This window comes from Puntigrus tetrazona, chromosome 4, assembly GCF_018831695.1.
Source record: "Puntigrus tetrazona isolate hp1 chromosome 4, ASM1883169v1, whole genome shotgun sequence".
In the NCBI taxonomy this organism is placed as follows: domain Eukaryota; kingdom Metazoa; phylum Chordata; class Actinopteri; order Cypriniformes; family Cyprinidae; genus Puntigrus; species Puntigrus tetrazona.
Genome location: NC_056702.1, coordinates 4608043 through 4729938, shown reverse-complemented (window position 1 = coordinate 4729938; position 121896 = coordinate 4608043). Strand labels below are relative to the sequence as shown.

At 38.4% G+C, this 121896-nt stretch overlaps 1 protein-coding gene and 1 long non-coding RNA gene across 12 annotated transcripts; both read left to right on the top strand.

The window, feature by feature from the left end:
- The first annotated feature begins 700 nt into the window (after positions 1-700).
- On the top strand, positions 701-45606 carry flncb (filamin C, gamma b (actin binding protein 280)). 10 transcript variants are annotated; one of them, XM_043237981.1, is made up of 50 exons: positions 702-1487; positions 16161-16409; positions 18893-18990; positions 20506-20656; positions 20744-20862; positions 21209-21286; positions 21450-21612; positions 21698-21898; positions 22365-22487; positions 24131-24268; positions 24367-24493; positions 25074-25210; positions 25473-25666; positions 25744-25857; positions 25938-26081; positions 26350-26473; positions 26638-26798; positions 26877-26967; positions 27056-27225; positions 27352-27469; positions 27556-27818; positions 28908-29505; positions 29578-29751; positions 30955-31117; positions 31415-31575; positions 31769-31936; positions 32562-32685; positions 32808-32964; positions 33095-33211; positions 34136-34325; positions 34433-34456; positions 34649-34896; positions 35404-35496; positions 35883-35982; positions 36107-36247; positions 36357-36485; positions 36581-36754; positions 37837-37998; positions 38489-38692; positions 38920-39072; positions 39159-39281; positions 40322-40567; positions 41319-41588; positions 42103-42240; positions 42333-42448; positions 42760-42892; positions 43281-43457; positions 43539-43757; positions 44714-44920; positions 45000-45606. In XM_043237981.1, the coding sequence occupies exons 1-50, from the start codon at positions 1109-1111 to the stop codon at positions 45185-45187; spliced, it is 8439 nt and encodes a 2812-aa protein (XP_043093916.1). In that variant the 5' UTR covers positions 702-1108; the 3' UTR covers positions 45188-45606. The 10 variants fall into 10 exon arrangements, with proteins under 10 accessions (XP_043093923.1, XP_043093925.1, XP_043093916.1 ...); XM_043237988.1 differs by lacking the exon at positions 40322-40567 and having other exon boundaries at positions 701-1487; XM_043237984.1 differs by lacking the exon at positions 22365-22487.
- A 946-nt stretch (positions 45607-46552) lies between these two features.
- Positions 46553-69114, top strand: LOC122342406. 2 transcript variants are annotated; one of them, XR_006250557.1, is made up of 3 exons: positions 46553-46575; positions 47168-47244; positions 68998-69114. It is a non-coding gene; the product is annotated as an uncharacterized LOC122342406 (long non-coding RNA). The 2 variants fall into 2 exon arrangements; XR_006250556.1 differs by lacking the exon at positions 68998-69114 and adding an exon at positions 55888-56246 and having other exon boundaries at positions 46559-46575.
- Positions 69115-121896: the final 52782 nt, after the last annotated feature.

The window sequence follows — 121896 nt, the reverse complement described above, 5'->3', positions numbered from 1 at the left end:
CTGCATAATAATGTATATTTAATGTGTTTCATAGACTGTATATTTGAACTGATTTATAAGCTGACAAAATACATTGCACAAACACATTGCAAAAAAAAATAAAAAATACCATAGTGTTGTTCCTGTTTATCAGAAGTGCATTTTAGAGTAACAGAAGTATAAGAACAAACATATACAGGTAACAAAATGACTGGCATACAGCTAAATTGAACAAAAACGTTGTACAGTGTATGACTCATTGACTGTAATCGAGGTTTTGTCAACTGCAGCCATAATATCGTTTATTAATAAACTCCAGCTATTTATAATGAATTAATAAACGGCCTGTCATGCCCTCTCCTTAGTGTGCTTTGATATGTATTTAGTAATTATGCTGTCATTTGCTTTTTCCAGCCCCAATTGTTTAAAAAAAGAGCCCGAGTTTTACAACAAGCGTAACTCCAGCCCCCCACGTGCCCGATTTGGGGTTCCTAAAAATAAAAATGACAGTCACAACTGTCGCGGCGCTCGGGGTCTGTCCAATCCCCTTCCCCGCTGCGCGCTTCGCCCAATCGGGCGCCGGTATCACTATCTCGGTCAGATTAGAGGATCACCCATCGGCCAGTTCTATATGGTCATGATGACAGCTGCATACCAGGAGATCCAGCAGACTGACGTGTGAGCCCTGACGGAGGGGTCTCAGATTTTTAAAGCGCCTCATGCTTCGTTTAACCGTTCAAGTATATGAAGCCGCGTCTCCTTAGCCGTCTTTCCTTTAATTTCGAACGCGAATAAAGCAGGAACGAACTTTTTTTCTCTCGCGGCGTTCTGAAGAGTGGCGGCTGGAATCATTCAAAAAATTCGCGTGGAACTTTTGCCTCGCGACCGTTCGTTCTTTAAAAGTCGTTTAAATCCGGTTTGGGTCCGAAGCGGTACTTCTGTCCCTGCCCTCTTCGGACGCTCTTCCAACTCTTAAACTTTCTTTCGTTTTCTTTCCTTCTTTTTTTTTCTTTCTTTCGGAAGAGCGTGCGCGCGCTTGCCCCACTCCCCCTCGCGCTGTAAAAACTCGCTGATTGTCGTATAAAGGGGGGCACGAGAACTTCGGAAAAAAAAAAAACAAAAAAAAAACATGATGAGCAATAATACATACTACGACCAGCAGCTGCCGCCGCAGTATTACCAGGGCACCGACAACGGGGAGGACGGAGACGAGGAGATGCCGGCCACGGAGAAGGACCTGGCGGAGGATGCGCCCTGGAAGAAGATCCAGCAGAACACCTTCACCAGGTGGTGCAACGAGCATCTGAAATGCCTCAACAAAAAGATCAACGACCTGCAGAAGGACCTGAGCGACGGGCTCAAGCTCATCGGGCTCCTGGAAGTTCTCAGCCAGAAGAAAATGTACAGAAAGTACCACGCCAGACCCAATTTCAGGCAGATGAAGCTGGAAAACGTGTCCGTCGCGCTAGAGTTTCTAGAAAGGGAACACATCAAACTGGTTTCTATAGGTAAGTGTTGTTTTATTGCGTAAAAATAGCTATTTATGGAAGCATAAGTTTATTAAATATACGCGAAACAAACAAAAAGTGTCTTGTGATGTGCACATCTTTTTATTGAGTGATCGTGATCATGCACGGTTCGATAGGAACGCGTATCGTTGCTATGGTTACCTCATCGTTCCAACCTCGCGAGCGTTTACTGGGACTTGTAATCTAACTTTTGTATAAAGAAAACATACTTTTCAAGGCCACCTCGACTGTTTGTTTTAACATTCTGTGGGGGGCTCGAGCCTTAATTAGGGGGTCGGACCACACAAACTACTCATAATGAGTCTGCTTTCCATTTCAGCTCCAAATATTATTTCTCATTTGTTGTAATTCCATTAGTTATAATTTTGGAAGCTCTAAAGTATTATTTTAGATTGCCCACACACATTTATCATATTTGAATAGACAACTAGACAATAGACAAGGCTACTATCCATTAAAACGGAATGATTTTTGCCCTTTTTTGCATAACAATTTGCTCATTAAACACTTTATAATACTTTTAATTGTAAATAAATATATTGTGCATATATACAAAAGGCTGTGCCAGATCAGAAGTGCATTTTCCTTCAAATAAGAATCAAAGTTTTATGATGTTTGTTCGAATGCACATTAAACGTGCATTTTCTGTTTACATGATAGATGCTAGATATATTGATTAAATTATAGATATAACTGTCATTAATTTGATTCTTATTGTTTTTGACATAAACTGCTCCTGTTGATATAATCACCTTAGATGAGGCAGAAAGGACACTAGTTGTATATTTCGGGGTGTATTTTTTGTACCCCTAGTCTTTGGGACACAGTCTTAAACTCAGCTTTGTGGATGATTCAGAAAGGGCATGCAGGCGTGAAATAACCATTGATTACAGTGTATTTTTTATTGCATTTAGAGTGCTTTTTTGCATTTAACTTTGTATTTTCTTTGTCCTTTTAGTGGACCGACAGTCTGATACGAAAACTAATGCATAAACATCAACAATAGGCTGCAAATATCATCAGACATATAAATCAAAAAGTAGAGTTGCTGTTTCTGGGTCGTCTTGGCTTCTTTAAAATGACTCCAGGATCTCTTTTAGGATCAGTGCTAGATTTCTTTGCAGTGGCAAAAGCCTTGTATTGTTCTGATAGCTCAGCGGTGGGTGTCAGGAATCGGCAGCATGACATTCTTTCAAAACAATTAGTCACCAGAAAAAGGGCAACGTTCATTCCTATTACTTTTGTGGGGCTGGTATGTTTATAATAAAGACCGGACTTAGCCATCGACTGAATGATTATGTGATTGGACTTTGACTGCAGATGTGGGCCTCCTACTGCAGGGTTTGGGGGGAAGGAGCCAACCGTCTCGCACGCTGGCACATGACAGCAGCTCTTTCGGCCCAGCTGTCATTGGCAATGAGACGGATCTTTCCAGAAGGGCACCTGCCTCTCAGAACTCCCCTTACGCAAGAGTGTAGGGTGACAGAGGTGCAGGACAAACTCGTCCAAGAAACCCTGTGTGTGTGTGTGTGTGTGTGAACTGTGTCACATGGGGGTTGGCCTGCTGCCTCTACAGGAAATACCACTCACCTCATTTATTTTATCACTAGTACGCATTCAGTCACTCGTGCAGATGTACCTGAAATGTGAGAATATATATAGATGTGTACGTGCATGCATGAAAATAATACGGAGTACCTAAAAGGACCTGTTGATGGTAAAACGGGATGAAATTTGGGGGAAAAATGGATTTCCATGCTTTGTGTTTCCTTGCAAAACTTTAGCTTTACTTTTTGCATTTACAGGTTAGTTTTGCACAAATGTTTTGCACGAAAACAGTGTTTCTTGGAAAAACACAATAGTTTCATGAAGCAAATGCAGTACAGTTTTACAACAGAAACATTTCACGCGACATTTTTATTTGTATTCATTTTTTATTAGTATTAGCTATTAATATATTGCATTTTTTATTCTCGCGTAGTCTTCGAACGCAGTCTTAATATTTGCGAATAGGCAGACTGAACAGCAATAGCAACATGGAAAAACTATATTTCAGCACTTTTGCGAGCAAATTTCCAGGGTAGCGTAATCGTTTGTGAGAGAATGCGAAAGTTTTGCGAGTGAATGCAAAATAATTGAAATATGCTCCTTTAGGGGCCGTGTAAAATATAGCTTCAGTGATTTTTTTCATTTGTGAAAAATATAATATAGCCCGAATGCATTAAACAATGCTGAATTAATTTTTTTTTTGCACATTCAGAAGTGAACAAGCTGTTTGTGGAAAAATAGGAGCAGAAAACCCTTGAGTTTTGGTTGTAAGTGATGATGGCTCTGGGACGGGGATCTTCAGCGTTTAGCCCCCGAGTGAGTGATTGATAGATAGACAGCTGCGCTCTGGGGTCCATCTAGTAACAGGTGCTTTAAATAGTCCTCCAGACCCAGAGAGCCGGGACAGAGGGGCTTGCTGGAGGTCTTTCGGATAGTAAGAGAGAGAAAGAGTGAGTCATGGGATACAGATGATCAGCTCATGATTCACTACATTTATTGGATGAGTGTCCCCGTTTTTCTTGAGGATTTTCACCGGCTCTGCCAAAAATGGGATTAATGGCTAATTTTAACAACATCATTTTTTTTTTAAAGGCCATCGGTCATTTAAAACAATATTTTTCCTACATAATATTCGCTGTAAAATAAATAACGCATCATGCTTTGCTGTTCGATAAATTAAAGTTCATTTAATTTATTATTTTATTTTTAGACCTTGACGTTTGTAAAGTATTTCTATTTATTTAGTTTATTGTTATTGTTATTTATTGTAACGATTGCTAGTGTTAGTCATTCAGTGTCGCCGTTTCAGCAAAACGTTGTTTTTAGGCTTAACGTTTAAAAATAAGCAGACTTCGTGAACGATTTTTAAACAAAGGTTTATATTTGCAAGATTTGCGATCAGCGGCTCTAAGACGTAGTGACAGCGCCGAATGTCCCTGTTGAGTCCCTATTACATGTTATATCCCACAGGATGAATTTCATTAGATTCGAATTGAAGTCACAGCATGTTTTCCTGGAGTGGCTTTATCAGCACAGCGACTTATCTCTGCCAAGTCATGCTCTGTTTCTCTGCACGGAACACTCTCCCGGCCCATTACCCGGAGCTTTCCTCCGCTGCTCTGCACCGAGAAGTGGCGGAGGTTTTATCGATTCGCCCCTCTACTTCACCTCTGACATTGTTTCTGGTGAACGTTGCGTGTTGTATCTTTCGGTCGACCCCCAGAGTTTATCTCTGCTCCGTGTAATCTTTGGCCACGACGAGAAGGATTTCCATCCGTAGTATCCAAAAGTCAGGCTATCTTTTTCTGCACAACAACGAGCAGTCTTTCACGCAAACACGGTCTCCCTCTTTCTCTCTCTCTCTCGTGTCCTCCTGCTTTAATTGTTACCATGTGTCAAGAGCTAGTCAGTCCGCTGGAATGTTCGAGCACACGCTCACTCCCTCCGGAGATTTGACATGCACCGCTGTGCTGCTTTTCTCGATTTGTCCCACTCGGTTTATTAATATCTCTGCTAATGAAAGCCTAAAACGTGCTGCTGCTTTATTGCAAACTGTTGCGCATCGAGGCTGCAGATGGCCCAGGTGCATCCTGGGTGGGTGGATATCAGGTGTTTGCGAGGAACGGTTGTGCAGTTGAATTCCTTTGTTCGAATGTGGGGAAGTCAGCAAGGCCGCTGTTATTTCTGATCGCTTGTTTTCGGGATTATTACTCACTCCGAGTTACAAAAAAGACACTTTGGGGTCACTCGGAAACTGTTTATATCTCTGGATGCTGCAGTGATTGAATTCGGTTTATGGCATCAGAAGGGTTTATTCGGGATATCTTTGATATCTGTGAAATCTTCTGTTGCCGTATAAATCCAGCTCCAATCCTCAAACTCCGGGACCATGTGGGAGATCAGAAAATGATGGAAAGCAGACGAGGGAAAGAAGGGCGAGTCGCTTTTGATTATGAATGGGGTGCTGGAAGGATGACTGGGGCTTCATCTGTGCTGGAAGTGATATCTGAACCTGGCCGATGTTTTCAGCTGCTCTCGGCGCTGTTTGGATTGAGTTACACATTGTAGAACACGCTTTTTTGTTTTAAAGCGTATCTGAGATTCAAAATCAACTGGTTGCTCAAATTAAAGAAGTAGCTTGACCAGGAATAAAAATTCTGTCACGCTTTAATCGTATGTTGCTATATGACATCCTTTCACTAAAAGTGTATATATAAATGACTTAATTTGAACTAACTGGAACACTAAAAGATTAGTTTTGGATCTCATAGACTTGATTGTACAGGCAAAATAATATTTTTAGGTGAACTATCCATTTAATATATTATTTACCAATGTTTTAGATGTTTGGACTGTCATGAAGAAGTGTATATTTTTATTCAGCAAGGTTTTTATTACATTTAAATGTCAGCATAAATACATTTAGAATCGCACAAAGCATTTCTACGTTCTATAAAAGCTATTTAAACTTTCTATTCATCAAATAATTCAGCTTTGCCATCACAGGAACAAATAAATAAATTCAAAAATATATTTAAACACAAATATGTCCATTTACGTTAAATACATTTAAATTTACAATAAACTTACATTTAAAAATGAAGCATACCTAGGATCCTAACTAGAATGAAATTTATGGAAACAATATATATTTTTCCTGTGATCATAACAGGATTGAGTTTTAAGACTTCCTGTGTTTGGAATGTCATTCTATCTCTTCAGTACCGGAGCGGCTGTCGGGTTTAGCGCTGGGGTCAGAGGTCAAGATCACGACTGCTTTGCTGATTTGACGTCCATGGAAGTCTCTAACAGGTGTTTAACAACAGCTACGACTCCTGAAATCTCTCTTTTTTTTTTTTTTTTTAAACAGTCACTGCGACGTATTATTATAAGTCGCTCTGTCAGCTCGGCGTGTTTTTGCAGTCTGAAGTCTTTGGCAGACATTAAGCAGTTGTTCCTTACTGTGTTATCAGCAAGGCTGGGAATCAGACGGCCCAAGTGCACTCTGGGGTGTTTGGTGTCAGCAGTGTCAGGCACACAGGGCTGTCAGCGGCGTGATGATGTCATCAGCTGCCTGACCCCGAGTTGCCAGATTGACTCAGACAAGAAAACCCCTCATCGCCCACATGGTCAAACGTCTTCGCCTCGCTCGTTTTCTTTAGCCCACACACAGAAATAGACCGACTAAAGCCTGAGGATTAAGCAGAGCTATATAAATGGACAAATGACTAATATCATGATGTAAAGGTATTTCCCTAGAATTATTATGGCAGCAGTAATAGTGATGCTAGCCTTAGCAAATGCCACTAATATTTAATTTAATCCATCTGATTGGGGTTTAGTTCCCAGCTGGAAACCCAGATGTGAATTTTCTCCCTCGTAACTCTGGAAAGGACTCTTTTCTTATGGTAGACTTTTAGTGAATTCCATGAAGAGAAACTCAGAGCGCTAAAACTAAGCTTAAGAAGGCAGTAAAAGCCCTTGTGAGTGACGTTTGACAGTTTCATCCCAGGCCTGGACTGCGTTTTGATGTGTTTACACTGGACAATCAGCATTGAGATGTCTGAGACATGCACAGTTAATGGCCCGTAGGCATGTTCTTAGCTAGTTCTTGAAGGAACATAAAGGATTGTGTCTATGTCTCAAGTGTCTGTCTGTGTTTATAGAAATGTGACCTAAAGTGCAGACAGGCTTGTCTCTAAGTGCTTTTTAACTCATTCTTTCAGCACTGCAAAAATTTGATGTTCTTAAAGCTTAAAGTAATACAGTTTTACATAATATATGTGTGTATACTGTTTATATATATATATATATATATATATATATATATATATATATATATATATATATATATATATATATATATATACACATACATACACATACACAAACACAAGCATTTATATATTTAAGAAAAATGTGTTGTTATGTGTTGTTTGTAAATATTTTCAAAATATGTACTGTATATGTGTGTATTTTTATATACATAATAAATATACACATTTATTTTTTAAATGTTCTATTTATTATTTGTTTTTATAATAGTTTTATATAATGTTAGATACTTCTATATTTAATTATAATCAACATTTTTGTATTCATTTTTATATTATTTTCCATAAAAATATATTTAAAGTTATTTTTCAGATGACTTTGTATTATTTCATTGATATTAACCAGCTTTGCGTTATTAAAATGTTGGTAATGTATGTTGGTACAATTATCAGTGTGCACTCTTTCTTTATGTTACCCAGATAATTCTGTTTTATTTGTTTGCAAGATACCAAGTGGTAACATGGGGTACACATTGTTCATTTTCAAATAATATTGTAGAAATACAAAGCTGGTTGAAAATTGGCCCTCAAATGATTATTAATTGATTTTTTTTTATATGATTTTATTTTTATTATATTTAATTATAATCAGTATTATTTTTATATTTCTATCATTGTATTTAATTATAATAATTTTTATTTTATATTTTATTTATATTTTATTTAATTTACTTTTTGGTATTTCATGTAAATTCCTCGTGTAAACACAATTTTTTTAAACCATCCAAAAAGACATAGTGTGTGTGTGCATATGTGCTTGTTTACAACATTTGTGTCTTTTAGTCATACTTTTCTTGGTAACTGCTTCGAATGTCCTTTCCTGAGCCCCGAGGTGCCGGAGTCTGTCCTAATTCAGGCGCAGTGGAGGGAGACTGGGACAAAGGCTCCTATGTGCCTGTTCTAGATGGAACTTCAACTCTGAAGCTTTGTTGAAGGATCGAGGGGAGGGGGTGAATGCATGCTGCAAAAAGACAGTTAGAATATGTGTGTGTGTGTGTGTGTGTGTGTGTGTATGAGGGGGAGGGCAGATCTCTGAGCACATCAGTTGTTGGTTTAGGATGCCTGTTAGCAGCTGTGACGGCAGCTGACTGGGTTTACTCAGATTGCCCGATTGCTCTGCTGACTATAAACAAAACCACTGTCTTTCTCATAAAGTCACATTGCGCTAAATGGGTCCAAAAATGCTTTTCTTGTTTTGAACTGTTTATGCATGTTAGCACCTAAAAATTGAGGAAAAAGAACATGTTTTTTTTTTTAGCGGAAGTTGCTATTGTTTCTTTTTCGCTGTGTGAAATACCTCCTCTGGAGTTTGGGGCTGGAGAGGGAAATGCCTCTTGGTTTGGGCCTTCTTGGAAATGACAGACTTATTGCTGTGTTTTATTGCCGGTTTACATTGGAGACATGCTTTTTTTCTGCTCATTTGACTTGAAGAAGAGGAATAACCGAGAGTTAAACTTTTTTTGAATGCCTCTTATGAAACATTGTATGAAAGTTAACCTCACATTGTTATCTTTATTTACACTTAAGGCTGGAATAAATTACACAGCTTTTGCACCGATTTGCAAAAATTCTACAACATTTATTTAAAGGGACAGTTCCCCAAATTACTCTCCCTCATGCCATTTCAAACCCGTAAGACATTCATCTTTGCAACAATAAAGTCTACTGATGTCTTATAGATGTCCTTACTGTCAAAAAGTATTTAGATTTTTAGGTAAGCTGTCTCTTTAAATGAAAGCTCTGTAATGCATATTTTAAATTGTAGTGAAATCTACTTAGCATTTGGTGGAACTGATTCATAAAAGCGAACCTTAGCTAAGGGTTATGGATATATTTTGCATTTACAAGGTGGAGATGAATGACTTCAAAGTGTCCGTGTGACTGATTCCAGGCTGTTTTTGTGCTTTGATCAAGTTTTTACCCCACAAAAAGGGGTAAAAAGGGTGTTTTAAAGGCCCACCGGTGACATTTTGTTTAATTACACCCTCACAGTTTATCCAGCTGTTCTCATGCCTGTGGGACACTTGAGATCAGCTGTGCAAGTGTTGTTCCTCTTGTCCATGGTCTTCAACAGGTTAGACAGGGCCGTGTGGTAAAACAACAAAATGCTGGTCGCCGATGTCCTTTTTTGGACTTTGGACGACGCACCACCTGCTGCAACACATGTGCCATATCGCAAGATGGTGTGTGTGTTCCTGTGGGAAGATCTTTATTTTCTCTCGCCTTCCCTCAGGCAGAAGTTCTCCTGGATCACTTATTGATCTGCTTCACGAAAACCTGTGTATTTAGCGAAGCGTTCCTGTCAACACGTAGGCGCCATGCCTGTTTTCACAGTTTCCATATCCATGGTGATGTACGAGTGTGTGAAAACGTGTTTATGCGGGAAGGACGTTGATAAATGAACTGCTCTGTCACTGTCCAGGCTCTCTGTTTCTGTTGGGTTTCAGCGTTTATTTCTTTTTGACCTCATGCGTTCTGGTGAGGGAAGTCAGTTGCTTCCAACGGCTGCCGTCTTGCAGCATTAGGCAACTTGGGCCACTGCTCATTTCTTTCTGTACTCTGAAACGAATGCTTAGAGATATACGACTGTCAATTAAAGCATCACGTTTGACATAAAGTTAAATCGGAATCATGTTGCATGGTTTGACTTGTTCCTGTAAGAAGTAACAGCTCGTTCTTGTTTCAGGATTGAATGTAATGCAGTGACATGGATGCTCGTGTTTAAGTGGCACTTATTGGCTTGTTAAGTAAAAGAAGTTTCCTGTCGTCATTGGCAGTTGGGTTTCTGATGTAATGTGTCACCGCAAAGACTGCAAGTTGAGTAAATTGTGCAAATACATCAATGTTAGACATGTGGACATTTCAGCACAGCATCCCCAAGAGTGCTGTGAAGTGATGTGAAGCACAGACAGTCTGCTCGCCTGCATACTGAGTCTGGGGTGATATGGGAAGGAAGTAGGGAGGCTATAGGCTGCTATTATAATATCACATAATAAAATATCATCTCAAGATTTCATATTTTGCGATAGAACTAATATTGACAGAGAAATAAAATAAAATAAAATAAAATAAAATAAAATAAAATTTAATTTAATTTAATTTAATTTAATTTAATTTAATTTAATTTAATTTAATTTAATAAAAAAGGAGTTTGAATAGCACCCTATGGCTATGTCGACTTCAGATTTGGAACAGGAAGCTTTAATTTTATATGCATTTTACATTCAAAATGAACATTATACATGCATATATGCAATCGTTGCATTGTGTTTTCTTTAAAGTAAATTTAAAGATCTATAACTTGATAATTTCATGTTTTCAAATGATTCCACTTTCACCAGATCAACATTCTGAAGGATCATATGGCACTGAAAATTGGAGTAAACATGCTGAAAAAAATCAGCTTTTCAGTTGCATGTATAAATTATTATTGAAAATATGTTCAAACAGAAAACAGTTATTTGCATTTGCATTAATTTATAAATTATTATATTAGATAGCAGATCAGATTATTGTTGAATGCCACTCTAAAAGTTCTCATTAGTTCCCTAAGAAAATGAAATTAGTGAAATTTTTAATTAGTGACATTTATGTGGAAAGTAAGAAATTTCAGTACATTCACAGAAAAAACACATAGGTCTAGAAAGCCCACCCAAAAACCTCGATGATTTAAAACAGCTGATTAGTGTTTCTCAGAGCATGCACGTCTACTTGCTTAGCTGCTTGATGTGCGTGTTTTCTGCAGTATCTCTAACACTCGTCTGTTGTTCTTTGAAGATCCTGTGGAAAATGTGAATGTTGATGGCATGTGTCCATGATGTCTTCATAACCCCCCCCAAACCCCCACCCTTTTCCTCCTTCCTATCTTTGCCTCTTGGAGAGACACGGTAATGGAATTATATTTTCCGGCCTGTCCAGAGAACCATGAACTTGACCTCTTCGACAATGGATGCACGCTAGCATAATGTCATCTGAATATTTGATGGGTCCACAGTTTCAGGATGTGACTTCAGGCTGCTCTGTGTTTTGTGTGCGCCTCTTGGAGAAAGTCAGATAACAGGAACGTTATCTTTCCGCAGCTACTGGGGGAATCCCTGCTCTCTCTCTCTCTCTCTCTTCTAACAGACTGTACACAACTGAGATGAAACCCCACACATTCAGAGCCTGGACTTTTGTGTCAAAACGCTATTTAATGTATATTTGCTCAAAAGGGTAGGCTTCAAACAAGAGGTTCCAGTTTATATTTGTTTGTTTCTTCATGGGAACAGGTTTGGAGAACTACAAGATTATTAGACTACATTTTACAAGAAAATTCTATTTCATGGTACATAATAGTTTCTTTTAAAGAACTTTGACCAAAAAAATGTCCAGAATAAAAGGCAATATTATGATTTTAAATCCTGTAATTTGGACTATTAAGCAGTTGTGGCTATATAACTAGCAACTGCAATTCTAAAAATGGCAAATTAAAATAATTAATTGCTTTTTCTTTTATTTTTGATTTAGTGCTGGAGCATCCATCTCTTAATTAAAGTTTCTTCAAATGACACCACATGTTTTTCAGTGTACTTTTAGATGGAGTACAGCATGTGACATTGCAAAACCCTCTTGAAATGATTTGTGACATTGCTTTCTAGATACCAGAAAGAACCAAAGACAGAATATAGACTGTGATCAACAGTAAACATTTCATACTGAAGAAGAATTATACTTGGTTTAAGAGTGTGTGTGTGTGTGTGTGTTTGTTGTGTGGTTGTTTATAACTCAGATCTCAACTATGATATTCATGTCTTGTGCTTCGTTGCATTGTCTGTCTGTTGAAGTCCTCCAGAACCTTCGCTTTGTGATTATGTATGTATGTGTTGAAACGGTGTTTTATTTTATTGTACTGTCGTGTTTTATGGCTTTAAGGGAATAATAGGAAAATTATGACTGCATTTTTTGCCTTTGAACCTTTAATTACCGTTTGCTCCGTGCATACATCTTTTTTTCCATTTATTTATACAGCTTGCTTCAATTGTATTTTCTCTTGTTTATGCTATTGTGATTGATTAGTTTGTCTTTTACAGTTTGTGAAACAAAAGAGCCTCATTTATTATACATTCCCTCTTGAAGTGATGTGTGTGTGTGCGTGCGTGTGTGTGTTTGGGGGTAGGATGCATATTTCCCGAGGCAGAATGTCTCTTCCACACAGAGGCCATTGTCTCTGTCTCTTCTGTCCTAGTGACCATGGCAAGCTTTCTATCTTCTCCAGGGAGACTGCGATGTTTGTTTGGTCACCATAAGCAACAGCCGACAATCACCTGATGCATCTAAGCTGCAGACATTTCTGATGGCGTCACTGGCCGATGTTCAAATAATCCAAAGGTCAACGCTGAATGACCTTATTAGAAATTCCTATTAGAATTTCTTATAGGAAATTTTAGAAACCGGAAATGTGTATAAACAAATGACATAAACAGACTCTGTCAGATTTTTCCATCAATCAGCCATCAATCACAACATTTACTTCATTGTCATTTTAAGCGCAAACTAAATAAGTGAATGATATTTGGAAATATTTAAACTATTTTCAAATATATTTATTTTTTATATTATATTAGCTTTTGTTTTTATAATGTCAATATTCTCGGCCATAATTCATTTCCGATTTTTAAATAAAGTTGTGATTTAAAGTGCAAACTTGGATATGTTTATGTTGATTAGGCTTATTATAGAATTCAGAACAAATTTGTCATCGTGACTGGAGTATTTCATAATTCCCTTACCGAACCGGTTGCTAAAACAACAAAAGCACTGCATGCAAATAGCCCTATCAGCCGGCACAGTCCATTCTTAGTGAATTCCCTCCTTTGAAGACCTTCCAAACAATGACAATATGCTGTTCATCAGTGAAATGAAGCAATTGCTTTTAGTTTAAAAGAGCGGCAATCACCAACAGCTGGATTCAAGACGAACGCAGTAACACCATTACATGTGTTTTCTCCTATAGCCTTTGCCAACAGTGGCTTTATAAAATGCTTCCAGCATCTGTTTCATTATTTTTATCTCGTGTTGTTGGTGTGGTTCAGCGGAGGGAGGATGTGAATGATCCAGACTGGCTTTAATCAGGGTTAGGAAAGTGTCTCATTACTCACGTAGCCAGAGATATGCTGCGTTCACACAACAGATTAGCTGTTCCTCATACTTGTTATCAGACATGCTAAAGAAAATGTTACTACTTTAGTCATTTAGTTATTTTTATGTTTTTTAGTTTTCAGTGGTTATTAGTTTAGAATTAATTAATTAATTAAACTTTTTTTTTTTTTTTTTTTTTTTTTAGAAATCCTTAATTCATATTTTAATCTACAACTAATTTCAACATTTACCACATTTTTATACGATTTGGTGACATTTTCCCTTCATAACCTCAGACAGTATTGCGATTATTAATTCACAAGTAGTGAAGAGTCCTGGAACAGCTCTTTTTGGAGTGGGACAAATGAGAAAACGTTTCTGCTTGTTCTCTGAATTACCCCCACTCTCCATAAGATGTCCTTTCCTTTCTCACTGTCCTAAAGGGTCTTTTCTCAGGCTCTGATCCCATATTTGTTTTCCTGCCCATTATGTGGTGGTGCTGTACCCTAGCGGGCTGGAATTCCTGGCCCATGTCATCAGCCGTTCCTCAAAAAGGCTTCATTTGCAGCCACTGCGCTTTATGCCGTCGGAAGGAAACACTTAGCTCTGATGTCTTTCATTAAGTGTGTTTGAATCCAGCTGTTTGTCAGGCCATGTGCTTTATCTGCAGGGGTTTGTATTTTGCCGGGATTCTCAGGGAGGTGATGTATACGCTGAAAAAAAATAGTTGAAATAACTTGTTACCCCACTGCCTAAAAATGTTGTCACTTAAATAACATTAAGTAACTCAAAATTTCAAGTTGACTAAACTAAAAAAAATATGCAGCAGGGTAACAAGTTATTTCAAGTTGAAACAAAAAATTTTTTTTTACAGTGTAGAGAACCACTGCATTTTCATTGGCATCTGAAAACCTCTTTCGTCTCATAAGGAGCTTTTAGGAAAAGTATACCATGTAGATGTTTGTGTCTCTGATCAGTGTATGCGTGCACCTACTCTGTCATATTTGGCTTTTTATTCTGTATGTGTATTGCATATTGTCAGATGATGATCTAGATCCCCTGAGGCAAACAATAGCAGCGGATACACACCTGTTTATTGATATTTGATAGTGGTGAGTGTTGAACAGCTGAGATGTGTCTTTGTGTGCTTGCTGTCTGATATCTGTCTGTACCTGACACACACACTCACTCATCCCTGCACATAAATTGAGAAAAATAAACCATGATTCTGAGATCCATTTTTTTTTACAGTGACAGCAAATGATATCATAATTTATGACTGCCCTTCAGAATAAATATGTATGCAAAATTTTATGCATTAATAAGGAAGAGCAATAGTAATACTCTACCTTTTCTTTTTCTTTGACTTTCTTTATCATACTCTCATTCTCTCTTTCTATACTTTCTTAACGGCACATATCAAGAACATTGCCAAATACTTTCTCCTTGTCTGTTTCTGTTGAGCTTGGCCTTGATGCAGAGTGCACATAAATGTCTGGATGCATTCCTCTCTAAGCATCTAGAGCGCCTAGGAACCCAAAAACATTAAACCCTGTTCTTGAGAGGAGGCCACAGTGAGCTTCGCCCAACGTATGAGAAATTCTCAAAAGTAATATATCAAATAGCACTGAGGAATTTGATCTGGAACTTGTTTGATTGCAGCGAGGCAAGAATGAGAGAGAAAAACAGAAAATAGCAGTAATATTTGATTGGAGATATTGGATTACTGCCAGACCGCTGCGCACATTGCAGCGTTTAGTGCAGACAGCTCTGCTGGGGGTTGAGGCAAAGTGTAGTCAGATTCAGCCAGCGTCCCGATTAAGTTTCATCTCTCTGTGTGTGTTTTATTTAAACTGACCTCATTCCACAGATCCAGGGTTAAATGACATCAGCCTTTGGCATTCGGTCAGTGGCTTAGTAGTGTCCATCTTAATTCATATTCCACATTGTAGTCCAGAGTCTGTTGACTGTAAGGAAAAATTTGGGTAAAGGTAATAAGTAAAAAGTGCATGGGTGACTTTCTGTGATAACTGGGTGTAAATAAGGCTTGAAACTTTTTAGGTACAGATGTGTACCCTTTGTGAAAGTATACTTTGAGTGCATGAGTGCTGCGTTGGGAGAGTTTGTCCTTGCTGTTTATTTGTGCACATCTAAACCTGTGAAAGCTATCAACACAGCAGGTGAGCAGAACAAACGGTGTGCTGCGAATCTCTCTGAATAAACAAAAAGCGGCACGATCGTGGCTTTAAAACAACACGCAATGCTAGGGAGGACATCTGAAAAATAAACACAGGTGTTGTCATTATTTAAGACAAGGTAGAGTACGGACAGGATGTTAACGTTTTATCCTAAGCTCTTATTTGGCCTGGATACTTTCTTCTAGTGTGTGTTGACATGACCGATCCCTCTTCAGTTCACCCTGAGCTTCTGATCTTCACCCTAAACTAATATATGTTCACAGTAGCACCACAGGAGTAATAAAAACCAACCTCAGAATGTTTAATGGTTTCCTACGCCAAGCATTGAAACTAATCTCAAAAACAATATGGTTTTCTGCTCGTTGTCTCTTTATGATTCCCAGTATCTCCACAAAAGGTGTTTCTGCGCTCATGTGTGGAGTAATACATTTAAATCTTTCTCTTTCTCATTGCAGACAGTAAAGCTATAGTGGACGGCAACCTAAAACTGATCCTGGGGCTGATATGGACCCTTATTCTGCACTACTCCATTTCCATGCCTATGTGGGAGGATGAGGACGATGAAGACGCCAGGAAGCTGACGCCCAAACAGCGCCTTCTGGGCTGGATCCAGAACAAGGTCCCCCAGCTGCCCATCAACAACTTCCACAGGGACTGGAGAGATGGCAAAGCCCTCGGTGCCCTGGTGGATAATTGCGCACCTGGTGAGCAGAAATCTGTGGTTTATGACCACTTGGCGACAAACGTATCATGGTACATTAATCACATGTGGTCTTACATGGAAAACTATCTTCATTACATAGATTGAAGGACCAGTAAAACTCATCAGGAAAATGTCAAGAGTCATGCAGAATCTGCTTTGCCTTAGGAAATGGGAAGCTGGTTTGATAATTACAGCATATGATCTCACTGTGGAAAGAGCCAACGAGAGAACAATTGGCGACCTCAAAACAAGAGATCACTGCAATCCAAAACATGATTCATGAATTGATATTTCTGGATTGGTTTAGATTTACACTAGTGGAAAATCCAGAACCCTGTGCAGTTCAGAAAGGGTTTAGTGGACAGGTCAAGTCTATTTGAAAAGCGTGCGCGTCCGTCCATAATCGAAGCTGCCATTCTGGCATTGCAAATGCTCTCGGGACTCCGGACTTGGCTATATATCCGTTGGGAAACGAGTAGGAGAAGTTACACTAGAACATGCTCTTGGATCAACAACCTTGTTACAACATTCCAATCAAATAATCAGAAGTTTGGAGTTAATACTGAGCTTAAGCAACATGATTTCAAGCATGATTTTTTAGCAGTAAGTATGTAACTAGATGGAGTTGATCCAGGAATATGTCCTACTGATAAAGTGATATATCTTTTATTCCTTGTTGCGATGTGGTGAAACACGTACTTGTATAAATCGTTCACAATAAGACAAATAGCATGCGTTTAGAAAATAGAACTAGTACTAAATGGTTCGATTTGTTTTCGTTAAAACATAACAGAGTTCAGCAAGTTTGGCAAACAAAAACAGCAGTTTCATTGTCCCTTTAGTAAAGAAAGCAGGTGTAGATGTGGCAGTGGGTGGAAGGCAGCTGTAAACTTTCATTTTAGGGTTCATTTCACACCCAAACAGAACTAGATTTAACATTCAATAACATTTGACATGTGTCAATAATATTGTGATATTTAAAAATTATGCATCGGTTGAAGTGGTTTAGGTGCCGACTGAAAGGGCTGCTGACTAGAAATGAGTTGGGTTGAGTAATGTAGGTGGTGATGCATTAAAACTATTGGGTAAAACAGAAGCACTGCTAGAACAGATGGCTTTACTGCTGTATTTTTCCTCCAATGCTGAGAAACTGAAGGGCACTGCCATAAAACAACCATTGCGTTCAAATTAAAAAAATGTCGGGTTAACATTGTGACCCTGAGAAGCATTGCGAGAGGTGAAAGATGCAATATCTTTGCATGTTTCAGGTGTGTGTGTGTGTGCGTTTGCTGGCTCTGCTAGCTGCTAATGAGCCCCTGGTCTCTGCTGTAACTGAATGGAAAGTGTCAGAAGCTAAGACAGCGAACATGCTTAAGTGAAAACACATGCTGCTTTATGCATTTCCTGCCAACATGCACTTCATTATATTTTTCCCCATGTGCATGTGTGGAAAAGCATCTCTTAGCAGGAGTGAAGCCAGAAAAGTTAGATAAAGTATGTATTCCAGTATTTCAGTTTATTATAACATAACAACTCTTATATTGTATTTTATCTGTATACGTTTTTAGAGAAATGTTTTTAAAGTCTTCTATTGACATGCACGGAAAGAACAATTTGTGTGATACGTTTTTCCTCATTTGATTTACGTTTTATGATTTATTGATGGAAAGTGAATTGTACTTGAGAAGTCTCTAGCTTTTTAGTCTACGACTTTCCTCAAAAAGTAACTGCGTGCAGACTGTGCCACATTCACACTTTGTTTACGTCCCCTGTTGTTTCCTCCGTCTAATTTGTTTTCCGCTATTAATGGTGGTTATGTTACTCTTCCACCACCATCTTGGATCTGCGGGGAACTGTAAATACCACTCTTGGCAAGTTTAAATGCATTAAAAACCTAAAATGAAAGGTTTATCAGAGTTAGCAGTAAAAATGGGGCCTGTTACAGATACTCACTGTCCAAACCAAGTATGGGGCCGCTGTGCTGGAGAATCTTGGAAAACAATCCTAGATCTGATATTAAAGTTTTGGCAGTCGTTGAGGAGTCTTGTGGTTTCAAGGCTCTCTGGTTCCATTTGAACTAAACACCTCTTGCTCTTTGAGTGTAATCCAGCATATAATAACAGTTTTACTCCAGACGGCACTGGTGTGTGTTTGCTTCAGGGAAGCGCTCGGTGCTACGAGCCGGACCGCGCTTATTAAAGGTTGGAAAAAAGGGTGAAGTGACGGGAAACTGCTCATTTGAGAGCATTTAAGGTCAAGTTGAACTAAAGAACATGGATTAATAGGTCCTCGCTGTGGAACAGTGGGTCTGCAGCCCAAGATAAAGCTCAGTTCTGGCTTTTTTGTGTTTATCTACGTTTATAAAGCAATATGCAAGGTCATTTTAAAGTAAGAGTGCATTTTAGATCTATGCAGTAGCCATTCTTATTTAGGAAATGGTTCTAACTAACTGTTTGCATTCTAACCACTCTGTCTTCATCTAAGGCCTGTGTCCGGACTGGGAGACATGGGACCCGAGTCAGCCAGTGGAGAATGCAAGAGAAGCCATGCAACAAGCCGATGACTGGCTCGGTGTGCCTCAGGTAAGAAGCATGCTTTGTAGCCTGATTTGAGTCCGTTTTGTCTTCTGCAGAGCTTTTTTATAGGCCAGACTTTAAGAAGTAGCTTTTAGCTACTGAAATTACATTATGACCTCATTATTCTGAATGATCCTTGTGTGAGTGTGTGTGTGAGTCAGAGAGTGTAAAGGAATCTGGGGCGTTATTCACACAGACTTTACAAATGAGATTTTTTGGAACGTTAAACACTAAACTGATTATATTTTGTAGTCTGAAGAAAAAAAAAAAGGTTATTGCCACATTTATAGGTGACTTTAAAATCATGTTTTAATTAATCTACTCAAAGCTCACTTTTTATTAATATTAACTTGTGTTTGTATCACTCGTTTCTTAACTGTATTCCTGCCATCGAATGCCTTAAATGTATGAATTCTATTTTAATAATGCAAATATTCTTTTAAATTTTACATAAATTCTGTTCTTTTTATTCTTCAAGGAATCCTAAATATATATGCGAATATATACAAATAAAAAAGTTTTTTAAGCACCAAATATATTAGGAGTTTATAATATATAATATAGTTATATATTGGAAGCATCATCTGCTGAACATTCAATTTTAGCATTACAGAATTAAATTACCTTTTACAAAATATATTAAAATAGCGTTCTGTTATTTTTTTTAACTGTAGTAACTTTTTACAATATTATTGAATGTTTTTTGATCAAGTAAATGTTTATTTTTTTTGAAGGCTGTGCTTGTATTTACTGCACTGTCAAGAAAAGATGGAGTAAAAATGGAACAAACTAATCTGTTTTAATCTCTTATCAATTGACAGTATGGACGGCCAGCTCTAAAGATTAGATTTGAAAGCCTCAGTGGACCTGCCGTGCAGAAATCTTTTCAACTTATTTCAAAAATAAAAATAATTGATGCAAATAGATAGTCCACATCTATTAAGAGAAAACAATAGGTCATTGAATGCTATGGAGAAGGCTATCGCTACAGTTATGGGTTTTAATAACAAGGTGCATATTTCTTTTCCTGTTCCTGCTGATCTTTCTTTCAATCTCCACTTCTGTGTTTCTGCTGTGTTAAATACCATTTAGAGCTATTTGCAGTTAGCTCTTAACCTTCCAGCCTGGTGTTAAATATAGCAGAACACTTAACCAGTAGGACATGAAAGACGGGACTGAGGAGAGACAGAAAATATTTTCCACAGCTTTAAAAACACTGAGTGTACTTCATCAGTTTTGTGCCTTAGACCATGACAGAATAGAGCTGTGTTTATATCTGACGATCGATTCTGGCAGTGATGGTACTCAAAGAAAATGTCAAATGAAGTCAGTGAGAAGTGCTTTTTCATCTCAGTCCTGTTCTTGAGGCCTACAGCTATGCTCATTTTAGGTCTTTTGCTGTCTGATGCATGTTTTTAAAGAGGAGGACTTTCAAAATGGTTGCCCCAGGAAATGAATCGAGAAATAAGGCTTGAATAGCTTCCAGGATTGAACCTCTAATTTTGCACTTTGTACATCCAGGTGATTGCTCCAGAAGAGATTGTGGATCCTAACGTGGACGAGCACTCAGTGATGACCTACCTGTCTCAGTTCCCCAAAGCCAAACTTAAACCTGGTGCCCCACTGCGATCTAAAACGCTGCACCCAAAGAGAGCCAAGGCCTATGGTCCAGGTGAGACTGATAGATGATGTTAACACTTCTGAATGACAGACAGTGATTAGGAGACAGTGATCAACTTAATTATTTCTCTCTCTGAAGGTATTGAGCCCAGAGGTAATGTCGTTTTGAGGCCAGCTGAGTTTGTGGTGGAGACTGTGGAGGCCGGGCTTGGAGAAGTGTTGGTGTACATCGAGGATCCAGAGGGCCACACCGAGGAGGTCATCTTCTAATTCAAACTTCAAAACTTAAAACAATCCAGCATCTTTTAGCCAGGACAATTTGCAAACCATGCAGGTTCCTGGTGGTATTGCCAAGATTTTCATGTTCTTTTATTCAAAAGATCGTTCTGTTTAAAATAGAAGAACATAAAAGAAAAAAATTAATTATAAAAAATTCTAAGCTAATGTGATTTAATAGTAACACAATTAAATTTTATTTTAATTGAATGAGGAAATAGTTATTGAGCCTACTTAATAGGACTGCAGGGATACACAGGAATAAAAAAAAAAAAACTGTTTCATCAACTACCTGGTGAATGTCTTACTAATATGTCTTTTTTCACAGGCCAGAGTAATTCCCAACAATGACAGGAACAGGAGCTACTCTGTGGTCTATGTCCCGAAAGTGGAGGGTCTGCACAAGGTATAATTATTAGCAATGTAAAGTGGCTTTTGTTGTATTTTTCAGATTTATGAATTTTAGGTCCTGGTGACAGACAGCAGCATTGTAAGTTTAACAAAATGGAGCTGTGACAGATGAAATCAGAGAGAAGTTGTATGTGAAGAGTATTTCTATCTTCCTTCAGGTGAAGGTGTTGTTTGCTGGACAGGACATCGACAGAAGCCCTTTCCTAGTAAATGTATCTAAAGCACTGGGAGACCCGAACAAGGTGCAAGCCCGTGGGCCAGGTCTGGAGCCGGTGGGCAATGTGGCCAATAAACCCACCTATTTTGACATCTACACAGCAGGTAATGACAGAGAAATAATGCTGCTAGCTATGAAACCAGGAACTAGTTAAATGCATTTGTAATTAGTGTATTTGTGACTCCTCAGGTGCAGGAGCAGGCGATGTCGGTGTGATCATTGTGGATTCTCAGGGCCGCAGAGACACAGTGGAGATCATTCTGGAAAACAAGGGCGACAGTGTTTTCCGCTGCACGTACGGCCCCATTTTGGAGGGCCCTCACACTATATATGTGACATTCGCTGGCCAACAGATACCCAGAAGCCCTTTCACTGTCCACATCTCAGAGGGTGAGAAGTCCTGCAGAGTCTTTATTATTGTTTAACACCATAGCTTTTAATGCACCAATAAAACAAGTGCTTTTTTTGCCCAAGCCTTCGACGTTTTTTGTTGCATTAAAAGCATGCAGTGTTCTTTGTAAAATGTCTTATGCCGCTGCTGAAAAGTCTAGCTTAGACTAAAAATAAATCTGGTTGTCTTGATCACAAGTTTCAGTGTGCTAGTCTTTTCAGTTGTGGCATTTTGCACCTGAAGAGCTTATTTTTTCCCTTGTAATGAGTTCAAAGTTGAATGATTGACAGCATGCTGACACTGGACCAGTCCCAGAGAGACCTGCTTTCTGTGGCACTGACAAGACCAGGTTGTTTGGTTTTGAGCTCGGTTTGCTCACTGCTCCAGGGATCCACCACCCTCCCGATGATGACGAAACGCTTTATTGTGTTTCCTCTCTCCTCTTTCGCCTGTGTGTCGTTCTAGCTCCTCCGAGCGGCCGGCAGATCGGCTCCCCGGTTCACATAATCCCTCAGTCTATACGCACGCCGCCCTCAGAAAAGGCCAAGAAAATGCCTCCCCCAACGCCACCCAAACCCAGGCGACCAAGTTAGTACGGGCCACCCCGGGGGGCGTGGCAGATGCCTGCTCGAGCTTGGCCCCCCTCTCCTGTCTCCTCTCCTCCCCTCACCCTGGATGTGTCCTCTCTCGGGCACGCCACCTCTGGCTCGTTGGCATGCGCTGGCGCTTTGCTCTCTGGGGCAGCTAAAAATCTACAGGAAGCTTAGATAGATGCAAGAGGTGATGGGATGAGTGTGTGTGTGTGTGTGTGTGAGTGAAAATGAGAGTGTGAATGAAAGTAAGAGGAAGTTTAGAAAAGTGTTGCGAATGCTGCTGCTGGTCTTGTTTTAACCGATGCAGAAACAGAGCCACCATTCAGTGGTGGGACTGGACGATCACTTAACAGACTCTCGGCACACCAGGACAAGTTTCGCCTGGATTCTGCTAATATTTCAAATCTTGTAATAATAATTCCGAATTTAACTAATTTAACCCAAATTTATGATTAATTAATTATTAAAAAATAATTAAATAAATTAACAATAGTAACAAGTAGTAACGGTTTAAATTAGGGCTGTATATGTTAATCACAATATTTTATTTTAGTATTCTATTCTATTTCTATTTATTTTTATTTTGTTTATTCATTTTTATTTAATTTAATTTTTTTCACTTTTATTTTATTTAATTTTTATTAATATAACAGCCCAATTAAACTATTCATTTTAACCTGAACTGATATTGAATGTGAATATGCTAATCAAGATTTAATTTATTTTATTGTATTCAATTTTTTTTTTTATTCAGTTTTCTTTCATTTTGTTCATATAACAGCCCCTGTTTAAACTATTCACTTTAACCTGAACTGACACTGGATCTGTTTCCCACCTACAATTTTGAAGGCCTTAAAAATGAAGATGCCAATGTCTGAGTGACCGTCTGGGTGTGGAATACATTCATTTTCATCCTCGTTCAACAATTGTCATCGCCATCATCTCGGCATTTGCTCAATTTGGCCGTGTCGCTCTACAAATACTAACTGTGAGAATGGGAATGCTTTAATTATCTGTTATAACATGATTTTCCTAACCAAAGTGTACAATTAAGTAACTCATTAATTATTCAATTAACACTACTTTTCACATTTTTTTCACCCAATATGATTTTGTCTGCCTTTTTTATCCAGCACTGGAAGAAACAGATAGTGGAAGAAGAAATAGTTTGATCAGTTCTGAGAAAGCACTGAGGACTGAGCCAGACTGTTTTAATAGGCATTTTATTGCTCTAAAAAGGTTCATTAGTGTTGAACACCAAACCTTAAGAGTGAGCCACATATTAAAAAAAAGTCACAGCTGGTTCTTGTATCAAACTACAAATATAGTGTGTATTATAAGCCTTTTTATAAGCTCTTGAAAACTCTGATCAGTATGCCTGTAGTTTTCATTATAGTGGTCTTTCTACATTCCTAATGGGATCTTATGAGATTGCTAATTCCTTTGTCATAGGCTTTTAAACAAAACATTCTTTATTCGTTTTTCTTGTTCTTCATTGCTCGTACTTTTGGCTGGGTCCATATTCATAACTAACAATGACAATTTCATCTTCATTTATGTGTGTACGTTTCGTTAAACTTTTTTCTCTTTACTTGTCACTTCATGAGATCAAGCATAACCATTCTTTTCTCTTTTTAGCGAGTAACCCAAATGCCTGTCGAGCCATTGGCCGCGGCCTACAGCCCAAGGGTGTGCGTGTGAAGGAGGTGGCTGACTTTAAGGTGTACACGAAGGGAGCAGGCAGCGGAGAACTACGTGTTCAAGTCAAAGGGCCAAGTATGCAACTGTTTTGGACTGCGACAGCGATTGTTGATTTTTTTTAATCAACTTTGCTTCATAAAGTTAGTTATCTGAATTCAATTTTGTGTTTGCAGGGGGTGGAGATGAACCTGTGAAGGTGCAAGAGCTGGGAGACGGTGTGTATGAATGTGATTACTATCCCATTTTCACTGGAAAATACATTATCACCATTACTTGGGGTGGACACGCCATTCCCCGCAGGTAAATGCACTTATAAACCTACACCTGTTTAAAGTAATGTAGACCTATTTCTGCTTCCACAAATGTAATCCTGGACCACAAAACCAGTCAAAGGGGGTATTTTTTAAATTGAGCTTTAAACATAGCAGCTTTATACATACATAGATACATACAAGATACAAAAGTTTGAAAATCTGGAAATTAAGGGTGCAAAAAAATCTAAATACAAAAAAAATGTGTTTAAAGTAGTCCAAATGAAGTTTCTAGCAATGCCTACTACTAACACAAAATTCAACCTTACTGCATGTACAGTAGGAAATTTACCAAATATCTTCATGGATCATATTTTTTAATAAAAATCAATAATTTTAATAAATTCAATAAATTCCATACAATGTATTTTTGGCTATTTCAACAAATTCATTACTACTATACCCCCAGCGACTTAAGACTGATTTTGTGGTCCAGGGTCATATTTAAATCTGTTGACCATGTTAAAAAAATTATGCAGGACATGAAAATGTTCCTTCAGAAGGATTATCAATACAGAGTAGCCTGAACATCCATCTTACTTTTGATCAAAATGTGTATATATTTGTAGCCCATTTGAGGTGGTTGTCAGTGAAGATGCAGGCCCTCAGAAGGTGAGGGCTTGGGGTCCAGGCTTGGAGACAGGCATGGTTGGCAAATCAGCTGACTTTGTGGTCGAGGCCATTGGCACTGAGGTTGGAACTCTGGGTAAGCGTTTTCTTTAGCTGACTTCTCAACTCTGGCCCTCAAAGTCCACTTTCCTGCAGAGTTTAACTCCAACTCTAATCAAACACACCTGAACAAGCTAATCAGGGCCTTCAAGCTTACTTGAAAGTACAGGCGGGTGAGTTTGATCAATGCTGAAGCTAAGTTCTGGAGAAAAGTGGACCTCGAGGGCTAAAGCTATCAACCCCTGGTTTATAGTGTGATAAGGTGCCTGGGTAATGGTTGAAACCCTTTCCATGCACAGGTTTCTCCATCGAAGGCCCATCACAGGCTAAGATAGAGTGTGATGATAAGGGAGATGGATCTTGTGATGTTTTGTACTGGCCCACTGAGCCTGGTGACTATGCGGTCCATGTCATCTGTGATGATGAAGATATCAAAGACAGCCCCTTTATGGCCCACATCCTCCCTGCAGCCAATGACATCTTTCCTGAGAAGGTGACAGTTGGCAATAATGATTGCACATTCGTTGGGAATATTAAATGACAGTAACTAATCTAATTGTTTTTATGCAGGTTAAGTGCTACGGCCCTGGGCTAGAACCAACCGGGTGCATTGTGAACAAACCTGCTGAATTTACAATTGACGCCCTTGGAGCTGGAAGAGGACATCTACAAATTTATGCTCAGGTACATTTTCATTTGAGTCCCAGATGCCCCATGCCTCACTTCACTGATATAAAAACATTTTTGTCCATTTTTTATTCTAGGACTCAGAAGGCTTCCCCATCGACATCCAGATCACAGATAATGGTGACAGCACATATTTCTGCGTCTACATACCTACCAAGCCCATCAAACACACTATCATCATTACGTGGGGAGAGGTCAACGTTCCCAACAGTCCATTCAGGGTGAGAGCTCATCGTCAACAGGCAGACTTCAGCCAGCTGATGACATTTTTATGTTGCTGTTTGTCAAGAACTTTAATAAACTGGATCTATAACAAGTTCAGCCTTTCAGTGAAAGTCCATGACTAAATTTTTCCAGTGTTAGATTTCAAGCTTTCATATTTACATGATCATAGATTCCATATTGCATCACAACTTTACAAGAATCACTGTCCTCCAAAAGCTTTAAATTTGTAGTTTTACGGTACTCTGGTCTTTCTGCATTTCTCAGGTGACCATTGGAGAAGGCAGTCACCCAGAGAATGTGAAGGTTCATGGACCAGGAGTGGAGAAGACTGGCTTGAAGGCTAATGAACCCACATACTTTACTGTGGATTGCAGTGAGGCCGGACAAGGTCAGAGCAAACATAATTGCTTCCGTAATAGGCCCTGGACCACAAAATTGCAAAACATTGACACTTATGACAGGCTTTCTGGTCCAGTGTCATATATTATGGTAAAATTTGATCAAAACTGATTCTAAATTCTTTTCTTTTTCTCCCATCTGTTTTGTTCTCAGGAGATGTCAGCATTGGGATTAAGTGTGCTCCTGGCGTGGTGGGACCTGCTGAAGCAGATATTGATTTTGACATTATTAAAAATGACAATGACACATTCACAGTGAAGTATACTCCTCCTGGAGCAGGACGCTACACCATCATGGTGCTCTTTGCTGATCAAGTGAGTCTCAATCAATAATACTAAATTCGTCTCAATGCAATTTGAGATATATAACTGCATTTTGTAATGAATTAACAGGAAATTCCAATTAGCCCCTTCCGGATTAAAGTTGATCCATCCCATGATGCCAATAAAGTGAAAGCAGAAGGTCCCGGACTCAACAAGACAGGTACGTTTGATAGTCAGTGATTAAAATTGGAAAAAAAAATTGGTAAAGATAGCTTATTTCATCTTTATGTAATGTTTTTTTGTCACAGGTGTGGAAGTAGGCAAGCCGACCCACTTCACAATCTACACTAAAGGAGCAGGCAAGGCCACACCTGAGGTTCAGTTTACCACAGCTGGGAAAGGAGAAGTCGTCAGTGACTTTGAGATCATCGATAACCACGACTATTCTTTTACTGTGCGTTACACTGCGTTACAGCAGGTGAGGATCTCCAACACTGGATTGCTGTTCATATAAATGGATATATATATAATAATTTTATTTGTATGTATAATAATGGTATTGTATGTTTCTATATTTCTCTATTGTGTTTGCTCTGTGATCTAGGGTAACATGAGCATATCTGTGTGCCATGGTGGTGATCCCATCCCCAAAAGCCCTTTCACCATTACTGTTGCTCCTCCTCTGGATCTCAACAAGGTCAAAGTTCAAGGACTCAACAACAGTAAGTCCACAGCAGTTTGTGTGCAAAGCTATTCCAGTTATGTTGATTGTATTTATTGAACATATTTTGTGTGCTTATCCGTGTAGAAGTCGATGTAGGGAAAGATGAGGAGTTTACCATTAACACACGTGGAGCGGGAGGTCAAGGGAAGGTGGATGTCAAGATTACCTCACCTTCTCGCCGGCCAATCCCATGCAAGGTTGAATCTGGAGCTTCCAATGAGGTGCACACTGTTAAGTACATTCCCCCAGAAGAAGGGCCCTACAAAGTGGACATCAGCTATGATGGAAACCCGGTGCCTGGAAGTCCTTTCACGGTGGAGGGAGTGATGCCTCCTGATCCCTCAAAGGTAGAATGCGATTCATTTGTTTAGCCGTCATTTTCTTATTCAACTAAACTTACATGATTTGTGCGAATCCTTTTGTTTGGAAAACATTTGTTACCCAAATGATCTCATTAGAAATACAGACTAGACCAGACTTTCTCAAGCTTAGGGCTACAAACATACTAAGAGCTGACTGGGATGATAAAACTCTCCATATGAAGAGAAACATGGAATGCATTTTAGGAGTAACCAGAGAAATTGGACTGCACCGTGCAATCCTTACCTCACAAATCAGAAAGACCTTCAGAGAGTTTATGAGCCACTAACTGGAATCAGAATGTTCAAACTAAACTACAACCAGATTTTGCAAAACAATATTTCTTGATCCTCAGTGCAAGGACATTTTCTGTTTGTAGACGTTTACTCTAGGAATGCTTGTTCCAAAATCAACCCATTTAATTAAATTTTTGTTTGTTGCCTGTTCTCTACAAGGCTGAATTGTTCCAGTGATTTTTTTCTCCTTGAGCCAGATGCTTTAGTTTGTATATCAGTGAAGAAGCCTAAAACAAATGCAAAAGGCCATTAAAAAGGAAATTATTACATGACAGTTGTGTTTAATTCTTCTGTGAGGGGAAGGTGAAATCGAGTGTAGTGTGCCAAACAAGGCATTTCATCCATATGTAAGGTGGCTGCCCCGTTCTCTGTCACTGGGCTGAAGTCTCACTGAGAATTAGATGGTTGGTCTGTACATTTCCGAAGCAGATACAGATCTCTGACCATAAATGGATGCAGATGATGAAGGCTGTCCGGCTTTGAAAAATGTTGGACTGTCCTCTAGTACACTTAAAGCATGTTGGACTGTTGAATTATTAAAAACTGAGTGCCCATTTCTCCTTAGATGTGCATTAATTTTTTATAGTTCAGAGTTCTGGAATCTATTATTCTGCTAACCACATGTACCACATTTATAATTGAATTATATTAAAGTATTATATATTCTAGTTCTTTTTCAGGTTGAGTGACTTTTTTTTGATTATTTCTGATTAGAATTCTGTTTTAATTTGTTATTGAAACACAATCTTGACTACAGTTTTGTCTCACTCTTACTTTAAGGTGCGAGCCTATGGCCCTGGTCTGAAAGGAGGTATTGTGGGTAAACCCGCACCGTTTGCCATCGACACCAAAGGTGCAGGTACAGGTGGTCTCGGGCTGACTGTGGAGGGTCCGTGTGAAGCCAAGATTGAATGCCAGGACAATGGAGACGGATCTTGCTCTGTATCCTATCTCCCCACTGAACCCGGAGAGTATTCCATCAACATCCTTTTTGCTGATGCTCACATCCCTGGTTCTCCCTTCAAAGCCATGGTGCAGTCTGTGTTTGACCCCAGCAAGGTCACAGCTAGCGGACCAGGGCTGGAGAGAGGAAAGGTCAACGAAGCGGGATCGTTCACGGTGGACTGCTCGAAAGCAGGCGAGGCGGAGTTGACCATCGAGATTATTTCAGATTCAGGAGCGCAGGCTGAGGTTCATGTCCAGAATAATAGCGATGGAACATATTCTATCACCTACATCCCTCCTTTCCACGGAATGTACACCATCACGATTAAATATGGAGGACATGCAGTGCCGAAGTTCCCTGCAAGGGTGCAGGTAGATCCTGCTCTCGATACAAGTGGAATCAAGGTCTACGGTCCAGGGGTGGAACCCAGAGGTAAGAATGCCCATTTAAATGCACTACCGTTGTGTTTAGCAGTGTGCTTCAAAACTTGCTATATTTTGACAGGGGTGCTACGAGAGGTCACTACACACTTTGTCGTTGACACTCGGGTTCACAGCAAGATGGGTGGAAGCCACATCAAAGTTCGGATTGTTAATCCATCGGGTGCCAGCACTGATGCGTACATCACTGACAAAGGAGACGGCACTTATAGAGTGGAGTATACAGCATATGAGGATGGTAAGATATCCAGTACATTCTGAGCTGAATTTTTATTCTGATGAATCATACACCAATTTTAAAAGCATTATTAGTTTTCGAATTAAATAAAAAATTTAAATTAAACAAAAAATACCATCAAAACCAGTCAAATAGCACAGGTACATTTGTTGCAATGGCCATCAATACATTGTATGGGCCAAAATGATTGTTTTTTCTTTTATGACAAGAATCATTAGGCTATTAAATAAAGATTGTGTTTTACGAAGGTGTTTTGTACATTTCCTACTGTAAATACAATAAAACTTAATGTTTGATTAGTAATATGCATTACTAATAACTTCATTTGGCAACCTTCAAGGTTATTTTCTCAATATTTACATTTAGATTCCAAATTTTCAGATAGTTGTATCAAATTGTCCTGCCTTAACAAACCATACAAAAATAGAAAGCTAATTTATAAAGTTTTCAGATGGTGAATAAGTCTAACACACATGTGACAGGTTTTGTGGTCTATGGTCACAAATATTGTCCATGAGACAGAAAGAAGAAATTATTAGTAGTACTAGAAAAGTGAAAGCTGGGGGTAAAAAGTGAAAATACTCAATTCATAGGCTTGTAGGCAGTAAAAACAGACTAGGCCATAATTCTCTCTTTCTCTCTGTCAGAAAAAGGTTATTCATGCACACTGGGCTGACGTACAGTAACTGAAGATTATATAGTTTGCGTAAAGTCTGTCATTTTCTTACTTCATGCTGACTGAAGCCAGTCTGTGTTTCCACCCCCAGTCTTCATTAATTTAACAGGCCATGTTGGCATTTCTTCTGAACCGAACCTCCCTTTCCTCCCTGAGAATCATGGGACACACACATACACTCAGGGCTGTCTTTTATTCTGAGCACGGCTGCTGTATTGATTGTTCTGTGTGGAGGTCAGTGTTGTGAGATGGAAATTCATTCATTGTTCATTGTGTTTTGAGCAGAGACTGCTGATGTTGTTTTCCCATGAGGCCCTGATAATATTTCATCACAACTATCGATTGAGAGAAAGAAAAAAAAGCAGCCCCTCTCTGTATGACCACACAGTCTCTTCCTATTAAAGAATGCAGTTCTCTGACAGGATAAGGCGCAGCCAGCCAATCAGATTGGAGCTTGCCAGAATGAGAAGTACTTTCAAGCATTGTATTTATAGGTGAAAGAGTGTTGTTTTTTTGTCGTTGTGCAGGTGTGCATCTGATAGAGGTGCTGTATGATGATGTACCTGTCCCCAAGAGCCCGTTTAGGGTGGCGGTAACTGAAGGTTGTGATCCCAGCCGTGTACGTGCCTACGGTCCTGGTTTGGAAGAGGGTCTGGTCAACAAACCCAACCGCTTCACTGTGGAGACCAGGTGCATATTTCTACAAAAACCTGCTTTTGAATATGAACATAATGAGTCTATAAGTCACTGTTTAATGTAATCACAGATGCTCTTTAAAAAGTTTGCGTGAAAAAAATCAAAGAAACTCAACAACCATTAAATGCCATTCACTGGGAGTGATGGAAATTGAGATATACACTGCAAAAAATTTGTAAAACAAATCTGGTTTATCAGTTTAAACTTTGCCGTTTACATATACTGTAATTGCATAACTATTTTTAGATTTCACTGTAACTTATGTTTTGTCTGTATTTTCCTCTCTTTTAGGGGTGCTGGCACGGGTGGTCTTGGATTGGCCATCGAGGGTCCATCTGAAGCTAAGATGTCTTGTAAAGATAACAAAGATGGAAGCTGTAGCGTGGAGTATATTCCTTTCACTCCTGGAGAATATGATGTCAACATTACCTTCGGAGGTCTGCCTATCCCAGGTATGATGTCATTTCCTTCTGTCTAAATCATTCCGTGAACTCAACACACTTATTATGCACTGACAGCAGTTGGGCAATATGAGAGACATTTAGAAACAAATAATCATGACAGTGTGATTAATGCTCGAAGGTTTCATACCTCAGGGACTGTTTTAGCATTTAATGAAGGAAAACTGTAACTGTGGGTTTTTAGGTAGCCCATTCAGGGTGCCTGTGAGGGAGCTGGTGGACCCCAGTAAGGTGAAGTGTTCTGGCCCTGGTTTGGGAAGTGGAGTAAGAGCCCACGTCCCTCAAACCTTCACCGTGGACTGCAGCAAAGCTGGACTCGCCCCACTAGAGGTGCTTCTGTATGGACCTACAGGTAAAAAAAGATACACCTTGATGTGTATAAATGCAATTTAGCTTTTAGAAGTGTAAATACTTAACATCTAAGTAAACTTAATACTTTTATTGAGCAGGGATGGATTAAATTGATCATGAGTGATAGAAAAGACATGTATGAAGTGCTTAAAGACAAATCATGTGGCCCTGGGGACTCAAGTAATTATTTTGGAAATTTGGCGTTGCCATCACAGGGATAAATGACATTTTAAAACATATTAAAATAGAAAGGTTACTTAAACTGTAATAATGTTTAACAATATTACAGTATTTCTGATCAAATAAATAAAGCCTTGGTGAGCAAACAAGACTTCAATTTAAAAACAAAAAAATTCACTGAACCCAAATGTCTTACCAACAGTGTACATTAAAATGCAAATCATATTTAGGTTATAAATGCATGCTATAGGACTATTGCTTTAGTTCCCATTTATCCGTAAGTTTGTAATGACAACCTTGAAAATGACAAATTGGTGCTGTAAAAAGTCCTGGATTTGCATTCAGTAAAGTCCATGAAGTCTGCAGACACATTCATCAACGGTGTTTTACAGTTGTCTAGACTAGATGACAGGCATGCAGAGAGATCAGCTGTGTTGTTATTCTAGGGATGACAGAGCCGGTGAATATCACAGACAATGGTGATGGCACACACACGGTGATCTACACTCCTGCTAAAGATGGACCTTACACTGTGTGCGTCAAATATGCAGACCAAGAAGTGCCACGCAGGTGAGCGGGCAGCTAAAAGTATTAATAAAGTCTTAATATTAATCAAGCGAACAGACTGTGAGCAAAAGCTCCATAGCTGATTTTAGAAGCGAGTATGTGTCTATCTGTTTCCCTCTTTTCAGTCCATTTAAGATCAAGGTGCTGCCCGCTCACGATGCCAGTAAAGTCCGTGCCAGCGGTCCCGGGCTGAACGCTCCCGGAGTTCCTGCCAGCCTGCCGGTGGAGTTCACCATCGATGCCCGTGATGCAGGCGAGGGTCTTCTCACCGTACAGATACTGGTGAGTGACATCGGCCTACTTTTTTGACATGTTTTAAGACAGAGGTTATCACATGTGCTTTAACGGCCACTGTCCCCCCTCCGCTTCCCCTCTGCCCTGACCTCTGACCCCTTCCCTGCTGTCGCTGTAGGGTCCGGATGGGTGCAGGCAGGAGGCCTCTGTGTTTGTGGAGGACTGGGGTAGGAGGGTGTGGGAGAACCACATTGTAAAGGGCACCATCCCCTTCCATATTCTTAGGAAAGGATGTGTAAGGCGGCCCCTCCTTTCGGCCTCCTCTTGTTGTTACAACTCACCATGTCTGGCGTCCCTCCTATTAGCCTTGGGCCCCTAAGTGCTCACGGACTGTCCCCTTGCTACTATACTCCCTACCCCAGTTCCCCTGCTCCTTTGGCTGCTTTTCTCCTTAATTGTTTCCTAGTTTTACCCCAGTTATTCCCTATTCTTTCTTTCTTTCTTTCTTTCTTTCTTTCTATCTATCTATCTATCTATCTATCTATCTATCTATCTATCTATCTATCTATCTATCTATCTATCTATCTATCTATCTATCTATCTGTCTGTCTGTCTGTCTGTCTGTCTGTCTGTCTATCTATCTATCTATCTCTTTTTATGTCCTCTTGTTTCATATACACCACATTCCTTTGACAATAGTGACTTGGGAATTGTCGTTTCTTGAGGGTGATCCCTGTTTTATTTATTTTTTTATATAATCATACTACTTTCCATTTTGAAAAGGAAGGGAGAAAACTTCACTCAAACCAAAACCAAACTGCACACATGAAAAAGCGTCCTGATCTTACACAAAAGTACCGTTTTCAAATGTAAGAGTGAACCTTTCTCCCAAGCAGCCGTACTTGATCATTTTTTAGCGGTCAAGGGGATTTGATACCCTTAATGTTGCCCTCTAGTGGTCTCTGTGGACTGACCTGTCATTTAGGCTAAAACCCTACATGTGGTTTTCCACTACATGACTAACTGTGCATAACTGTGCCTGCTACTGTATGCAATCTGTATGAGGTATAGTGCCTTGTTGAACATTGGCTACATTTGCTGAAATTCTTATACAAATAAGAAATAACACTTTATATGCAGGCTTACGTGAGCCTACGGATATATAGACACATATACACACTCATGCATAACTCATTTTATCAACTCATTCATTTTGCAGGACCCAGAAGGAAAACCAAAGAAAGCCAACATTCGAGATAACAGAGATGGAACATACACCGTGTCCTATGTCCCAGATATGACAGGACGCTACACTATTACAATCAAATATGGTGGAGATGAGATCCCATACTCACCCTACCGCATACATGCGCTGCCCAGTGGAGATGCCAGCAAATGTCTCGTGACAGGTCAGTTGTATATCTAAGTCCACCTGACTTATAGCTTCATTACAATGCAATCTCAGCAACCTATATATGATCATGAATTCTTACAGCTCTGTTTGTTTTGTTTTTAGTGTCGATCGGCGGGCACGGATTGGGTGAGCTTTTTGAATACATCGTCAGTTACCGTACTTATATTGAACTTTGCAAGCCTTTTATGTAGGAACAGTTTAGGCCATTCTTTGCCACTGACATGACTGTTAAAATGTGGCCCAGTGTACATCAGTTCACATTATAACTCTGAACGGTGTAGTAAAACAGCTTTATTGTGAATGCTGTGTCATGGACAGGCTCTGGGCTTGGACCCACTATTCAAATCGGCGAGGAGACCGTTATCACAGTGGATGCAAAGGCTGCTGGGAAGGGGAAGGTAACCTGCAAAGTGTCAACTCCAGACGGGGCGGAGCTAGACGTGGATGTGGTGGAGAACGCGGACGGAACATTTGATATCTATTATACTGCTCCAGAGCCTGGGAAATATGTCATAACTATTCGATTTGGAGGAGAGCACATTCCCAACAGCCCCTTCCATGTGGTGGTGAGCACCTTCTGTTGATATCCATTATGAGTAGTGATTTTTGCGTATCAGCAGATTAAATATTTTTTATATATTTGTGAATGTACACTAACAATGAAAAGTTTGGGGTCGCTAAGTTTAAAAAAAAAAAAAAAAAAGAAACCTCTTATGCTCACCAAGTTTGCACTTATTTAAATAAAAATACAGTAAAAACAGTATTATTACCATTTAATATGTTTATTGTTACTTTTTTATCTGAGGCATCATTGCTGGCTTCATTGCTTTTTTTATGCAAATGATCTTAAATAGTTTCAACACATTGACTACCTGTGCATGGTGTGTTTTTTCCTTTTTCTTTTTTTTTTTACAAAATAATCATTCTCCCAAATAAAAACATTTTTGTACCTCATTCATTGAGATTATGTTTGACTTAGCGATTCAATTCTAGTCCACTATGTCGAATTGAATTAGCTGCATGTAAATGTGTGCCGTGTGAAGCCCTAAACATGTGACCACCTCCTTCTCCAGGCATCTGATACCATCCCTATAATCGAGGAACCATGTGATAAGCTACAGTTACAGCAGCCCTACGCCCCCTACCACGGCTACACCCCTCACTGGGTACACACGGCCCCCTAGTCATCAGATAACATCCTAAACGCTCTCTGCCCCTCAGTCTTTATCATTATACCTTTTCATTTCATCCATCTTTGCTTAATTTCCCATGAGCTTCACTGCTGATGTCTTAAAGTCTTAAAGTTATTAAACAGCTAATTGGCTCAGTTAATGAATAGGTTGCTGATCTCCTATTGCAGATAGGTTTTGTGCACAAGGTTTTTTTGTAGCTGCTGCTTTTATGAATTCATTCATTCATCCGCTGCCGCCCAACCAGCCTGCGCTCTCATCTGTTTTTCGGTTTCCAGCCATTAACCCTTTGCATGCACTTTGATCTTTTTGCTTTACTTAGTAAGCAGTGCAGTGAAGCTAATTTTTTTTCTCTCTTTTAGGCCACAGAGGAACCAGTCACTGCAGTGGATGCAATGGAGCCAGTGCTTCGCCCGTTCAATCTGGTCATTCCCTTTACTGTGCAAAAGGGGGAGATCACAGGTTATTAAAAATCATAAAAATAATAATAATAATTATCAGAGGTGCAAGGAAGCATGCATCTTTTCACAAAGGCCTGTGGAATTCAGTATTTTCAAAGATGCAATTTTTTATATATATTTTTTAGGTGAGGTACGTATGCCCTCAGGTAAAACCGCCCGTCCCCATATCACTGATAACAAGGACGGGACTGTGACGGTCAAATATGCCCCCACCGAGAAGGGCCTGCATGAGATGGACATCAAGTATGATGGGAATCACATACCAGGTATCAAAACAATCAGATGTTTGCTGCTTTAAAATCTCTAAATGTAATAATTATGCTATAATTAATTAATTTCTTTGTTCAAGCCACACTCTTTTAATATCTCCTACAGGAAGTCCACTGCAGTTCTATGTGGATGCCATTAACAGCGGGCACGTGAATGCGTACGGCCCTGGTCTGAGTCACGGCATGGTCAACAAACCCGCCACCTTCACAATCGTCACTAAAGATGCTGGAGAAGGTAATACACACACCCCAAGCCTGGCGGCTTCCCAGTCGCATTGCATTAGTCTCACATTGCCAGACTTCCCACGTTGCTCTCTCATCTTCTCTCAGGTGGTCTGTCTTTGGCAGTGGAAGGCCCTTCTAAAGCAGAGATCAGCTGTAAGGATAATAAAGATGGCACCTGCACTGTGTCCTACCTGCCAACGGCCCCAGGAGACTATAATATAATTGTCAAGTTTGATGACAAGCACATAGCTGGAAGCCCCTTTACAGCCAAGATCACTGGTATGGGCTTTTATGTGCCCAAATATGGGTATGAGAGAGAGAGAGAGAGAGAGAGAGAGGATGAACAAGAGAGGGCAAAGTTATGTCTCTCCATAACGTCTGTGAAGCACTAAATTAGCTGTTGTGTGTGTTTATGTGTGTGCGCGCGTGTCTTCACACCTGGAGAATTTAACCACATGTGAAGTGCTTCTAAAAGTAGGAGCCACTTCCTGAGTTTTTAGAAACAGGAAGCAGCTGTTTCCCCCCTCCTTCAGTCTCACTCTCACTTTGCTCCTCACAGCACTGCTCTCCACAACGGAACTGGGGTTGCACCCGCATAGTAAATGTTTATTTTTAATAACTGGATTATATGTGATTTATTTTATTTTTATTAACTGGATCATATGATATGCATTATATATATATGTGTGCGTGTGTGTGTGCTGGTGTTAAAAAGGTTTTGGATCAATAAGAATAAGAGTTATGCTCATCAAGGCTGTATTTAATTGTTAAAAATACATAAAAATAGTAATATTGTGAAATATTATTAAAATTTCTAACATTGGTTTCCTAGTTTAATATACTTATAAATACAATTTATTTCTGTGACACAACGCTGAATTTTCATCAGTCACTATTCCATTCTTCAGTGTCCCATGATCCTTCAGAAATCATTCTAGTATGCTGATTCATTATCATTGTTGAAACGGTTGTGCTGCTTTTAATTTTTTTTTGGAACCTGTGATACTTTTTTCTTTGATTCTTTGATGGATAAAACATTTAAAAGAACAGCATTTATAGAAATAATAGAAATAGTAGAAAATCTTTTCTAACGGTATAAGTCATTGCTATCACTTTATATCAATTTAATACATTCTTCATGAATGAAAATATTCTTTTGAATAGAAGTGTAAATTATATAATACAAAATTTCTATTTTAAGTAAACACTGTTCTTTTTCTCTGCATAAATCAGCATGTTAGAATGATTTCTGTAGAATCATGTCACACTGAAAATTGGAGTGACGATGCTGTAAATTCAGCTTAACATATATTTTTATGTTGTGGTATTTTTAATTATTTTCTGTCTCATTCTCGATGAAGGTGATGACTCCATGAGGACGTCTCAGCTGAACGTTGGCACGGCCACAGACGTGTCACTGAAGATCACAGAGACAGACCTGAGCTCCCTGACGGCGAGCATCAGAGCCCCATCTGGCAACGAGGAGCCCTGCCTGCTGAAAAGACTGCCAAACCGTCACATCGGTAAGTCACACGTCAAGCCTGCCAGCAAATAAATGCATCACTGAGCTGATGAAGCAGAATATAAATAATCCAGAACATATTATTTGTGAACAGATTCAGTTACTAAGAGATTTTAAAGACCTTGAATTTTCATCAGATGACGTTCAGGTAGGACTGCAAACAAGACGAGTACCAGAGGGTTTTTAGACTGCAAATGCAATGATAACAGTTTAGAAACTAGATAAACCTATGAGATTTTTCACAACAAAATGTCAGCAGTCAAACTGTGAAACTTTCTGATGAGGTGATGCCTGTAGTGTTTGCCTCAAAAAGCCCGATTTGAGCGCCTTCCTGCGATTTCAAAGAGAATCAACTATCAGCTCAAAAAAGGCTTTTGATGTAAAGCCAAACCCTGAGGCCTATTTTTTTTTTGTTGGATTTGACGGTGCTACCACAAAATACTTTATAAACCTGAACAAAGAACTCTTTCCCATTGCTTTTTTGCCTTCAGGTATATCCTTCACTCCTAAAGAGGTGGGTGAGCATGTGGTCAGCGTGAAGAAGAATGGAAAACATGTGACCAACAGCCCGTTCAAGATCATGGTGGGCCAGTCTGAGATCGGAGACGCCAGTAAAGTGAAGGTGTTTGGGAAAGGACTGATTGAAGGACACACCTTTGAAGTAGCCGAGTTCATTGTGGACACCAGAAGTGCAGGTAAATGACTTTCTAGGATGTTTGTGGCTTACATAATTACACAACGGAAAATGCGTTATTTTTCGTGTTTAGTGTTATCTCACTGCATGTGTAATATTTATGTCATGCGCACCGAATGCATAAACTAGCATGTTTGTACAAACTGGGATTTATAAAGGATGGATTCAATAAACAGTCATGATTTAGCTCTATTTAATCATAAATCCCTTCTGGTCAATGTGCTATAGGTTATGGAGGTCTTGGTCTGTCCATCGAGGGCCCCAGCAAAGTTGACATTAACTGTTCGGACGTGGAAGATGGAACTTGCAAAGTGACCTACTGCCCAACCGAACCCGGAACTTACATCATCAACATCAAATTTGCGGACCAACACGTTCCAGGTACAGCGTAACCCTCAAACTGAAGTATAAACGCGCTGTCCTCCTGCCGTGGGTGACTCCTTTAAACACTTTATGTTGTCCCACAGGAAGTCCATTTACAGTGAAGGTTCTGGGCGAGGGAAGAATGAAGGAGAGCATCACCAGAAAGCGGCAGGCGCCTTCTATCGCCACGGTGGGCAGCACTTGTGACCTCAACCTTAAGATTCCAGGTGAGCAAAGGATGAGTGAGATGTCAGGCCTTATATTTACTTAAAGGTCCCCTGAAGTGCCTTGAAACACACTAATTTCAACTGAAACGTGAAGACAGGGCGGGACATATTGTGTAGCCCCACTCGCCTTTTTAAAATAGCCAATAGCGTTTTGTTTATATCTGCTCTAGCTCAGTAAAGCTGCATTTCACAGCCAGAGTCTAATAGATTTAAAGTTTGTGTGAACCAGGAACTGATTTTACTTCTGTATTGTGATGTACTTCTGAGAGAAACAGAACATTGAATGAGGAAAACAGAGGGCGTGGCTTGTTTTTATGTCATCAGAGAAAGCTTGTAACTTTAAAAGGGAGGAGCATTTACAGATTTGAATAAAGGTTACGATTTGCGCATTGACTCGCACAGATGAATTGCTTACCACAAAAATAGCAATGTGTGCTAACAGTCCATTTTGATTTAACGCAGACATATTCATACGTCTGAAACAGTATGAATATGTGCAGCATAAATGAAGATGTACTACATTTACCATGTTGTCGCTGTCAGATGTCCTACCGGCATCAGTTTCGTCACTTCACTGGTATTCACTACTCTCCCTGGACTCTTGGGATAGTTTTTATGCACAGTTCAAGAAGGGTACTTTTCACCTACTATTGACACACTACTTATCTCATACTATTTTTCGCCTGCTACTACTATAGGCATATTCAGACTTAGAGCTTGTCTCTTTTTCCACCTGTTTCCCACTGTCACATGAGTCACTTCCTGTCTACTGAATCAGAGTGGTTCTGTATGAAACCGTATCCACCTTTTTCCTCAACGTGGAACTAAGGCTTCTGGTCAATTAGACGCTATAGGTAAATAACAAAAAAAGAAAAAGGTGGATAGAATTTAGGTTGTTTAGATTTAAAGAGAAAGAATACAGAATTTGTTTCCATTCTGCTCGGAAACATGCATTTCCTGTTTCTCCTTTTTCATCACTTCCTTTCTCCTTCCTTCTTCAATTCCCTTCTTCCTCTGTCTTTTGGGTTCCACGTCTGTAGGGAACTGGTTTCAGATGGTGTCGGCCCAAGAGCGGCTCACCCGAACCTTCACCCGCAGCAGTCACACCTACACCCGAACCGAACGCACCGAGATCAGCAAGACCCGCGCTGGCGAGACCAAACGGGAGGTGCGGGTGGAAGAGAGCACCCAGGTGGGGGGTGACCCTTTTAGGGACGTTTTCGGTGGATTCCTGGGCAGGGAGAGCCGGGGACCCTTCAGCAGCACCCAGGGCCGACAATCAGAGGGTGTGTGTGTGTGTGTGTTTGTGTGATCACTGGTTAAAGGGTTAGTTAACCTGGAAATGAAAATGAGCCTATTTTACTTCCCCTCAAGGCTTCCTAGGTGTATATGACTTTCTTCTTTCAGACAAATTGAATTGGATTAATATTTAAAAGAGTCCTTTCTCTTCCAAGTTGACAGTAGGTGGGTTTTTTTAACAGTCCAACAGAAGTCATATAAAACACATCCATGCCTGACATGACCTTGGGGAGCGAATAAAAGCCTCCTGTAACAAATCAACTCATTTTTGTTAGAAAACTAGCCATGTTTTAAACATTATAAACACTTTTCTCTCACTTCAGCTAAAGTGAAGCACATTTTATTTTTGATGGATGCACTTTATTTGACTACTTGACTGTTGAAAAAAAAAAAATCTGTCCACTGCCATTCTAAAGCTTGTTTTGAAATGAATTACTTATACCGGAATAATTTTTTTTGGGCAGCTATCCCTTTAAGTTTTGTAGAGAGTTTCTTTTTGTGTTGTGTGTGATGATGTCATGGTGTGTGCGTGTGTGTTTATGGGGTTTTCGGCGGGAATGAGCGCACACTTTCCACTGCGGACATTTATGACAGGAGAGCTGAGCTGGAAAATCTGAGCAGCCTTCAAGTCTGCAGGCAGCCCAGCCAAAGCATCCTCGTTTATAGAAGAAATGGCTGAAATTTTATGTGAAACGTCTCATTCGTGTGCCCTTCTCTATCCCCTTCCCTCTCTCTCAGGTGAATCAGGTACGCAGGAAATGACGGCACAGGTGACGAGTCCCAGCGGCACCACAGAGGACGCTGAGATCATAGAGGGAGAGGACAGCACCTATAGTGTGCGTTTTGTGCCTCAGGAGATGGGCCCCCACACTGTCAATGTCAAATACAGGGGACAGCATGTCCCCGGAAGCCCTTTCCAGTTTACTGTGGGGCCCCTGGGAGAGGGAGGGGCCCATAAGGTTCGGGCTGGTGGTACTGGATTGGACAGAGGAGTGGCTGGAGTTCCAGGTAAGAGACGAGAAGTTAATTATAAATAATTATTTTTGTTCATTGAAATAAAATAAAATAGAAGTAGTTCATGGAAAGAATAATATAAAAGAATGGTATTAGTGTTATTGACAGTATATTGACAGTTTTATGTGTAATTTTTATTTTCTTAGTTTTTAAGCATTTTTGTTTCCGGTATTTTAATACTAAATTTTTGAAATATAAATACGTTTATATTTCAGATTATTTCAGTTAAATATTATTTAGAAAATGAAAATAATTTAATTTATTCACCAAAAAACGTTATAACCATTCTTGGCAGCTAACTGTAAGAAAAACAAGATGAAATACTGAACTTAAACCACTAGAAAAATGAAAATATAAAAACTAATTTAAGAAAGGCAACTGTGTAAATACTGTAATAGTATATACAGTATAAAAAAAATTTAAATAAGACTGACAGGAAGTCAAGTACTTTATTTATACTGGGATATTATTGCAAACATAAAAAACATTATTTATGTGTGATTTGTAGCTGAGTTCAGTATATGGACCCGTGAGGCCGGTGCTGGCGGTTTGTCCATAGCTGTTGAGGGACCCAGCAAAGCAGAAATTTCCTTCGAGGACAGGAAGGATGGTTCCTGCGGGGTGGCCTACGTAGTGCAGGAACCTGGTAAGTGCTAATGCTTCTTTGTTTTGGCTTACATTAATAGCGAAACATTCCATTTAAATGTTATGAATAATTACTGATTTATTTGATTCCAGGTGACTATGAGGTGTCGATCAAATTCAACGACGAGCATATCCCAGACAGCCCTTTCATCGTTCCTATTGCATCAGTGTCAGATGACGCCCGCCTGCTCACCGTCACCAGCCTGCAGGTGAGTGATTCCAGATCAAACACACACACACACACGTTACGGGGGTGATTCAGGGACTCTCCAGAGCGGATGGCAGCTCCTTTATCAACGCGCTCTCTGTGAGAGCACTTGATGGAGAGCACAGGACAGCTTATCATGAGACGAGACAAGTGTACTCGCAGTTCCCCTCACCAAGAGCGAACAAGGAGTGTCTCGAGAAAGACAAATGAGCACGAAGAAGTAGCAGAGCATTTTTTACGTTGGCCGTTGCGAATACGCTTGGTTTTAAACTTCTGAAGGTTAGACGATATTCGGTCTGCGCGTCTGTGCAGGAGATGGGTCTGAAGGTGAATCAGGAGGCCTCGTTTGCCGTGCAGCTGAACGGAGCGAGAGGGGCAATCGACGCTAAGGTTCACACACCGTCTGGAGCAGTGGAGGAGTGTTACATCACTGAGCTAGACAATGGTGAGCACATGACCACAGACCTGAGAATATAACAAGTCTGGGGAATTATTTATCTCTAATTAATTGTATGATTTCTATGTCAAACTATTCGTATATAGTCTTAAACATGTCTTAAATATGTCCTGAAATCATGTTCACCATATATATATATATATATATATGTGTGTGTGTGTGTGTGTGTGTGTGTGTGTGTGTGGGTGTGTATTTTATTTCTTTATATAATTTTTTTATAGATTATTTTTATATACAGTATACATTTTTGGTACCATATACTTTATCTTATGTATTTCTTATTATTTAAATAAATAAAAATATAAAGACACTGTAAAGATATTAGATAGAAGCTGCATTTGAACTTATTCAAGACTCTGGGCCTCTTTTTGTGCAGATAAACATGCCATACGGTTTATTCCACGGGAGAACGGCGTCCACTCCATCGATGTCCGTTTTAACGGGAGTCACATCCCAGGCAGTCCTTTCAAAATCCGTGTAGGAGAACCCGGCCAGGCCGGAGATCCAGGAATGGTGACGGCTTTCGGGCCCGGACTAGAGGGGGGAACTACAGGTACATCAACGAACAGCCAATCTCTAGCATTTAGACACAGTAACACACAGAAACTCACGGGCTTCATCTCGTCCGTCACAGGCGTCCCGTCAGATTTCATTGTAAACACGTGTAACGCCGGCTCAGGAGCTCTGTCGGTCACCATCGACGGGCCGTCCAAGGTGAAGATGGATTGTCAGGAGTGTCCAGAAGGATACAAGGTCACCTACACACCCATGGCTCCCGGCAGCTACCTCATCTCCATTAAATATGGAGGACCGCAGCATATCGTGGGCAGCCCCTTCAAAGCCAAAGTCTCCGGTGAGACGTCGCACACTACAGTACATTGCACTAGGCTTTTCTGCTCCTTACATATGCTTGGACAGACACGGAGATGCTTTACATACAGCTAGCCAAAGGGTATGCTTTATCTGTAGTCCCTGTTATGTTATTGTTATTTTTATTACTGTGACACATTAAAAAAACATTACTGTAGATTCAACACAGTTAGCCAAAGGGCATTTTTAATCTGTATTCCTATAAAACAAAACAAAACAAAACATAAAATCACAATGTTATTAAAATCTAAATATAATATATAAAACAATTGTTGATAAAATGGTTATAAACATTAAAAAACTGCATTGTTGTTCCATAAATATTACATACTATATACAGCACATTTTATTCTACACCTGAAATGTTATTCATATAAAAACAATACAAAATATAAAAAAGGTATGATCATGAAAATATTTTATATAAACATTTTTAAATGCTAATGTGCTGTTTATTCATCCTTACATTTGTATTGTATTCTGTTATATTATTGCACTCTAAAAACAATATAAAAATATTTTATTTAATAGTTAATTAATAGATATTTAATAGTTTATTGATGTCCTTATGTCTGTATTATATATTTTTCATTATTAATTTAACAACAAGATTGCACATTAAAAAAAACATTACTGTAAATGCCGCATAGCTGGCCAAAAAGTATTTAATCTCTAGTCCAATCAAAATATTATTAGCGTAAAAATATAATTTAAAATATGAAATACAAAGTGGTTGTTAAAACCAAAAAGAAAAAAGCAAAGCTGTACAAATACAATAAATTTGTAAAAAACTATTATTAAAACTGAAAAGGTTTCTTGCACTCATCTTCTGAGATTATAAGATCAACATAACACAAGCATACTATTGAGACTAATGGTTGGAGGGGAACATGACTTTCCTAAAGCAGGAGATTGTTAAGAGGAAGTCCTGTGTTCCAGGTGCACGTCTGTCTGGAGGACACTCTCTACACGAAACCTCATCGGTTCTGGTGGAGACGGTGATGAAATCGTCCTCCGTGGCCGGATCGTTCTCTACTCTGCCAAAGTTCTCGTCCGACGCCAGTAAGGTGATCTCCAGGGGGGCCGGACTCTCCAAAGCCTTCATCGGCCAGAAGAACACCTTCACAGTGGACTGCAGTAAAGCAGGTACGGCCTTCTGAACGACACGCCAGAGCCGTAATGCTCTCATGCGGATGAATAAACGGCTTTTGTTTTGTCTTTTCAGGCACAAACATGTTAATGGTAGGAGTGCATGGGCCAAAGACTCCCTGCGAGGAAGTGTACGTCAAACACATGGGCAACAGAATGTACAATGTCACATACACGGTGAAGGAGAAAGGCGACTACATCCTGATAGTCAAATGGGGCGAAGAAATGGTGCCTGGAAGCCCCTTCCACGTCACCGTGCCTTAAAGACCGTCTTCAGTCCCTCTCCTTTATGCAAAGACTCTACTGATCATCCTGGGAAAGAGACGGGCTCACCAATAATGCCTTTTTGTCACATATTAATCAAGAAAACGTCTTCTATATCTGCCTACGCTTTATCCAAAGTCCATTATGTGCTCATTTCACACTCGGTTATGTACGGTGATATTTTTGTATTCTGTTATTTTAGATGTTGTGAGACTAGAAGAATGTTTGAATGATGAAATGCTAATTTGAATCACATCCATCTTGTTACCAGTGAAGTTACTGTCCGGACCATTTACATAAAAAAATTATTTAACAGCTGATTTATTTCATCTTTTTTTTTTTTTTTTTTTTTTTTAAACCTAATGCTAAAACTGGTCTTATTTTTTCTGATGGAATAACGCCTGATGTTTCAGTCCTAGTGGACCAGGTTGAGACTCACACTGGGTCTAAACCGGTCCCGGGTGGCCCAGCACCCCTGCAGACTGGGTTGTGTGATTGGTTAGATTTGTTTTTTTTGTACCAAGCGGTGTAGCAAAAACCGTTCAGCATGTGAATGTTTGAAATCCCACAGTTTTTACAGTGACTATGTTAAAGAGCAACATTTTATAGTGATTTTATATGTATGAATTTAAAATAGAAATGTATGGAGAAACACTAATTGTTTGATATTTTAATCTACTGTTTGGTAAAACTGTGCTGGCATATTAAAGTTTTAATTGCTAACATGCTGTTTATTGATACCCATATTGTATTATAAAAATATTTCAAATTCTATATATATATATATATATATATATATATATATATATATATATATATATATATATATATATATATATATTTTTTTTTTTTAATGATTTATTTATTCAACATGGACCATGCACATTACACATGACTGTAAATGCACATCAAAGGCCATATCTGTGATCCATGCATAGAATAGTACAAAATGTAAAATAAAAATATCTTAATATATTGATATTATAAACATGAGGAAATGCGAATAAAAATAAATAAATAAATTATATATATATATATATATATATATATATATATATATATATATATATATATATATATATATATATATATATATATATATATATATATATATATATATATGAAAATATATATATATATATATATATATATATATATATATATATATATATATATTAGTAATTATTTTTATTATTATTTTAGACATCCAACACGTCAAATGTAAAAGTGTGAAATTATTATGCATGTGTTTTGCTTGTATGCCATATGTTTGCTGTATTCGCAGCCACTAGAGGGCGCGCTCACACCAGTGAAGGCCAGGTGTATTTAATGAGGTATTAGTTACAGCCTCAATCAATGGAAGCCGGTCAGGAGAAAAGGTCCTTCAGGTCACTGTTTGAATTATACTATTGATTGCGATTTAAAATAGCAGTATTTCCCCAGTTTATCACAGGTAAATCGATGAAAGTCATTTAAAATAAGCTCACGTATTTTTAGTTATCAAGTGTATCACGTAGCCCATCTTGAGAGAGAAAGAGGGCCTCATCTTTACCACCAAAACCATATTAAACATGTCAGGGGGAGCGTTTCTTCAAATAGCTAAATAAAACCGGAATGGTTTTCCAGCTGAGGTTAGATTGTGTTAAAATGCGTGCTCAAATTATCGAGCTCGTTTCCTTCCGGTTTAATGAGCAGAATGAAAACGCATACCGTTGCGATTCCCTGGTTCTGATCTAGCCGCGTGAATATGTGTAATATTTTCAGTTCTATGAATCCAATCAGTTCAGACGAGCGTGCTGTTTTCCTACAGACCTTTTGTTAAAAGTGCGGTTAGCGTCAGGTATTCTGCTCATCTATCATCATGTCTGAGTCACAATAAATATGGAAAAGCTGGGATGTTTCAGTCACTTAAGTTGTATAGAGTTCCACGTTGCTCGGTTTGGGCTTTCATAGTGATCGATGACCGTTCTGCCGGTGCAGGAATCGGATGCGGTGAGGAAGAGGAGGACGAAGAGGCTCGCAGAACCATCAGCCGCTTCTTTGGACACATCGCTTGAGTAAGATCTATTGCTGCTCTTTAAGCGTGGCATTTTCTAGAAAACTTGATTGGCCATTGATATCCTGTGGACTGTCGAAAAAATTACATTTCAAATCCTTGAAAGTGCCTTTGATAGTTCCTCGTACTTTTCCTAATGATCATATTCTTCCTGTTTCTCGCACCACACTCGTTCTCAGTGTTGCCAATTATTTCTCAAATAATTTTTTTTTTTTTTTTTTATTTTTAAAGATAGGTCTATTTGTCTATTATTGAGCACTTGCACATTTCTGAGTGTGTGTGTATATATATATATATATATATATATATATATATATATATATATATATATATTTAATTAATTTTTTTTTACCTGCATGTTAAATTACACATTGTATTTGAGTTATAGGATTACGATGCATAATGTCCTGGAAAATTGCTATGATAAATTTCATTTTTCTTACAGTGTACTCAGTGATCAACAGTACAAGCTAACAAAGTGTCACAAATTATAAATTACTCCGTTATTATTAAACTTAACAATTGCACATAGCACGATCAAAATGTTGCAATCAGACTTTTACTGTTATCAGTGCAATTCAATTTTGTCTCATTGCTGTATCGATATTTCTTATACTTTGTGCTCTTAAATCCTTTTTCTTAGCTTGAAGAGGTATGTGAATCAAGTTATGGGAGAAACTCAACTTTTCAAACCTTTGAACCAATTAGGAAACAATATTTTTCGCACAGCTCGACATGGGTACATCTGCTGGTCAGCTTTTGAGTTTCGAAAGCACCCATCACGTGCTCAATATCCCATCTATCAATTGTCAAGTAACCATATAATAATCACTTCATATAATATGCTATTCTATTCTCGGAGTTATAAAACGCTACAAAACGATTATTGAATTGAAGGCCCTTTTCTCTGCAGTTATAATCTCAGCCCAGCTGTGGAGGCAAGAGTTCAATAGACTGAATTAAATAGGCTATCTATAAATGCATGCGTGACATTCAAAGTGCATTATGGGAGTTAAAGCTTGACTCCTTAAGCGACTGGCCCCTGTAGGCCCCGCGGGTCATTCTGATCCCTTCATACGCGATTTATAAAACTCACCTTGCGCTCTCGGCCACCGCATTATCCATATAGCCCAAGAACTCTCTATCTGCAAATAAAGATAGACAGATGCCTAGTGGCAGCACCCCTCACCTCCTCACTACGTGAACACCCTCCTGAAAGGTGCTTGATCTCGACTTTCTTTTAGTCTCTGGGCTGGGCCTCCAGGAGCGGGCTAGATGGAGCCCATCTTAATGAGATACGGGGGATGACAGGAACCTAATGGATTCCTGGTCATTTGTAATGAGGATGTAAATGGCAATAAAGGCTCTGGGGCTCAGAATTAAAGCTTCGTATTTCTAACACCGAGTCGCAGTGGAGTTACTCAAACGGATTTCTCGTTATAGAGGAAAAGCCAGCGAGAATTGAAACACCTGGTTGTGTGTGTGGGGCGTTCGCTTGGCGACGTAAATGACCTTGCACCTGTGGATGGAGGTGGATGGAGGTATAGCGGGGCGCACCGTCCTTCCTTTGACAGTGTTTGATTAAGTGGGCTTAATCTCCTGCGGATTGTGACGCAGACCGAGGAGAGTCAACAAGAACGAACGAACGAACGAACGACATTCCTGTTCGGTGTTTTGAAGGTTGACGGATTCATTTTAAATTCGGAAAAGAGAAAAATGGCAGGTGGGACGATTCTGTTACGAAACAGCTCGAGGTGATATTTAGAGAAGATGCCACTCTCATTGGCTAAATTTGTGTAGTTAAAGTACAGGTCAGTTTTCATGATCGGCTGAAAAACTGTTCATCCTCGCTCTAAACAACTGATCGTGATTTCCTATTAAAATGACTGTTTCCTTCCGGTTTAATGAGCAGAATGAAAACGCATACCGTTTTTCCCTGGTTCTGATCTAGCCGCGTGAATATGTGTAATATTTTCAGTTCTATGAATCCAATCAGTTCAGACGAGCGTGCTGTTTTCCTACAGACCTTTTGTTAAAAGTGCGGTTAGCGCCAGGTATTCTGCTCATCTATCATCATGTCTGAGTCACAATAAATATGGAAAGTCAATGATTTCCTATTAAAATGACTGTTGTCGGTTTTCAAGTTGAGTGAATAATTCAATGACTCAAAGTCTGGCTGCATCTGAAATCGCATACTTCCCTTTTATTTAGCAGGTGAACAAACGGTAGCAAAGAATGTGAAAGTCTGTGGATGACATACTACTTCTGTTCATACAGTTTTCAGTCACTTGTCAAGTAATTTTCCTATTCAAAAGTGCATACTTTTTGGATTTTCAGAATGAATCATTATTGAACAAATTGCTCGAGTGAATGATTCACTGATTCAAACTACACAGAACTCTTAGTTTTAGTGATTTCGATTTTTTTTTAGATTATTGTTCCATACTTCTTGGTGTAGTTTAATGAAGGCTATTAATTCCAGTCAAGCAGAGTGATATGAAAGCGGTGAAAAGTCTAATTTGTCGAAATGAGACGTGACTGCTGCTTTATTAAGAAGCTTTGTTTAAAAGCGTTTGCGACTCGACAGTTGGCGTTTCAGTTTATGAACATTCTGGATGTTGCTCGAAAGCTCTACCGTAACATTTAAACGGGGCATTTAAAGAGTTTATTTTAACCATCTGCTTCTGGAAAAGTGCAAGTTTGCCTGGTTAGAAAAGACACGGCACTTTTAGAGACCCCCGCTGACCCCCGAGTATTTGTCAAGCCAACATAATTACACGTGGTGTTCATAATAGCAGAAAGCACCATGATGGATTTCAGGAACCATTAGCGGTACGAATCTTTCAGCCCTCGTGTGCCGTAAGACAGCGCTGCTAATGGTAGGTGTCGAGGTGGATGCTGCTCGAGTGTTTCCTCACTGTTCCTCAGGCGTCATGGCAACCCTGTTTAATGGAGGGGGTTGGTTGTCTTATCAGAAAATGCAATCTGCTGAGTTTACTGGGGGAGAGGACAGATTGCGGGCATGATGGGAAATTTCCATCACCTGCTTTTTCACTTACAGCTAAGCACACGTCTAAATTTGAAAGCAAGCGCACTTCCAAGGATAAACACCCTTCGGCAACGCTGATTAATTCATATGTGTCATGCAGCCGGGGTTCGCTCCATGTATGAAAATGCATGCGTGCCATGTTCACGGTTTGTGCCGTTGAACCAACAGCATGCTAAAAAAAATCGCATCCGGCCTAATCCATGCTAATGGAAAAATACACTGTGTGCAATTTTTTTTTCCTCATGAATGATGAATAAGAGTTTCAATTGATACTCTGGGAGCAAAGCAGTTCTGCAGGAGGAGGGGTAAATTATTACGGTGCTGTTATACAACATGCCAGCGTGTTAAGTTTGGTGTGTGTGTGTGTAAATGCGTTTATAGATAGCGGACCTTATATATATGCATGCATATGCATTTATGGAATCTCTCTTTTTACTAGATGAGTGCATGTGTGAAAATGCAGGAAGTGAAGCAAGTGCAAAACACGACTCGAATATCCACTTGGTGGCAGCAGACACGTGGAAATCATGTAATGTTCATCAGATTGATCTCATTGAGGCACAAAACAGAAGCCGTTCACAAATGTTTGAAATTTTGATGTGTTCAGGCCCATTCGTACAAAGAACTATAACGATAACTATATTAGCGTCCGTACTAGCACGTGATAACATTCAGATTATTTTACGTTGCCTGCTGCTTTGTGTGTTTGTGCTCTTTAAAGCTGAATGGCTTGCCATCGGCCGGCAGTGCTTTTATCATTCATTAGCCGGTAGAAAAAGATATTATTTCCCTGTGCTGTGAGTCTTAATCATTATCGTTATGTTAATGGGCCTTTAACTAACTAACTTAGTGACAATTCTGACATTTACTCAGCTTTAAATTGTTCCAAACTTGTATGAGAAGAGATACTGACACGTCTGTTCCCCGTTAGTGCTGCCAAATGATTATCATCCAAAATAAGTTTGTTTACATAGCATATGAGTGTACTGTTTGTGTGTGTGTGTATACGCACACACATGCTTGTATATCTATTAGAAAAATGTATTAAACTGTTTATAATGTAAATTATATAGATGCAAATGTATATTGTAGATGTAAATGTTAAATGTGTTTGTATTTACGTAATAAACATACACAGGACACACATCATGTGAACAAAAATGCGATTTAATCATTTAGCAGCGCTAGCAATGGGGGGGGGATAATACTAATCAATGGGGACATTTTGTCACCAGCAATTCAGCAGAAAAAAGATATTCATATTTGGTGCGGAATAACTTTTTTTGACGAACTATCTCTTTAAAGCATGTTCCTGGAAGGACGGCTAGCCTCCCTCTCCAACAAGACGAGATCCACTTAGATTAGTCGATGGATTCTTTGAGGATAAAAAAGGTCTTAAAATTAGCCATAAATATTCCCGATGGCGCGTCTTCATGCTGCAGGTTTGCGGTGGTGATTAACGCTTTGTTTTTTTCCTCCCTCGGACCATCTGGGCAGCAGCTAAATAGACCGCTGCAGCCAGCACACTAACCATCTCTCTGCTCTCATTTTGCCCTCTCTGATCATCTTGACTTGATTTCAAGACCGCTCTTTCTTTTTTTTTTTCTAAACTCAGCGAGCTATGAGATTGCAGAGCCTTCACCAAACCCATAAATGGCTTCTGATGGCATTCACGCTCTTGGGTTTGTTGCTTTTATTATGTGTATTATTAGGCTGAACGGATGATTTGCAATTAATACTATTCAGAGTAGGAAGGAAAGGAAAGGGGGAGGTGGAGGAGAAGACCAAGGGATAAAAATACTCCTCCTATTTATAAGAGCCGGAATTCTAATCCAGGAGGAATGACGCATCGGTCCAACCCATTAACAGACCAGAGGATCCGAGCATCACTTCTTTTTCCCTTTTTCTTAATTCTCATCTTCTATTCTTATTGTTCTTTTCTAAGATCAATGGCACTCACTTTGAGGCGTTCACACCTCGGAGTTTAAATGACTAGATTTCACACTTTTCTGCAGAAAGAAGTCTCAAATTAAACAAAAACACGAAAAAGGCTATTCTTAATCGACTTTCTTCTCTCTCTCTCTCTCTCTCCCTCCTCCGTTGTACTGTTCTGTCTCTTTTATTTGCTAACCCAGTTGTTCTGGACAAAAGTAGGAACCTTGAGGGAAGTGGGCCAGTAGTGCAGGCAGAGCCGAGTGTGTGTGTGTTTTTCATTTTGCTCCATACAGTACATCTCAATGGCGTCCCATTGGTCTATTCATATTTGGAATAGTGCCTCTTAATGCATGCTTCACAAAATGTGAGGGACATCCTGTGCTTGTATTCACGTCTGTGCATGCGCGCAGTAAGATGGTTTGACGAATGCAGTTTTATTTTCTCTTGAAGTAGAGGCGGGGCGTAATGAAGGGCTTGTACCTTTTTAAAAAAAAAATAGCCAGAAGCATTGAGTTTATAGCTCACCGATGAACCATGATTTTCTTCGACACGTCGTGTTGATGTCTTTTCATTAAGCTACATTCTCCACACTCATTCACTCTATTGTCTAATGTCTGATATGCGGCAAACCTCCCCATTCATGTTTCTGTCTGCACATTGCAAACACTTCCCACCTCTATAAATATTCTTTTGTCTTTATTCTGCGCGTTTGACACCTGTCTTTACCCGTCTGTTACATTCATTTGAAGACAAACGTCTCACAGGTATGCAGCAATCACCCATCTGTAATGAGAGAGTCTTTCTTACCAGAGAAAGGATTGCTTGCACCGATCTCTTTACAAAATCCACCATAAAATACAACAGTAAATGCAACTCGTTATAAGTGCTAAAGAATCACAGGTTACATTTCAGATTTTCATGTTTTATATTTAAAAAATGCCTTCCTTGAATACACCTCAAACGTAAATTAATGATTGATTCGAAGCTTTGAATCGATTCTTTTCAAATGGACTTTGAACTGGTTCACTAAACTGAATCTTATTTCTCGGCCATGACGTGCCATTCAGAGCGTATTAGTCTGGCCGAAGCACATTGAAATCATCGCAATATTTACAATAATACTAAACTTTGTAACGCCTTAAAATTTATCGCTAAGGTTCTGTGCATATTCAGTATATTTCCCAGCCCTAACCTAAGTGTAAGATGAGTCTTTTTTATGTCCCCATGAGGCTTCTCAGCGGCAGCACAGCACCTCAAAGTGTTTGTCCTTTATGCATAAACTACCCAACATGCATTATTCAAATGACTGGAGCGCCAGCCACAGCCTCATAACCATATCCAAACACCTAGTCTGCTCTTTCTCTTCTCGTATAACCGACAGAGGAACTATACTAGTTTACTCTGCACTTTGAGGCACAGACTCTTTGTTTGACGAATGTGTGTGTGTGTGTTTGAAATTTATTTAAAAAAATAAGTGTGTTAAATGCAGGGGATTGCAAGGTGAACTCCATTCAAAAGAAATTGTTTCGAATAGAAAAGTAAATGAAAACATTAAGCTGAATAAATGTGCATAAATTAAACATTACATTTAAAATAGAAATGCAAATTGTATTTTTACTAAAGTAAAACCATTACAAAATATTTTAATTAAAACAAATGTAAACATAATTGGTACAGAAAAGCTACAAACTAACAACTACTGAGCAGAAAAGTATAAACGTAATGTAAAATAAATAGATGACTCAAATAAAGCATTTAAATTAATGTGAATTAAAACTTTAAAAAAAATCTGATAGTACTTTAGTCATTGAACAACAGAATAAAATAATGCTGTAGTTTAGTAAAAAATGATTTAAAATATAAACTTTTAGAACTACTATGAATATAAAAGATATTAATATAGCAATAGAAACTAAAACTGAGTTCAAATAAATATTTAAATGAATGAATACAGATACAAATTGATAGTAGTAGAACTCAAGTCTTAATTTTTGATACAAACTAATGCAGTAGAAGCTATAAATGAGTTAACTAGTTCAAATTAAACATTTAAAATAATGTAAATAATTGAAAATGAATGAATGAATATTACAAAAAAAACACATTTCTCCTCTTTTGGCATCTAAAAGATTGAAAACCATCAGCCTGCCGTTGCTAGGTTCTGATCAGGTGCGGGGTCAAACTCCGCTGGCCCGGCCGAATCAGCCCTCACTTCTTTTTGAGTAGAATCGCATGTTTAATTAACATCTGCGCTAAGCGGTGAATGTGCAGTAATTGTTAATTACTCCAGCGTCTTGCTCAGGTTGTGCCTCGGCTGAGCAAATCGCCGTAATTCTTCAGTCATTTCTCTATTTAATCAGGTGAGCATCTCGCCACCTCCCGGTCCCAAACCGCAGCGCTCTCTCCCCCTCCAGCGGCCCGTAATTGGCCTAATGAAGAATCCAATCTCGACTGGCATCACATTAGAAACGTGTCATTCTCACTCACCCTCCGTCTCGGCGTCTCGTCTCGGCGCTCTGATGGTCTGTTTATCGGCTCGATGTCACGATGCTCTTTTCTGTAGGGATGAGAGAGGGTTACGGGTTAAGAGCGGCCTGTGAAGTTCATTACTGGTGGCCTGGAAAAAGAATAACTCCTTTGATGGCCGATTACAGCCACTTGGAGGACGGAGTGGGTGAACGAGAGCGTCTGGTTCTCTGAAACCGGGCTTCAGGTGGCTCCGGGATGCTGTAAAATACTTTACTTCACCTGCTGGTATCAAAGGCGGCTGAGATGTAGCTTTGCTTCTGTGTAAATGAATAATGTAGTAGGGCTTGTTTTGAACTTGGACTGTCATCATAACAGCCCGTCACGTATCTGATAATCGTTTTTCCATTATTGATGCATTTTCCTGTGATTTCTGTGTGCTGCTTCGGTGCCGTTGTGGTGAAAACATGGCTAAAGGTCAATGTAAATTGTATAAATTAAGGCTGCGTTTGCGTTATTAACGATTGCATTCACGTTCGTGGAAAACGGCGTAAAGTTTACAGAATTGAATTCTAATGAAAAAAGAATAATTATATTAAGTGTATATACAGGCATAAAGATCATATTTGGATTTTTCTTGTTTAATAAATGTTCCGATTTATTAGATATAAGCAGCTATAATTATATGCGTGCATGTCACTTTTCTAATGTGAGTTAAATACTTTTTTCTATTTAAATATTATTATTTTAAGTATAATCCATATCTAATTTAAGATATTTAAAAATATTACAGAATATGATATTAATTAAAAAATATAATTTCAAATATTTTTAGTAAAAAAAATAATTTCAAAAACGCTGCTTTGTTCGACGTATTCTAAAACACAGCCACGCAAATATTATGAAGGGACTATTTTTCAACATGAACGAGCATATTAGATCTATTTCTGAAGGATCGTTTGACACCGAACACTGGAATAAGGATGTTGACAACTCCGCTTTGCCATCACATGAATAAATTTCACGAAATGCCATTGCCCAGATGAAATACCTTTAGAGATGAATACTACAAGATGATTATTTTTTTATATCCACGCAGGTTTAGCGGAGTAGAAAAAGCCCAGGACCTCTCTCTCTGTAGTGCGTTACCTTGCTTCTCTCTTGTCCTTGCTCACATCTCCCCTATTTCTACAGATGGCATCTGATTGCATCTCATCCACTCCTCTCTCTGATGGCGAGCCCAAATCACACTCCTCAAAATGGGCACCATAGTTATGTTGCCATGCTGTTCTCAAGTGGACAGGCCACAGACACAGAGCCTGTCACTGGAAAAACACTCACCATTCAACAAACTCCGCAGCCAGTCTCTGCCCATCATGCCAGATGGTCGCCCGGTACGTGAGCCAGTGATATCACTGATGATCTCACCACTGTTGGTCAGGTGTGGACTCATGGGATTGACGGGCCCGTGGGAACAAATTGGAGTTTTAACCCCAATTGTCCTCCAGTCTGTAGCTGATGAGGCATGTTGCAGGTGTGTGTTAAAATGTGTTTTTGGATGAGGCGTAATTACCTGCATGATGGACGTTTGCCCCATTGCTTGCCTTTTTTTTTTTTTTTTTTTTTTTTTTTTTTAAGTGCCCCATGGTGCCAAATGTGTCCTAAAATTCGCACATACTTAGGGAAATTAGGGCTGTCAAATGGAATGCCTGCAATTAAATGTCACAGTATTCACTTTGATATTAGAATGGTTTAATTCTAAATCTTCAACAAAATGTGCAAAGTGATTGATGTGCAGAGCTTGATTTACTGTTTGGCTGTTTGCAGAGACATAGCTTATGTCCAGAATAATTCAATAAGACAAAAAAAAATAAACATGAGCTGATATGTGCACTTGTAATATCAATTTATATCTATATATGTGTGTATGTGTGTGCATATGTATGTTCTTAATAGACATCCTTTTTGCACTTGTAAGACAATTTTTTTTTTTTAATCATTGCAAATTATCAGTTTTTAATTATTTTAAACATTGCTTTTAAAACTATAAACGTATTCTAGAATATTTTTAAAAGCTCATATTTATTTACTATGGACTTGAGCCCTTTATGTCCAGAAAAAACAAACCTCTATTTGTTATTTTTGTTACTATTAATACAACTATTATGGCTACAATTACTATTATTGCTGTTTTATTTATTATTTTAATGTGTTTTCCACTAGTAAAATAAGTTCACAAAGCACGGTAATTTTAATTACTGCTTATTTGTAGCAACCTGTGTACAGTCAGTACGCATTTAGTACACTTTTCTTTTCAAAATACTAACCGCCCTAAATATGCACGCGCATCCAAACAAAAATTTGCTTTGCAGTAGCTTTTTTTTTTTCCTGCCACACAATCACGCTCTCAGTCCCAGCAGCCTCTCCACGGGAGGGTTATGAGGAGTAATGGCGAGAGTGTCGCTGTGTAATTAGACGGAGGTCTGCTCGTCCTTTTCTGGGTGACACTGACTCATGGAGGGCCGCACGGGGCCGTTAATGGATAGCCGGTTGTTTGTGCGCGTGTCCTTGGGTGGTGACTGGCCTCTCCTCCTCCTCCTGCTGCTGCTGAGGATGTCGGGCCGCTTACAGTTCAATGGGCATATAATGTCCGTACATGCATGAGCGCATGCGTTTGGTGCAGCAGGTGTCTGAAGGTCACTTTTTAGCATGCTAGTAGGGTTGGACACGCAGTTCCGCCCCTCTTTCACAGTATTGGCATCTACAGGCCCTGACGGAGGCCTTTGGCTCTTGATGGTCCATCTGTCAGGCTGTCTCATGCTCTCTCTGTCTCTTTCTCTTTCCGTCAGCCGCTCGGACTCTTCAGCGGCGGGACTTGCACTTCCCCTGACAAGCTCTTTTATCGGGGCTGAATGTAGAGTGCACTTCTCCCTGCTCCCTCTGAGCCAACCTCTCCACCTCAATCATTCGCCAAAACGAGAGGGACAACAGAACACAGAAAGAGAGGAGGAAAGACGGACGGTTTTATGTCTTAGGTGGAGGTAGTTAATCTTACTCGGTTACACATGCCTCCTGTTTCTTCACCTCAAAGTGGAGTTTAAAGGGTCACGATTTAGCAGGTGGCAGGGACCAGTTAGCTCTACATGTCGGATGTCGTAACTCGTTTTGCAAATTAAGTACTCTGAAGAAAATAATACATTTCTAAAATGAAGTTGATGGTTATTATTATTATTATTATTACTTTTTTATTTATATTGCAAGCCATGAAAAAAGGCATCCCAAATAGATTGAAGATTCAGAATTAAGTAGCAAACAGAAAAGAATTAAATCTAGATTTCAAAGAACGATGTGTTTATCTATCTATCTATCTATCTATCTATCTATCTATCTATCTATCTATCTATCTATCTATCTATCTATCTATCTATCTATCTATCTATCTATCTATCTATCTCAATCACACACGGAATAACTTAGCTATAATAAAAATAAGTTGTTTTTGATCAGCATTATTTAAATTGTTTAAAATATCTCATATTAGGGGTGTAAACCCTCTGCTAGGCATTTATTATATTTGTTAAATGCTTGTATAATATTTGATACAACAATTACTACTATTTATTTTTATTATTGATGCAAACCATTTTAATGATTTTCTGTTCATAATTTTTACTTTATTGTACTTTTTACATTCTAAATAAAGATGAGGACTCAAAGAGCAAATAATAATAGCGCTTGTTGTTTTTTTTTGTTGTTGTTTTGTTTGTGTTTTTGCGAGGAATACATAATCCACAAAATTCATTATTACAGTGTATGTTTTGCCATTGGTAAAAATGAGGGTGAGTAAGTGATAAGAGTTTTCATTTTGGGCTGAATTATTTCTATTAAAATGTTTGTTCACCTTTGAACATGTCTCCAGAAAGTTTGAGTTTACTCGTCAGGCCTTTGTTAAGCATGTTTCACAGCATTCCGAGGAAGGTGAACCTTCAAAAGAGCAGGAATAAAATGCGAGGAAATTGAATTGTTTGGCCTTTGCAGCTATCGGAGAATGCGCTTCATCTTCAGTATTGAACATGCCACTTCTATAGGCAGTTGCGGTTGCCATGGTTACATGCCAGGCCCGGACAACAGTTGTCAGGGACGGAATGCAGATACGGAATCTCGATGCATCCAAAGCCTTTTAAGTGTAGAATTGTGCCTCTAATGCTGCATCTGTTGCTCCTGTAATTGGTCAAAAGTCCCAAAGGGTCAGTTGAAAGGATGTTTCGGAAACGTTCCTTTAAGAGACGGATAATGAAGAAGAAGAAGGGAGTGGAGAATGCAGCGCTTTCGCCGACATAACTTGTAAACACTTTAAGGGCAAATGCTTTGTTTCGTGCCATTGAGTCTGTTAATGACCCGTCATCCGCGTGCGACTCCGTGGGCTGTTTTTCATTTGTAAATGGTTTTCCACTCATCTGTGTCGTTCACTCCCTCCCCGTCCCATCCGAATGCTGCATCGACCGCCCTGAGATGATCTCTTTAAGGGAGTCCTCCAAATTGTTGTACAAATTGGATACTGTGATCAGCCCGAGGGGGGAGGCTTCCTTCACTGGGGTCCGCTGTTATTCATGTTAACAAAAGGGAAGTGGGAACAAGGCGATGTTTTTTTTTGTTTTGTTGTTAGGTTTGAGAGAATACCCTTTTGTTCTAGGATGTATTTTAGTGGTAGTACTAACAGGTAAGACTGTAGAAGTTTAATGACCTAAACTGAACCCTCTCGTCCCACATCGCAGGTTCATTTTGACTATCAATGGAGGAAAAGAGAGATTAAGCATCATTTGTAATGCAAGCTGTGTAAAAAGCCATCCCAAATAAAAACGGACATTCAGAGTTGAGAAGCAAACAGAACGAGTGAGGAAGAATTAAATATCTAGAAAAAAAATGTAAAATAAGAAAGTGCAACTTTAAATAGTATTTTTTTTTAAATATGTAATATTTTTTAATGTTTATAAAATAAAATAAATAAAATTAAATAGTTGCTATTTAAAAAAATTAAATTAAAACATCAATATTTAAAAAGAAAATTATTTATTGGTCAAGATGGATTAATCGGTTTGTGGGAAAAAAAAAAAAAAAATTAATACATTTACTTTTTTCATTTTACATTGCTTATGTGCTAAATTTCCTTTTAATTTCTAAAATCAGAGTTCCAAAATAAATGAAAATATGGCCGAAAAATATGCATTTTACATGGCTTATGTTCAGAACATTAAACAAATTTTCAGCATTAAAAAATATATTTTTTTTAGGTGGTTTTCCATAAAATGTGTGTTGTGAGATTGGTATCCTAAATCGGCAGCCAGGCTAAAGCTTTAAGTTGCTGATAAACTATTACCCTTGCAACAAAAAGAACATAAAATGTGAAAAAGGGCCTGTCGCTCTCAGCCTCTCCACTTTTGGAGTTCAGGGGTCAGTGTCAAAATGCCTCCATCCAATCAACACCCAGAGCTGGGCCCGAGCCAATGCCTGGCATTTTAACACCGCTGATATGACTGGTGCAGCGAGGCCTGCAATTTCTCCTAATCAGGATTTACATATTTCCATTTTCATGAGACTGAGATTTTCCACTGCCTTGGGCGAGGGCTGATCTTTGATCCTTTATGCTGGTTTGTGAACTGAAGCGGCAGATGTTGGAGGTTTGGCCACAGCGCTGTAGTGTTCGCTAACAATTGTTTCAGTACATTTTAATTGGAGGAAAAGAGATCCGGCGACTTAACAATTAGGCCGGCGCAAAACCACGGCGATGCCTTTAAATATTTTTTTGTGTGTGAAATCTCGTCTTATGTATCTAATTTGAAATCCCTGTCTCATTGGCCCCAGGTTAAGCCCTTAATTACATAAGCCATTTAACATGGTTTAGTTCAATCAGAAAGTGTTGATTAAAATCTCAGTGGTATAATCAGTTTTGGCTGGGATGATTTCATGCATTTGAGCGTTTTGTGTAAAGGGACTGCGTGAGGTAGAAGTGAAGCATTCAGATGTGAGCGAACGTGTCCACGCCGTCCTGCTCAAGGTCACTGTCCCATTGTTTCAAGTTCATACAAGCGGTAACCATGACGACGGTCGTACTGAGCCTTTCTGGGCTTCTTTAAGCCCCTTGACCCAGTCTGTGTGTTTCGGCTCAGTTCTGAGCGCTAATCGTGACCTCTTGGATTCACTGACACGTTTGATATATTTTAGGAATTGTTTTTAAGCGATACTTCATGCCTAATGAGAAAAAGTTTCTCAGTGGTTTGAAGAAAAGTTTTTCTTTTTCAATATCTTAAAAAAATATTAGTATAATAGTAGTATAATAAAAAACGATACACCTATACACACAATATGCGCTGTTTAAAATACTATATAATATAGAAGAATAATATAGAATATGTATCTATGAGTCTCTAGCACGGACCCCCGATGCAACTTTGAATGCCCGTCGCAAAGTCCAACCACGTGTTATGATAAAGAAAGAAGCCCTTTTACTTGCTCCCCATCCCCAACACATGGTAAAGAAAGAGGGCCCTTTTACAGATAACTCTCGTCTGTGTGTCCACACACTTCAGCATGCCAGTATGCCAGCATGTGACCCAGGCATGATTTTAATGGAGGAGTCACATGACTTATACATGACTAGTTTCACATTACACCTGATAAATCCATATTTTGACTGAATACAAATCTTCTACATTCCCCTCTTTGAGACTTTAGTCTCACTTTCATTTATCTTTACCCAGAGTGCTACTTCACAATTCAGTCTCATCAGTTGTCATCATCTACCTAGTGACTAAATGCGTCATATAGTTATTACCAATGCCTAGATTATGCCGCAGCACTCTGGAGGAGCCTCAGGACCAAACAGCCCCCTACATGTAACTAGGAGGGAGTAAAAGATCCTGTCTCCTTAACCCTTAATTTACTCTAAAACAATGTTATAAGCATGAGCATGCAATTGGTTCAGCGCTTGCCTGTGGTTGTCACAGTTGTGTATATATTGTGACCTATAAATACTTCAAAACATAAGACATGTAACTCCACACAAAATAATATAGTTGATCTTCAGCCCAGACACTTTACGCATCGTAGAGGGCCACCAATGGGCAGAGGTTGGGCTCCTATTAATATGGCAACTCCTAAAAACATTCCCAACTTTGCCAGCCATGCACCCCATACTCCAAATTTCAGATCAAACCAATCCCATATTTGTTTGTCTCTTCCGGCATTGGCTGTAACTTCTGCTCTCAATTTTTTGATTTTAGTCATAATGTTAGTAAAAGCTCCCCAGGTGCAGTATGATTTGGTATAAAGGTACAACGCTGATCTTCAAACATAACGCAAACCCCTCCACGGACAGCCAGTAGCCAATTAAGAGCCTGTCTGTTTTGCCATGTCATTCTACTTGTTGCGTGTACTTGGTCTCCTAATAGGGATAATGCCTCATCTGTATAATTAACAAATCTTTGTTGGTTATAATAAATATGAATCCATTCTGCATTTTTGTTTGGTGTGACCCAAATAAATATTGATTCAAAACCTGATTTTACTTCATCTCTTGCCTTAAATTCATTGGGAATCCCTCTAGGTTGTCCAACTGAATCTATATACACATTGGGGTGTCATACATAGACACACACACACACATTTGAATGTAAAACTGAACTTAGTGTTCAGTTGAAGTTGATTAGTTCAATTAATTTTCAAATGAAGGACTGTTGATAAATGACGTTTACGTGAATGACAGTTAATAATTGTGTGCTTTGAGCGCATTGTTCTCGTTTAGGATGTTTGGGGATGGTAATAGTGGGCACAGCTGTGGGGACGCTGTCAGTGGGAGCCATGTTTTCTATTGTCTACATGGCATCACTCAACCAAAAAAAGCAACAAGTGGGAGTTATAGACAGCAGGGCCTGGCATTGCACCCTCTACCCATAATTAGCCTGTTCTGTTAACAGAATCCTGACGAGGGAAAAACAGCCTGCTCTCTTCCTCTAAATTACACAGTATTTAGATCGTCTCCATTCCACTGAGAAATAAAGAGATAACGCAGAACAGCAGAAGAATTTGCTTAATTCGTGGTATACACTAATACTTGGTGAGTGACTTTGGAAAGATTTCTTTAGATGCGTTAAACATTTCCTAGTTTAAGTGATGCTGCTTTGATTGCTTCATCCTATCATTATAGTTTCTCTCAAATGTATAATGCAATAACCCTGAGTTTGAATCATTATAATTGAATTGATATTGTCATTACGGCACCGATTCTACAGCTTTTGCAGTCTGATGTCTGATTTGAAATAATGATTCAATAACGTGGCATTGAATCACTCAGAGCAGCTACTGATTCAACACATTTGACTGATTCAACAGATTTTATTTGCAGTCTGTTGACATTAACACGAATCAGCAGCTGCTCTGACAGATTTAGATTCAACACATTTGACTGAGAGAGCAGCTTTTATTTGACTTATTTCTATGTTTTAATAATGATACATTAACATGGAACTGCATCTGTCAATGTTTCCAGTGATTTAACATTTTACTGATTCAACAGCTTTTATTCAAATAATGTATTAACATAAAATGAAAATAATTCAGTGTTTAACCGATTTTGTAGCCTAAAAATGGTACGTGATACATTGTGAACCAATAGCAGTTCTGAGAAATTCAATTCCAACACATTTTCTACAGTATAATTTCTACATTGCGTAATTGCGTTAGCATGCAACCAAATCAGACAAAACGGTTACTGATTCAGTACATTTTACTGATTCAAATGTGTCTATGGAAATGATGCGTTACCATAGAACTGAATCCGCTGCTGATTCGCTATTCTACTGATTCAACGGCCATTATTTGCAGCACAATTTTTACATTGACATTCACTTCTATATTATTGCATTATTTTGGGACAGCTACTGATTCAGCAGTCTTTTATCAGCTCAATATCTACTTCAAAATAAAGTTTCAGTAAGTGAACATGAAGCTTCAGTATAACGCAGATTATTTTTGGGGCTAATACCAAGTCTTTTTTTGGTAGTGCAATGACGTTAATAAGTAGCTATAGCTATTGTAGTAATAGAAGGGAAATAAAAATAGTTTGCAGTGGGTGTCAAAATGAATCATTGCTCTCTTATTGCTTGAAAACCACCTGAAATATACATAATAACTGCGACCAAGGACATGCATAGGTGCAAATTATACATCAGCAGTGGATGATGAATTTCCTCCCCTTTTTTCCTAAAAGTTTATGAGAACCATGTGTTAAACCACTGCTTTAAACGGAATCAGTAAACTGAGGTTACAAAAAGCACCTTAACATGAACTGAAGGTGTTGTCATATGTCTTGTCTGCTGGACAGTAATGCGATGGTTCTGTGTGAAGTTGTGTGCCTTTAGGGGCCCGAAGCCAGTACAGCACGCTCCATTACGTCTTTCCAACCTCCATTTACCTTCAACCAACTACAGCTTCTGTCAAACCCCAGCAAGGATGTCACCAACGCTATAGTGCACCCATGTACACTGATGCGCTTCCAGCTACGCTTTGATCATTTTGAATAAGTCTTGTCTTTAGATGCGAGCATTTGCATAGCGGGAAAACACCGAAAGGCGAGAAAGCGATACAGGTGATATGTCAACCCGCTCTTTTACTCAGAAAGTAATCGAGGCGGCAGAAGAGAGAGGCACATTTTTTGAAGACGTCCTTTTAAACGGTCTTCCTCGTGGCCCCAAATGTCACTCATTATCTGCAAGGTCGTATTTGAACATGTCATCTCAAGACGGGAGGGAGATGAAAGGCCGATAGGTGGAGGGAAAAAAGCATGCTACATGAGAGAGAGGGGTTAGAAGTGAAGGTTAGGGAGGGAACGGGTCAAAGCCTGCTCTGTCATGCCATCAGGGGGGATGACACCGCATGTGACAGCATCTCGACTGATATGGCAGCCAAGTCTCACAAGAGATGTTGCAAAGCGTTGCACTGAGGTCATTTTAACCTTGTTTGACGGGATTTGGGGAAGTCTTGCTAATCTTTGGACTTTGTTTCAAAAGATTTCACGAGAGCTCTTATCACGGGTTGTATTTATGGCTTTGTCCTTTCGTGTGATATTCTGGCGTTCTGTTAAAATAAATGTGAGGTATTGAAGTGTTTTGGAAGGAAGGAAGATAACAACATCAGGGTTGTTAAAATGAAATATTAAAATATTTCTGATAGTTGCCGAGTCGATACTACTTATTTTTATAGTTTGTTGAATGACTAAAATAACTAAAACTATGTAATCTAAAACTTAATATAAACTTCATTAGCAAAAGAATACTAATAATAATAATGCTTACTAAATCTTCAAAATACAGAAATATAAATCAAATGAATAACAATAACTAAAACAATTAAATTTTTGCCAATAAACATGAACTGAAATAAAATGTATAGTTAAGTTTAAGAAATTATATTAAAACTTAAACAGAAAATTGCTAAATCATTAAATGTTTATCTATCTCTATCTATCTGTCTACACAAATATATACACAATAAATATATTATAATAAAACTATTCCTATGTATGTTTATGTATGTTTGTATAATAATAATATAATAATTAATGATTAATAATAATATTTATTTATTTTTATTTTTTCAGTTCTCACATTTAAGAGCCAGTAAACACACTACACAGTTCTTAAAAGATCTGTAAAATTGTCTACATTTATTTATCAATTGTTAACATTAACACATAACACTTTACAACATGGTGTCATTTGAAAACATTAATTTATTAACTCGCATGAATGGTTAACAATACATTCATTGCACTATTTATTAATCTTTGATGATAGTTGATGTAAATACAGTTGTTCATTTGTTAGTTCACAGTACATTAATGTTAACAAACACAGCTTGTGATGCATTAGTAAATGCTGAAATGAACATCGCTTCTGTAGCATTTGTTAATTTTAGTTAGTTATTGTTCGTTCTTGTTAATGAACCCTAATGTAAAAAGTGTTACCAAAAAATATTCCAGATGTCAAAGTTCAGATCACATAATCCTCAGGGTTTTAGAGTAGATATGCTATATTAAACCTAGCTGAGACGCAATCTGCAAACTGTGTTTGAATAAAAACGATTGCTCTAGCCACGTGCAATTTGTCTTCACCATCCTCAGCATTAGGAGAACTGTTGAAGATTTTCACGAAATCCTTCCAAATAAGTGATGGGCAAAGAGGGATTTACAGGGTCAAAAAGTCAGCAGACCTGATTGTCATTTGAATAGATCTTTATGCTGAGCCGATGATTATGAGGATGCTAAAAAATCAGCTGATTAAAGAGAAGTATTATGTATTCGGTGTCTGGTAGTTTCTGTGAAAGTATTTGCCCAACTGATGTGACTTCGCCAAACTAGAGCCAACATTTCTAGGAATTTGGTCATCCGTGAAACTGATGAAGTTTTTTCCAGAACAAACCCCAGCAGAAGACACCCCAATTTGGTGAACTTTTCACCTCATTTAAAGTTGGAATAATGGAATATGATGTTGCAATGGCTGGTAGAAACCTACGGTCTGAGTTCTCTCACAGTGGGTCACACAGTACCATGTAATTCTGCTGGCCACTGGCCACAGTGTGTGTGTGTGTGTGTGTGTGTGTGTGTGTTTAGATTGAACCCTAGCTGATGTAAGATGGATTAAGGCTCCGATGGGAATTCCAGCTGGCTCTCATTTCTCCTGTCCCTCCAAACCCTCATCTTATCTAACAGCCCGAATGTTATTAGAGAGAAAGCGAGAGTGTGTGTGTGTGTGTGAGTGAGATTTATGGAAAAAGAGATCAAGAGAGAGAGATAAAGGAAGAGGAATGACAATATGGTGAAATTAAATACCTCATTTATTTGCCCTCCTAAAGCCAATATGTGTATTATGTCATTTTTAAAGAGACAGTGCACCGAAAAATATAAAATTATGCCTTTTATTTACTACTGCTGTAATCAAACAGCTGCATTTCTATCGATATATCTCGCTTTGTGCTCCATTTGTGAAGGTGAATTGCTGTTTGCACAATTCTGGGGGATTTTATTGTATGAGATTTTTAATATTTTGTGAAAAAAAATAAATAAAAATGAAGACCATTCAAATACAAACAACGATTTCTTTCTTTGGCAGCTAAATATTCACTCGCTTATGTATGTATTTATTTATTTTTTTCCATTTGCTGTATGATTTTTCTTTCTATTTTGTTTACTTTTAGGAAGGAATTGATTGTAATGTTAAAAGTGCGTTTGCAGCTAAGATCAAATCAAGACTTTTAAATGATTTACGTTTTTACAAACATATGGACTCCTTCGATATTTTTTTTTTTTTTACAAGAAAATGGTGTCATAAAGTAGCTTTGTGTTCCGTTATCCATATTGAACTTTTAAAAAATTGTTTAAAATTTTTGAATTTTGATATTAGGCAATTTGACGAGACAAAATTTACAGCCATTATATTCATTCTTTTTTTCTTTCTTTGTAGATTAGTCACGATTTCGTCATGTGCAGTGTTTTTCTTTTCAGATTCGTGAATGATTCTTTGATTTGTTCATGAATCAAGAACTTCAGTGAATAACAATTAATTTTGACTACAGTGTGGGAGTCACACAGACCCATTCTCTAATGCCTTTGTGTCTGTTTTGAAGCTTGAAGGCTCCAGCCCTCCATTCAGTGCAACTGCTCGACAAAGAGCAACCGTAATCATTCACGGAGGGTAAAGGTCTGATTTAAAACAACTCACGGGTGAGTGAATAACACCAGAATTGTATTTTGGGGCAAACCATTGCTTTAAACCTCACTGGGCTTGGTCTTCGCAGAAATAGAGTAGAGGGTGCTAGAAATGACAGGGAATGGCAGACTTCTCCCTACCCCGGTCTTGATTGGGTCCGTTATTGGTCTTTATGGGAGCCAGGGTTCACTGTGAGGTCAGTTTAGACGTCGGATGGATTTGTGGCGGTTGCAACTTGTTTTAAAAGCCATTTGTCTGGAAAGCCCGACGCTGATAAAAGTGCATTCATCAGAGCGACACCGGTGCTTGAGTGATGCTCACACGCGCTCCTCTCCAGTCATTTACAAGAGCGATATGACAGAGATGGAGATATACATCACTACGACGTTTATGTTATTTACTGAGCTCCTGTCTGGTGAAGTACGTTTACCTAATGAGACGCACTTTGAGGCTTTTCTCGCATATGGATGACGCATCCTCGACTCAGTTATGACGGCCGCGTCGTGTTTTCTCAGAGCTCAGAGAGCGGCTGATGTCATTTCGCACTGCAAAACATGCACCGTTTGTTTTTCTCAAAGATTAAAGCCTCGGTCGACGCTGTCAGGAATGAAGGTGTAGAAGTGTCCGCTCGGTTGGCCACCAAAAATAAAATACGGTTGCAATTCAATAATGATTTTCTCAAGCGCAGCCGTCATCCGTATGCAAATGTATTCAGATGGAACATCTTTAAATACTCCTCTGAAAAATGTGTTTTTGGATCTTTTTTTTTTTTTTTTCACCCTGCATATATAAAAGGTTAATTATTCCCAGTCAACAGATCTGACTTCTAACTATGCAATTAATCTTCCTCCCTCACGAGGAGGCACCGAGGTAAGCGCAGAAACACACTGTTGGCCCTGCAAGACTCTGTGTGTGTGTGTGTCTGAGATGTCTATTCTGCACACTTAATCGCCAGCTTCTCGACACGTTTGTATTTAACCGAGACACACACATGCAATTTTCAATGCCTTATTACATTGAGTGTTCAGTCAGCTTCTGTTCAGTTTATATTCAGCTTCCCTCATTATCACTAGTACAGTAGTTTATTTATTCATAATAGTATACATATATATATTATTATTAGAAAATATTATTGGCCGGGATAATTAATTTTTTTTCTGTTGTTAGCAGGGAGATTTTGACTTTGGTTTGTTTTATTTATCGGCTCTGTTTTTCAGCCAATAATATTACTACTACTAGTACTACAATGGGCCAGGACAATTATTTATTTTCTTTATTTTCTTTGCTGTTGGTTGTTGTCTGGAAAATTGTCAATAAAAGTTTAGCTCGTTTGTCCATTCATTTTATAATACTAGTGGTAATAAGATTGTCATTTTGCATTGTTGGCTCGTTTGTAATGGATGGATTAAATGCTTTGTGACAGATTTTATTATCAAAGAATGCAAATACGAGCTAGATGTGAATTAAAGTGCCTCTGTGAACATGAACTTTCCTTGTGATGTCCATTACTTATGTTTTTTTTTTTTTTTTTTTTTTTTTGCAGTGATTCTCAGAGGTACCGGTGAACCGGTCAAGTGGCCTCGTACAAAGCCAGGTGACCGCCCAGCTGCACTCTGAGCCAAGGTAGCAAGAAGACAAGCACAGGCATGAGGTATTATCTGCTGCCACAGGCATTGTTTAGGGGCAAACATGCTTTAATATGTTTGCATAGCAGTAGGGGAAGACACTGCCCTCCACAGGTCTGTCAGTGGGCCAGAGGACACCCCAGAGCTATAACTCTTGCCAAGGAGTATCTGAAAATGTGCCTGAAATGCGTTTTTATCCACAGGTTTGCCCCCAGAGGTAGGTCTACTGTATGTATTGGTGCAGTATTTCAAAACTCTTAAAAAACTTCCATTTTAAACTGCTGTTCTGTTTCTCTTGCTTTATAATGAAGAGAGATTCGATTTTTAATTCACTAAAACAAGAAGTCATTTGTTTGTGAATGAAATTACATCGGTAGTGTTGTATGTAGACAAACACATGTCCTGTCGTCATTTTCGTTTTTATTTCATTGCACTCAATCTAAATTTGCGAATGCAAACTTACATTCATAACATATTCATAAAGGCTGACATATTCATAAAATATGAATTCTTTTTTCATGACACTGAAGATTCAGCTGCTGTAGATGCAAACTTGAGAATACTCTTTGTCTGGCTTCTTCAGGGGAATAAAAGTACTATTAGATTTTGCTATTGAAAGATGCCCCATTGTTTTTAACGGAAGGTCCTGAAGTAGTTGTTTCTTAATTGTGGATCACGGTTTGGTAATTACTCTTGGGGATTTTGAAGAGGGCAGCTTGTTGCTAATAATTTTTCTCATATTGACTGTTGCTGTAAATATACTACACCACCGCTAGTATAACTGTAATTTAGCTGCTGTTGAAATTTATGTAAAGATTCTGTCTCCCTGCAGTTAGATGGAAGCAGGTTTGTATTGAGCTGTGGGAGTTTCTGAGGGCAGCCTCTGTTTGTTACTTTTTGCTAAGACAGCCACCACTTTTTTTTTTTCTCCGCTCGTGTTTTTCTCATCACTCCTTCTGTTTATACCAGACCGCTGGCAGGCTTCCATTATATTTCACTGGAGTGAGCTGCAGGGATTTTGGGGTATCTGAGATGCTCAACTCACCCCAATCAAACTCAAGCGCATACACATTCAGACACATGAGGGCTGCACAGACGAGAGCAGAAGCACAGTACGTTACCGTGCTCTTACTTATAGCTGGCTAGTTGGTCCATCTGTGTCTTGTTTTCAATGATCTGTTCTGTTTACAGCCTTTGGCTTCTCCAGTGAGTACAGTATCGATTTTCTACAATGAATTTGGAATAAAGCAGGCTTTTGCAACCAAGTTGCCATGATTAAAAAAAAATAATAATTTTGCAGATTTTCTTTTTTTGTATGATTTTTAAATCCACTGTGCTATGTGCTCATGCGGTTTTATGTAGTATATCTTTGAAAAATATACATTTGAAGTGTTTCATTCATAAATAAGATATTAAGTGAAGGAATTGTTGCCTTTCATGCTTACTCATTTTTCTTCTCTGCTAAAGTGTCTTGATTCTGAAGCCACTGGGTTCTAATCAAGCATTTGACTGCTTTAGTGACCTGGAAAGACAAACCTATACAGTTAAGTAGTTGAGCAGAATTGTATTGTAAACGGGTTCTAATGTCCCTATCTATTCTCTTGATGTCGATCACAACACAGGAGTAAATCAGGGCAGTGAGATGCAACCACAGAGGTTTACTGCACTGACAATGTTAGAGGAGGTATGAGTGTATAAGTGTGGTTCGACAATGGTTTAAAATAAAGTGAAATAATCAGCCTAACAGGTGTTCTTTTATGTAATCTCATTCAGCACATTGAAAAAGTCAATATCTGTATATTGACAATGAATGACGCATAGCAGACCTTAATTCAGCACTCAAATGAAATTATAATAGGGTAATTATCAGTATACAAAGGTACTCCATTTCTGTTATAGATACACAATATAGCTCACAAATTGGGGTTATTTCTCCCAATCTTTTTCAGCTCATTTTATAGGGTGGTGACTGACAGGCTTTTCCAACTTTGCCGGACCCCAATTTGTGTGTAAATTTGCTCTGTTGGAAAATGAATCATGCTTACTGTTTGATGACCATCTCTTCTTTTAGAAAGTTCATCATCTTCAGGCTCTTTAGAAAGCCCAGATAGATGAGCTGTAGTCTATATTTCTGCTGTTCCCCTAGAAAAAGCTTTTAAGACACTTCCATATCTATCACAGGGATTGAGGTAACTGAAGATCACAACACGACTTTGGTACCAGACTCAGTGTCAAGTGATTATCTTTGCCACTTCCTCATCAGCATTACCGGTAGGTATTGCCTTACGAAAGCAGCCCAAAATATTTGAATAATTCCTCTGAGTACCTCCATCTTCATCAAGTTTTTGAACAAATGTATGTCAAAAGCCTACAGTAATATAGCTTCGATATCTTTCAGGACTTTCCAAAACACCTTTTCGGCACTGATTCTTAGCCCAAAGTTGAATGAAGGGCAGCTTTTATTGACTGAAGCCCTCTCTCTCACACATCTCCAAAGTGCAGAGATCTGTTGTCTAGTTAACAACTGCCGCAGGTCATCACTGAATTGGCTGAAGGAGCAGAAACTCCCAATATGGAGAAATAGAACTTGGAGTATAGCTATTCAAGCTGGCCACATCGACTCACAAACCTACTTCGTGCCATCGGGAAAGCATCAAAGGTTAGCCCTTTAAAGCGTACAGCTCAGGTAGTGAGACATTTGAACAGGGGACCCCGTCTCTTTTTCAAAACAGTTAATTCCTGCCAAAAAGAATGCAGGCTTAAGCAGGCCGGCTGTTACAACTAATGGCAGGACTCAGAAAGGAACCAGTGGAGGACTTTTGTGGAGTTGGACCTTTTCCAACGTCTGAGTGAGGTCAGTTGGAAGCAATTTCACCAACTGTGCTTCTGTCAAAATATCACAGAGTTTGAACCTTGGTATGGTAAGGTATACCTCCTCTTGGTGACCTCCTGAATGCAGACGAGCAATGGCCCCATGTCTTCTCAGAGGCACCTATGCACATGATCTGTATAAGAGGATTTGTATCATCTATGGAGTACAACCTGTAGTAGATATTGCAGCTCATCTTCCTAAGCTTCCTAATCCTCCTAATCCATGCTTGGTGGACCTCAACAGGGAGTTCTGAATCTCCATTGTCCCTGTGGTTTGCCCAGAGATGCTGCTACGCTCAGGTAGTATCACAAAGAATGACTCCAAGAAGCACCCGAGAGATTCTACACATTATCAAGATATTGTACGTGATGGGTCTGTGTTTGTACCCTAGCTTACCCAGTTTGCAGTGCCTCCCCAGGCCCAAAGTAGATTCTTGTAGGTCATCTTTGTCCTGAGAAAGCAACTTCAGCTTAATGGACCTGGCATCTGGAGGTAGGTGACTACAACTTCCAATGTTGTATGATCCATCAATATTTGTTAGTGGGAGAGTTTGGTAGCATCAGGTAGTAAAGGGTTCTCTAGGGCATTCTTTAGCCTGGTAACGCTTATGTCCACTGTGATGAAGTCTAGCATTTTCGGAAGGCGGCTGGAATGCATTCGATCTTAAGGCTGCCTGAAGACCACCCAATTGGCAAGATGTAAGTGTCATTGCATTTTAAAGTTTTTGTCAGCCTATCCAGTTAAACCCAATTGATGTGTTGCTGCTACTTTGTTCATTCTAAATATTTTCTTTCCCCATCCCACTGTATGTCAAGTTTTTCAATGAAATGGCTACTTAAGCAACTCAACTTATGTTTTATAAACATTATTTTAACCGTTATGCACTTTTTCTCAAATATAGTCATGATATTTTATTATGCTTTGAAGAAATGTGGATAATATTTTGTTCAGTGTGTGCTCTTGTGGCCTCAGGAGAGAAGCCAAAAGCTTTTTTCTCCCTAACAGAAATTATGCCTTTTGAATTTAAATGTAATATCCAATTTTTTTTTTTATAATTAGGTAGTAAACTCTAATTAAGTCTTTTAGTAATTTTGACAGCCCTAGTAGGTGCTCTGTCTGTTGCCTGGATGGTTGATGTTAGATGTCAGATACCTGGGTCTCACTGGTGTAAAATAGTTGAGGGTGAAGCAGGTGAGCAGCGCTGAACTACAGTAATCTGCAGGTAGTAGCTGAGACAGATTTGTTTGGATAACAAGCAGGAATAGTATCACACTGACTTAGTTTTTTTTCATTGCCTAAAATTCACTGAGCTTCTCATCCAGGGAATCTACCAGCATTAAACAGCTCCCCAGCACTCTTATCCAAGTCGGTAGGCAGATCCTCAGAGCAATCTTTGTGGTCAACAGTCTGCTTTGGGGTAGGTACGAGCTATAATTCCCTCTAGAGAAAGACAGATCTGACCTTATTGATGCTGTGGATGTGCTAGTCAACTGAAATGACATCGTAATGGTAGGTGAGTGGTGATTAGATTGGGACTCTGAGACCTTCTGAGACTAATATTGAATTGGACCATGCCTTTGGGACTCCTCTACGGCGCGAGGCATCATTGACTGACTGACCTCTCTACATCTTGAGGCTATAAGGTCATAGTTCTCAAGATGGGCCATAGGGTGAACATGCAGTTGTAAACAAATCCGAATCAGTAAAAGAAACTAAATGAATCTGTTTGGCGAACATGTTCAAAAGAATAATCACTTGATTAAATCAAAATTCCCACTCAACAAGTGAATATTATTCCTTTGCTTGATTGCATCAAGATGCAACAGCTTGTTTTTGGAACTTTTTGGGTTATTTAGATTTTTCTAATATTTTATTTGTACACACATACACTTCTATCAGGCTAGCGCGAGTCAAGGCACGCTCATTGGCTCAGAGTTGTTCCCCGAGTACCCTGAAGGGCTTAGAGTAGCAAGGTCAGTCATCCTTATGTGGGCGGCATTCTGCTCTATATGACACCCCACTGCCGTTGATATGAGCACCATCAGATATTCTATCATATTCTAGCAGCCTACGGCAAGGTGAAAATCTGTTTTTTATTAGCAGTCAGGAGAAGAAATGATAACACAGCTGCAAGAGGATGAAGAAGTAGAGAGGAGAGCAACAGTTAAAAGATGTCAGTGAAGAGGAGATGTTGTGTTTGGGGTCATTGTTCACTTGATATTTCAACCTCGAATATCTCTGAGGGCTAGATAGCAAAAGACAAAATGTTTTGGGAAATGTTGTTTTTCCTTGAAGAAATCCATATATTTGTAAAAACTTTCAAAATGAACAATTAATGGCATAAATTAGGGTGCGGGCTATATTTGACTGACCAGTAGCAAAGAGGAGGGCTTGGTAAACTATTTGCAGGTCTTACTTAAAGGAATATTTCACCCAAAAATTAAGTGGCCATTATTTTGCAGCCCCTTAAATTCGATATATCCGCAAGTACTGCAAAGTAAAACTAACCTATACGCCTTTCTGGGCCTATCACATGTCCTCTGAAGCAGACCTGCAGGCTGACTGACTAAATACTGTCTGGCTTCTTGGCTGACCCATGACTCGATGTATGACGTGTCAGAATTGAGCCAAGAAACCAGAACTCGGTGTTCACTCAGTTCTTTACATTATTTTAAAACTAAAAATATTTTTGTTACAAAAGCTCATTGATCTGCTTTAGAGGACATATGATAACCCACAGAAGGCAGTACTATCTGATTTACGAAGATTCAAAATAATGGCCACTATTCACCTGCATTACTAAGCATGATAAGTTTAAAAAACTTTTACTGTGTTGTCTAAAACAAGAAAGTCATATACACACAAGATGGCTTCTGGGTGAGTAAAATATGGGGTAATTAAAAATTTTAGGTGAACTATTTCTTTAAATAAAATAACATTTCTGAGTCTTGGTACATTCCCTTAAAGAGACCAAAGAACACGGATAAGAGCATTGCATGACTATTTCCATCTTTTGTAACTTCAGTGCGTTCACAACTAGTGCGTACTTTTAAGTGAATAAAAGGAACAGGGCCTTTTAATGTTCCTTTAAATTTCTTAACATCCATATGGCTGATCACACAATATGTGCTAGAGGCCAAATAGCTGTACGTAAGGGAGAAAAATTAAAAACTGGCTTTCACAACCTCTACGGGTTGTTTTGGACTCCAACTCTGATTGGAACCATCTGTCTGAATGACATTGCCACCGTCTCCATCAACTCAAGATGCGGAGAGAGGTTTGAAACGTTTAAGAAATGTAGATTAAATTGTTTAAAAGAACATGTTGGTGCAGATAAAAACCGCACTGGGGATACTGTATGTTTGTAGCTTGTTTTAAACTTCAGCTTGTGGTTTTATTTCTCCTCTAATCTTTCATATTTCATTATCTTTTAAAGTGAAAACAGATGCGTCTCTATTTAAGGAAAATTGATGCACTTAAGTACTTAATTATTAAAACAGGGCAGCCTGCCAAGAGAAGCTGTCAGACCCAATGCCCGTCGTAAACTGGGTATCAGATTAATTTTTTTTAAATGTTCAAACATTATTAGACACATTGAGCTTTGGCTGCAGAGTTACTGGACCGTTCATCTCTGTCTAGTGTCCTATTTAATCCTAAATAGTTTGTCTTTCAAAATTATTCTATTCTATTCTATTCTATTCTATTCTATTCTATTCAAATGAAGATTTCCAAAATTGCAAATTTCGTTAGTGACCTAGAAGTGCTGCAGAATTTAAATGTAATAACATTATTAATATTGTAGTTCATGCATCACATTTTCTAATGTTGTCACATGAATGCAGAATTTTAAAAAATAAATCATTATGAATGGAATATAATTAATCATAGAACAGAATAAAACTAAATCTAAAATACAATTTATTTTATATAATATATTTTAATGTACACATGAGTGTCACACGTGTTAATTAGTGACCTAAAAATGGTGTAGAATCTGAAAAATAGTGTAATGCAGTGTAGGATAATATTAATATAAACAGATTTATGATCAGTGTTCACACATTTGCATAATTAGCGACCTAGGAAGGTGCATAGTCTGAATAACATAATAAACAAGAAGTTCATATGATATGATACTAATTTGATTAGAGATCTACAAGAGGCGTAGAATCAGAATTATATTCAGTTCCTATAATAAAACAACAAACAATTCAGTAAACAATAATAAAAATCTCTAACACTTTGCAATAAGGTGTAATTTTCTAACATTACTACAAACAATAAAATAATACATATATAACAGTATGTATTCGTCCTTGTTAGTACTAGTTAATAAACATATAATCATTTATTGTTAGTTCATGTTAGCCCACACTGAATGTTAACTTGTGATTTCAATAATGGATCAGTGAATGCTGAAATTAGTATTAACTAAGATTAATTTATTATTAAAGTATTATTCATTCTAAATGTTAATGTTAACTAATGTCGTTTAATAATCCTTATTATAAAGTGTTACCAAATAGCTTACAGATAGTTTGCAGTTAGCATTCTCACATTTATTTTTCACGTTATGTTTAATGCATGCCTATTGTTACGTCAAAACAAATTTTGATAGTTTGTTGTAAAATCAGTGAGATATTCATATCTCAATTTGAAATAATGGCAAAATGCTGCAGGTTTAAGGTCAGTGCTACACGATGCCCGTTTTGCGCAGCCCGGAGCGAAGTGCGGCTTCACACGTCTCTGTTGTTAGCAGCGAGTACTTCATACACTCTCAGTCGCAGCCTGTGAGGTGGGAAGGTCTCCGTGGCAACCATAACGAATACACCCTCCCCATTTATACTGACGTGCGTGTAATTTGACGGCCGGAGGAGTCGACTCTGATCATCTTTCATCCCGTATTACTCAGCCTGGCGGAGACTGAGAGTGAGCGCACCCTTCATCACTCTCCCTCCACCACCATCATCATCATCATCATCATTTACCTTGAAGGGGTGGGGAGGAGGTGCGTCAGAACACATCAGACGCTCCTCTGCGGGTGGAAACAGAGAGAAGAGGCGACCTGCCGATTTTCTCAGATCAGCAGCGCTGATGGCTTCTCTCAGGGGGAGCTGACCCAATTCGCCTGGGCGTTTATCACCGGCACAACAAGGTCACGGCTGACAAAGCAGCACTAGTGCGGTCTCTTTACGCTGCAGGGTGAGATGGGAAGGCGCAGGGCAGTCGAGGAGCTGCGTTTCACTGCTCTCTGGAATCAGCTGCTTTCACACAGATTTTCAGAAAAGAACAACATGAACTTTGTTGTAAAACATCTGTTTAAATCAGTGGTTGTCAGAATTTTGGGGCGACGCTTCATTTTCAAACCCACTTCAATCGTTTTCACTAGCAAAGATCTGGAAAAATTTAGCATTACATTAATTTTGCTCACCAATGGATGCTCTGTAGTGAGTGGGTGCCGTCAGAATAAGAGTCCAAACTGCTGATGAAACGATGGCTCTTACAGTTTAATTATTTATATTGTGCTCTATATAAACACTTTTTTAACATTTATGTAGAAATACAAAGCAATATGTAAAGAATATTTCGTATGTGATACTCTCCTTAAGTTTAAGTCCAAGTAATTCCCCCTTGTATCTTTTGTAAGGTGCAAATTGTATAATGATTTAGAAAGTAATAGCACGCTTCTCCTCGAGCTAACAATTTTAGGTATCATTCATACCTGTAGCACGACGGTGTGTAATGGGTTACATGCCAAATGGCTTACTTCATAGTTCAGGATTTGTTCAACAATGGAGAACACTGCTAATTATTGCTCCCGGTGGACATGAAGATATTTCAAAAAGGCTTTCAAACACCATACACAGACTACAGGTGCAATAGAACCAGAGTTATTGAGCATTTCATCCAGCTCTGAATAGATGTTGATGGGTTCTGAAACCCTTGAATGTGAGTGCCTCTCACATTATTATGTGTCGTGATGGATTTCTAGGGGCAAAGATACATCGTTTTTATTATTGTAAAAGGATGATGTTCATCTTTTGCTGAAGCGCTGCTCTCGTTTTATTTCAACATCTGCTTTTCTCTCTCTCACTTTCTCTCAGTGTTTTTTTTTTTTTTCTTCACACACGCTCTGGCGACACATAAGGTGGTAAACAACAGGATTTATGTCTCTGATCAACACCTGTCTAACTATTCCACCTTAAGAAGAGATCAGTGACTAGAGCTGGTGTTTTTCTCTATCTGTGCCGTTTCATCTGTTTATCTGTTTCTGCCACAGGCGTTTTCTCAGAGATGGAAAGGGATGCGGTGCCAACTCAGAGATTTAAGAAAACGCAAACAATATTAAGAAATATATGGGACTGAATAAAGACGCATTAGCAGATTAGGTTTTTGTCTAATTTCCGTTAATCTAGATAAAGCTCGAAGGGATAGTCATGCAATTTGTTTATTAATTAAATGCATGTTACTCTGTGTTTCTCAGCGTACCAGTACTTCGCTTTGCCGTTGAGCCATTAAATGACAAAATCAGTTTTGCAGCGGTAATTCATATTCATAACACTTCCTATAGCATAACACCTGCTGGGTAGAATTCATTAATCGTATCGCACATGTTTTATACATTTAGCATATTTAGTTGCACTTACATCCATTTCCTTTGAAGATGTATCCCTTTTTGTGAGGGTAGGCGGATCTTCAGGATGCTACTTTACATTCCAACTTATCATCTTAAGCTTCCTGAAGCTATTTATTTTAATAGCTGTGGTAGTCTCAGTGCAGTCCGGCGTATCATTAATCATTAATAGACTTCATCGTGGACATCACAGCTTGCGGTACTTCATAGTAAGGGGCTTCAAAGACGCCAGGGTCCTGCTCCCAACCCCCCCACCGGCAAAAGATCACCAGGCCTTTGGGACACGAGAGATGAATGGAGATCTCATGCAGAGCCAGCGGCGATTTAACATTAGACCAGTGCTCCTGTTTTTCTTTGGCTTTGGTGGGATAAGAGACCATAATCGGACTCTCCACCTAAAGGCCCGCCAAATCTGTCAGGTGAACTGATGGTAAGAGACAGATGGGAGTGTTACGGAGCCATTACATTTGTGTGAAGTGGTGTCACTCTGATAACATTCGTCACATGATGATCGTTCTCGAATATTCTGTGTATTTGCGTTCTGTGTAGGAGAGGTTTCGCTTTAAATGGAGCCTAGCAATACCTAGGCATGGGGAAAAAAAAAAAAATATATATATATATGTGACTTATAGACTTATAGTCAAAATTGTTAGGAGTAAACAATTGTGAAAAATCTTTTTTTTTCTTACTTTAGAATTAGCTATGTTTCCATCAACCTGTTTTCAGGCACATTTTGAAGTCTCTCATCCGAAACTGAAATGTCGAATTTAAAATAAGATATTTTTGATGAAATCTTAGAGTTGTCTGACCCTCCATAGATAATACGTCGTTTTGTTTTTTTGTTCAAAGAATTATCTTAACTATTCTTCTCCTCCAAGTTACATCATCTTTTTTTTAGAAAGTATCAACACATGCGTTTACTATATTTCTGAAGCTGTGAACATTTCAGTTGCGTTGCTGTCTATGGAGGGTCAGAGTTTATTTCTGTGAGTTTACATCACTCAGATCTGAGAAAAAAATTAGATGTGCGAGAGAAAAAAAACCAGCAGTTTATTTTTATTCAGTTACATAAGCTTCAATATGCTACTTAATGACAATGAGTGGAAAAAACACAGTTTACAAAAAATCAGTTTAAACTTTTATAACGGCGCTTGTTGATGCCAAGTGAATGGTGTTTTGTATCCTGTGGCTAAGGTTTCATATTTTCAGTAGCGTCGAACGGAAATGACCTTGTCTTGACATTTAGTAGACAAAATCAGAAATCGCAGTCACTCAAAATAGTGTCATAATGGAGGAAATTGTCACTATGATTGATTGAGGCCCTGTGTCTCATCTTATCTCTCCCATTCTCATTCTCTCGTCCCTCCTCCTTCGCTGGTGCTGTAGGGTGTAAAAGTGCTGACTGTGTTGAATATCCTCTCTAGTTGTACGTGATAGATTGTGCGTTTCCTCCACAGTAACGGTGAACGATCGGATGACAGTAAATGCCTGTGTTTTTGTCATGTTAATAATCTCTCGCCCAGGTTTGCCATTAATATGGCCTGGCCTAATCTTGTTGCCATCTATCAACCTAATCCAAGTGCATGAGTATGGAAGAGTGACCCTCGTTTTTTCCTCCTCCTAGCTCTGGCTAGTACAAAGAAATGTAATTATTAGTAGCGGTTGCCATTATTAGTGTTCATACTAGTGTCACGTTTCTAGGCAAACCCAAAACCTCAAGTATTAAACTTGAGATCCATACTTCTCCCTCACAAAAATATCAAAAGTGTCTCAGTAACCTATTAGCAATGCTCTGGCAGTCACTCATAACACCCTGGCATCGTGATGAGTTTCGCACGGGAAGGCAGCCCTCATGTTTCCCCTGTCCACCATCATGTTCCTTTCTCTGAGAGCTGTGTTTTTTTTGCCCTAGCAGTGACCGATTACTCGGCACTCTCAGCGGGCATAATTTGGGAGGGCCTGTGGGGCAAACAGAGAGGAAACTCCCATTACAGGGGAAACCGTTGTTCCCTTCCCATGAGAGAAACATCCATCAGAGAGTTTTCTGTGTGAACAAAACTCAGTCTATGAGTCCAATCCTCCGTAGGTCAAAGTTCATGAGCTATATTTGATAAATTGCCTAAATCATCATTTGACACTTACTAGTTGAGAAAGGTGTTTACAGTATGAACATGTGGCTGTGTGTGTGGAATTAGCTGTGCACAAATTGAGGCTGATGGGAATGAATATTAAAGTTGCAATCTTCTCTGACTTGGTTATTATCGTCAGGAATAATCTCAAGACGTATATTACTCTAACCATGTCTTCACCTGAGAATCGGAGTGTCTTCGGTCCATTTTTGACACTGAATCCCAGCAAAACCGTAATGATGCCCTCCTTTCTGTTTCAATTATTTTCCTCATGTGAAGTGGAGAGAGAGCAGAGGTTTGTTGTTCACGCAAATTGACAGTAACCTTCAGCTGCTGCCAGATACACTGCACTCATCTCAGTAATAACCAGCCCTCAAGGTACACTGTGTCTTTGTAATGATATGTATATGTATAATGTGTGGTGTTTGAAATGATTACCAGTCACCTTGGTCTGCATCCTTCTTTTTTCCCCCAATTATTAAAAGAAAAAACAATATAAATCCTTATACAATATATTATGAGTTGAATTTGTTTTTTTTCATATGGATTCTGGATGAATTAAAATTTTGGTAAAATGTTTTTTGATAACTTATTGTATTTATTTTTTTTATCAGAACTACTACTGCTGCTTTTGGTGATTTTTCTTTTTACATTTTTTTACATTTAGTTTACATTTTGGTTTGTCTTTTAAACTCAGATCTGTCAGTCTTGCAGTCTGGTTAATTCTTTAATTCAGAATTTTTACTTATTGCTCTGTCTGCTGTTTTTTTTTTTTTTTTTACTTTTTAGACTAATCTAGAAATTAAGCACCGGATAAGCTGCTGTTTTATCCAAAATCCATCGTAGAACCTTTTTGTTTCTTTGCGCTTCCCTCAGTTTAAGACTCCCAACACTGAGTTTCCTCTCTGCTCTATTGACCAGTATCGAGCCCTCTGAGTTTTACTTCTCTCCACTTTGTTCCTCAGCTCAGCTTTCTGTCTCTGTAAAGTGTTAAGCCTTCAGATGCTGACACATTGCCAGCTCCCCAATTAGAATTACTTGACGGTCAGGTTTGCTCAGTATTGCTTCTATCACCCTGCGCTCCGTTTGGAAACCTGAGCTGTTTAAGTCTCTCTGTAGCGATTTCTCTTAAACGCACGCTGCCCCAGTGAGCCCACGGTCGAAGAAACCGAGATAAACCAACGGGCTTCAATTCCTCCAATGAATAGTGCATTTAGCACAACGTCCCAGGGAAGAATCCATACCCATGAACTGCTATAAAAGCGCTTTGGCGGACGGTTAAGAATCTGCATTATTGAATTTTATCTGTGGTTCCTTTTGCCATTTACCGGTCTCACTGGAGAAAAGAAGGCTTTTTTTTGAGATCCTATTCTCTTGAATTATTAAACCGCCATCACAATGACTGGCTCTGCAATTCATTTTTCATTACATTACTACAATCACATAATTGCGCATGTCGGGCTGAATTATGGATGAGGTTTACCTCTATAAGATGAGGGAGAGGGAAGATGACAGACGGGAATTCAGGTTCCGCTTCAGTCCTGTGGGCCCTCAAATCGGATTCCGTCACACCCGCTCAGTCTCCCAACAACCCCTGCAGTGGAGCGATGCGGAAACGTCGCCACAAAGGACCGGAGAAAGGAGTTCGGGAATTGATTTTCTTTAATAACACCTGTGTGGCTGGTGATTTTTATTAAGCAGCAGGCATAGACTGAACCTGGGGCGCAGAGTGTCATGGGAGAAGGTTAGAACCTGTGGAATATCCCATCATGCACCAGAGTACTTGAATTACAGGCCTTTTTGTAGTAATCCATTATGCTGTTTATGATTGGTGGAGACAGCTTTGTGCTCAAGCGATCAAAATGTAATGAGTTTATCAGACTTTAAATAAACGAAGGAATGCACATGAATCAATAATTGAATAAATGCACTGAATGAATGAATGAATGATTGAATGTATGAACGTACCACATTGAATGAATTAATAAAAGCACCACTTTGGAAGACCGAAGAAGAAATTAATGAACTGTAGGGAATGCACTGCATTGAATGAATGCATTTACTGCTGTAAATTATGAATCATATTGAATGAATGAATGAATGAACTGCAATAAATGATTAAACTAATGGTCGTCGGAAGCAAAATAAATGTTTTTCTTCCCCTAGAAAAAATACCCAGGGTATATTCCGTTTTCTGAAGTCTGGTTCCTTTTAAAGCGACCCGAGTTTGTGTCTGCCTTTTGCCAAAATTGCCAGTACATCAGAACAAAAACAATACCTTAAAATGAACAGAAGCTGGTTTTCATGATCCAAAGTTAACTTTTAATTCTGAATTCTAGAAAATGAATTAAACGTATACCCATTTCTCCAGGCAACGCTACACCAGTGTTTATACAGACTGTTTATATAAGTCAAGCGGAATAGATTTGAGAAATATCATTGGTCTTCAAGAGTGGGTGGGTCCTGTCCCACCTACGTACATGTTCATTGGTTCTGACGCCCATGTTTGTCCTGCATTGTATGAAGGAATTAATGCGTGTATATATACTGTATGTATGTATGTATGTATGTATGTATATGTATATATATATAATTTTGTATTTTTTTTCTCTATTGGGAGAAGTATTTTGCTGTACACTGCTGTATCTTGTTTATTTGGGGTGCTGAATGCAGCTGCTTTGTTCTCGACTGTACTGTGACATGCATGTCTTTGTTCTTTGGATCGTCTGACATTTTGTGCAATTGTCTTCTGTCAGTCTGGTAATCGATTGTTTCCATTCAAAGTCTTGTTGAAAGGGCTTTAGCTCGGGAGTTATGACTCAGGACTGAAAAGGCTCATTTGTGAGGACCAGAATTTCCTTGAGATATGGCTCAATACTGAAAAAAAGGCTAATGAACAGTTAGACCTCTTTAAAACGAAGCGTTTTGGTGCAAAGCACAGAACTGATTGATTTAAAGATGATTGTTCAACAGCGCTTCACTGAGTACATAGTTCATAAACTAGTGTGTTTTCTAGTTGTATTCAGTATAAATTTGTTCCAATGTGATGATTATCCAGTGGTTTGTACTATATTTTATTAAGAAAATTTTTGGGGGAAAAAGGAAAATTCTTTCATTGACCTTTACAGTCACAAAAATGATTCTTTGCAAGTTTATTTTATTTTGTTTATTTGCAAAAATAACACATTGGTTTTTTTAATTATTGCATTTAATATCATGCATTGTTTTATTTCTGTTTATTTTACTAACCCATATTCAGATTAATTGGAATGTGGAATAAAAAAAAACGCAATTTTTAAAAAAGTTATTGTTGACTCTTTACATATCATTTTGGAAATGATCTCTCCATTAAAAACATTAAATTAAACCAAATAAAAAAATGTTAATATTGCATCAAAATGTTGCTAATATGCTTCATTTGGAGCCTTCTGCTTTAAAATTGTTGTTTTTGGACTGGTCATTTAAATTGCAGTCATTTAAGGAGTTGGTAACCATCTAGTGTCCTTAGTACCCTTAAAACCTTAGTTTTCTTAAAAATGGCCACACTCAGGAAAAGGTACAAAAGCTGTCAACCTGTGACGTAACTTTTGAAAAGGTGCATCTTCGTACGCCTAAAAGTTCCTTGTAGTACCTTTTAAAAAGAAATATTAATGGTACACTTTAGTATCTCCTGTACTGTTTTTTTCCAAACTTCTAAGTCGGGTATTAGTTAACTTTAATCAGCCTAGTCGATAAAAACAATCAAATGCATGCCACGCAGGCAGCTAGGGATCATCAAACGACAATGTGGATTTCCCGTGGCGTAATGCGCTGGATTTGGTTCCTTTTGTGTTTAGTCGTGTTATTTAGCGCGTGCACAACGGGGGCTCGGTCCTCCATTATGACATCATAATGGCCTTCAAAATGATTCTGACATTTGGAGGAAGAGCCCTCAATAGAAACGCGTCGCATTTAACAGCCTTGTGGAAATGTTTAGCTTTAATTATGAAAACACGCCGCTGCCCAAATGAGCTCCGCTGTTCTCCCTCAATCACAGCCTTCACATTCCCCATATAATGACGGTAATTATTGCCTGAAAAAAAAAAAAAAAAAGGCAGATTAGTATATTTACACGCGCATAGCTCCGTTTTAATGGCATAGAGGTTGAAAGCGTCTACTCCCCGTGGGAATACAGGCTTTAGACGCTACATTAACTTTAAATTAACAACCCCGTGACCTTTTAGCGCTACAAGGTACTTGGGAAATTATTATTATATCAATTGTTATGGTTTCTCTTTATTGATTATCGTGTTTGGATATCAATCTCGTTGCAGAAAGATGGTTTTTGCTATGCGAACGCCGTCCCGGGTGATGGAGGGCAGGGATCTCAGACTGTGTTTGTGCGCTCGGGTCAGACGATAAGCTGCTTAGAGACAACCAGACAATTTCCCCAGATGGTGAGGAAGGACAATCTGAAGACATCATGAACCGTCAGTACAGAGAGAAAGAGGCTTTGTTTGGAATTGCATGCTCGCATACTTATCTTATTATTTGGGCAGTATGCGCCGGGAAGAAATTACAGGCAACGGCTCTGTGACCGGCGGCCAAATCTGGCCCCTCGTTGAATGTCATGTGGCCATCCGATTTGATTTTGATGAAACTTTGGACATCAGGGCACTTTCTGTGTAAAACTCATCTGCGAGTTTAGAAGCACTCAGAAGTCAATTATCGAGCCGCGGGGCCAAATTCCGACCACAATGAGGACATTTAAGTCTTTTCTGGCCGTGGCTCAGCTAAGCTACTTTTCCGAAAGCGAACACGCACCATTTAGGCTTGCGTATTCGTTTCGAGTCTTATCAAATCAAACGTATTTATGCAAATAACTTGGCTACGGGTAAATATTCCGGTGGGGTCATACAGCTGTGAGTCAGCGTTCCCTGTCTTCGACATCAAATCAAGTTTGTTCTGCCGTCGCCGGTGATTATCTGCTCAAGTATATGAGAGCCGCAGTGGCTGTAGAGTGAATAATGGCCATACTTGAAACCCAATAGAAGACTCATTTTGCTTTAATGAATGTGGAAAGAGAGAGAGAGTTTTCAACTTTAAATTTGTTTTTCCAGCAGTACGATCATTTTTTGATTTGTTTTTAATGTGGTTTGATTATGTTGAACGTATTGGTTTTAACTGATCTCCCAATGAAAAAAAAAAAAAAAACGGCAACAAAGAATTTTCCCCTCTTTGTTTCTTTCTGAATAATGCTATTGATCACTGACGTAAAAACACAAAATGTTGATTTTCAATTAGAAATGTTTCTGGAAACGAAAATTACAGCGCAGAAATAAAAAAGGTTATTTTAAATGAGGATAATATTCTTCATTATATTTCACATATTTCAGTTTTGTTTTCAATATTAATAAGAAAATTTAATTCAGTGTTGCAGTGCAGGAATAAGCTTATATAGTAACTATATAGTGTAGTATTCATATACATTTATTTAAGATGTATTTACTTAAAAATTAAACTAAACACACACGTTTCAGTTTTGCAGTGCAGGAATAGGTTACATTTAAAAATGCATTCATAGTTAAATTAAACGTTGATAATATTTGACAGTATTAATATTTTTCACAGTATTTCTGATTAAATGAATTCAGCATTGATAAGTCTTTCAAAAACAAACATCTACTGGCTCCAAGCAGCAAATGATGTGTTTTCTTCAATTAAATTACACATCTCTATCTGGGCTCCGAATCCGACTGGATTGTCAAGAGACCCTTCGGCATGTAAAAAAAAATGCTTATTTTGCCATTTAGTCTTCGACATTATCTGAATCCCTCCTGCTGATTTAAACATGCAACATAATGAGGTCATGTGCCAGTCACATACTGTACTGTCGTCTGAAATGTTTATTCTCTTTCGCATTTTTTCGACAGTTGTCAATATTCAGCATATTTTGTGTAGAGTACCGGTATTTATTCTGAACACAATTCAAATTCTAGAGGGGAGAAAAGGAAATAGAAAGATGACAGAATGATAGACATTTGCAGATAAGTGGAAGGATGACTTTGTGCGAAAAGTAAATAATATCTACTCACCTACATGCGGAAAACACATTTAATAATTTTCAGATCCTCTGATATGTGACGCGCAGCGCAAACATTTTCTAAAATGTCTGGTTGGTTTCGGGAATAAGACTTGATGTTTGTTTCATTAGCGGAGAACCGGCGCTGAATACTAATTCTGAGACTTACTCTCTAGCCACAAACACACAGATTTCAATAATTATAAGCACCAGGCCTGAAACATAGTTTATGTCAGTGCTTCTCAACTGGGTCACAGATGCTAAAACGAGCTAAACACGTGAATTTGCTTTGCACGGATCTGTAATGGATTTTGACACGCCGAATTTTCATTTTCAGGTTCAATATAGTGCGAGCAGTTTTGCATGCTGATCTTAATGCTGCTGCAGGCCTTGAGCTTGTATGACAGGTTTAGAGGCCGTTCGATTGGAAGACCTCAGGGGATCATGGGAGTTGTAGTTTTGAAGAATGCGCCCCCCCACACCTGTGTGCGTGCCCTCGGGGTGAAGTTAACGTTACGGGAGCCTGTGTATGAGTGACAGGAACACGACTTTAGCTAATAGACTCTGACCACTGGATCAAATACTACTCAGCCAACCAGTCTAGACACAGTCACAGCGTGAGGCCTGGAGAAAATCACAGTCCTGCAGCACGGTTAAATGATGTTTAAGCACTTTTTTGACATCTGTTTATTTAGATACATCAAAGAAAACATAAAAAAAAAGACTATTACACATCGTGTTAAGCATGGTTGAATGTTGTGTTTAAGCTTTTTATTCAAATGATTTATTATTGTATTTATTTATTTAAACAATGTATTATTATTATTACTATTATATAAATTATTGTATTTATTTATTTGCATTTTATCAAAATTATTTTAATTGATTATTATTATTATTAATATTATTTATTTAGATACAACAAAGAAAATGTCAAAACCACTATTGCTCATGGTATTAAGGATGGATATTAAGCTTTGTTTTTCTTTTTTCTTTATTTGATTCAGATTAGCATTTAAAAACATTATTTTATATGCATGCATTTTTAGTTAATAATATAATAATAATGCTTATAATAAGAAGAAATACTGTTTATTTATTTAGGCACAATCAAAGAAAACAAAATTACTGTTACACGTTTTACTGGTTGTTCTCTTTTCTTTGGAGACATACCACGGTAATATGGTGTAAAAAATATTGTTATTTTAAATATTTCGTTTTTTTTTAATTGATGATGTAACTTCAATTTAATTTAGCTGTGTTTTTTTTATTTGTGTGTTTCGAAAGTAATGGTACATAGACGTAAGGGGTACTCTTTACCATAGTTTTTGGACCTAGTACTATGGAAATACACACGCATCCGAGGTACTTTGGGGAATAGCATGAAATAAGGATGGAAGTACTGTACTAGATCTAGTAATGATTCAGTATGTGCTAGTACCATCATCTGAAACTTGTTTTTCAGGGCATATTATCACTGCAGGATAATAGATGAATATACAGAAGAAAACCGAGCGCATTATAGCTGCAAACAACAGAATGATGAAACATGTAATAAAACGATGAAATGTGACACTGAACTGACTGAGATGTCAGACACGGGTGGCTTTAGTCGCGTCGCTCTTGTAATCCCCGTTAAATTCAACATCTCTCCATTCAGATTCACGGTGAACCTTCCTTTCTAGGTTCTCCGTTCAGAGTCTTGTTAACGCGCTGGCTGCATATGTGCGTGAGCAGGATTTATGTTTGATTTGCTTTGGCCTCAGGCTCTGCTCATTGATTTCACTCACTCATTTATCTGAGGGAAAAAAAGAAAAAAACTAAACAAAAACAAACGAATTTGAGTCTCATAAGTCATTCTCTCTCTTCTCTTGCATTTCTTTTTCTGTCAATCCCTGTATCTTTCCTGTGTCGGATTACAGATGTCCTTTGCATCATGTTCCTTTGTGTTTTCGGTGATGAAATTACTTTATATTCTTCTCACTTTTGATCTGTTTATGCATGCGCTTGCTCTGCAGCAATACAAATGGACTCGTTTGATTGGTCGATGTATGTAAACAAGGACAAGAGCGATTCTGTAGTGGCCGATTTAACAAACAATGCACTGTTAAACTTTAAACCATGCGCTGAAAGACAATAGCATACTAATTATATTCAAATGCATGCATGGACTTTTATTTAAATGAAATCATAGTTTGTTTGTTGTTTTTGCATACCTGGCCATAAATACAGGTTAGTAAATCAACTACTTAAAGGGCACATTTAGTTTTATATTAAATATTTCTATTTAAAATGTTAAATACAAATTTACCTCCTCTCATATTATTTATTAATTTGCGTCTTTGTTTATTAATTGGCTTATTTACTGGCTTATTTATTGGCTTATTCATATATTTGGTTTAGCTTATATACTGACATCCATGTGTTTATTTATTGGCATTTGTTTATTATTTGCTTATTTTTATTAGCTTTTTTTATTGGCTCATTTTTTTTCTTGCGTTTTTGTTTAGCTTTTTTTTGGCTTAGTTACTAGATTTATTTATTGCCTTATTTATTAGCATATTCATTTACTTATTAGTCTAGCTTATCGACATTTTATCATTTTTTTTATTTATTTCTTTATTTTATTATCGGCTTAGTTTTTTTTTGTATTTGACAGGCTTGTTTATTTGTTTATTGATTTATTGGCTTTCATTTTTTTTTTTTTTGAAACGTGCTTTTTAAATTTTAATTATTGGTTTAGATTTGTTTGTTTGCCTGCTTACGAAATAACCTGAAATAGTAAAAACGGAAGCAAAACTAACTAGTGTTTTTATTTTACATCAATTAAACTTATTTCTTCATCTGTTTAGCAGACACCATTATCCAAAGCATTTAGTCAATTGCCTAGAAAAACTTCTTAGATGGAAAAAAACCCCCAAAAAACCAAACAATCTGTCTGAACACGAAGGACATCGGCAGATTCCTGCAGATGATTGGCTTTCAATCTGTTTCCGGGCCAGGAAGGTGCCCGCTCTCACGTGCTTTCCAATTCCACCGTGTATTTATAGATCCGCTGTCATGATAGTGATCAAGTGAAGCTCATTACAGTTAAGAATCAGCTCATTACTTTGTGAAGAAGTGAAAACCGCTTTTCTGAGTCAGTAAACACTTGATATATCCTCATGAATCATCTCTGCGGTTGTTTGTTGGCTCTATCTCGTGTTTCCGTTGAAAAATGGAAGCTAATAATGCTGCGGGGATGTAGAAACGGGATGCACATTAGAGCTTCTCATTACTGAAGCGTGTTTACAGTGCTAGATTGTTTGATCAATGTCTGACTGATGACAACTCTCTTACGCCGTGTCCTAAAGCCATTGCTTCCATATAAATTGGAGTTTTTGTCATTTTGCTTGTTCCTATTTCTTCCGTTGCATTTAATATCCTTTCCCACAGCTGCATCTCGATGGTCTAAAATACTAGATTTGATTTTTCGTACCTTCTGATATTTCTATGAGCCGTAAAAGCCTATTTGAGGGCCTTGGAGTTTTTTTCTCGAGCATAGCACGCACACACACACACACACACACTCATTAAGAACCCCGTGTCCCTTGTGGGCATGAGCAACCATTCTTATAGACACGCTGGACTATGTTTAGAAACCTCGACCTCTCTCTCTTGCTCATGTTACTCTCTCTCGCAGCTCCAGCCTTAATTATGGCTGAGTGTATCCTGCACCGGAGCGTGTCTCAGGTGTACAGTAACAAGTCAGGCAAATACAGATACATTACAGCTAACATGCACAATGTACAGTACACTCTCTGGAGTCCGTGACATGATGGTCGACAGATCCACGACAGCGGATGCTTAGTTCAGCGGTATAGTTTTGGGTGTGTATGCATGTAACTATTGATTCTGAGCAGTTGTTTTCTTTGGTTTATATTCATGGTTGCTTGAAATTTGTTTATTTCGCTTAAGTTATTCGAAACGTAATTTAGCTTCCTCACAAAAACAATTCATTTATTGGCTTTTTTATTCTCACAAAACTAAACTGATTCTTTTTTCCTTCCAGAAAACAGCGTTTGTTTATGTATTTATCTATTCGTCTTTTCGTTCATTCGCTTATGCACTTTATATAAATAAAAAGAGTTATGAAGTCAAAAAGTACATTATTATTTTGTGAAAATATATTGGAAGTAAAACATTTTTAAAAAATATAATCAAAGCAAACTCTCCCTCACCGGAAGTTGCATAGCAGCTTTTTTCCAATACGAGTTTGTATATTATATTGTGAAAAAATCCCATTCCATTCTGTAATGTATTTATGTACATAAACAGAATTTATCTTCTTACAAAAACAGGATGAATTTATTGATTTATTCATTCATTCTCACAAAACAGTCATTTATTATCTTTTACAAACATTTTTATCGATGTTTATTTACTGTACTCACAAAAAAGAGTTTATTAATTTCCTCACAAAACACAGAATTCATTTATTTATTTAAAATCTTGACATGACTTGAACTGGAATTTCAAAATTTGACGTCTGAAAGTTTTACTTAAATTCGTTATAGCACAATTTTGAAATGACCAGTAATTTAAAATAAAAACTTGACAAAATGACAACCAACATGAATAAATAAAACACATTTAAAATGACAATAAAAAAAATCTGCAGGGGTTACGAAGTCATTCAACATTTAAATTAAATATTATGTATGTTTTATATATATATATATATATATATATATATATATATATATATATATATATTAATATATGTATTAATGTATATTAATATTAATTATATTTTGTTGAGGGGAAATCTGGAATATCGTTACAGTGTAATACAAACTCATACAATATAACAATATGCAAACTGTCTTTATGTAGGCATTCCTCAATGTACAGTATGCAGTTAATGCATTTTACATTTTTGTTACCTGGAAAAATTTGGTCCGCTCAGAACTGTTAACCAAAAAAAAATGTCTGTTTTCTTTCTATTCGCGTTTGTGTACGAACAATGCATTTGCAATTTAAACTCTTTGCTTCAGTTCCTTGGAGAATACTGTGATTGAGGGCTTAAGCTCGAACCCTTGCCCCCCAAACCCCCTCTCATTCACAGCTCTAATTGGCCCTGCTGGACCACCATAGAAGTCAATCACTTGCTGGTGCATACATATACGCAGGCTGGCTCCATTGAGATATTTGTTCCTTAAGCAGTGCTTTTCTCTGGTCCAATCTGCTCCATTATTCATGCTGAAAAACAGCACAGTGGAAGCATCCGCAGCCACAGCTATGCCATATTTACCAGGCTGATTAGATTAAATAAGCACCCGTTGCTTGCCGCAGCGCTCTGAGATCAATATGCAAGGCTGCCAGTGCCTGTACATGGGCTTAGCAGCAGCCAAACTACATCTGACAAAGTGGAAACAAAGAAAGAAAGTGAAATTTTGTTTTCCTCTTGGTGAGGCACTTAGGGGTGTCTGGAAGCACGCACACTCACACACACACACACACACTCACACACACACACACACACTCACACACACACACACACAACCTCACTCTCACCTCCAGTATACTCCTTTTCTATTTCTTTTTCACAGCTCTGAATAGTAGCAAATGACATGTTTTATATTAAATGTCATATTTCTGCACATATATGACTATCTATCTGTCTATCTCTATCTATCCATATGGGTATGTGTCTATTCCTCTGTCTGTCTGTTCATCTCCATCCATCCATCCATCCATCCATCCATCCATCCATCCATCCAGTTGTCTCTGTCCATCCATCCATCCATCCAGTTGTCTCTGTCCATCCGTCTGTCCATCCATCCATCCAGTTGTCTCAGTCCATCCATCCATCCAGTTGTCTCAGTCCATCCATCCATCCAGTTGTCTCTGTCCATCCGTCTGTCCATCCATCCATCCAGTTGTCTCTGTCCATCCGTCTGTCCATCCATCCATCCAGTTGTCTCCGTCCATCCATCCATCCATCCATCCATCCAGTTGTCTCTGTCCATCCATCTGTCCATCCATGTATTTATCCTTTTGTCTGTCTGTCTGGTTGTCCCTCTCTTTCTCACCCGTCTGGCTGTCTATCTGTCTTTCTGTTAATTTGTTTGTCTGTTCATTCGACAGTGTCCATTCCTTCATTCTGTCTGTCTGTCTGTCTGTCTGTCTGTCATGACTGTCTATCTGTACGTCTGTTTATCTGTCTCTCTGTTTAGCTGTCTACTTATCTTGCTGGCTGTCTCTGGCTGTCTGTCTGTTGGTCTCTCTGTCTCTCCATCTAACTGTCTTACCTGTCTTGTCCTGTCTACCATCTCTCCATCTGGGTATCTCACCTGTCGCCTTTTTTCTCCTGTCTGGTTATCTCTCTATAAGCCTAGCTGTATTTCCTGTCTATTTCTATTTTATTTTTCTATGTCTATCTCTTTCTGTCACATGGCTGGCCATGTATCTGATCCATCCATCCGTCACTCTCTCCCAATCCGTATATCTAGTGTTGGTCTTCAAATGAGCCCCCAAAAAAGACTCGCAGTCCCACTTCAAACAAATCATCAACCTTTCTGTCTTTCTCAGCATTCTCCATCATGTTTATCTCTTTGTCGAGAGACTACTGAACTGCTGCTATCGTGGAGAAGTTTGATGATTATTGCATGACCGTTGCCTGACAGCCTGTTTCACACCCAGCGTGATACCCTCCTGTTGCTGGGTCCGAGACGTGGTCTTTCAGATAACAGACCCCACAGCATCTCGAGCATCTCAATAGGGCAGTGTCTCAGCAGGAGAGCCAGACATGCCTTCTCCTACGTCTGCATTAACAATGAGGCCTGACCCAAAATTCATCTTTGGAGGTGAGCCCTGCTCCAAGAGCCCATAAAAAGGGGGAGGACACTTTGAAACGAGCAGTTTTTTTTTCAAATGAAGCCCGCTCGTGAGGGTACCTGCCCTTACCCTGATGCTTGCTGTTTTTGAATACGATATTCTGTGATATCAGGTAGGAGATGGTGTGGAGAAGTAGAGTGTAGAGCGGTCTAATGAGGGAACATGAGCCTGCTAGAAACTTTCGAAGAGAATTTGTAAAGCTGGGGCATTCTGACAAGAACGGAAATATAGGAAGAGATCCTTCTGATTCTGTGTAGGCAGAAACGGGAATCTGTCTGACAATAACAGCACATCATTACCACTACAGATTTACCATTGTAGCCTACATGGGCAGCTGTCTTCTAAGACAGCGTCGTGAGTGGCTACTATAGGCAGCAGCTCTTCCCTAGGAAACAAAGTTAGTTTATAAAACACCTTTAGGTTTTGTCCAGTTTTCTCATGGTTTATGTAACAGGCTACAAAAACATTAATTGAATGGTTCTTTGTAATATTCTAAGAACATCAAAATGTCTAGCGTTTTTAAAAGGTTCATTTTATATTTATATATATATATATATAAGGACATTTTGAGAAAGTTAGTCTGAGAATGGTTCCTCCATCTTTTTTTTCTCAGATCGTTGGTGTAATACACCAATATGACATGAGAAGTATCATAACAAATAATATGCAAATGAATGCATACAAAGCCAACTTTTTAACAATTTTTAATATCTTTCAGTCATTCTGGATTTTTTTTGACTACACTGTACAAATACTATTTAATACTATTACAGATACTATTAAACTGGACCAAGCTGGACCAAGACATAACTCGATTCGATAATGAAAGTTTTTTACATTTTGCATTGAAACGCTATTTTCCTGTTTGATACAGTAAAATGCTCTGACACAATCTGTATTGCTAAAAGCACAATTTAAATAAAGATGACTTTTGGGTGAACTATCCCTTCAAGAGGCAGATACTGCTCTAATTATGTAGTGGGCTTTATAAATAAAACATAAAAAATAGGATTGCTAAAGAAGATTAAATACAAAATAATTTTCAAATTCTTTAGACTGACCTTTATTCATTAGTTCAGTTTTTAAGGTTTTAGTTTTTAAGTTGCCGGCTGCTATTTGAGCTAGCTTGACTGTGATAGGTCAATTTTTTTTGCACCGCTTTGCGGCCTTAAAATACTGTCTTTGTAAGCAGTGGTTTTTTAGATAAATAACCGCAAAAGAGTCTTGAAATTACTCCGCATGCGTTTCCAAGCAACTGCTTGACAATCATAGCCGTGGCCTTTTCTATTTTGTTTCACACCTGCTTTCACGAACGGTTTTCTGAATATTCCGAATACAAGTCGCACGGCCACCTTTGACCCTCGGCAGAGGTAGCGAATGCGTAGAGGAATCCTTGCAAACTTACCGACGGTGAAAGACGTTGTGATTTTTGCAGCTAGATTAAAAACAGGATGTTGGGATTGCGCGCGGTTCCCGCTGACTCCAGCCCTCGCTTTTGGGTGACGCATTCTCCTCAGACTACAGGTGTGTTTTCTGATTCTCTGTTTCCGCCTCGTCCTCTCGGCTGCCTGCGGGATCAATTATCCGGCCCACTCACATACTGGAGAAGTCCACACATCCGAAATGGGTTATATTGGGTTTCAGCAGTTATTGCCTCGACTGTCAGCGCTTTAATCAATGTGTTTTTGTGCATGTGTGCGAGTGCGCTCCGAGACGGCTGAGCTGATAAATAATGGACGGCCGACCTGGTAAATAATGCCAGATGGTCTATTTAATGACAATATACCTCAGTAGGTCTATTTAAGTCGATATAAGCAGGGTTCTAGGGGACTTGCTCTAAATTGGTTAATAAATATGTGGGAGGCATGCTGTAATTGGACGGTCAGTATGATTTGTGTGTTAATTGCTGAACGTCTGAGTCAGCTGCTTTAACTGGTTAGTCGGAGCGTGGGTCACGCTCTGCAATTGGCTGCTTGTTATGTGGGAAGCGTGCTCTAATTGGTTTGTCTGGTGTGTGGGTTTGGATGTAATTGGCTAGTTTGATTTCTTGCGATGGCCTGATTTTCAGAGATCGCTATAAAATGAATACATTATTTATTTATGCCCCGGAAAACGCATAAAAAAAAGTCTACTGTAGTGTTTTCTGATAGCATGACGTTTTAGTTGAATCAGATCAGATTTGGCTTTTTAACATAACTTCTCACACTTGGTCAGATATGATTAAGTGTCTGGATAACCATTAGATTAGATTTTTTTTAGATATGAAGTAAGATTTGCAGCCTTCACATTTGTTTAGTGCGTTCAACTGTAATAATTTAAGTGCGCTTTTCGCGGTAAATCAGCGGGAAGCTATGTAAGACTAAGAGTAAGAATATTCACATAATGATTTCTGGAAACTTTTACAGTGCTTAATTCCTTGACAGTGCCCCCCTTTTCTAAAGCGTAGTAAAATCAAATCTTGCGAGGCGAAAGTGTTGAAGGCAGTCATCCGTGCTCATCTGGGTCACGTGAGAATGAGGAGGACGGGGGTTTAAAAGAATAGCCGTGGCCCGAGGGAATGTTTCTTTAAGCGTTGTCCCGACCAGTCAGATTCAGCTCTCAGAACAATTTATAGCAGCATATGTGAGAGAGACTAGACGGATACTTCATTTAATTAGTCTCAAAAGTTAACTTAATCATGCAGATGCTGTTGTAGTTTTGTATTATCATACTTGATCCATAAAGGATACAGGTAGTTCATTAAAACAGGAGAAAGTCATGATCCTCTTTTATGGGGTACGTACTAAATACTGAACTAATTTCTGTAGCATGTAATCAGATTGTTCATTTTATTTGTAATCAATAATGATAATAATAAATAATATTGTTGCATATATATATATATATATATATATGTGTGTGTGTGTGTGTGTTTATAGGTGCAAAGATATTATTATAGATATTATTGTATACTGTATAAAAATATATATATTATACAACATAAAAACTACATTAAAACTACACTACTTAAAATACATTTATATTAATAAAATATTGCATTTATTATTATTTACACATATACACATACATTTGCATATAATCGTGCAATATTTATTATCACAACAGCAACATAATGTCTATTAATATTATCAAAACTAGAAATGATTTTTTTTGTTATTTTAAATGATAAAAAAATGAGCATTATTATATACAAATTCTCAATGATTATTTTTCTATTTTCATATATTTATGTGAAAATTTATATAACAACAGCAGTAATTATAATTACAGATATTATTAATTAAAAAACGTCATTTACAATTATTTTCGAATGACTAAATAACTAACACAAATATTCACGCAAGTTTTCGAACAAGTTTAGCATGCGTTTACCTTCAGATTTCCAGCCGTCATCGGTCAGTGTCTGCGTACAGTAAGATGAAGGGTATGTTTTTCAATTAGCACCTCATCAGAGTCCTGCTGTCTGTCTGCTGTCACTGGCTCTCTGACAGCTCTGACTGCATGGCTCCGGTGTGACTGCATGCGTTTGCTTGTGCAGAGCCTGTCAACAGCAGCGCTTCGTGACACTCACTTCACATAAAGCCGAGAGGAGAGAGATGACAGTAAACTCTGAGGTGTCCTTTCCTGGGCTCCGGTTTCAGACTCATGTTTGTGACACGACAGGAAAAACTCATTGCAAAATCCTCGCTGAGTTCCTTTGTATCTTTTTTTTCTTTCTGTAATGGGTTGTTTTCATTCCGAGCAGTGTGATGCTGGAGTGTGTGTGTGTGTGTGTGTGTCAGGGCCGCCTGGACTCCGGGCCCGATCAAACCTTGTTTATTCGGCTCGGAAAGTCTCCTGACAGGTTGTGATTCTCTTTGCGTCACTCTGACAGGGTTGTGCTCCGCCGGCTGTTCGGGGCGACAGGTCTTTGATTCTCAGTGCCATATGGCACTCACAATCAGATAAACTACACTGCCCACAACCTCTCAAGTTACGGCTAATTGCCTTTCAAACATAGGGGGAGATTAAAGGTAAAAATTGAATAAAATAAAATTTAACACACACTAATAAAAAGGAAGTACATGCAATACAAACTCATTGATAATAAAAGTAATATTAGCAATAACACTGATGTTTTACAAATACTCTATTAATAAATTAATCGCGGTTAATCACATCCAAAATAAAAGGTTCTGTATATTTAAATACACATGCATGCATATACTTAAGAAAAAATATATAAATATTTTCAAATGTTTTTATGCTATATATGTATGTGTGTGTGTGTATATATATATATATATATATATATATATATATATATATATATATATATATATATATATATATATATATATATATACACCCATATTAATATAAATAAACTATACACCTATATTACGCGAACAATTATTTTTCATTTTGGATAATGCGATTAATCGTGATTAATCATTTGGCAGCAAACTTATCTTAATATCTTAATAACAACATTAATCATATTTTACAATACTTTTATTTATAACAAGTAGTAGTAGTAGTAATAATAATAATAATAATAATAATTATTATTATTATTATTTAGAAGGACCAAACTGTCATGCTGAGGCTTATTTAGTGTTGTATTTTATGTGTTGGAAAACACAATTAAAAGATTTAAAAAAAAAAATGTATAAAATCTATAATAAACATAAAGCATTTTTTTTTCATTTAACAAAATTAAAACATAATCAATAAGTCAAGGCAGACAGAAGTGTCTCAAGCTGAAGAAACACATCAAAAGACCAAAGGGTCAATATACGTTCCTATGAGGCTTCTTTCATATCGACCTTTTTGCTCACCAATGCCACACATTACCACCACAGGTGGGTTTTTTAGGAAGGAAGGAAGACCAGTAGAGAAGGTGAGAGGAGCAGTGAGGAGAGGAATGAGGGATTAAAGAAGAAAACGGGGATATTGGATGGTGTTAAAGGGCTTACAATACAGTTCAGAGAGAATCGACAAAATCCCTGTGTGCTTGAACATGCTCATTCATGTGAGTAGCAAAGAACAAAACACTCAGTCGAAGGGAAGAGAGCGAGAGAAAGAGGAGGCGGCCAGCGACCTTGCTCCTATAACCGAAAGTAATCATTGCTCGTCTCGGCCCCATCTCACTCCTTCATCTCTCAGGCCATTAGCGGAGCTGCCATAATGAATGTGTTTTATTTATCATGGAGACAGTGCTTAACTTCGTCCCTGATGAGGACGATCCCACTCACCTTCAGACACCTCTACTCACACTGCCGCTAATTCCCAGCCATGCTAAATGCCACTAGCCCATCCTCAGTGTCATTAGAGCCAGCGTCGCGAGTCTGATTGGCTCTAAAGTTTGACCGGAGTGAGTCATCGCTTAGACTTTTCTGCATATTCTGGTCAGGTTATGCCAAATTGCTTGAAAAATCAGCTGGTTATGTAAGAAGAACAAAAAACAAAAGCAGTGGTTTGATTGTCAACGAAGAACTAAACGTTTGCTATGCTTTTGTGTCGTATGAAATGAAAAAAAAAATCATTCAGTTTGGTTAAATTCATTTGGTAAATTCATTCATTTCAGTCGATTCATTTGTTAATTTGCTTAATTTATGGATTCATTTGATTTGTTTCTTTTCTTTTAGTCATTCATTTCATATCATACTTTCATTGATTCATTCAATCATTTTATTTAGTCATTCATTCATACGATTTCTTTAATTTCAGTTTAGTTTTTCATTCATTTTGTGATTCATTCAAGTTTGATTCATTTAATTTTCAATTCATTCATTCACTTTGTTTCTTTTCTTTTAGTCATTTATTTCATTTTATGCAATTCTTTCATTCATCGATTCATTCTATCAATTTGGTTCATTTTATTTAGTCCTTTGATTCATTTATTGATTCGTGTCATGACATGTCATTTGCTAAGTTCTATTTATATATAAAGTAGGAACTTTGGCTCTGTTTTTGCGTTCTTTTGTTAATAGTGAGTGGTTATTAACTTGACTTCCAGGTCAAGTAGGAACTTTGTCTAGGTTTGCTCAGGTGAATATTCATCATTAACTTGCGATTGCTGGCATGTTAAAATCCGATTTCAAGCTATCCAAGTAGAAAGTTGGACATTTTTATGATTAAAATGCCATTTGCAGACCATTTGTCGTTCTCAATGGCTCAAAATTAGCAGCGTTGTTGTTTCGAGGCATTAGCATCGTTGCAAAATGTTTACATCTGTTGTCAATTTTAAAAGTACATATTTGCGATGCCAAGGTTTGTTTACTGTTTTTACTCTGAATAAACCTATATGTGTCATGAGTGTTTTGATGAGGTTTCCAAGTATATGAGTGTCAACCTTTCTGCTTCTGACAAACACATTCACGTGAATTATGTATACAATTGCGTAGACAACCAATGATGTATTCCAGCCCATAGTATTACCTGAAGGGTTTATAATTCTTGCTCTTCTTTGGTTTAGTCACACTTGGATAAGCAGCTCACACTTGATTGCCCTCATACACATACGTTTTTGTGTGTGTGTGTGTGTGTGTGTGTGTGTGTGTGTGTGTGACAGATCTCTTTCTCTCCACGTATCGCTGTTTGCTCACTCCTCCTCAAGTCAGAAGCTTGAATTAGACACAGATGACTTTAGAGGGCTGTTCAAAGTCCACACATTAAATCAATATAATTATCTGAAGCAAGCGTGAATGTGGAGCAGCTCTTCTGTGCAGACTTCAGATCATGCACACTATATATGGAACAGCGTCAGCGGGCATTATAAAGCACTGCCTAAAAATCTGCAGTGTGCAGTGTGGGCTACGAGACTTTTGACCACCATGTTTTACTGAAAGAGGAACATGTCTCGAATGTGAATTACCAAAAATGTAGATTAGAGATAAATTTAATCTGGGCCGAATTACGTCACAGGAGCAGAAGGTGATTTGTTCGTTCATTTGGTTCATTCATTTATTCATTCAGTGTCATTTTGTACATTCACTTCATTCAGTGTTTTCATTCATTTATTCAATATTTCACTTAGTAGATTCATTCATTCATTCATTAGCTCATTCATTCAAGGAACAATTTAGATAAATATGATAAATCTCCACGTGTCACCCCATTCATTCATTCATTCATTTGGTTGATTCATTCTATTCGGTTGCTTCATTGATTCATTTAGTTCATTCATTCATTCTTTTGGTTCATTTGATTCATTCAATTCTATTTGTTTGGTTCATTCATTCTATTTGGTCAGTTCATTCATCCCGATCATTCATTTGTCCTTTTGCTCATTCATTCATACTTTCTGATTAACTTTAAAGGAGCACTAATTTCATTCCCACCACTATTTTCTTTCTTCAAGGAGCACAAAAGATATATATATATATTGTGACGGGAGGAGCCAACGACAGACACAGTGGGCGTGGCGTCAGGCCTCGGAGAGGCTTTTTATTATTAACAAAATAATAATAATACAAAATAAAGTGTCCATGGGAAAAGTGTCCAAATAAAAGGGGGGATCTGGTGTCCTCGTCGTGCCGCGGGGAAAGTGAAGGTTGAGGCCGTGTTCCAGGGGGGAAGGGTCCAGGTAAGGGGCGGAGTCCGGCGGTCGCACACGCTCCCCTTTTTCTGGTCCGGGGCGCGAGGGGCGGCGGCTTCTTCCGCGGCGTCTCCGTCGCTTCGTTGCTCCGGGCGGCAGAGTGGGATGAGCTCTGTGTTCACGGACGGCGGGGTGAGGTCCATCGCGCACCCTTCCTGGACCCACGAGGACACCAGCGTGCATGCACGGGGGAAGAGACCGGTCTCCCGAGGAGAGGCGCGTACGGCCCTTTAACGGCGACGGTAACGAGGCTAAATCCACGTCAGGTGTGCCTCGTCACACGCCGCCAGACCTGAACAATACCACGCCCCTCCTCTCGAACACACCCACTCCCGTCGGGAGCCTGGTGAAGGGCGGCGAATAAAGGACGGGGTGATGGTGACGATAAAGAGGAGGGGCAGCCGACTCGTCACAATATATATATATATATATATATATATATATATATATATATATATATATATATATATATATATATATATATATATATATAAATATATAGCAAGATGTCCATTGTTAACGTAATATAACTATATAAATTCCAAGAATTAAATAAAGTAAAATAATGGAAGTATATTTTTGATGGAAGTATATAAATAGTACACTTTCATTGTTTAAAAGAAGACAAGCTGTGGCATTCTGCCAAAGTATCCAATGTTTGGTAGAAAAAAAAATGAAGCTCTGAAAGATGTGGTGAGGAAATTACAATTTTCATTTTTGGATTATTTAGCTGCAATTCAGAAATGGTAGATTGTTAGAGTGAGGAATGGAATCCAAAATAATAGACTGAGGGAATTGAAAAAGAAATGAGTGAGAGGGGGTTCAGACGGTCATGGGTAGATGGAGCAGGTGGAAAGAAGGAAAGAACGGTGAACTTGGGAGAAAGCAGAAGGATGGGGGAGAGGAATAGAGACATAATTAGAAAAGCCACCTGTAGTTTAGATTGAATCAGTCACCTGGAGAGCTCGCCGCAGGTAGTGGGTGCCGGTCCACAAATGAAGGGAAAGAAGAACATCATTAGAGAAGATGAATCACCTGTGTGTTTATGACACTCTTCATACTAAACATAGATGACTTGCGTTTTCCTGTCTGGGCTACACCTGTGCTCTAAATTAGCACCGAGCTAAAGATCAGACAAACTGATAATCCCTTCAGCGTCATGACCCATTACTGCGGCAAACACCATCCATCATACACCAGCTGCTCCACCTTCTCAAGTCTGGGAGGTTGGGGAAAGGACTCATCCGCTTAGACCCCAGCTTGTTACGGAGGGCCGGCACATGTGAGGGCCACAGGCCTCGAGTGCACTGACAGGCCAATTACTCCAACTCCTGCAGTCCAGAGCCTCCTTTTACTAAACCTCCGTCAGATTTCACTTCAGCTAATTGCAAGCACTAGTCTCCTCTATAGTGCACGGAGGGCCTTTTTTTTCCTTTGAAAAAGACCGTTTTAACTCTCAAGTCAGTTGCAAATGCTACTCAAGATTTCTTTCACAAAAACAGCTTCTCGACTTAGTTTCACGTGACTAATTTCAGCCTAAAATCCTATTATTTTATCACGTATTATCATGCACATTTTTTTCCTTATTGGTCCAGTTAAAATATCACTATTTTTGAAACAAGAACTTTTTTTTGATGGCACACTACTTATTTAACGGCATTTAAATAAAATATGCACACATTTTTTTGTGATTTAGAAGACAAAACTCTTTGAAATGTCTTTAAACTCCTCTTGTTTAGAGGGCATGTCTTCACAGAATGAATCTTCAATAAGTTTGTACTTTGTCAAACTGCCCTGGCAGATGTTTTCACTTCTTTTAAGTTACAAACAATGAACATGCGAGAAGGAAAAATGCCCTTATCTTAAGACTTGCGTTGTTATTAGCTACATTTTGTCTTGCTTTAACGATTCGTTCATTTCCAGAGGAGTTTTAATCAAAATAATCAAAATGGTATTCCATAGCATTAGGAAAGAAACAGTTCTAAATGCAGTTATGCACGTGGATATTTTATTCAGTTTATTGAATCTGATTGAAATATTGAGACAATATGCATTTTTATAAATATTTAATTTTTTTCAGCTCACTCGCAGCACGAGCCATCTCTCATTACACTGTAGGCTCGTTCGCCTCACACGGCTTTTTCTTGCTCAGATTTAAACCCCTCATGGTGTGAACCTGTATAAATTACACCTTGCCCGAACTCAACAACTTTGATGAATTTTCCAATACGCTGAAAAAAACAGAAAAGAAAAACAAATCGTTAAAATGATGGCTCCCGCCCATGAAGGGGTGGGTCTGCGTGTTGGCTGGAGGTATGACATTTGAAATAATGATATTTCAGCATCTCACTCATAACTTGGGCTGGCCGTGGGCAGCAGAGGCCCTGCCGCTGGATAGAGCAGAAGACTATTGATCCATCGGCTGCCTGTTTTTCATCGGCTGTAATGAAGCTTGGTCACCTTGCAGCATACTAATGCTTCTTCCTGTTTTCATGACACAGAGATCTTATTTTTCTTCCCCACCTCGATGCAAAAGCAATCTTTCACATGTTTTTTCTTCTCTGATTGAATTTCGATTTAATGCGCGATGCATCAGAGAATAATGTAATATTTTTTTGAAATGTTGAAATATGTTTTATCACAGTTTAATGTGCATGCATAAGTGAGTCCATAGCGAAACTTCAATCTTTTCTAAAGTAATGATTAAACTTTAAAGTGGTAAATAAAAAAAAAATCTGTGGCCCCTACAGAACGAAATTATTTATTAATGGAACATACTCACTTATGCAATTATGTGTGCATTAGCTCTTTATGCAGTGTTTATTAACGCTATTAATGCAATTAACTGATTCGTGCAAGTAATTATGCATGCTTATGTAACGTTTATTAATGCAATTTACTCATTTGTGGAATTTATGTACTTCATTAAACGCCGCCATGCCCTACCCTAGCGACAGCATAGCAACACTTTTCAACCGCCATCATAATTTGATTTATTGCTATTTATATACTATTAAATTCTGTTCTCTATAACAGATGGCACAAAACAGTTTGCCTTGAATACGTAAAACCTTTAAAAAACTTAATTGCTGTTATATATAGTAGTACACGGCATTTTATGCTTTGCTACAGCCTTTAATTTCATGCTATACAGTTGAGTTGTATCAGCATTTCAAAGTTTTTTTTCTCTTATTGGGGATAAATACACAGTCTAGTACATTTAGTCTTTTTTTTTTCCTCATTGTTGAGTACTTTTTTCTCGCTTTGAATCAAGTGTTGTGGTCCATGTCAAAGCTGTCTGGTTTTGTTCAGGGCTTAGAGCTCTTCATTGACGCTTTTGAAATCCCTGAGAAAATGAATTCGAAAAATACTTGTGAAATCAAGGCCGCCGAAAAGCCGGTCAGCTCGCTGTGCTCGGATGAGTTGGAATATGGCTGATGCTCGGGCTCATTTACACAAAACACGAGACGCCTAAATCTCCATGTTGTTCTCATTCATATCTACGGTGTTTATATTATCAGATACTGTCAACAATATCGTTCTGCATGGTAATCTCTGACTTTGAGCACACACACACACACACACACACACACACTGCAGAACGGCTCATATCGTTTCTCACATACATGAGGCCCATTTGTGCTGACATTTCATTATCTGATACAGTGCGTCCTGCCTGTCAATGAGCCTGGGGGAAATTACATCTCTTTCTTTTCAGAAGAGCCGTTTGAAACTAATCTCCCAGTATTAAGATGTTCAGCAATGCAGCAACAGAGATCCTGACACGCAGTTAATGGCAGATCCTCTGATATGCATTTCAGAGTATCACAGACATCGTGTTGACGTGGTCAAGTGCCACTTGAGCCGCATTCATCATGTCATCTCTTAAAAAAAAAAAAAAAAAAATGGTGTGTTGTCAGAGGGGTACACACGGTTTACTAGAATGCATTTATTTGAAACTCTGAAAAATGTATGACACAGACCTTGAGATGAATACAGGGCAATTTGGCTTCGAGCACTTAGTTTTATTTCTGTGTCTGAGAGACACTGGATAAAAAGTGGAATATTATGTGGAGGATATACATTTTGATTTTGTTTTATTCATCATGATGCTTGTTCAATTTAAATGTTCAGTGCTGAAATAGATCAGAAACAGGAGGGAGCAATGGAGAGAGAGCTGACTGTTTTCCTCATGCGGTGTACAGTACATGGCGTGTCTTTGTTTTGGTTTACAAGCTCACAGTTTGATTCCAGATTCAATTCAGATCCATTTGGCATATTTCAGTTAAAAAGTCCGTTGCACACATATGAAACATTTTTCTACAGCTAATGCTGCAAACAGTGCAGAGGACCATCTGAAAATATTAACACTAAAGTGCTGTGCAAAAAGAAAAAATCATTAAAATTAGAGTTATTTGCAAATATATTATTTTTATTAATTGTTATTTGTTAATATTACATTTTTTGAGTATTGAATTTGTGCACTGCATTTTCAGTTTTGTCACTTTTGTTAGATTATTAATGCTTTATTTTGAGTTTATCATTTTAGTAATTCAACTCTCATTTTTTGTTTACCTTTTGCATTATTTCAGCTGTATTCCAACTATCTCTAACAAACCTGTAAAGCTGTAAAGGAAGATTGCAATATCCATACTGTACGCATGAATAACGTGGTGTAGCTGCACTGGAATCTGGAGTCTTGTTTTGTTTAGAATGCATGCAGCAGAAAACATGAATATATATATATTTTCTTTTATTTATTTGCAATATAGGCTTTTATAAAGCAGAATGACTCTGGAAATCACACTACATAAGCACACAAACAGCAGTTTCTGTTCAGAAAATCTGTCAGAATCCATGATTTAAGCAGTTCTCAGCTACAGTTTGATCTTTGACTTGCGATCTTTGTCGATTAATTGGCATTTAGGTGTAAATGTGATGCACCTCCTCGTATAAATTAAAATTTCATGAGGATCTCGAAATGCGAATGAAATACAGTTTATTACATTATTTTGCCCTGAAAAGCTTCCGGAGCACTTTTTGTTACTTTTATTGGTGTTTTTGCCTCAAACCCGCACATTATTTTTGCCCCGGGTCGTCAACTATCATTACGTGCATGACTCGATAAAATGCGTAGGTGAGTAATAGTGAGAGTTTTTATTATGTGTGCGGTGCGGTGTGTCCCGTGTGTGTGTTGGCGTGGAGCAGGGCAGCAGCTGGCAGTTCATGCGTGGTTTAGTCAGTCACTTTAGAGGGATGATGGTTTGGTGGATCGGTCAGAGGGCTTGTGCTCTGAGCCTGGTAAACATTAGGATGTGTACCGAGTAAGAATGGAGAGATTTGCGTATTGTGTGTGTGTCCTGTAGTAAGTGCTAAATGCAGAGAGTGTGTGTGTGTGTGTGTGTGTGTGTGTGTGTGCTGTGCATGTTTAAGTGAGTCAGACGGTCTGACAGCAAACAGACTCTGAATGCTAATTACACCTTCAAACCCTCCCCAGTGCACTGGCCTGTTCACCGCCGGGATTTCTGACAGAATCTTGCCAAGCACGCGCGCGTGTGTGTGTGTGTGTGTGTGTGTGTGTGTGTGTGTGTGTGTGACAGAGAGAGGAGCACTTCGACTGTCTACAGAGAGGGAATTGAGGAAGAAAAGAGAGAAAAAAGTTAAAGTATCGCGCCCGCTGTCCTTTTTAGATACTTCTAAAGATTTGCGCTCTTCAATCATTCTATACGTGTCTGCGCACATATACACCTGAATATATATCACAAATTCAAGGCTGGAAGGATATGTTGGAAAATATTTATCTAAAAATCTAAATTAATAAAGTTACGGCATATTACTGTACAAATAGTAAACATAACCTACAGCACTGAATGATCTTAATGAGTCTTAAAAGTGCCAGACGGCATCAAATTTAAGCATTTTCCCACTCAAGTTGGTTACGACGACGAACAGCAGTCAGGTCAAGACCCCGATGAGGACAAGGAGCAAGCAGCTGGCTTCCCTGAGACGGTTTCTGACAGTTTGTGCAGACGTTCTGGGGATATGCAATTGTTGCAGCAGCTGTCCGGGTGGCTGGCCTCAAGACGATCTTGGAGGTGAAGATGCTGGATGTGGAGGTCCTGGTCTTGTGGGGTCACACATGCTCTGCGACTGGGAGGCCGGTTGGATGTACTGACGAATTCTCTGAAACGCCTTCAAAGATGGCTTACGGTAGAGAAATACACATTCAGTTCACGAGCGACAGCTCTGGTGGACTCCCTCAAAACTTCACCTGACATATGCTGTGTGTTAAAACTGCAGATTTTAGAGTGGCCTTTTATCATGGGCATCTTAAGGCACACCTGTGCAATAGTAATGCTGTCTAATCTGCATCTTGATATGCCATACCTGTGAGGTGGATGAATTATCTCAGCAAAGAAGTATTGCTCACTAACACAGATTTATATATATATATATATATATGGTATATATAATTATTTGCATGTAGCATCTCTGTTTATATTAATGAAAAGAGTATGAAAGATTTAAGAATCAAAGAATTGTTTAAAACTAAAGAAATATTAAACAAATAGAAAGAAAGCTTTACTCTTAAAAATTCCATGTAACCTTATCACTGCTATAAACAAAACAGCTACAAAATTAGCAAAACACTGTTTAAAATGATTTCAGATCATCTTCCTACAAGTGTTACATTTTATATCAGTGCCACATATTTCTAAATTTCATGATTTTCTTTGAGGTCGTGATGTTTCCCTCTGTTCACTTCACTCCTACACTTTTAATGAGACATTTCTTCTCCCGCTGACATCACAGAACTGCAATCAATCAGCGATCATTATTTTCGATCTGCCGCCTTATCATAAACATGACAGTTATCTCTCTTTTCCCACTCGTTTGCTTTCATCTCACTCCTTTCAGGCGGCGGGGAGATGGAGAGACAGATTAAGCAGATCTTAATGTGGGTTTGTTCTTGTGTGATTTAACGTGTGGTGGGATATCTGGGCGTGCGAGATCACATAGGTTACATTATGTGTGTTTTTCAGAGTTGGGTTGTAATTGGGAACGTGCGTGTGCCCCCTGATTGATGCACAGGGTAACTCGTAAAACAAATTAACCTCCCCAAGGTCATGCCACTCTGACAGCGACAAGAGACAGAGATAATGGGAAAGGGAAAAGAAACTGATTTGGCTGGAGCCTTTCAATTAAGTTGGCCCACCCTTGATGTATTATTGTTTTAAACATTTACACTTTTGGCAGATGCTTGTGTCCAAAGTGACTTTAAGAGCATGCGTAGTCCATTAGCATCAAAACCGTGGCTAATAGTTATGGGAATAAATCATTTGATAAAGCTAAAAACGTTTCTATGCCATTTTGGTCAATCAATCCCAAATCGATTTAATGTACACACAAATACCGGTTTATTGTCAAACATTGATGCAAAGAAAGAAGGCAGAGCTATTATTCTCGCTGTAGCGTTGCTGTGGGCGCCATGTTCCGGAGACGCTGTTTTTTTTTCATTGTGAAAGTGAAAATACTTTCTTTGTGCTTCCAAAAGAGGATACAACAAGAAATCAGTGTTGAACAATTTATGGAGGCCTGACTCCTGATAGAGTAGCCTATGCTGGCTGTACACAAAGGCTGCTTTTATAAAGTGGTGCAGTACCAACTTTGCAAGGACATTCTGGAACTTTTGACGTATGTTTTAATATATACAGAATCTGCAGCTTACTGTATAAATGTGAGATTATATCACATTGCAGCTGGCCAATCAGAGCACACCTCTCTTTTTTAGAACAGTGAGCTTCGTAAAAATCTTAACCTTAAATCACATTGTATTACACCAAATATACAAAATGTTGTTTTTACCAATGTCATACGACCTCTTTAATATATAATTTTTTTCTGAAATGTATACATTAGACGCATGTGTGTTGTTTGTATATTTATATATACATAAAAAATATATTTAGTATAATACACATAATGTAAAAGCGCAATTGCAATTAATCGTTTACCAGCACCAAATTTTTAATTTTTTAGTTTTTTTTTTAGTTCTCTCTGCAGATCATTTCATTTCTGAATATCGTGCTTTAAATCTCCTTTTTGCATTGCATGAGTAAATGGCTGTTCCTTCAACATTTTTTTCCCCCATTCACATCGCTGACCATTTTCCCCACCATTAATCAGGTGCTTTAACACAAACTATTGGCATTTAGCGTAGCAGTGAGAAATCCACATCGACTAAACGGCCGAGATGTACGACACTCCAGGGAGGACCCACAATGCAACAGGGGTCAGTGTGCGAGACTGGCGCAGTGTTCGTAATTGGCCTCCGTTAGACCACCGTGGCGACCGAGAAGTGTTCTCTAATAACTGGTGAATATACATAGAACGGCCCCACCACTGGAGACGAATAGACCTAATGAAACGTGGATAAAGATAGAAACACAATCTCACAGGAGCCGAGAGGACAGCGTCTCATACTAAGAGAGAAGGTGAACCTTCCCGTTAAAAGAGCTGGGGAGAAAATCACAATCTGTGTCTGAGGGAGAATTGTACGTCCCCGGGGGTCTCTGCTATTGGTAAGGCAGTAAGCGGGTGAAATATGGGCCGTTTTTGGTGTTAAATTCAGGCTCAGCAAAGGGAGAGAGCGTTTCATTTCAGTTTGCTTCAGCTCCACCTAGCCTGGGGATGAAGGACACCTCGTGAGGGGTCTTAGTTAATTAGCCAAGTGAGTGGAAGTGTGTTAGAGCTTCAATTAGACACTATCACTAGAAGCACCGATGTGTGAGATTAGTGGAGAGAGAGACGGGACTAGTATCACAGGCTCTTCGAAAGCTGTAATCTCACTTGTTACTACTGATTATTAAATTCCTGCTGAGGTGTTTGGAATTGATGCAATTTCATTAGCATAAAATTAGATCGTGGATGATGGTCTTCATCAGAACTCTGTTTAGAAAACGCAAGCCACAAAAAGCCCTGTCTCAGGGGTCATGAATCGTTCACCCAGTGAGAACGCATAAATGACAATCAAGAATAGCTTATCTGCTTTCTTTAGGCTGATCGCTTATTCTGAATGGCTTGTACTGTAACTAGTCAGTTATGTTGTTTTTGCGAGGTTTCGGGGCATGCAAATTTCAGAGTGATTTTTGCATAAGCCATTAAACTGATCTCTATAATTATAGACCTGTGTTTCAATGGTAGGTTTGTATATTAGTTTTATTAGGGGTATCACTTTCACTACATAACTAGATGTGCAACACACAAATTAAGAATATTAAAATCTATCCATCTATATAGTTAGTTTTATATAATAAAATATATGAAAATAAATACATTATATATAACGTAATATACATATATATATATATATATATATATATATATATATATATATATATATATACATATATATATATATTAGTGCTGTTAAACGATTAAATCTCATCAATATATGTACGTAAATATGAATCTAAATAAATGTAAATATTTTCAAAATATATTGCATTTGTGTGTATTTGCATATGCATAATAAATATACACAGTACACACATTATGTAAAAATGTTTCATATTATACAATAAAATTCCATAATACATGATCACAAATCATACATGAAATAACATGAACATTAATTAAGGGTATGCGAAATGATATATTAAAGTGTCACGTATAGCAGTGCGATTTGTACTGTGAATTATAAATATATCTTGATTCTACAAATCAAGGATCAGCAAGTCTGCAGCAGAGGCGGAATTAATTAAATAGGATGTTATTGCATTACAGCTCGATTAAATAAACATCCGCTAAAATCTTTAGAAGCAAACACTGGTACAATCAATATTTCTAAAATGTGGAAGATTTTTCAAATGTGCAATCATGTTCGGCAGTGAAGAAAATATACAGGGCAATGCAAATGCAGAAAAACAATAGCCACACTAAACTGAAACACCCCACTGCAGCTGTTTGTGGCATGTACGCCAGAAGAGACGAGGGTTTTCTGTGTATTAAACTGTTTTACAGAAACTATTTTAACATTTTAGATCCACACACTTCAGCTTCATGTCCTGTAGATCTTAAATACAGCTGTTCCTGTATATCCGGTTTAGGAAATAAATTCGCACACATCTGGTCGTACACTGCTCGATCGTGTCAGACTTATTTGTCTTTAATGAAGGAAACAGCATGTGCGTGCACACACGGGAGCGAGCGCTGGTGGATTGTGGATGCGGATGTTGGACTGGGAGATGCCTGCTGTTCTGATGAGAGAGTCTGTTTCAAACAAACAGCTTTTCCATCTGAATACTGATGTACAGAACTTGCTCAAAGGTGCTCGCTACAGTGTGATGTGTTTCTTTGAAGGAAAGGGGAAGATAGCATTCGAAATACTTCCATCTGTAATTTCATCGTCGAGATGTTATTGAGGTGTACAGTATCTGCTCTTCCTGGCTCCTGCTTTAGATTCGCACATCACGCGCAGAATGTGTTTTTTGAGGACCAGACTCATCTTCAGCCCGTCACATATTTCATCTCCCGTTTCATCAAATGACCTGCAGCAGTGAAGGAAAAATCGACTGTAAATTGCGCAACTGGTTTGACAGATGATAACTTTCTTGCAGGGTTTTTGTGTTCGTGTTATTTCAGCAGTGTTACATGATCTTTGCAGACCAATAGGAATGCTTGAGTCAGCACCCCGATATGGTTTCAGAGCTAAAAATGACGCAATCGTCAGAAAGTGCTGTTCGAATGCCGAGATCTGCCCTGTCCACAAACTCATACCGATGTCATCGGTTTCGCACGGCGGTGGAATTGATTTCAGTTTCTTCTTAGCATTACAGTATTGGGCTGGGTATGTTTTTCAAAAAGAATATGTTTATAATGTACCTGTTAGAAGATTAGGTGTAATTTGATTTACAAAAAGGATGAATCCTATGAGCTGGTTCTTTTAGCGTTCTCTAATACCAGGGCAATTTTTAGCAAAATAAAAAGTATATCTGAAATCAGAAACTAATCAGAAATTTGTTGGATCTGGAATGTGTTAAATAAAACAAACATTCTAATTTAAATGAATCAGAATATGATCAGAATCAAGGGTTTGTGAATAAAATCTGATGTCATAACTGAAATATACTGGAATGACTCAGCAACATTATAATGCAGTTGAATCAAGGGCTTGCAAATGAATGGAACAATAATCGAATTAATCAAAACTGAACAGGGCTCGCAGATCCAACCAAACGCAACTAAAACCAATTTGAATCAAGATTGAATCAAAATGTATTTAATAGCTGAATGGTACACAAATGAATCAGAATTAAACCAATTCAAGAGACTGAATCAAAATGTATTTAATAGCTGAATGGTACACAAATGAATCGGATTTGAACCAATTGAATTGGTTGAGATTGAAGATCAAAACAAACAAAGCTAAAATATCCAAATGAATGAACAAGAGTTTAAGAGCTTGAGAATCAAAGTGAACATTATAATAGAGCGATACTCAAATGAATCAGAATTGAACCAATTTGATTAAACTGAACTTGCAGATCAAAATGAACATGACTAAAATATACCCAAATTAAATGTATTGAAACACTTGAATCAAATCAAAACAAATATTATAACTGAAATACACCCAAATGAACCAGAGTTCACTCACTTCAATTGAATCACAAGCTCCCTTTCTATTACAGATTCAGTCAGTACAGACTAGTTAGCTGGCAGATGCTGTAACTACCGTGCTGTTTGTCCTTTGATGGCCATTTAAGAGCAGCTGTATTGATTTCTGACATTTTCTTGGAAAAGCTGTTAAAAGCGTGAAATGGACTCGCGAAGCTGAAGTTTTTGTATCTTAAAGTGAACTACCATTAAAGGGGGTTAAAGAAAGCAGAGTTAGCGATTCAACAGCTGAAAGGGATGATGTAGGTATGGAGAGAGAGCGAACGAGAATGAAAGGGGAGAGATCATCAGTAACTTCTGTCAGCACCAGTGTCTTGGGACACACCGGTAGAGAATTTAAATCAATAAGAGCAGTTTCTTCATGCACACAGATGCGTCTAAGATATTGAGTGGTAATTCGTACCAAATCTCTCAATGGGGGGAAAAACACCCCTCTCACATTTATTCCCAAAAATCGAAACCTTCACAAGTCTTCATTCGTAGCTAACTGATATCTGAAAATATGGTCTCCAAATGTTTTTGGCCTCCCACCCGCAGCGCCGTTTCTCCAGCAGCTGTCAAAAGTGGATGTTGTAGTGCATTATGGGAACGAGGTAAACAGCAGAGCTGATGTTTACAGAGTTAGCTGCCACGCTAGCTCAGTGACAGCTGCTGTCCCCTTGCTCGTTACCAAGCGCTTAAGATGCAAACTCAGTAATTCACCCTATTTCCACAATTTCCTGAAGGGAAAAAAAGACGAAAATATATAAAATGACGAACAGCAAAATCAACAACTGCAGCCGCTGTACCAAGACGCTTCCATCAAGTGAGGAAGTACCGGCACATTTTGACACAACTGTCAGCATTTCCTCGCACTGGACACACGATTAAAGTTAATGCTCCATTCAAACTGCGTTTTTAAACTATAAGGTGCATTAGACATCTGTCAGTTATGTGTTTAGGCGCTATATATTGATGCTATGCTTGAAATGAATGAGTAATTATATATTCTTCAGATGGTAAAATTAGCAGAAAATCGACATCTCCGTTATTCAGCTTGGCATTCAGCTTTTAAAGGTCATTTCTAGTGTCCGTGATAGTGTCTTTGTTTGAAGATGGTGTCACGTGACAGCGTGGGTGGGTTTGCGAACGCAGGTATGTCTTAGGAAATGACGAAAAAAATCTTCAAAATAGAATCTTTTGACTGTGATTTAACTATGAAATGAACAGAATGAGGTGGCGAATTATAATTAACCCACAATAATTCTTTAAGAACAAGTCATTTACTATCCAGTTGACATTTATCTTTGCTAAATTGGTCGTCTTAGTTTCAAACTTACTGTTCAGAAGGGGTGTGATAACGTATTACCATCACAGCTGATTGATCTGAAATCTGATTGGCTGCAATTTATATCTGCCTCCACCCCTTACTGTTGTGTTCATTTCTTTGTATTGCATCTTGTTGCTTTTGTGTTGGGCTAATTAATTGTGTTGCAGCTTGTTTCCACTGTATTGTGCTAATCATTTCTGTTGTGTTGTGACTCTTTCATGTTGTGTTGTGCTAATGAAGTTGTGTCGTGACTTGTTTCCGTTACTAATTTAATTGCGTTGCGGCTTGTCTGCTCCGCTTTCTTGCAATGCTAAGAACATGCAAATTTAAAATTTGAGGCCTTGAATTCAGATGAATGGTCATGTAGTGATTTTCTCCATAGTTATTACTTTGTATAAGCTCATTTCTTTAGTCTTCAGCATTCACGCGCATCTACTGCCAATAGAAGTCAATGTAAAGAAAAGCATAATGCGACCAGCCCTTCAGTTTAAAATCAGTAACAATTACCAGCGTGTTTACAATAGAACATTCATCTTTAAACACATACTGTCATACTGTATTTTAAGCATCTCACGTCATCAGTGCATTTTTAAGACAATCCCCATAAAAAATGGCACAGGGTTTTATTAAAACCGTTTGGTCCGTATTCATTCAGCAAACCCGATGAGCGATTTTGAATACGTCTAGGTATGTCCCGTAGGAGGCTATGAAGCGCTGTCACTGCAGGAAGAGAGTCCGAATGAGTTGTGCTGAATTCATGTGAAAAGCATCAGCCTGTTCTGAGATCTGCCTGAAATAAAGGGACCACTTTTTTGTTGTCATTTTCACAGGCAGAAATGAAGTGGAAAATAATGGTGTGACATTGGATAATCCTTCAAATTCAATCTCGTTCCCTCTTAAAACACTGTACAATCCTAGCGCCGTATTAGTCCTGTCAAGGGCCATCGCCTTTACTATACCATACATCCCCAGAGAGGGGAATTGTTTTGCAATCCCTTTTTCATGTTCGTTCTATCTCACCCCTCTGGCTACCAATGAATAACACCAAGGGAATTGGATGAAACAAAAGTTCTTTTTTTCCTTCCTCTTTTCTTATGTTTCATCTGACACATTTGTATTTTCGGAGTGATGGACGCTTCCTGTCTCTTTCAGTCTTCTCTCTTCGTCATTTGCCCACCCTCTTTTTTCCACTCGTCAGCTTTTTTGACAGTTTTCCGGAGGTTTTTTTTTTTGCTTTGCACAGAGTGTTGATGGCAAGGCAAAGTTCAGGCGTGCAGAAAGGCAATATTAGCTGGAAATTGGAAAGAATTCATCCGTGCTGCTTCGGAATGAATTGAAACCTAGTCCCCTCTGCCGTATTGATTTCTTCTGCTTTTTGGCACAGCCTTTTTTTTTGTTTCCTCTCACCCTTTTTCCTCTGACCTACCCAACCTTCTTCCCGACTCACCTCAAAAAAACATTGGCTTGTCCCAAGGGCCACATAAGGTCACTGACACCACTGTAGTTCACCCAGATTGACGGCCCGGCCACTCAGAGACAGCATAATTTTTGCTAAATTATTTAGTTAAAAGAATCTTGTTTCAGATCCATCGACTTTGATTACCACAAACATGTGGCTAACGGCGAGGCACTTTGAATGGAAGTGAATGGTGTCAATCTTCAAATACTCACAATTTCAACAGCTACAATTTTACAATAATTGTAATGTGAAAAGATGGCATACTAACCTTTTCGTTGACTAAAGATAACAAAGAAAACTTCAGATTTTATTAATACTTAAATTAACATTAACTAAGGTTAATGAATGATGTAGAAGTATTGTTCCTTCTAAGTTGTGGTTAACTAATGAACCTTATTGTAAAGTGTTACCAAATATATGAAATAAAATAAAATGTATATATTACAAATGCTGTCAACTTATACTGTACCCAGAATACTGCTTTAACGCTACAAGACACAAAGCCCATAGGGAAAACAACACTGCTATCGGACTATTATAACATTAAAGTGGTAATTTGCATGATTTATTCATGCTAAAGTGCATGCTGGGAACCAGAGTCCTGCTGTGCAAAACGAGCTAATCATATAGGCTCACCTGGAGGCATCTGGCCTCACCGCTGCTTTATCCCAGATGATGAAGTGCGAAGCGTCTGACCTTTCGCCCTCTGACCAAAGGTTCAAGTGCAGCCAAAGCGTGATATATTGGGCTTATTTTTAGAGGCGCTTTGACAGCGGAGGTGACCAGATGAAGGACACGTCTCTTCATTACGGTGGCACTGCTGTTGTTGATTTCTCCTATTAGGCTCCACCGTCTGCCTGATCTGGTGTGATGGAGAAGAGCGGAGCTGCGTTTACCACTCATTCGCTTTCTCATTTCAGAGATAGAGAAATTCCCCACCGTACGGCAGATTGCCGCTTCTCTTCAGAGGGCAAAAGATCATCTTTCTTGCCGCTCTCCCTCATATAAGTTCTTCCTTTCTCGCCCCGGTGTTCTGTTTCTCTCTCCTCACCTTTTGTTTGGATGAAAACGAAAAGCTATTAGCTTAATAGTTTAATCGGGTAGTTTAGGTTCGCCGGCTCCTTCATGCTTCACCTGTGGCCTTGATTAAGCATTGTTTACCTGCGCCGAGTTTAACGCAGGCAGATTGGAGGCTGTCTCTGATGTCTAAATATAGTGCAGCGGTTCACGCGATGTCAGGCTGAGAGATGCTTCGTTCTCGTCAAATGTGCCATTCTGAAATGTGATGGCATATCTGAGTGTTGTAGTAGTCATTTCTGCAGATGGCTGGAACATGAAAACATGAGCTTTCAAGAAACTGCCACCATGTTAAGCCTGGAGAAAACTAGCAGTCCGCTTTATCTCAAAGGCAGTTGTTCAGTTAGCATTGCACTTTTTTTTACATGTTTTACATAATTTTTTTTTTAAACCAACACTTGAGCCATAAACACTGTGACTAATATCTCTAGAGCAGCAGGAAATTATGTCTTGAAAACAATGACAGCCTCAAACTGTTCACGAGTGACCTTAATACACTGCAATGTTGAAAGCAGCTTTACACTTAATAAATGTTGAGCCACCTTTAAATGAAATATTTGCAGATATAGGTGTTTCTTCAATTAACATTTTAATACTTTGATACAATTCTTATTTTTTGTTGCATGTTTGTCACACATTAATGTTTCACATCATCAAACAAATGTAAATATTAATCAAAGATAATACAAGTAAACAGAACATGCAGTTTTTAAATTAAGGTAATTATTATAAGGGGAAAACTAAATCCAAACCCACATGGCCCTGCATAAATAAATGACTTGCCCCTTAAACCTAAACTTTTCCCACTCATATTTGCAGAATTGTTGTAATTGTGGGTTTGAGAACATGAACCACCTTTTTAGGGTTATGCCACAACATCTCAATAGGATTCAGAGCAGGATTTTGTCTAGGCCACTCTAAAAAGTCTTCATTTTGTTTATCTTCATCCATTCAGAGGTGGACTTGCTGGTGTGTTTTGGATCATGGTCCTTCTGCAGAACTCAAGTTTGCTTCAGCTTGAGGTCACGAACAGATGGCGGACATTGTCCTTCAGGATTTTTTGGTAGACAGCTGAATTCATGGTTCTATTTATCATAAGTCTTCCAGGTCCTGAAGCAGCGAAACAGCCCCAGACCATCACACTACCACCACCACCACCGTATTTTACAGTTGGAATGATGTTCTTTTTCCTGAAATGCTGTGCTACTTTTACGCCACATGTAATGGGACACACATCCTTCCAAAAAGTTACATTTTTGTCTTGTCGGTCCACAGAGTATTTTCTCAAAAGTCTTGGCCATCATCACAATGGGTTTTTTTTGGCAAAACTGAGATGAACCTTTATGTTGTTTTTGCTCAGCAGCAGTTTTTGTCTTGGATCTATGCCATGCAGGCCCAGTCTCTTTCTTATGGTGGAGTCATGAACACTGACCTTAACTGAAGCAAGTGAGGCCTGCAGTTCTTCAAATGTTCTTAAGGGGTTTATTTTGTGACCTCTTAGATGAGTCGTTTTGGTCGGCCGGGCACTCCTGCGAAGGTTTACCACTGTTCCATGTTTTTGCCATTTGTGGATAACGGCTCTCACTGTGGTTCGCTGGAGTACCAAAGCTTTAGGAATGGTTTCTTTCTCATTTGTTCCTGAAATTCTTTGGATCTCATCATGATGTGTAGCTTTTTTGGTCCACTTCATGTTAGGCAAGTCCTAATTAAATGATTACTTGATTGTGAAAAGGTGTGGCAGTAATCAGACCTGGGTTTGGCTAGAGACATTGATCTCAAGTTTGATAAACCACATTTATGTTATGTTATGCACAGTTATGTTTTAAGGGAGGGGGGTCATGTGTGTTTAGATTTATTTCTTTTACATTCATAATAAAAACCTTAATTTAAAAGCTGCATGTTTTGTTTACTTGCGTTATCTCTGATTAATATTTACATTTGTTTTGCCACAAAATGATGTTTTATTATGTATCGCTCCTGCTTTTTATTAAGATAGAGGACGTCTTATCTGTAACACCATCATCGTGTGCAAAGAGTTTATTTCAGAAATGTTTTGAATTTAATTTCCGCCACTGAATGCTATTAATGTTCAATAATGCGTTGAAAATGATGATTGGAAATGGGCATGTGGGTAGTTGACGTATGAATGTGTCTTATGCTGTGATGTAAAAACCTCTAACTTTGAAGATGAACCTCTTTCATGTTATTTGTAACTCTTAAGAATGAAGATACGTTTTCTCATGATATGGGTATGTTGTGTTTTTTGCTATATCACACCATAGGACACAGTCCAGTTTTTACATTACGCTAATGATAATTTAAATTTAGAGTATTTTCTATAAGTGCTCAAAAGGACTAAATCTGCATGGATAAACGGTTAGTTCTGTATGCCCTTCAATGAAAAGAGACGTTGTTATTAGCATAGCGGGGCTATGCTAGGCCTCCAAACATCAAGCGCTTGATCTAAACTAAGATTAACTCCCAATTGTTTCCGTGAACTCTGCTTGCTTACACTATGGTCATTTGTGTCTGATAAATGGTGTATTTAGCGTGACCGTTCGTAACGCGGTCCTGCCCATGAGGAGCTGATGTATGAGATAATAATGTCAACTGGCAGAGGAATAAAATACGCTCTCTCGCTCTCGGTATCATAAGATATGTGAATCGAGCCCGGCCATTATTACAGGCGTAATAATTAAGCAATATTTCCTAATCAGCCAAACTGATGCTGTCGTGCTAGCGATTTAGCCGCTAAACCACCCCGACTGAGGTGCGATGCATCATGGGATCTGTAAAATTATAATTGACAGATATAATTGACAAAGGGACCAGAGGACAAAGAGGACACAAAACTGGACAGGGCAAGATAAAAACGGAGTGTAATGTGATTTAACCTTGAGACATTGACAAGACTTTGAGTATGTTTTTATGCATGAACCATGTTTTTATGCATAAACCATATTTTTTGTTCACAAATATTTTAGCACAGATATTTCTTTTTTTTTTTTTTTTTTTTTTTAGAAAAATAACTAAAATAATAATAATAATAATAATAATAATAATAATAATAATAATAATAAACTAAACAGCATCTTAGCCAGACTTAAATGATAAAATAATAATATATAATAAAATAATATACATATCAACAAGAATTTAGCATGAAAACATAAACATCAAATAGACAATTTTATTTTCTTGTAAAAACATTGTTTTGTGTAAAACTTTAAATAAATAAAAATAAAACGCTAAAAATGACAGTGTATGTGCGCATTCATTTTGGAGTTATTTGTTATGTTGGCAACCTCAAGAGTGCTTTGAAAACGCAGCAGGGTCAAATCTCGGTTCATTCTTCCTTTAAACCACCATTTGACCTGACCTTTTCCTGTCGTGTACCAGAAAATCGATCCCTCCGGCGCATCTCCACAAAAACTCCATCGTATCAGCGTTGTTATTGGCCGCGCAGGGCTTTATGTGTGTGGATAGCAGCACTGCACTGAGGTCTGTGTCAGTATGAGATCTCTGTAAAGCTCTCACTTCTGTTGTTTTACTGAGAAAGAGATGAGAAAGGGATCTGTGGCTCGTTCACGGCCCCAGACAATGAGCCCGCCCTGGGCTGCAGCACTTGAGACGGACCCTTAAGCTTGAAGTTGTTTGCTGGAGGGTTTGGAGATAAAATGACAGATTACGAGAAGCTCACACAAAGGCTGTCTAGAGGAAGGAGCTTGAGAAAAAGCAGAGAGTTGCGCGAGACGTTCTGACCAAACTGTGAAGGAGATGTTTTCAGTGCATTTTTTTAAGGTAGAGGTCAACGCTGGTGAAATGTCAGGATTCAGTGCCTAAAAAAAGGCAACATTTTTACGTTTCTATGCATTTTGCAGGGCTGATTTTAGTGCCGAATTTTTATGTATTTATTTTTTAATTTATATTTTTCAATTTTCCATTTTTAGTTTTATGAAGCTTAATCTTTAATTCATTAATAAAAAAAAAAAAAAATATATATATATATATATATATATATATATATATATATATATATATAATTTTTTTTTTTTTTTTTTGGTATTAGAATTTTTAACACTAGCAGTTAGCATTTTTTCCACTCTGTTGTTAGGTTATCAGAAGTTGGCAGAGATTTTGGAAAGCACATACACACATATTTAACAGGCACACCAGAGCCACAGACCTTTTTTTGGGGGCGGTGGTATTGAGTGAGTTTCTTCTGCCTCAGTGGATGTGTTGAGTTAGCCTCACATAAATACATTCACTACAGTCTGAGGACTGTTATTCACAATTCTTCATGCATTTTGCCTGTCAATGAATAGTCAGGGAGAAAGGGGCTCTGTTATGCCCGGGTGCATTATGGGAAATACACCTGCTGTTTGGTCGCTGTTTCATCAGCATTTCAGTTCAGCATGCCAGGACCCTGAAAATGGTTATTTGATTCAAGACAATGTGCGAATCCTTTTGTGTTTGTCAAGGTGAATGTGGCAGGGAGCTCATTGTTTGCACTGTGCTGTGCATTTGGCTTTCTCTCGTGATCTATTGTCTGCATTATTCATTGTATTCATACAGTTGGGGAGCACAAACAATCACAGGCATCATTGTAAGCCCCAAAACAGTCTTTCCAAAAGATTTGCACATGTCAAGGACATTTGCAAGTTATAACGTGATTGTAAAACTGATCATAGAAACTTAAACATAGAGGAAAGTGTGTATGTGAAAAAAAAATACATAAATAAATAGAATATACATAATAGAAAGTTAAAATGTGTTTTGATAAAAATCTTAATATTTAAAAAAAAAGGTTTTAATAAAAAATAATAATCATTTTAGTAAACAAACAATACTTTTATATGAAATAACTTTAATCCTTAACGTACCTATTAACATACATATAACTGCTTATATTTCATTAAAGGTAACTACAAAAGATAAAGGAAGCAGAAAAAAAAAAAAAAATAATTGCATTAAAAGTGCATTTTGTTTTATGTAAGTACAATGGCTACTACAAAGTATCTACATGAAACAACTGGGTAATTTCTCTGTATTATGGACCCCTTTAATTAAACTGTTACCAAAAAGGACTACAAAAACATTTTTGGATTAATAAATGAATTTCATTTCTTTTTTTGT

Coding starts and splice junctions, on each gene's coding strand:
- flncb (XM_043237981.1), top strand. CDS start 1,109: ATGATGAGCAATAATACATACTACGACCAGCAGCTGCCGCCGCAGTAT. Junction 18,991..20,505: donor ACTGGCTCGGTGTGCCTCAG/GTAAGAAGCATG, acceptor TTGTACATCCAG/GTGATTGCTCCAGAAGAGAT. Junction 32,686..32,807: donor GACCAAGAAGTGCCACGCAG/GTGAGCGGGCAG, acceptor CCCTCTTTTCAG/TCCATTTAAGATCAAGGTGC.